The following is a 129,317-nucleotide window of genomic DNA, read 5'->3' on the forward strand; positions in this document are numbered from 1 at the left end:
CAAGCAGTTAGCCAGCAGTTTCAAAATCTGCCAAACCAAACCCTTAGCCAGTAGAAATTAGCAATTGTGCAGTTATTTTTAATAGCTGTACATTGTATTAAGATATAAATCTTTAATATTCTATATTTTTTATGATAGTATATTGCATTTATTTGTGACAGTGTTGTTGTGACTATATTTATTACAAATGACAGCTAGAAGAATTGGCAAGGAAGAAAGCACAGGAACCAAAGCCTAGTATTCTAGAGCATCTATTTATACCAGAGAAACAAGCTTCTAAATACACTGTTTGAGCAGATACTGGACAAGTATGCAACATAAAAAAAAAAAAGTGTTTTCCTTTTCTTGTGAACAACATATGGTGAAAACTGCTCCCTGGTGCCAGCGAGGATCTCTGCTGCATCAGTTCCTCTGCCATGGAGGTAAGAACTGTGAGCTTTAGGACTCACCTATAGTGTAAACAATCACTGCTCAGTCATTTTGCTGAATACACATCATGTCCTTTTATTTATTTTTCAGATCATGTCTTAGAACTGCATCTAAACTGACCTTGAAACAAGGAACACTTATCCAAATTCTTTGAGTAGGAAGAGGTTACCTACTCAGAATGGAAGAAATGTGAGCTATGTCAAACCAAGGGAATGAGCAGGCAAGTCAATAATGGAGGATTTGTGTTTGCCCAGACTACTTTGAATTACATTGTCTGCAGGAGACCTTGTCAGTACTTTTATGTGTTAAGAGGTTATCAGCCATCTCCTCTAAACTATTCTGCTCTTAGTTTAAACTGGGTGGGGAATCACAAACATTAACATTGCAAGAAATGTATTGCTGATTTGTGTGTAAGGGATGTAGTCTCATAGTAATAAATACTGCACGTGAACATTGATGAAGTACCAGAATTATTCTGCAGTTTTAATGGAAACATCTTTGACAACATCAAAGAAAGACTGATTACAGATAAGAAATCCGGGAATCAGCATATGGTCTGGCTTAGCTGAAAATCTCCATCCCTACTGAGAAGAGAAATCCTCTTCTAAAGGTTTCAACAATCGTTATGCTGATCACAAAAGAAAGATGTATCCCATGATAGGCTCTTAAGCAGCTGCTGGTGGTCATGGCATGACATGAAACATCTCTTAAATATACACAGCAATCCTAAACAGCAGTTCATGGAAAGCTGTTAAGGTAAATAAACATTTTAAATTGTAAAAGTTAAACTCTAAACAATTAAAAATATGAGTTTATTGGTACAAATCATAATGCAACTATTCTTACTTTTGTTAAGTGTAGGCTTTATTAACTTGGTCCAACAAAAACTATCTTAACTGAGTTTAGACAAACCAAAATAAACTAAAACAAAATCAGAGCAGCAACTCAGAAGTTCTGCATTAATTTTCTATCAGGTTTAAAAATCACACAGTTGTCATCCTCCATTGGATATAGAAGAAAATTATGTGGAACTCAGTTCATATTGCATGACTAATTCTCCAAAAGATGTTAGCAATACTCATGGGTAGATTCCTACAACCAATGCTGAAGAAGGAATACTATGCCAGAAGCCTGAATGAAACTGATTGTCTAATAAACTGAAAGAAGTGTCATAATTGTCTTAGGAGTCAGTAGAAAAGGCAGAAAGTGAATTATTTTGTATCCTGGTGAACTTGCATAGGAATTTATTTACATAGAACTATAGTTACCCTGGTTGGAGTTCCGCCAGGTCATGGGAGGTAACATCTCCTCTGCTTTTAAGAAAAGAAGAAGCTACATTTATGCCATGCATGAGTGCAGAGAAAGACTTAATTTGCTTATATTAATTATGTAATACCTCTGCTGAACCTGAGAAATAAAATTAGAAAAATGGGCTTTTAAAATTGCACATGAATGGGTAGAAAGATCATGGAATATTTACTTGGTCCTTCCTTAAGTTTCTATTGGCAGGGTTACAAAAATGAAGACTAAAACACAGAGTTACACACTGAAATTAATTACATCATTCTGCAAAGCAGGGAATGGAGTAGTTTTATGAACAGTAACATGCTGGAAATTATGGAGAAACTTCCACTAAATACTCCTTCCTTTCACCTCATGATATAACCAGATTTCCAGGTAAGGAATAAACCTAAATAATTTCTGTATTTCTATTTATGAGCAGCAGAAACATGTATGTGCTCTTTTTTACTAATATAATCAAGGGAAACAACCTCAAAGTAATTTATGGTACATCTCCTCAGCAGAAATAGCTAGTTATTCTACCTTACACTAACCAGCTGTTTTCAGGTATTTGCATTTAGGATGAACTTTGTAGACCCGGGCAAACCATCTGATTTAAAAAAAAAAAAATTATGTTATCTTAAAAAGGCATATTATGGACTTCATGGGGGAGAAGAGATCAGTGTTGAATAATCAAAGTAATTTTTAAAAGCTTGTACCTTTCTGTACATAAACTTTGAATTATTGTTCCACTCTTATGTTCCACTGGGGACAGTGGGGAAGAACTAAATGCTGCCATTCAGAAATATCTGTGTGGACTGCTTGTATAATATTTGCAAGGGTAGATTAGCTGTATCTGGGACAAAGTCAGTCTTAGCCAGATGCAGCAAAAACACTCCATTATTCTTTTCAGGCTTCGGAAGACTTTTAAAAAGGAGCTCAAATGAACCTTCTCCAGCACATCATTGAATGGGTTAGGATGTTTGAAGGTGCTAAAAAATCTACCTGTCAGCAGTATTGTTTTAACTTTTACAAGTACATGAAACTAGTGACTGATTTAAAATTACTGATAAAATGCTATCAGTATGTAGCTTTTTATGCTTCTGCCTTTTAAACCACAAAAAAAAAACCCACCCAGAAAACGCCCTACATCTACTCTGGATTTTAACATCCATTCTTAAGTTGTTTATTATTTGTAAAACCTCTGCTTAGCTAATATTTAGTGGGTACACCCTTGCTTCCTCTGATCTTTTAGCACCTATTCTGGCCATATCATAGAATATTCTGAGTTGGAAGGGACTCACAAGCATCCTCAAGTTTAAGCCTTGGCCCTGCACAGGGCATCCCCAAGAGTTACACCATGTGCCTGAGAGCATTATCCAAACACTTGTTGAACTCTGTCAGGCTGATGCTGTGACCATTGTCCTCGGGAGCCTGTTCCAGTGCCCAGCCACCCTCTGGGTGAAAAACCTTTTCCCTGATATCCAGCCTAAACCTCCCCTGACTCAGCTTCATGCTGTTTCCTCAACTCCTGTCACTGGTCACAAGAGTGAAGAGATTGGTACTTTCAGTGACCTTTAGCTCAACAGCTCTTCCCAGCTGAAAGGATTTTCAGGCCAGAAAGGTTATGATCAATTTGACCTCCACAGCAACAAAAGCCAAGAAATTTTATAATGTGAGCTTTGTTTTCAGTCCATAACTTGAGGGATGACTTAGATCACAGTATTTAGAAAAGCTATTGAATCTGAAGGTAGGATCTAGAGCTTAGTGGGTCCTCCCACTATTAGGGATAATACCAAATACTCCTCTTGTGGCTAAAAGAGAAGGATGCTACTCTACACAAGTATAATTTCACCTGCCATTTATTGGTTCTTACTGTCATTTTAGCTGACAGATTAAAGAGACTTTTAATATTTGAAATTCTCTTGCAAATCCTAGTGCATTATGATCAAGGTTTTATGTAAGCTAGACAGATGCTTCTTCATTTTCTCACTGCAAGGCAGATTTTCCTGGCTTTTCCAGTTTATCAATAATTTGTGTAAAAATGTAATATCACTATTTCAGTAAAAGTTTGATGAATTCCATAAATAACATCATCATTACTACTTCTTAATATTCCTTGACTTTTAAATCCAAAGTTTGTACCACAAGCATGAATCTTTTTATGTTGTTCAAAACCACACTATAACACCTCTGTAATTTGACTTTAAAATATTCTTTGTACTTAGATGCCTTTCTTTCCTATAAATATTTATATCTGCATCTATTTTTTTTGTTCAGATAAAGCTATGTTGCAAGTTTTGCATAAAAATATTTTTGAATAGAATATTAGCATTCAACAGAATATACCATAGTGCCATCATAGAAATTCATAATTATACAGTGACCTTTGCCAGGAAAAATACTAATCCCATTAAGCAACAGGCCTAAATTTCAGTAAATCATGTTGGTATTAGAAACTCAATAATTCTTTAAATCTTTACTTTTGACTTTCATGATTTTGCAAAAGATTCTTGCCATGTTATTTTAGCTCCAAACCCCCTTTGCTTTACACTCCTAATGGACACCAAATCAGTTTATCTTCTTCATCTCTGGAAAAAATACAGGTCAATTATTACTGTGAATGATTTAGAATCCTATAAAATTCTGTGCCATGACTTAGTTGGTCTTGAAAGTTTTAATGTTTTAACCTTTACTGGTTGCTATTTACCATCCTTACTAAGTACTGACTGAATAAAACATTTGCAATTACATTCATGAAGTATTACTGCATTATCCAAATTTCTATTAAAAATAAATGCTTTTATGCATTGGCATTGTTACTGAAAGTTGGGTATTTCAAAGTAGCAGGGAAACCATGCCATTGTCTAGATATTTTTCTTCCTTGATTCCAATGTTTTAAAAAGTTTATTCCCCTTGCCCTTTAGGCAATGATCCAAGATTTTTCATTCCTATATTTAGCTACTATGACTCATTCTCATTATTTCACAACTGGAATTTACCATTTCTGCTTATCAGCTTCCATATTTTTCTTTTTGTTTTATACACAGAATTGTCACTTTCTTTTTCTTTCTTTAACTGAATGTGCTTAGCTGAAAAGAAACTCTGATGATTGTCATAACCTCATTTTTGGGGTATCCTGTATGGTTTTCTTAAGTGAACTATCATTTACCTATTTTTCCTACGTATCTATACCTATACTGGTGTCATACAGAGTTTTTTCAGACTTGGGACACTTTCTCTTTACCAGGAAAATGCATAATATACATGAGAACTATTTCTAGATAACAAACATAGTTAAATTATCCCATTTTACATTCAAGCAATGGTTAAAATCTCTAGATTAGACTATTTTGTATGTTGGTCAGAATTGTCAGAATTTAAAGTACTTGAGAGCTCTGAAAATAACAAATTATTTAATTTTAGAAAATAATCATCTATTATTTATATAAAATCTAGGGCATGTTTACTTGTGGAGGTTTGAAACCTAGACATATCCTACAGACTGAGATACAAAAATTAAAAAGATGATCATAAGATAGCTCAATCTAGCTAAATGTTGATATAGCTGCTCATCCAGTTCTGTATTCAGATAATCTCTCTCATTAGTATGCAATTTTCTGATTTATCAGCCTAAACATTGACTCATAAACACACCAGGTCTTGGACTTGTGAAAACAGAAACTCTAGTGATCTTTACTGAGCCTGGCAAGCCACTCTCTGCACAATTATATCTTTCTTAAGGTATAGTTTGAACACTCAAGTTGTGGCAGACATCCTACTAAAAAATCTCAGCTTGTGCACTTGAATAAATGAGCCTTTGATGCTGGTCTGAACTGTATCTGCAGGAAAGATCCTTCAAGGGCAAAAACTCTGCGAAAGATACAAATTTGAGCATTTGAACATTTTTTTATCCCCTGTCTTTCTGAAGGAATTACCTCAATTACTTGGAATCTTATTAGTTACAGATGTATCTGTGAAGCAGCCAAAAAAGTAGGCCCTTTATCCAGCAGGCATTTTTTGAGTATGTATCCTCATACACAAACACTTTGTGCTATTCCTTTTCCACCTGAAAGCCCCCTTACCTCGTCCACAGCACTCAGTCCCTCCCTCCCTCCATCAGTGGTAAGCTGTATACTCAGTGCAGAGAAGTGTTAGTTTATATAAAAAGGTGCTTAAGAAGATAAAGGTGCACAAGCTCTAATGCTCTCAAATGCTCCAGGCATTTAAACGTGTCTAATGCCTGCATACCTTCCAGCAGTGCTGCTAGCCAGGCTCTCAGCGGGAATTCATGGTAATTAAGCATGCTAGAGGCATCCACACTTTAACAGAATCAAATTCTTAGGGTTGGAAAGGACTTCTGGAGGTCATCTAATCCAACCCCCCTGCCAAGGCAGGGTCATCTGGAGCAGGTGACCTCCCTCAGCACCCTATTCCAGTGGTCTGCCACCCTCAATGGAAAGAAGTGTTCCCTCATCTTGAGGTGGAAATTCTTGTGTTTATGGCCATTGCTCATCATCCTGTAGCTGGGCACCACTGAAATGTCTGGCACTATCCTTTTGACACCTGCCTCTGAGACATTTATATGCCTTGATGAGATCCCCTAGCAGTTTTCTCCTCTCTAGACTAAACAGGCCAAGCTCCTTCACTTTCCCCTCCTAAGAATGCTCCAGAGACCTCATTACCTTTGTGGCCCTTACTTAAATAAGGACACATGTGCAACTTCACCTACAAATAGATACTATTTGTGAGGGCAAAAGAGTACAAAGGAAAGCCACAGAGAAAAAGCTGTATGGATGAGCAGCACACATGCTCATACCACACTGTGGGTGCTGCAGCTCCAGCACCCTTTTCCCAAGATTTTGGACTCTTTCACTTATACAGCTCCATGTGCATGTACATGTGTGCCTACAGGTACAGAATCAGGTAATGGATGAGGCTGGAAGGGACCACAGTGGGACATTTGGTTCAACCTCCCTGCTCAAGCAGCGTCATCCAAGAGCACATGGCACAGGATTGTGTCCAGGTGGTTCTTGAATATCTCGTGATCGAGAATCCTCAATCTCTCAGCAACCTTTTCCAGGGTTCAGTCACACACACAGTAAAGAAGTTCTTCCTTGTGTTCAGGTGGAACTTCCTGTGCATCAGTCTCTCTGCCCGTAGCCTCTTGTCCTGTTGCCCGGCACCACCGAGCTCCATCCTCTTGGCACCCTCCCTTCAATACTGATAGACGCTGATGAGGTCCTGTCTCAGTCTTCTCGAGGCTGAGCAGGCCCAGCTCCCTCAGCCGTTTCGCATAGGAAAGATGCTGCGGTCCCTCTTCATCTTTGTTCCCCGCCGCTGGACGCGCTCCAGGACTCTCTTGCACTGCACGGGAGACAGCACTCCAGATGCAGCTTCACCAGGGCTGAGTAGCGGGGCAGGATGACTCCCTCCCCCGTGCAGGTACGACCAGAAGCAGCAGCGGCGGCGGCGGCGGCGGCCGGGGCACAGCGCGGGCAGGCAGAGCCCGGCCGAGGGACCGCGACGGAGCCGCCGCCACTCCCGCCGGGGCGGGGCCCTCGCCAGGCGGCAACTTCCGGCTGAGCCGGCCCCGCCCCTCCGCGGCCCCGGCTCCGCGCCGGGCCAATGAGGGCGCGGAGCCGCAGCCGGGCAGGTAACCCGGCGGCCAATCAGAACGGCGCTGCGGGAACAGGTGGGCTCGGCGAGGCCCCGCCCCCCGCCCCGCTGGCGGCCGCGCCAATCGGGGCAGGGAGGGGAGCAGGGAAGGAGGGAGGGAGGCAGGAGGGGAGGGAGGGGCTGCCCGCGGCACCCGGCGGCGGGGCTGCGCTCCCTGCCCGCCCCCCGACGGCCACCCCCGGCTGTCCGGCTGTCCGTCCGTGCGACGGCCCCGCCGGGAGGGCTGCGGCGGCCCCGCGCCGACGGAGTGAGGGAGCGCGGAGGCAGCAGCCATGGCACTCGTGGCTCCGGAGACTCGGAAGTTCACGCGGGCGCTGAGCAAGCCCGGCACGGCGGCCGAGCTGCGGCAGAGCGTCTCCGAGGTGGTGCGCGGCTCCGTCCTCCTGGTGAGTGCGGCGGCGGCGGCCCAGGCGCAGCTCCGGCCCGGGGCCTCGCGGGGCTGCGGCGGTGGCCCCCGAGGAGGAGACGGGCCCTTTGATCCCTCCGGGCTGTCACGGCGGCGGGCTTTGATCCCTCGCGGGCATGCGGCTCCTCGGCTGCCCCGGCGGCTGCTGCGGCGGGCCGAGGTGCGGTGCAGCCGCAGGCGGGGCGGGCGCTCCCGGGCGCGGGGGGAGCGCGGCCGCCGTGGGATGCGGGCACGGCCGGGAGCTCCCGCCCGAGCCCCGCAAACTTCACCTGTGGAGCGAGCGGCTGGCGCCCGGCCTGACGGGACCGAGAAGCTTTCGCGTGTGTCGGAACAGCGGTGCGAAAGCGATTTTCCGTCTTGCTGCTCTCTGCTCTCTTTGCAACTAAGATGCAGTTTTTTGTTGTGTCGTGCGGAATGGAAGATAAGCGCTGGCAAGTGTAGCGGGAGTGTTTTAATGTGTTGTTTATCCCGACTGTGCCGTACCGTGCTAGCACATGGTTGCTGCTCTCTCCAGTGCACAGTTCGGAGCGTTCATTTAATTTGAATTGCTGAAAGTAAATTTGTGTAAAAAGTTGTCTAAACCAGGTGTTTTAGTCTAGAGAAGGCTGAGAGGGGATCACAACCATACGTATAAGTATCTCAAAGGTGCCAAGAGGATGGTGCCAAACTCTTTTCAGTGGTGCCCAGTAAAATGACAAGGAGCAATGGCCATAAACAGAAGAATTTCCACCTCAAGATGAGGAACTACCTCTTTCCATTGAGGATGGCAGACCACAGGAACAGGCTTCCCAAGGAGGTCATGCAGTTTCCCTCTCTGGAGACATTTGAAACCCACCTGGATGTGTTCCTGTGCAACCTGCTCCAGGTGACCCTGCCTTGGCAGGGGGTTTGGACTAGATGATCTCCAGAAGTCCTTTCGAACCTTAACAATTCTGTGATTCTGTTAAATACTGTTTTGAGGCAGCAGGTGATGACATCTTAAACAGCCTCAGTAAGACTTTTCAGGGTTTCTCTCCTGGGACTCTTGTTCATGGTATGCATTTGTTTTCTCTGTGGTTTTGTTATCTCCAAGGGGAATGTTTCAGTAAGCATTTAACTCTGTGTAAGTGAAGAAGTTTTGGTTCTGGGATTCCTGATACTGGAAGCTGATCTGTTCTTTGCTCTTGCTGATGCTAAGTGTGGTCTTGTACTTTTTTTTTAAACCTCCAGTTTTGACAGTGTCTGGTCATAGCTGTGTGCTGTGAGAGTAAAAAATGCTGTAGCTGTGATTGAAAAGCAAATACCTTTCTTTTAAAAAACAATGGCTCTAAACTGAAATTGCTCCTTACTTATCTATGGGTCACAGAATTTATAAAATACCTAATATGCAGAGTTTGGAGTCTACCTGGATACTGACAGCTTTCCACAAGGTGCTAGCACATATACATGGAGTGAACATCCAAATATGTTAATGCTTCTCCAGGGATCAAGTGCTTATCGGGAACTGTGGAAGACGAGTATATGTATTTTAAAATATTATTTGTTTTGAGGGAGCACAAAGGAGATTTTGGTATTTTCATGACATAAATGTTTATTTTGTAGTAGTCTGCAGCCCTGCCATTGCCTCCTCTGACTTTAGAAGGTTTTTCCTTCGTTCACTTATGACTAGTGTCAATAGTTGGAAAATATTTGTGTGCATTAATTCAGGTTGACCAAATACATTATAGGGTGATAGGCACTAATATCCCAGGTGTTTATATGCTGTCACAACAACATATTCTGCAGAATTTTATGGAGATTAAAGAAGTGATGGTGTGAAGTGTTGTACTGGCTTGGTCTTATTCTGGATAACATCTTAATCAGCATTTTTAGAAAGCAAAAGGAGTGACTTACAATTCATGGTGACTTAATATTCATGTCAGGTGTTTGATCCTTTTATGTTAGCTTGATGCATGAAGCTGAATCCCCATCTCTCTCACATACAGGCTTATGCTGAAGTTCACCTTCCTATTTCAGCTGTATTTTGCCCTGGTTGCTATGTCTCTCTTACTATAAGTGCTGTTAATTTTGTCACTGAACTCCAATGTTTTTGTGCAGACACTGTTTAAATAATGGAATGAACAGCTAGTAATTGCAGGCTTACATTTACATTTTCTTTTTCCTCTTAATATACTGTAACTCTTTTTGTTGAATACTGATGTTTGGAATGAAACAGTACTTTTTATAGGAAAAATTTAGGTGGGATAGTGCCGCTTTTTTGCTGTAAAAGACTTTAAAAAAAATACTTGCATCTGTAAGTTTGACAGGTTGACCTGTTTCTTATCTGTTGCAGTTTCTGGGCTTTGTTATCTGAAAAAATCTCTTAGGCCAACCTGGTGAAAATACGAGTCTTACCAGTGTTATAGTAGTTGTGGAGTACTCTGGTCAGGTGTGGGACTTTAAAGTAAAGAAGACCCACTTTCATTCCAAAGCTGTCTCTCAAAGCTCTTTGATATAGCACTTTGGCAGGATTTTTTCAGCTGAGTTGTCAACAAATTGTCTCGCTTAAAACATAGTTCAGCATTGGTAACTAAAGGGATCTTATTGTCATCACTTGCTCATGAGCAAGTGCTGAAGATTTCCAGTACTAAAAAACTGCTGAAGCTCTTTGCCATTGGCTAGACTTGCTGTGTAGAATCTGAAGGTAGGAAAGAATTAATTCAAACTAGTAGTTCATGGCGGGTGATCTGTCCAGATCTTTACAACCAGCTATTGCTTTGGACTGTACATCTCTTCGTCAGAATATACTGAGCAGTGATGCAAATCATCCAGTTTTTACTTGCAGTAGCAGATAAATGTGAACTACAAATATCTCTGAGCTTGAGTAGATTCTATAATTTGCTATTGTGGCTACTATTTAACAATTCCATGCATTTTTACAATCAACTGAGTATGGCTAGGTTAAAAAGGGAAAAGAAAAGCTTTGCCTGTCTTTAAGTGAGGTATACTAGATCACATTACTAAAATATGCTTATTTTTTTTCCATTTTATTAATGGCCTTGAGATTATATTGATGAAAGAGAACTGAAAACAGCACATTAATAGGATAGTGTGGTATATCTTAAAGTTTCCCATTGCTCTTCTCTGGATCTAAAAGTCAGAGACTTTCCGCCTGCTGACAGACTAAATAATGTGACTGTGTAGTAAAAAAATATGAAACAGATGCAGTTTGCCAAGCTAGTTTTCATCACAGAATGAAGCAAGCTCTCTTGTCAGCATTTGACATCTCATACATTCTCTCTGTTAGATGTAGTTTGCTGAACCAACAAGTACAGTTTGGTTGGCTGAAATTAAATCTTGCTGTTTAGCAATCGGCTTTTCACTGTGTTGTAAGGCACAAATATTATTTCTTAATTATTTAGATTCAGTTTTTACTATTTTCTGCTTGATGGTAGCATCCTTGCTGAATATCCTCTTGTGCATTGTTGATGTTGTTTTGACTCCAGACTTGTCATGTGACTTAATTTGATGCCTCTGGCCACCCAAATACATTTATGTCTGAGAGGGAAGATTATGGGATTGACAAGTGTGTCTCTTAAACCAGCAATCTTGCCAAGAGCAGTTTTCAATGCAGTTTTAGTATTATGCATAATTGAAAGTGATGTCTTTAAGTGATGATGAGTTACTGAAAGCATGCTGCATACAGATCAGTGTCTTGTTCAATAGTATGTTAATGATAACTCATCTTAGTGACAAAATTACATTAGGGTTATTTATAATAATATACCTATATTAGAGCTGACATTTAAGGATAATAAGCAATTAAGATAATGTTTGGCATATGAAATTTGATCTGCCTTTGTCTAGCTGTCAATAAAATTCCTCTGAATGTGCAGGTAATGAAAATGTTTAAATATGCCACATAATGCAGAAAAAGTTGTTTCCCCCCGTGTCAAAATTAGTATTGCACAGAAGAAACTTGTGATATGGCAAAATAAGATGAAATATGAGAGATTCCTAAATTGCTCTATACACTACTTCTTTTTGATTTGGATATGTAGACTAGATTTTGATTATCTAAAGACTAGAACTGTATCTTAAGACAGTCTAACTTCAGATACCTGATGGAGCTCTTGAGTTCTAAAACTCTTTCAGAAATTCAGCTTTTCAGATACGGTAGAAAATCAGTGCATCACAAAGGCAATGTTTGGATCTCCTACTGAGTCTTTGCTCTCAAATTCACTGGTATTCCTTCTTTTCTTTATAAGAAAACTTACATCATCTTTGTCCTTCCAATCCTGATCTCTGCCTCCTGTGAATCTCAACTCCATAAGAAAAGCTGGAGAGGTGCATTCTATGCTGTATTATTGCCAAGTTTTTAATACAGCTTTTCTCCAAAAATGCTGGGAGGATTATGTAGTATTTATTTTGAATTGGCATTTTCCTTTCTGATTCCTATATCATTTCACATGCCTTGTGCACAGAGGGTTTGTGTGCTTCTCTCCAAAGCAGCTCTTCATATGTGATGAACAGAGTATTTGGATCCTCATTAAATGCCAGATTTCAGTTATAGTGTGTCTAGAAGAGAGAGTTGATGGCTTCCTTTAGGAAAGTGGGAATTCAAAAGTGGTATGTAATGCTAAAGGGATGAGGGAGGACTGGGATCTTTTAGAGCTGATGGGTACAGAAAAGCTGGAAACGTTGATCAAGCTTGAGCTTTCTGTACATGGAATGTGAAATTGTATACATAAAGAATTTGGAAGCAGCAAATTGTTATGAATGGATGAGTGAAAGCAGGCAGATGAGAAATGACTCAAGATTTTAAAGGAAAAATTGTTGCCGGTAATGAACATCACCATAACATATTTCATCTTGTAAGAATGTGCTAAAAAGGGTGATGCTAATTCAGTCACTCTGAACTGCTGAACTTTCTTTATTTGGGGGAAAAAGCTTATTACTTGACCCTAAGAAGTTAGTTTATGATATGTACTGCTTAACTTTTGTAAAGGAAATAAGAATTCTCAGAGAACAAGATCTTTTTAATAAAGGTGCTAATTTTTATTTTTTTTTTTGTAAAGTGCAATATATAAACTTTTTTGATTTGATACAAGATAGTAGTAGAAAACTTATTTCTGGGAAGTCTGATACTGCAAAGAAGACTTTTTGGGTATGATAGACATTTCTCTGGTTGTAAAGATTTAGAAGCTGGACTACAGTACTAAAGTTTGTATTAAGAAATGCCACTAAAATTATTTGAATTTTTAAGTTCTTGCTCAGGTAGGCAGTTTGAGAGACAATATACAGGACAGTTGAGTTTCTGTGTGAACAGGTAGATGTTTAACCTTTCAACAGCATGAAATCATTTCTTGTGAGCTGCAATATCTTTATTATTATCTGGAATTTTTTCTTTCCTGCTAGGCAAGCACAGTTACATTTAAGATAGAAGAATAAGTTCTTTATAAGTAGTTGTTTCTAATACAGCAAATGTCAGATGCTGATTAGGGTTTTCAGTCTTACGCAACATGGGATACCACAGCATACCTTATCTTTCCTCTCTTCCTCCTACTCATGCCCTTTAATCCTCAATCAGGATGTTTCTGTCTCAGTGGAAGTAGAGCTCATTACACCTACATTTAAACTTGGGACTTTCACAACTCTGAAATTATTACTATGATTTTTAAAATATTATTCATATTATTAATATTTTTATTATTTTAAGATCTTGCGCAATAAACTTAAGAGCATATATCTCACTTAAAGTCATTGGTTATGCTACATTATGCTTCAATGCAAATGCTTCAAAAAGGTCTGCAGCCACTCATCTTGAAAATGAGATCCTTAGTGTAAACTGTTTTTTCTGTTGCATGGGTGTGAATGCTCAAGTAACTTTTAAGCCTGTGTGATCTTTGGGCTCTCTTGTGAGTGGTGTGTGCCTGACATTAGATGACCATCAGAGATATGTATGTATGTGCAATATCAACAATATGTGAACTTGTCGATTTCACCAAATATTTTTATTTATGAGGAAACTTCGAGAGTCTGCCAAGTTCATGTGGGTCTGCTCTAAAAATAATGAGAGGTTATTTGTAAGTTGTTGGAGCAAATAAGGGGAGTTCCATTTTCAGGACAGCATGAAGCTTGATTGTGGCCTCTTGAGAAATATATAGCCTATATTGCTTTTATTTAAGAATTTTTGTAATTGTTAGAGGTGTTTTGATGCCACTGGTTCTTTATGGAGATAAAAGGTGTAATAACATCTTCTGTGTTGGTGTCCACGAAACTCTCATTTAGACATGAAGTTTCTTAAGGTTGGCTGAAGAACTTACTAATGCAATGACTATAAGAAATAATATGTATTAAAATAATATATATGTAAAACTTCTTACTATGTATATCTAAAACTCCTTATCTTGTGTTTATTTTTCGTTTTGAAATTGAACAGCCTCAAGTATTTCATTTGACTTGGGTGCTCCATCATTTTTATGAGAGTAAAGAAAAATCCATTTTCCTTTGCCCCTCCTTTGATTGTCTGTGTCCATGAAAAGCATCAATTATGAAAGGCAGAAAAGTTGCACAAGTAGTCCATGAATTACACAATGCTTTTCTCATTGAAGTATTTTTGAGATAACTTATTTCTAAGGATGAGAAGATAATCCAGTAATTTTGGTCATGTAGCTTATTCGAGACCTTAATTTAGAAGATAAATAGATTTGTGAAAGGCGGCTTACATTCTGTCTTAGTCCAGAGACGCTGATGTCTTTGGTCTCTTAAATTTAATAATCTATGAGACAGTGGTAGGTATTGCATCTTGAGAAAACAATGGGATTTTTGTTTTTTTCTTTAAATTTTCTTCTACTGTAAGTAAAGTTCTTTTTGTGAGAATGAAATACTGAGCATGTATTATCTCAAAATAGAGATTTCTTCTGGCACTAAAAATACAATAAATTAACACACATTAAAACCTAACTCTTTTAACATTGTGGACTAGATTTCTTGTATTAAGCAAAGGCTAGAATTTCATTGGTGGAATGGACTCTGCTTAGGAAAAAAGGTGTGCTAGGTTGTCTGAAGGTCTTCAGAAAGTTCATCAGAAGCTCTGTATGGGGTTTTATGAAGAAAACTCTTGTGGACCACAAAGGTTTGATCAGAGAAATCCAACAGCTGTTGCTGGTGTTGTCCTCTACTGACACTCCCATTGTGACCAGTTGGAAGAAAGAGCAGCTTTGCTGTAGATACATTAAAAAAACAAAAAGTCTTACTCTGATTGCAAAGAGTCAGGGATGGGATTCTTTATTCGTGTAAGGATGGATTGCTGCATCTGTTAGAACAATTTGTCATCTCCTCATCTGCACCCAATGAATCAGATATAAGAGGAGTGGCAGATCCAGGCACTGTCTTCTTCATTCTCCTGCTGTGTCCAGAGATTCCTGGCAGTTCAAGAGAGGGGAAAAAATGAGGAAGAAGAAACCAAAAGCTTTTGTTAAAAAGTGTGAATCTGGCACCTCAGGCTGGTGAAACCTACCACTCCATTTTGTGACTAGGGCTCCGTGTACAGCAGTGTTACCTTGGGCCTAGTGGTGAATATCCAGAATAAAAAAAAAAGGCAGCAGGAAAGATCTCTCCAAGGGATGGGATGTGAAGGAGTGCCATGGTCTGTCACGCAGTCCCAGGCTGCCTACGCCTGGAAGGGACCTTTGGAGGTCATTTGATGCAACATTCTGCCTCAAAGCAGCATAACCTAGAGCCAGTTGCCAAGGTTGTGTCTAGAAGCTTTTGAGTATCTCCAAGGATGGAGACTCCACAACCTCTCTGGGCAGCCTGTGCCAGTGACAAATAGTTCCCTGATGTTCAGAGGTAACTCTTGTGTTCCAGGTCATGCTCATTGCTTCCAGCCCTGTCACTGTCACTGGGCATCACTGAGCAGAGCCTGGCTCTGTCCTCTTTGCACCCTCCCTGCAGGTATTTATATACATTGATGAGATCCCCCAGAGACTTCTCCAGCCTGAACAGTGCCAGCTCTGATTGTCCTCATGGGAGGGCTGCTCCAGTTCCTTAATCATCTTTATGGCCCATTGCTCTGCTCTCTCCAGTACATCCATGGCTCAAGCAGTTGGTGTCAATGTTAATGGGAGCTTTTTCAGGAATTCTAGTTCTAAACTTCTGGGTCCAGGCCAAGTTTTGGTTTTTTTCTGAATAGAAAGGTCCCTGCCACTAGAGAAGCAGCTAGAGTTTTATTTCAGCTCAGTAGCTGATAAAGAGGATGCCAGGTAGCTTTAGAACAAAATGTGTAATTCAACCCCTGCAATTGTGTAAAAAAAAAACCAAACAGCAAACCAAAAAACAAAAAACATTAAAGTTTTGGATCATTTTTCCATCTGGAGACTGGGAGGAGGAAGAAATAATTCAGCTGAGGGTGCACATTGCCTAAAAAATCAGATTGACAGTATTTGTGTGGAAAGGTTAAATGCAAAGCAGACCTTGTTTTGTGCTATATTCTCAGTAACGATAGGTCAGAAGGAAAGTGTCAGCTTTATAATTCTGAGTAAATCAAGGAAACATGATTTAGACTGGCTTTTTTTCTCCTAACTGTATTTATAGTACTCATGGAAAATTTCTAGTAACAATTCTAGGAAAGAATCCTGGGAAATAAAAAAATGTAGGACACCAAATCTACGTAAGTAGTCACTTCAAAATAATACCTTACTCTTCTAAAATTGTTTAAAGTTTTCAGGGAAGAATGAATAGTGTTACAGTCTTTACAAGTCAAAATCAAATAGTCCCTTCTGAAATTTCTTCTGCTAAGAAACATATTTTTCCATACAGCTGAAATATCAAGTGACCTCATATAAAATTAGTTAAGCTACCTAAATATGCTTTAAAACACAAATTTTCCCCAAACCCAAAGAATACAAGAGAAACAATGCCAAACCACCTAAAATGAAAAAAAAACAAGGAAGGTGAACACATAAATGTAGTCACAACAAACCTGAGAAGGAGTAATGCTGATCCATACCTGCTAGAGTTCGGAGAAGCCTGTAACATAGACCCATCAGTGTAAATAAATAATCCTTAGCTGCTGCTTTGTGCACTTCTGGATGCTTTTTAATACTGAGGTGGTGTAGCTATTGACTTAAAAAGAAGTGGCACGTTGACAGATACTGATCTGGGTTTGGAAATTTAAGGCATAGATGAAACTGTTTTTAGTACTTCCAAGTACTCTGTGCATGAGGAGGAGTTGCTTTTTGAATTCAGAGATAAGACAGGACCTTATATTTTGACTGCTATAAAATTATTCTTCCAACAGAGTGGGAGAATTTAAATCAGAATAGATAACGCTTGCATAATTTGAAGTAGGGAAAGCATTTAAAGATCAGGTTACATCAGTGTAGGATGTAATACATTTCACTTGTCGTAACACCCAAATTGTAAAGTAGTTAGTTTCAGGAGCCTGGAATTCAAAGTGGCTGAGTTTATAGACATAAAATTTGGTTTCAGCCTGCAAATCTAGAGCCTCCACTGCCTTTGGATGCGTTAGTTGACAAGGAGATATATGATCTTGGTACCTCACTGGTTACCCAATGCCCAGCTGCCCTTCATAGGCTGAAAGGAGTGCTGAAACATACATGAATGAGAAGGTAGATGCTCCACAGAAAGAGCTGAGTGTTTTCCATGGAGAGGTAAATGTCACTAAGATAGTTCTTGTTCTCATTTTAACAGGTTTGTCAATAAGTCAAGTCAGATGGAAATGCCATGGGTGTCAACATACAGAAAAGAGGCCTGAGTTTTAAGGTGATGGGAGGGTTGTCATCCATTTTCCAATTTGATCACATTGACAATACTATTTCACACTCTATTCTTTAATGTTCCATAGTAGTCTTTCTATCCCTTGGTTTCAGAAGAAGTCCTGTTTTTCACCAGGGTGCTGATTCTGACAGAGAATCTGCTTGCCCTTTGCTTGATGCCTTTCTGGGCTTGTTTGTAGCCATGTTGGTAAGAGACTGCAGCCAGGCAATAGAATGAGACAGAACTGAAGCTTTGTGAAAATAAGATAGGAAGTGTTTTCACCTAGCCCATATCTCATTTTTCTCCGTACAGTGATGTTGTCAAGTGGTATTTCAGATGTCTTTCTGCCATATTTGCACCCTCTTGGACTGGCACTTACATGTGAAGTGTCATGTTGTCTGATTTGGTAGGTGGTTTATGTGAAAATTGTAGTGGTGTGTTTGTCTTTAAGGGATGTTCAAGGAGGCCACATTCTCACTGTTTGCTAGTCCAAAATGGATTTTAAATCCATGTTGGTCCTCAAACGTCAGTGAGTTTAAAAAGAGCATTCAGGTTAATGAACAGATGACACACATCATAATTATTTGAAGGATGCTATTCTAGTTTCCTTCAGAAATTGTCTTGGGATTCTTGCTTGCCAGGCTTGTTATCACTTTGGACTCACTTGCTTGGTATTGTATATGGCTTAATACAGTTGTTATATTAATTTCTTCCTAGCCAGAGCATACAACATGATCCAATAGGTTTTTCCTCACATTAAATATGAGGTTCCTAATAGGAAAGAAAAATCAAATAATCCTGCTGTATACATACTTGCTGATAAAGTTCAAGGGACAATACATCCAGCATAATATTTTTTGGCAGCAAATCATCTCCTGTAGGGGAAGTTGGAACTTGTTCCTGGCAGAGTTTGGAACAAAGGAAAGGAGAAAGACCTCAACCTGAATGACCTCCTTAGACAAATTAAAAGTAAAAAAAGGATGTCTGAGCCTGAAGTTTCTGCTGCTCTTACCTGAATACAGAAAGCTTGCTAAAAAACTGGATTTTAATTTTTTTACCTAATGTGCTGTACTGTTGACCATTATTTATTCCATCATGGTTTCATCAGTGTTTCTAAAATAATATCCTATAATTACCAACTTGGTTTGTAGCTCTCTAATGGTAATAATACTTTTCTGCTATGGTTATTGTATCAGTTACTTAAAATCCCAGAATAGTCACTTCAGCTTCAGAAAGCTGAAAGTTATGTGACCACTAGATGGAGTCCAGTGAGCATATTTCAATATCAGAAATCCTGTGTTATGGATTACAGTGTTAAAAGGGGTAGATGTTTTTGTGTCTCATGCTTAGCAATAAATGCTTATTTATTAAATTTAGATTGGCTTGGACAACTTCCCACAGTTCTTTGGGTTGTTCTTGATATGTCTGTCCTCAATGCTGAGTTAAGTTTGAACATAAGGCACAGAACTGGCAGATCCTATTGCTCATCTGTGGATCAAAGTGTATTGTTACTCATGTAAGAATAAGGACCTGAGAGAAGACTGAGTTTTCTGCAGCTCTCAAACATAAAGCCTAAAACTACTAGCTAAGATATTTAGAATTTTGCAACTAGCAGGGTTCTAAATCTGTGAGCATCTCTTCATCAGCACCTATGTGGTACCTGTCATACATGTATGTAAGATTTGAAATAGCATTTCTTAGATTGCTTCCTTTATGCCTCTTCACTTCTCTAAATATATAAAAGGCATAATAGACACAAAAAATACCTTGTCTAGGTAGGACAGACTAAATCTTGCTCCAGTTTTCATGATCATTTCCTTTTACTTTTGATGTCATCTTTGACATTTGTGACATCTTGTATACAAATACATATGTGTATGTACATATATATATTCACACATATATACACATGTATATGTGTATGTGTAAATATATATATATATGTATATATATATACATAATGATAAACTGCCTCTGGTCTTCAGCCTGGTGCTATACTCAGTGTTTCTTATGTCATATTAGCTTTTTGTTTCTGTTGGATGAAAATCTCTTCTTAAGGTCTTGCTGAGTACATAGATGCTCAGTCAAAATTATTTGGAATTTAACCATGCTGTTCTCAAGACTGCCTCTGGAGTAACTATACTGGCTTTCTTCTGAAGGATGGAATTCTATTGGAGCTTTTATCTTTCTCTCTTTCAGTTGTTAGTGTGTGGCTATCCAGTGTGTGGCTATCCAGTGTGTCACCACAAAATCATGGAAATGCACTGGCTGAAGTGCAGATCTCTAGAAGTCACCTAGTGCAATCCCCTGCTCAAAACAGATCTGGTTAGAGCAGGTTGCTCAGAGACTGTGACAGTCTGATTTTAATATCCACAAATATGGAAATACTGTAACTCCATCAGCTGTCAGTCTTCATGGTTAAAAAAAAGAAGTAAATAAATCCTTTTATGCAAGTAGAGTATTCTGTGTCAGTTTCCTCCTATTCTGTGACTGTATCTTCAAGAATAGTCTGGCTCTTCTCTCTAGCTTCCCATTAGCTATTGCAACAGCAATAAGATTTCCTTTTAGCCCTCACTTAAGGCTGAACTATACAAGATCTCTTAGATTTTTCTCATATGATACACCATGATGGCTCTCCATTAGACTCAGTCCAATATGTCAATATCTTTCTTGGACAGAGAAGCCTGTTCAGCATGTTCAACTTGCTGTTCAGCAGGATGTCATCCTTATCCACTCATCCAGACCACAGCAAGCTAATTGGTGTATAAGGATGCTCTGGGAGACTGTCAGAAGCATTCTTTTCCTAACAGTATTCAGTGTCCAATGCTGTCTCCTAGTCCACAGCACCAACCATCACATCACAGAAGACAAACAGGCATAATTCATCCTTGGCAAATCCGTGTGGTCTACTTGGAACTGATATACATCTCTTACTCTTTATATGTCAAGAAATTGCTTCCAGAAGGGTTTGCATCATTCCTAGAGATTGGAGTGAATCTGACCAGCTTCTAGTTTTCCATATTTTCCTTACCATTTCAAAGAGTAAATACGAAGGTTACTAAAGATAATCCATACTCAAACACATCCTCTGCACTAGTTTTGACTAATCAAGTGCTTAAGAATTTTAAGAATTTAAAAATAAAACTCACTGTTGTGACCACAAAGAAACTTTCAGCATAGTTTCTTCTTTCTCAAGAACTTTAAGAATTACTTCTTGAAGAGAATTACCTGGTAAAACCGTTCTATGAAATCTGCATGCAGAAACAGATTTTTCAAAAGGAACCAGCACCTGAACTTTCTAGTCCTCTATGAACACTTCTATTAAGTATGAAGTGTTTTATATACGCTTCTTTTTACTCTTGCAGGGCTATTGGATCTTCAGTTGTTTTCTGCAGCACAGCTTTTTCAGGCAGAAGTGAGTATGTTGCCTTTGAAGTACTGTCATTGGCTGAAGGCACTCCAAAACTGCCAAGTGATGTTGGTTTTCACCTCTGGACTGAGGAGGCTTTAGGGCCCCATCTTTAGTGTTCTAAGTCAATATGTGGGCAGCTGCCAGATGAGAAGTACTACAAATACTATCATGTTTTGTGAAAAGCAGAATTCAGGCAGGATGTGTTGAGATCTCTAAGGAACCAGACATTCAGTCATGTCAAGATGACATTAGTTTGGGCATTTTAAATGTCATGGACAACTTGATAGGTTAAAATACAAGTACCTGCTTCTAATGTTTCAAGAGATTAAGGATATTTTTGTGGCTCTTATGCTAGGGCTTAGGTGCTTGAATCCTCCCTGAAGTATGTTCTGTTGCAGATATCTTTATGAAGTGCTTTCATTTAGTAGTGGCTTTTCTGAAGACAGAAGCATGTTTTGTAGTAACCCATTCAATTAAGTCTCCCTAGTTTGACCTCTATCCTCTTAACTCGTCAGTTTCTGTCTAGAAGTCTCTGAGTTCTCATTTTGATAGTGAGAATTGTATACGATGAGTTGAAGATTTTATATCAACCCAAGCTGATCCCCTAACCTTTGTATGTGTTAGACATTATCAAATGGAAACTTGTAAACATTGTTTAGAACTGTCTGATTGCTAACACACATTTAATTTCTACCTGTGTCATTATGTTTTCTTGGAACTCATTTGGTTGTCAAAGGATTGCTTAATGTGTTGATTTGAAATCCTCCAGTTTCCAAATGCCAAGTGATTTTTGGTAATTTACTGTAATCAGAGGAGTGGTTAGGCCCTTAAAGCAATTTAGGTTTTTTGGAAGGAAACTAGAACTTCTTTATTACTTTTCCAAAAGAACATGTCACAAAAATACATGTTTCTGAACAATCTGGAGCTAACACAGCTAATTAATTTTCTTGTCCTCATGGTGCAGTCAGTACAGATTGAATATAGTATATAGCAGGGAGGAGCTTGTTGTTCCCCGTACAAATGAGTGGTTTGGCTTAGGGGTGTAATATTTGTGATGTATCCTAACACAAATGGCTCATAAGTCTGCTTTCTGGTGTAGACCCTTTCTCATAAACTAAGAGAAGACAGGCACCAGTGTTGTGTCCTCCCTATAGCCTTATATTCCTCCCCTCTACTTTCTACCTTATGGGAAAAGACCTTTCCATAACCCAGCCTCAGCTAAAGGCAGTTTGCTACCTTGCTACCATGGCAGCTACCCCATGACAAATGGGTAGTTTGGTGCTCATATGTACAGTCCAGGCTTGTTCATATATTGATTTGTTCTGCTTTGGTATTTTTACTATTGGATTAAGACTTTTACCTACCTTGGGCTGTCTTTTAGCTCTCTGCCGCGGGCAAAGTGCTGTCAGACCTTTGTAACAATTTTTCTGGCCTCCCATTTGTCTTGATTCCAGCCAGGACAGGGTTAATATTTGCAGTAACCAGGAGAGAGCATGGTTCTTCTCTACCACCTTATATCATTTTCTGGGGACAGGGAAAGGGGTCTCTTGCAGTGGGGGTAGTGTTATGGTGGTTCTGGTATTTACCAGGGGTGAGCAATTGTGTGAATTGTTCACCTCTTTCTTGTACACTTCTTGTTAGTATTGCTGCTGTTACTGTGTTTTCTTATTTAATTGCTGTTTCCAGTAAATTGTTCCTATCTCAGCCTGTGATCTTTACCTTTTATGCCTCCAGTTTTCTTCTCCAGCCATGCACATCGTGGAAGAGCTAGGTATGAAAGGGAGTGCATGGTTTGGAGTGTTTCAGTGGGAACATTAAATTGGGGAATACCTCTACTGAACCATGACACCATTTCACTTTGTGATACTAAAGTGAATAATATTGCATTGTACTGCACTGTTGCCTGGATGGTCACTGTTTGTGCAATGTGGTTGTTCATTACAATTCAAGGAATCTCCTCAATGAAGCTGGAAACTTCCACTTTGCACCAAATTATTAAAAAGACTGCTCCCTGTGGTTTCTTCCCACTCCTCATGTCCCCATAATTATTTCCCTTTCAAGCTGTATTTTGAATCACAGAATCAGAGAATAAGCTGAGTTGAATGGGACACAAGAATCATCAAGTGTGACTCCTGGCCCTGCAAAGGACCATGTACCTGAGAGCATTGTCCAATCACTTCTTGAACTCTGCCAGGCTGGTGCTGTGACCCCTTCCTTGGGGAGCCTGTTCCCGTGCCCAGACACCCTCTGGGTGAAGAACCTTTTTCTAATATCCAACTTAAACCTCCCCTGACACAACTTCAGACCATTCTTTCAGCCCTGTCATTGGTCACCAGAGAGAAGAGATCAGTGTCTGCCCCTCCCCTTCCCCTCATGAGGAAGGTGTAGACTGATAAAGATGACTTTCATAGTGGTGTTACCATCATGTTGATGCATGTCAGTTTCAGTTGCTGTTTTTAAAATACTTTAGAAATGTGATGCTAAATTTATTCAAGATATAGTTGCAATTAAATTTTATCATAATTGGTTTTGAATTAGAACACCTCCCAGGGTCATTTCCAACCTGAGTTACACTATGGTGTTTGTCTTTTGAAATTAATTTTTTTTGTCTTGTTTCTCCGTAACCTACCTAGCATTTTACAAGTAAGGTAATTTTCTAGACACTTGGAAGAGCTGTCTAGTGCATGATAAGTTTTTGTTAACTGACCTGTTTTTCTCATACTCTCCTAAGGCGTAAGCTACTTTTTTTTTTTTTTTTTCCCTAGAGACATTTGCTATTATGAAGTTTTTGAAATTGCATGGAAAGCCCTCTAAATAGTGCTTCCTTTTAATGGTCTCTTAACTTTTGATACCATGTTTATAACCTGAACTTTGTCAGGTCTCTGTAATCCTACATTTCAAATGGGAATGAAGTGAGCATCTGCCCTAGAAACAGTTATACTTGAATGTATTTTTGGATAATGCCTTCTGTGATAATTCCCATGACTGTTTTCCCTTGCATGTTTGCAAGGATGTCTTTATCTAGCCTTAGTGAATGGAGCACTGCATTTCCCTCACTGACCTACTTCTTCTTTTCAAAGAGGGTAGGATAGGTAGGGAGATGTTGCTGTGCAAGGTTCATGGTTATGTATGAAGATTCTCTGTCCTTTGTAGTAGAATTTACGCTGAATTCTTTGCCATGACCTTCTTTGTTCTCCCCTTTGATAAATCTATTCATTATTAGCAGAACTGCCTTAAAACAACTGGTATTTCTGCCACTACGAGAAATGGTCTAACTTCTGCCTTTGAATGTGGGACTGATGGGGACTACTTGGATCACTGTCAAATATTGTTGGGTTTTTTGTGTTTTTTTATTCATGTGTCTGCAAGTAACTATGCTTTATCTAGGTTAGAAATGTAGTAAGAAACATAGTGACATGTGTTAGCTAGGCAGATGTTAGGGAAAAATTCTATTAAGTCTGGAATACTTCTTGTGATCTATCATTATAACTTGCAGATATTTCCTTGAGAAGAAAATTTGCATGGGGACAAATCTGTAGCTGACATCTTGAATCTGTTTATTCTCTCCCTCCGTGCTCTTAATTTAGCTTGTTTGAACTCCACTGTAACAATTGTGATTTTGTAAGATCACTTTTTCTTCCAGTTTTACAATTTGGTAAGTAAATAAGTAAATACACCTCAGTGCTTTCAGTTTAGAAGAAATATAAAACTTACCAGTGTTCTCTGTCTAGGTGATACAGCACTCTTGTGATGTGGATTGGGACAGTTATTTTTTGCAAATTGTTTGCCTTTAAAAGTAGTTTTAAAAATTTAACATTTCTTCTCAGTGTCAGTTAAAGATGTTTATGTACTTGTACAACAGATACTGGTGCAGTATGTGAACTAGTGTCCTGTAGTGATTAATTCAGTCAGTACAGGTGTGAGTCACTATGAAACCAAGAAGTGTATGTATTTTAAATTTTGCTCTGTATTTTTGTTTTAGATGTGGATGTTGATCTGAGCTAGATAGTATTTCTCTTTTTTTTTTTTCCTTTTCTTTTACTACTATTGCTTGTTTTCAATAAAGGACTAATAAATTCAGCTTTTGGCAGGTGTGAATTGACAGATCACTTTGCATGCAAGAAAGAAAGGGAAAAGTGAAGAGGGTCTTGAGCTCCCTTGTGGTTTCCCTGAACTGATAATAGCATGCTCTGACATACAGATTTGATTGAAAGAAGTGTATATAGCATGCTGTTTTCTTTGCATAGCAGCAGTGATTTAAGAGTTCCCCCTTCATATTTTCAGTTTTTTATATTGCAGCTTTTTGTTTCAGACATTAAAAAGCACATATAGGTCAAGTAAAGAAGTGTTTGCCAGTACGAACTCTGTGCTAAGCATTCTGGGAGACTGCTTTCTTGCAGCAGATGAGGATTCTTTGTGGCTGGCAGCAGAAACTGCAGCAGTATCTTTGCAGTTTCCTTTCATCTTTGATTATGTTCTAAGGATCTCTGAGTATAGAAGCTCTTTCCATAACCCCTTGGAATATCTTTTCATCTCTGTGGTGGAGTACAGCACGTGCAGAAAGCCTCCTATCTTCTACAGCTGAGGTATCCTTTGCTTTTCATCGCCCTCTGATTTTTTGTCTTCAGCGGCTGGATTTTGGCAGTATTTGGCTTAAGCAAATAGGATTACATTTCAGTAGCTGATGGTTTCTAGTCGAGGAACATACTAAATGTGGGACATAATGAGGATTGTACAAAGAAATATTTCTGCAAAGCACAGGAAAATTACTCAAGTCGAGCAACGGAAGAAGACATTCTGCAAATGCAATCAGAGCTGCTAGAAATGCAAAATTCAACAGATTGGGAATGGGTTGCACGACAAGTGTGATTCTGTTTAAAGGCATTCGTACAGTTTTTGAGAGAAACTGTGGTTATATATGCAAACAGCAAGGGGAAAACAATGCCCTTGAATACACAGCATTCAGCTTGCCAGATGAAGATTCAGAAATATTGATTCATTCATTCCTGGTAAATAAAAACTTGTTTCATTAATACTTTTATCTGCTAATTGAAAGCTAAACTAAAACCAGAATAGCATGTTTATTTAACGTCTGCTATGTACAGACATGGATCTATATCTTGTCCTGATATTGTAGGATGTTAATGCATGTATGTGGCATGTTATGTATGTGTGCATGCAGCTTTAATGTTAAAGCTTAAGATTCATATTCCTTATATCATTTAGATTTGTATTGATAGCTCTGAAGAGTTTCCACTCTGTAATTGTTACAGAGGATTGTCTGCTGTTAGATCTTTCTAAACATACTCTTGGAATGTATTTGGCACTTGTACTGAGGAACAACTGATGATTATGTTATTTGAAAAAACTAAGGAAGGCATTGTTGAGGAACCAGTAACCCAGCATTTAAGGTTTATTTTTTCCTTATGGATTTGAGTTGTTTTTTTTTTCTGAAGCCGTTTAACTGTTCTATTTCTGTTTAACTTACTGAAAGGGATACAGGAGCATTCTAGAAGAAAAAAAAAAAAATCATTAAAGGGAGCAATAACTGCTTCCTGGACCTGCTTTGCTCTCAAAGGCTTTTTAGGTGTTTCCTGATGCAAAGAAACCAGGCTTTAAAGTGAGATTGTGGTCTTTGTACCCCCCAGGTTAATGACGTGTTTGTGCGTCAGGTGTATTACATTTAGGCTTGAGGGGGTGGAATTGCAAGAGCTAACGAATGTGCATGGCTTCCTTCACAATTGGGCTAGTTAAGGATTTAAATATTAATTCAAAGCAATTTGAGTTTACTTGCTAATTGCTTTGTCACTGGCTCAGTAGTTGGGATAAGAGGGGCGTGGTACACTGAAATAGCTGGACAGATTTTGAGCTTGTTATCTTGCTGGCATACCCATGCTGTGCAACTGCAGCTATGGAAAGTCTCTGGAAATTTCATAAAGCTTTTGTTGCTTTTGTGCTGTTTTTTTGCTGAATTGAAATTTAAGGGATTAAAAAAAAGGTGTGTGGTTGCACATATGTGCAGGTCTGTGTATAGGCACATGCGTATATGTGTGCACATACATATGTATATTTCTATATGTGGATACACACAAGCTTCTAGGAGAGAACACAATAATCTGAACTGTCCTCAGATGCTTAAAATAACTTACAGTATGTATCTTGCCCTTCATGATAGCATTGCATTTGCTTAATATGATTTGATATTACAAATAAAATGGCTTCCTCTGGGTATTAGAAGCCTTTTTACACTGTTAGCCATTTTAAAGTTAGCCTCATACAGAATATTGTTAGACATTTGTTAAATTCTGTGTAATAAATACTTTCAACAACTTCGGTAACCCATTGAATTTAAGACCTAACACCCTTACTGGCCTGGAATTCTGCATATAGTTTGGGTGAGTGAATGAAGAAATACTTCTTTTTTTAAATGTAATATGTAATGTAACTTGTGGTATGCAATGAATTTTTTTGGTATATATTTCTTCTTTGTTTCACATGGTCATGTTCCAGCAATAATTTTTCTTTAATTTAGTCCTACAGAATTGGTACAAACTAGCAATATTAAGCACAAAATATGCTTAATCTGCCATTTATAATTGAAATTCCACATCTGTCTCCTTGGGGATTGGATTTTTCCCAACTCCAAAATGTCTGGATGCTTTTAAATAATGATTTATTTTTTTTTTTTTTTTACATTTTCCTTTGGCTTTGCTAGCTTGGTTTAACTGGAAGTAGTGGATTAAGATATTTTCCTGGGATAAGTACCTGAGGGTTTGTTTGGAGGAATGTGCGGAATCAAGGGGTCAGAATTCCTGAATGAACTTCCTGTTCATTGTACTGGGCCAGTGTGGTCCATAAGAATAAAAGTCAGGGTTTTACAAGAGAGAAACAGGACTTTTTGTAAAGGTCATGCACTTGATAATCAGAGCTGGCTCTGAGTATTGCTTTCTCAGATGTTGTCTGAGGCTGGGGAGCAGTTGCTACAGACTTACCCCTGAAGAGTGGAAAGTAGAATTCTCTGGAGAATGGGAAGAAGGGGAAAGATGCTGTAATTCTGGCAACAATGACAAGTGATTTTGTGGAACTCATAGAAGTATCTAAGACTTATATTTCTTAAATTACAAGATGTCTGTACTCCTTGCTATGAAAGCTAGCTTCATAGCTTCTTTCCCTTTCCAAAGTGGTGGCTTTCTGGGGGAGAAATTTTGTTGTTCCTCACCTAGAAGCTGTTCATTGAGGTGAAGGCTCCAGGAATCTTACCTCTGAAGAGAGCCTGTATGGCCAGGACCAAAAGAGTGACACCAAAACCAGTGTCACTTGCTTGTGTTGTTTTTTATTTTGGTGATTGTTGCAACAGATGCAAGTGGGTGTGTGATTTCACCTCTTTGTCTGTGCTGTAACACGTATCTGAGCTGCAATGTCTTAGCTTAGCCTATTTGGCTGTACCTCCTATCAGGTCTGTTTAGCCACTTTGGATCAAATATCTCCTGATACAGAGCTATTGTCAAAACACCAATGGATTTCAGGCAGTCCTTTCATTTAACAACAAATTAATCCTCTTGTAAAATCAGAGTTGAAAACCTGAAAATTTTCAGTGGACAAGAAACTCTTGGGAAGTAGCTTCCCTTGAAGGAAAAATCACGTCCTCTGAGAAGAAAATAAGGAGGCAGAGGGAGTTGATTTAGCATATGATTCTCTTATTTACCCTTTAACCCAGAAGTCAGGAGGTTAAATCTAAAGCCTAGTTAAATCTAATTACAGTTTTATCTTAAGAGGGCCTGCTCTTTTGATTGCTTGAAGGAAAGATGAAATAAAGCCCATGAGAGAATGTCTTCTCAGGAGTACAGTTTATTTTTGTCCATCTCATGTCATTCAAACTTACAATTAAATATGCTATATCTTAGCTTCAGGAACATTTCTAAATGAACACTTTGTATTGCTAGAACACATAGGGTCTCACGCCTAGATCTCATAGGGTCTTTAGGTCCACATGGGTAAGGATCTTTATTTTAATAAAGGATTATAAATTTAGTTTGAGATGCTATTAAAAGTTGTGTCAAAATTAATTAAATTTTATTTTCCCCAAATGCCCATCTTGGGCATATTTATTTTTGGCAAGTGTTGAGAAAGCACTTTAATGTGCTTAAGTTTGTTGTCAATTGAAGGATATAGTTTCAGAATACTAGCTTGGATGCTTGTTTACTTTACTTAGTTTGTCTTAATTTTCCTGTGATTTTTTAAAAATTAAATCTCAGAATGATATTGCATGTTGTTTCTTTTTATATTCAATTTTTAAAATTTTTTTTTTATGGTGTCACTGTATAAGCAAACATTTTCTCAGAGTCAGACGTAAAGTACAAGTTAGGTCCTAGACAGCTGTTTTGGGTGGTTGACAAAGGTGGAAAATGAGCAAGGGTGAATGATGTGATAATAACAGAACTAGCAAAATTTAAAAAGTGCTTGCTAACAAGCGCCTTGAAATATTCAGTGATGGAAGAAGCTGGAGTGAGTAAACTACCAGCATCTGTGGAAGAGATAGAAAATTCTGAAGTGAGACAGACTGGGCTGAAGGACATGAACTTTTCTTTTTATATATATATTTGTCTGAAAATTGTGGAAAACAACTCTTTTTTTTTCCATGCTTGAAATGCTTTCTGCTCAGTTTGCTTCTAATGGCCCAGTCAGTGCTGCCATTTCTCTCATTAAGCTTTAGAACCTTGTAGTTTGGTAAATGTACTTAAGGTAGTATGACACCTGTAGTTTGTGCAAGATGGGGCCTAATAATTTTAAGTAGTCTTTAAATTTATGTCTGATGTGGCAAATAGCTGTTACTTATGTTGTGCTTACACAATTTCTGAGAAGAAAGGTGGGGCATTTTGAAATCGTACATGTACAGCTTTTAATAGGGCAGATTTAGATGTTAGCTGGAAACAGAACCTGCTACATTTTAGTAGCTGCAGTGTCTTGTCTCTGTCACCTACCAGTCTCTGGTAGACTTGACAGCAGCGTCATCATTAGGTGTTCCTGAGTTTTTTGGTGTCTGCTTTTCCTGTGCTGCTCATGAGTCATTTGGTTTATTAATAAACTGTGACATCTTTAAGAGACACCAAAGTCTGGGCATGTGGGAAGATTGACTAATGACAGCAGTGAGCTACATCATTCTGGAAATAACACTGCAGAAGACATTCAAGTTGCATATTTTAATTTCAAAATAAACTATATACATGTATAATTTTTTAAAAAGATTCTCCTTAATTTGTGTTGTGTTTGAAATAAACCTTAAAGCCTTTATTTACTGAACAGATTATATTGTGTTCTTGCTATCTGAATTTGCAAATTAATATCAGTTTGTTTATATGAGGTAGAAAGATTTAGTAGAAATAAAATAGAAATATAAAAAAGGAGAGAGTTCTAAGGAAGTAATTGTGCTGAGTAAATGGAAGTTATTTTATTTTAATATGCTCAAACAGCTTATTCTGCAGTTCTGTAATGGTGGGCAGACAATTTGTATGGGTTAATCTGTTGTTACACTCCCATAGCTTGCTTCAACTTGTAACTGTATTATGAGTGGCTTTTATTCATGAGCAACAGGAGCATTAGGTTTCATTAGGCCTCTTAATGAGGAAGAAACAGTTATGTAGGAGTACAGCATCTAACTGTGGCATGGGTTTTTTCCTATTGAAAAAATGGAAATGGTCATTGAATTAGAGTACTTCTATTATCTTCTTTCATCTTACTGCTCTGGCTAAATGAAAACCTGGCATCTGATGTGCTGGCTTGTAATTTTGGCTAAATCTCCTGATGGTTTCTGTGGACTTCTTTTATTTTGACCTTTCATTAGATTCCTTTGGGAAGAATGCTTGAATATCCATCTCCCCATATCCCTTTGCCCTCTCAGCAGGGGAAATTGCAGCACACATTCACCAAGCACGTAGTACCTACATCAGATGCCTGTCTTTGAAAGATGCATGAGACGACTATCAGAAACAGGTTGGCAAACACTCAGTGCACTGGCATGCCGAAGATAAGATTAAGCACTTATCTTCAGGAAAACAATCTTGAGGCCTGGCGTAAATTCAGGATAGTTGGTCAAGTCTACATGTGTAAACCATCATTCATCCATGATAATATACGTTGGACTAGCACAAGAAGATATCCAACCCCAAAAGCTGGCACCAGTTTACATCCAAGTGGAACACAAGTTCCCTTCAAATGGAGCAGGAGGGTATCTTGTGCTGAAAGAAGTGAAAATGCATGGAGCTAAAAAAAACCCAAAGAACACCACAACCCCATCAAACAAACAAACAGAAACAACCAAATAAAAAAATCAAAAAACAAAAAAAAACCCCAAACCTCATAAAAACTCTCTCATCCCTAAAAACCCAATAAAAAACCCTCTTAGAACCCCCCTGTAAAGTTTTATATGAATTTAAGGAATGAGAAGAAAGCTTCTGTGGTGGAGAAGCTGCATAGGCGGGGCTTTTAAAATTAGAGTCTAGACTTAATGAGCGTAAGGGCAGGAGTCCACATCTCTTCCTCTCTCTCGATTAATACTTCTCTCTACTTGCTTTAGGAACAGCCTGAAGTGCTCATTTGACTCACCTATAGATGTAGGTACCCTATAATGTCATGAAATTAAATGCAATTAAAGTAAATCATAGAATCATGGAATTGTTTGGTTTGGAAGGGACACCTTCCCCTAGCAGGTTCTTCAGAGTCCCATCCAACCTGGCCTTGAACACCTCCAGGCATGGAGCATCCAAACTTGTCTGGGCAACCTGTGTCAGGGCCTCACCACCCTTGCACTAGTGAATTTTTTGGTAATATTTAGTCAAAACCAACCCTCCTTCAGTTTAAAACATTCCCCCATCCCATCCCTATAGGCTCTTGCAAAAAGTCCCTCTCCAGCCCCATCATTGGCCCCGTATAGGTACTGGAAGGTTGCTCTAAGGTCTCCGTGGAGCCTTCTTTCATTGATGCAACCTAGTCATGATTGAGATCTCTTCTGTGTAGTATCTCAGCATCTCTGTCCTATCCAGGCTGCTCAACTCTCTCACTAAAAATAGTGTTTTGTGAGTAATTTCACCAGCAAAGCAAAATTAAAGATTGTATCATTCATACTGATTTAGAGATACCTCTACAAAGAGAGGTTGTTGTTCTTGTTACAAAATAGGCTTATTTCTTGCCTTGCCAAAGAAGATGAACATGAAAAGTTGCCTAATGTGTAGCACACTCATATCTGTGTCTTGTGCATTTTCTTTTCTCACCTGTTTCCAATTGAAAATGTTCTTATTGGTAGGACTGCAGATTTCACGTTTGCAGTGTTTGCCATAGAAGGAGTGTTCCTGAGTTTTGTATGACTTTTTCTGTTTCATCTGAATGTAGCCTGGATAGCAGGGAATTGCCAGGTGAATTGCATGCTGCATTCCATCTGCTATCAGCCGTTTTCTTGAACTTGTGCATGTGTTCTTCCAGGGAAGCACTTATCTGTAGGTCACTTATGAAACTTGGCAGTATTAAGATAGGTATAGCTGCAACACTGAATCTTCCACTGACTTGTGAAATGTTACCCTTGAATACAGCTGCAAGGCAGGCTGCCAAGTGTGGGAGGGCAGTGCTGGAATATTTTGTACTAATACAGATGAGAGCAAGAAGTACTGGCTTTTAATGGTTCTTGTCACTCTGCTAAAGTGGGTCCATATTTTCAGATGAGCTACTGCCTTAAAAATCCAGCCTAAACCAAAAACAACCAACCAAAAAAGCCCTAGCAAAACAAAGGATCAACCCCCATCCAGTTATCCACCCTTCTCATTTTTGAATTATTTTTTAAGAGATGCTGTGAGTTGCCAGGATATTTAGAGCCACAAAGTAGAGAGTGTAGCCACAGAACAGTAGAACAGGTATAGGGTTTTGGCAAATAATATCAAATCCTTCTGTTTTCCTATATACAGGATATGCAAACCTACAGTAATGTTATTTCTTCTTCTCTTGCTTCATCCCCCTCAGCTGCTACAGGTTTAAGGACAGTTCTTTCCTTAGAATAGCTTACAGAGGCAAGTTTGATAGCTGTAATTACAGCTAGTAGGTTTACTGATCTTGATGGAGACTTTAAGTATGACTTGAAGGAAAAGAAGGGCCATCAAACCAAACTACTCAGATTTTAAGTTGTTCCTACAGAGAGTCTGGATAGTCATCTTTTCTTCCACTAAAGTTCAAAGGAAATTCTCATATACTGCCTGTTCCCTTACCATAACTTGCTTTTTATTATGTGATATTGTCATTAGCTAAACAAGTTCTTAAAGTGAAAAATGATTTGAAAGAATAACTGTATGTGAAGAACTTTTCTTTTGGGCAGAAATTGGCTGGATGAATCACTGGAGTCTGCCAGAAATGCTGAGAACTTTGTACCTATGTAATTTTGTAATTACTTAGGCTGTTCCTTAGGCATGTATGATGCAAGACAGGAGACAAATATTTGGCTGTTAGAAGTGGTGTGAAAACTACTGTTGCTAAAGGTATACCACATGAAGTCCTTCAAGCCACTATGTTTGTAAAAAGATGAATTGCATTTTTTCTATAATAATGTGAGTTATTTTGCAGATAAGTCTCTAGCTGATAATTTCCCACAGTTTTGGGAGCCATGTTAGGAATGCAGTCAACTTTTGTACAGTGACATTTTTGTATGTGTACTGTTTTCCTGGATTTTCTGTTGATAGTTATTGAGGTAACTAACTGACTGATGCAACAAATTGAGTACCTTTTTTTTTTTAATTGCATTTTAGGAGGCTAAAGCTACGTGTCATGTAACAAGATGATAAAAGTTTCATCATGTCTTAAAGTTCTGGTTTTAATCTTTCACTTTTTGAATTTTAATATGTTACTGGTAAATTGTTTCAATTTAAAGTCGCTTAAGTATTTTGACTCTGTGATGCCTGGATAAGTGATATCTCTTGGGATTTTGGTTGGTTGGTTTGCTTTGATATTTTTGCTGTGTTTTTTTGTTTGTTTTTTCCCCTCAAGTATTTTTAAATGAATTAAATTCTTGAGGCAATCACTAAGTCCTCAGCAGAAAATAAATGTTGGAGGTACACATCAATTTGGCAGTTAATGTCTCTTAAATGCAGGATACAGTTCCAAAGATACTGCCTCACACTTAAGTTTTTGTTAAATGAAAGAACCTCTTCTAAACAGTATATCTGTGAGTGAAATGCAAGCTAGATTAGTCATTCGTAAGGAAAAATAACTTCTATATCTTTAAGCTGGCGTTATAAAAATGTTAGCCAGTTGGCCTTCTTTTTGTCCCTCATCATGTTTTGAGAAGAATAGGAAGAGTGGCAGGGGAAGTCACATCTATACTGAATTAAAGTAATCCAGATGCATTCAGCAGAAGTACCTGAAAAGAGTAAAATAATATTGCCATTTAGAAGAAGAATCCTTTGTTAAATTTAGCAGAAGAAACACTATTTACAATGTATATAAATATTAAATATTTATTAATGTGAGTGTTCAGAAATGCCTTTTGCATAATAAGGTTGTGCATTTCTGGTTGCAGTTAAGTATAATTGCAGACCATCTCAATGAAACAAATTCCTGTTTGGCAGCTGCATCCTCAAGTAATGGTGTAATTTAGTCTAAGCTGTTCTGTGCTTCCGTTCTCTGAAACAAAGGGGGCTGGTGCAAAATAAAAAGTGTAACTAAATGTTCTTGAACTATTGTCTACCTTGCTTTACACAGGAAGATCTGTTTTGTAAATTTGACTGAACTGCTGGTTTCCTTCTTAACTCTTAATGAAGCTTCATAAAGAACTGTTTTCTGGAATTTGGTTTCTCAGTATGAGAGAGGTATTAAAAAGTACATGGATTGAACTTGTATTCCCTAGAGAAAAAGAAATCATTATTGTCTGGACTAAAATGTTACTATTTCTTTAAGTGCACTCTTTAGAAGTGTACTTGCATTGTGGATGGGATGGGCAAACTCTTGTGCAGACTCAATTTCATGAATGCAGGCTGAAATAGGAGTATGTTACACAAGTGTGAGAGTGGAGAGGAGGGGAAGAGAAAGGGTTATCAACGTCTTAGGTCTGAAGAATAAGAAACCTGTGCCACAAGTTGTGCCTTCTTAAAAATACTTTCAATAAAGGAGGATATTTGTGCTTCTCCACAACTTCATCTGCTTTCTGCAGTTTAAGGTGACTTTCTCTTCTAGAGAATAGATAAAAGTTCATGTCAAGTTAAATTTAGGATGTGAGTTATATTAAAGTAAGATAACTAACTGTCCCAAGGGAACTGAGAATTGAATGAAGGTGGTGGCTTAGTTTCCACAGCTGTCTGGTTCCTAAGTAGACAGAGAGTCTAAAATAAGGATGTGTTTCTCTGGGGAGTTGAATTTTCTCTCAGATGTATTTTTGCTTGGTAAATACAGCTACTGAGGTTTGTGGAGGTTGCAGCTCATTAGTGTTGAAACTAAACAAAGGGAAAACCAAAAAATTCCTCTCAAAACCTGGCAAAAACTGCTCATCACGGTTCACTGTTTTTTTTTTCACCCCCAGGAGGAATTTAGCTAAAACTACAGCGTGGGGAAGTTGGAGTAGTCAAACCTTAAAAATTTCCAAAATGTTGGTTGCATACAAAATTGCTTTGCAATTGCACAGAAATTCTTCCAATAAAATTGTTGCTTTGTATTTTGCCACTGTGTGTGTATGCTGAGCAGTGTCTGTAAGTAGTGGTATGGTAAGAGAGTAGGTGGGGTTAAAAAAACAAAGTTGAAACATGACTTGAGTTTATGTTGTAATTAAGGATTGGAATGAGGAGAGCAACTACTGAGCACTGTTGTAGCTTGGATATCTTGAGGCCAAGAGACACTTGTGCAAGCTGTTCTCAAGACAAGGGTGACACCTGGCAGGGTTTTACACTGGCCAAAGGCAGGGAGTGATGGCTGGCTGATCTTCATGGCTGCAGAAGGTTCTCCCAAGTGTCTTCTCTCAAAATAAATGAAGATTTTGTTGCATTGTCTTCTCTGTGTTTCTGGATGCTGATCAGTCATGGACACCTACAGCATTGAAGGGTTGTGAGGAGTAAGGAACGAGTACAAATAATGTGCAATACAGGAGTGAGCTAACTGGCTGAAGAGAGGAAAGAGGCAGAGGGATACTGGTGTGTAGTTGAAGAGTTAAGGTTTTTGAATTCTGTTTCGAGTTAAAATCTTTGTAGTGTATGTAAGATTTTTACTGTGAAGGCAAAACTTTTAATATGGATTTAGCACTAAGATAAAAAGGTCATGCCCACTCTACCCCAAAAAAAGAGCAATGTATCTGTCCAGGGCATTGATCCTGAAGAGTGTCCTTGGTTGTGGCGGATTGTTGACTGCACCTGAGTAAGTGACATTAATGCAAAAAATTTTAAAAAGCACAATACTTAGGGTTTCATATTTCTAAAAAGGCACAGTTGTCAATAAGTGACTAATTCCTACACTAAAAATATTTTTGAATTATTGAAGCCTTGATTTTATACATGCTGTAAAGTCTCAGCCTGTTTTACATAGTAAGTTTAGATATGCACATTCTGTTTTGTGTTTGGCTCATAACCTTAAGGCGTTAAAATGGATCCACCTTTTTTTTTTTTTTTTTTTCCTTCCCCAGAGGAATACAGCATGCTTAGGGGCTGGCCTTTGTCTGTCATGCATTCCCACCATAACAGATTTAGCAAACTGCAGCTGAGAAGTCAGACTAGTTTGTACTTTGTGCTGCTTGTGCCAGGGAAAAAGCTTTTGTTTTCACTGGATCACTGGCATGTCGATTACTTCGATGCCAAAAAGCATACGGTTTTGCTGCTGTCTGTGTTTTCAATGAAAGAATGCAGGCAAGAACAAACAGAAATCCTAAGAAAGAGTTTGCTGTAGAATCTCCACAGAAGGGCAAGGATGCAGGTCCTTGTGAAGTGCAAGCGGAGAGTCCTGTGGTTGTGCTGGTAAGAATTCTTTAAACAAGCTGTCTCTTCCCTTTGATAATTCCAGTTCTCTCTGTCAATGAAGAGCTACTTAATCTGATGCCACTGAGAAGTTCCAGCATTCTTACTTGTGAATAGTTTGCATTTAAGATTTAGGGTTGATTCTCTGTGTGTTTTCTGCCTTTTAAATTGATTTTTGCTGTTCTAGTTTATCAGATTTTTGGTTCTCTTTGAGTGTGACTTTGGAATTTGGCTTTCAGACTAGCTGCTTTTCAGTCTCTTCTGTCTAGCATATTTATACAGCTCTTTGAACCTAGCATAAAAACTACTTAAATACATAAAAATATGCTTTAAAACTCTTTCTAGCACCTGTTTTTTAATTGCCTGGCATATCTTCCAATTAATGTACCTTTGAACTTCCTAAAGTGTGTGTGTAACAGTTAAATTTTACTTAAATGATCAAAGAACTATCTAAATCATTAATGCCTGCTTCTGTTAAAGTATCTATCTGTTAAAGGTCTTACTTTTCAATTCCTTCAATGCACATTATTTAGGAATTTGAAGTTTTAAAATACCTTCCAGTGAAGGAAAAGGGAAATTTTCTGTATGTGGGGGAAATAATCAAATAAGAACTATTTCGCCTGAAACACTGCTAGACACTTAGTTCTGTTGGAACTTTTAATAGCACAGCAAGAGAACATAGTGAGGTTTAATGGATCCACCAACTCTCTACAGAGGAGGGAGGATTGGTAAACTAATACTTACATATAAGTAGAAAGAAGTACTTTGATAGTTCTTACTAAAATTTCAACTTTATTTAGTATTATTTCATGCTTAATTGCTGCTGCTTCTGGTCCTCTCTTTATTTGGCTGCCTGCAGTTGAAGTTAGTGGGGTGATCCTCAAATTATAGTATCCCCCCTCCCTCTTATTTGAGCTTCACACTACGCATTTAAGAATTGAACTAAAACATTTTTGCCATCTATATTTAGTAATAGTCATCTGTAACTTTTTGGGAATTGTTATTGTATATAACTGAAAGCTTACATGTGTGCTAGTAAGACAAACTTTATTTTCCTTGTCACTGTTTTTTTTAGTTTTGTTCTATTCAGAGAATTGTTAGTAAAATGTGGGGTTTTTTTGGATGGGTGTGTTCTGATTTCTGGTCCAGATTTTCATCAGTACAATATGAACTAATCTTGTGTGTGCTTTCCTGTCTTTGGAATGTTTAACTTTATTTAGAATTGTTTTTATTCCCCCATGAATACTCAGAGAGGATATTAGTGTTTCTGCAGATACTTGGAGTACTGCAGCTAATCAGCAAGGCATACGTACTTATTTAAGAAGGAAAAAAAAGTATAAACCAATACTGTGTTTACTTATCACAATTTATTAAGTACCTCCTTACAGTTTTTCAAATGCTACTTAATTTAATGTTCATGGAGTAATATACCTCCAGTGTTTGCTCTCATTTTTTCATTCTTGGTTGAAGTGCATGCATTCTACACAAAGGTCAATTTTAAAGGGAGGAACTTTTATCTTTTGCGTAGGTCATATTAAAAATGTCTTCACTGTCATTTCAGTTGCTTTTTTGGTATTAATCTGTTTATATATATACACACACGTGTATATATAGCATAATTATAGATCACTTTTGTCTTGCTTTTGAGGAAAGCTAGATGAAGTGGTGCAAGTAACCTGCAGCAAAGTGTGCTGCTGGGCACAAAGCAAAAAGTAAGGTGTATGTTTCATTTGATACTGACATTTTGGTCCATTTCTATTTCATTGGGCTGTGATGGTCTCTACATTTTTACTGGCACAGTGTAGGTAGGTACCCTGTCCCTGGTGCAGGGTGCAGTAAGGTAGTAACTAAGACTGACAAAGTTTCTAGTTGCTATAACAAATTCTAAACGGCAGAATTTCTTGTTTCCTGGGTTAAAAACCTGGGAATTACATTAGATAGCAATCCTCAAAAGCATGTGGAGCAGTAGGCTTCTGGTTTACTCTAGTAATCCTTCTCACTGACTATTGTTTAAAACATTCCTTCAAGTGTAGTATTCCTTTTGTGCAAATATGATGTGATTTGCCTAGAGATAGAATCAGCTGTCAGGAAGCAACAGGGTTTTTGTTGTATTAACTTATGTTATATTCATTTAATATTTTAAATGTCGTTTACTGAGAGTCTGTTGGTGTTTTGAGGGAGGTGGGTATTTATAACTGGAAGCATCCCATGTGTTATTGAAACAAGGTTATTTGATTGAGTGCTCTGCCTGAATTAACTTTTCCTGCTTAGGTGGGTGGGTTCACAGAAAGAGTCATCTGCTGCTTTCAGTGCCAGTAAGTCAGTGTGTGTGCTCTTTTGTGTCCCTGTGATTTGAATTACATTGTGTCATAACTTTGCCATTGAGGTTAACAAGCAACAAGGGCCCATGGAAAAAGCATTTAGATTTTCCAGGTGGTGCCACAAAACCCCACTTGGGATGAGCTGCTGTTGTGCTAGCTATTGTAGAAGTTACTGGATGAGTATGCCTGCTGTCCAGCTGCATTTTGATAGTCACAAGTAGTAACTGCTTATCAAAACAGATGATGTTTCTGGGAAGTTGGATCTTTTGGAGGTCATCTTTCTGCTTGGAAGCTTGCTGGAAGTATAAAATGTAACAGTTAAAAGTAAGCTCTAGGATACAAATAATTTCTTGACTTAATTTTTAAAAGCTCAACCTGGGCAATTTATTTTATGTTTATTGTGGGACAGTAAGATACAAGGAGCTGTTACCCATGTTTAGTATTAAATAATCTTATTGTATGTCCACAGTGGCTTTCTCAGGCCACTATTAAGAAATACATAACATCTATTCATCTATTTATATGCTGCTTCCCGCTAGTGCCTGTAGCTCCATTTTACTCCTCATGGGAACTTTTTTAATTTGCAGGCGTATAAACCAAACATGTTTTTATAAGGTAAATAATGTTTTGTGGCAGGAGGCTAACAATATTCAGTGTGCTTAGCTTTACCATCTTTTGTTTTCTGGGAAGAGTATTGGACAATAAAAATCGTCTTAATTTAAGCATACAAGAAAAACATGTACTGGGGGTTTTTTTCTGTAATATGTAATGTAGGCAATCACTGAACTCTTAGCTTAAAACTTACTTTATCCTGATGAATTTTCACACAGTTTGTCCAAATATATAAACTGTATTAATAGATTAAAATGCTTGCTGTGTGGGTGTCATGAATGCTGTTTTGAAATATTTCTTATTTCTGATAAGTTTCCATGCTTATAATAGTGAGGCAAAACCCAAAGTGGTACAGCAGAAAATTTGCTCTTTTATCTTTCAACAAATATAGCATTGGCTGGCTCGAGATCAGCCATGAACCTCTATGCTCTCATTTTCCTAGATTACAGAAATAAAAATGTTGTTGGCTGTAGATTAATAGGAAAAGTTAATCCGTATTGGAAGGACTGACTTTTAGTGCCTATAAACTTGATATTGCAGTTTTGACACAGTTTTATCTGTGTCAGCTGGTCCATAAATTGTACTCAACAATCCTGTAACTACCCAGCATATTTTCTTTTATATTACATGAAATAATAGACCAAGTTTTTTGATTTTTTTTTCATATAGAAGAGCCTGAGAGAGAATCTGCTTCCTAGTGCTGTTTTTTTGCCTGGCTAAATGCCAGTATCAGTGTGTTGTTTATTGTTTTCTTTTTTCATATCTGGACTAAACTGATAAAACATCCTCTTCCTTTTGAATATGACAAATCACTAAGAAAGAAATGAGTAACATTTAGGAGAAACCCAAGGAAGCAAATTCTTCATTAACTTTTACATAAATGACATTTCTGCAAATCAAGTACCTTACTGATTAAATAGGAGAGGTCTGTATTAAAGACAGCTGCAGTGAGCTTTAGATTCTTTAAAAGCTTCTCATGAGGGAGGATTTTTTTTTTTATCTTGTGTTTTCAGCATGCAAAAAAAAATGTAAGCAAACATTATATTCTTTTAAGATTCCTTATCATAAATTTTATAGTTGTGGTAAAGTAGTTTTGTGACTACAGGGCAGACAGAGGCATTTGTAATTAATTGGATGATTTTTAAAGCTGCATTTTGGGGTTTTGAATTAGGTTTGCTAGGCAAGTGTGTGTGTGTGTTTCCATGCCCATGAAATAATTTTAGTTGCATTATCTTTAAAAGTAATCCTTTTCCTCTGATTTTGCTGGTAAAATGAAAGGAGCCAGAACTAGCTTTCTTCCAGTCTTTACCTATCACCATCCCAAGAGGATTAGCAGGAGGTTGGATGTAGCTCTTCAGCACCAGGGAGAAGAGGATGATAATGCTGGTCATGTGCAGCACCATGTAAAAATCCATTACCCATTCAAGATGACAGCTTTCCCTTGCTACCAGGCTGTGGAACTGGGGCTGTGATCTATCCACTTGCTAGTTCAGATAGTAGATGTCCTTGTTTGTAAACATTCTGACAATATTAACCTTGCACGTGTTTATTCTTTCCTTTGAAAAGCTCCCCACATTGCCACAAATGGTCACACAGCCATCTGATCAGCATTTCAGATACAATCTGACTGGAAACCCCTGGTTGGAAGTTCTCTCAAGCCACATCACCTCCTAATCTGTCACAAAGCTCTGGCTCAGTTGCTGGTCTTTGTGTGAGAAGCCTCAAAAATTAGCCACAAGAGAGGGGAAGGGTCCTTCTAGTGTCAGCCCTGCTTTTAATTGGTTTAAACCAATTGTGTAGCAAAACCTTTTAAACTAACTTCAGAGACTGATTGTATGCACAAATCAAGTTGTCCTTCTCTGCTGGCCATTTTTTAGGCACACTTTAATTTGCAGTATTTATTTGTTTCTCCTAAAGGTCAGTCATCCTGAACTGCTCTCAAACCAACCTGTCACCGCAGCATGTTGTGTATAACTTCTCATGACAACCTCTTGAGGTCACATGGGAATAGCAGACTTGGCCAAATGGAGTGACTGGGCCACGTTACTCTAGGAGTCGCTAAACCTTGTTTTAACTTGAGAAAGAGTATTGCATAAGAGCTCAAGCCCAGTGGTTGGCAGGTGGGCATCTTGCCTGGATAGGTAGAGAGAGACCTGATACACTGAAAGTGAGAGAAAGGTGAACAAAGGGTGTTTTGTTTTCTGGATGATGTGTTAACCTTCATTTATAGACCAGTAAAGTTTGAAGTGCTCTTTGTATTCTTTTATCTCTGTGCTTAAAGAAGAAAAATTGTAATGGACAGTTATTGCCATAGTGAAGAGTTGGAAGAGGTGAAGTTCCTGTAATTTATTTGGAATCAGAATGGTTATGACAATCCGTTAGAGTGGGGCTGCTCAAACTGAAATGTTGTGAAGGGGTAATTTTGCAATGTCATTATGTGGGAAATGTTTCAAATGGGTGGACAAGGTGTTAAGGAAGCGTGGAGCACATAATTTCATTAGCTTGGGATTCACTGCAGCAGTCTGAACACTCAAATGCAAACTTGCAACCAAAATAGTTTGTGGAATTAGTACATTAGAGAAAATGTAATCTTTTCTTAGGTCATGTTTGCCTTATGCTTTTCTGAGCTAAATTGTCCTACCATTTCAGCCACAGATGGGTGCATGAACATAAACTTAAGCCTTTCTGATGGACACTGACATTAGTTCTTGGCTTTGTGATAACTCATGTTCATGAATAACAGGAGAAGATGAGGCAGTAGCTGGGGTTCAGGTGAAAAGCTCTCAGAATGTGTCAGAGTAAAATACAGAGTGAACTGAACAGCCCTTCTCATCTGAGTAGAAAGATGCCAAACATAACATAATTATCATGGCTCTTAGAAGTATTGGTGTGAGCTGAAAATGTTGTTAGATAGCTACTGAACTTCTTGTAAATCCTTCCTGTGGGGTTGTAAATGGTAGCTATTTTTCTTAACAAAGCTACATTTTGTTCATAATTTTTGGAAGATTTTTCCAGACTTCGCTTTTTTTGCCTCTTCAGCTGTTATGCTTTGTTATGTTCCCACATTTTTCTTGCCAATAAAACTACTGTGTGGTACATATGAGGGAATCTCAAATAGCTTTTGAGTAGCCTGTGATCTAAGCCTGAAAACTTTGGTAACTTTCTCTGACCAAAGCTTTCATAATTCCTTGAAAAAAAAAATTATTTGATTCACTTTTGGATGAAAAAAACACCTGTAGGGTTTCACAGGAATATTATTAATATTCTGGTGATTAACAGCAGTTACTTATAGAGATATTTGTTCTTCGTAGTACAATTAGAATTTGGAAGGTTATTGTCATGAATTATACAAAACAGTATGTAAAGCTTGTCTTGTCATTTTACCTATAATGATGACAGAAGCTGGTCTTGCTGCTACAATTATCTTGAATATACTTTACCTGGAAATTAGTTCCACTAATTTTGAGCAAGTACAATTTGTAAAGTCTCTTGTAATTGCTGCTTATAAAAAAAAATAAATAATTTTATGTCTAGTACTGTGATGCTGAATTTTAGTTGCAGAAAATTCAAGCTAGATTGTAACTCCATCTTTGCATTAGTTTGCACACTCCAAGACAGAGCTGCCTTGTTCAGAGCTCTGTCTAAACCTGCTTTGCCATCTGACCACTTAATAGAATGCTTGGCAGGGTGAAGGTTTTTCCCTGTGTGATGGTGCAAGGGCAGCTGTAATGCCTCATCTGTGGAAAGGGGTTTTAGTGTAGAATCAATGCCCAGTTACTGAGGAAAGCTACTTGTGCAATTAAGAGGGAAGTAGATGGCCTATGGGAATTTTGAAATATAAAGAAGAAGGAATGTCAATTAGCCTGCCCCTACTGCAGGTTACTGCTGAATTAAAACACAGCTCAATCTCTGGGCTAAGATTGTTTTCATTCCTGTTAAATCCAGATCAGAGCTTTCTGGGCTATAGCAAGCAAAGACAGCTATCAACATAAGAGACTAGTAATTTTTTATAATTTTTTAACAGTGAGAATACATATGTGATTATGCTAATAAGCTCTGGCTTACTGGATTTTGTGAAATGGTTCTGAGGCAATCAGCATGCTTGTCTCTAATTGTAACTTGCATTTCCCATATGGTGTAATATGACAAAATCTGCATTTTGAATACTATATGTTTTTGATGTAGATGCAATATAATTCTGCCAATCTTTTAAAGAGCAACTTCTAAAATAAGTTAACAATTGTAGTTTTCCCCTCAATATACCTAAATTAATTTGTTTTCTCCTTTTTTCCTGTAGGCAAAACCAAAGCTTATAGAGCCAATAGACTATGAAAATGTCATAGTTCAGAGGAAAACACAGATTTTGAATGATCCTCTGCGGGAGATGCTACTGTTCCCTTATGATGACTTCCAGGTAATTTAATCCACCCTGTTTTTGTTGTGGGGGCTTTTTTGTTTGTTTGGGGTTGTTTGTTTTGTTTTTTGTTGTTTTTTTTTTTCCTACCACAAGTTTTTACTAGTAGAAGCCATGAGGTGATAACTTACTATTTCTTTGTTTCTTACCTCTCTTGAGCTCAAAAAATCTCCACAAAGTCTTTGCCATGAGTCCCATTACCCTACTTGATTTATTCTTTTGGGTACAGAAGAAATAGAACAATTTCCTCATCTGTCCAGATAATAAAATCTACTTCTGCAACTCAGCAATTTTACTGCCTTTTGAAGTAGATGATCAGTCATTTGTAGATATTCTCATCCTTTCTGATGAAGGAAATTACATGATGTCTGTTTAAAAAAAAGCATCTGCTTTCTTTAATTCTGAAACTGGTTTTTTTCCCCCTTTCTTAATAGTGAAGGACATGAACGTGTTCATACGCAGTCTGCTACTCTTACCTACATCATCCCAGTCAAAATTGTTCTAGCAAAATATCCCTTGCATAGCAGAGTTTCTGACTTGATTAAGCCAGACTTAACCAAGCTTCGTGATAATGTTGTTATATTTTTTTAAATGATGATGTTTATCAAAATAAGTAGTTTATTTACAGACACCTTTTAAATAAATCTTCTTGTAGATCTAGTTAGGATAATTACAAAGCATCTTAGAGACTGGAGTTGTAGTAAATAGTGAGGAAAGTCTCTTGTCCACATGCCTATACCTGCAGTCAAAATGTCTGTTTGAAAAGTATGCAGACACCTGAGCAGCCTGTAAATTAATTTTGTTCAGCCAAGTAGTTGAAGCTTAGTTTATTTACTGTAGTGAAAGTTGATGATGAGTTTGTATATTTCTACAGTCCTATAATGTCCTATAAATTACATGTTGAATTTGTAATGAATTTTCTCTGGCCTATTAGAGTGTTTACCTGAATGCAGCTGGACTCCCTTTTTAATATAGTCTGGGGGCTTCTTTTTCATTGTTTCTGACATGAATAACTCTACTTGTAGCCTTCCCACTCTGAGCTGAAAAATTTGAGTTTTGGGAAACTACAGTCATTTAGAGAGGAGTTTTTGCTTGTGTTCACAGTCACATGTAGAAGTTTATAGGATGGAAATAAGATGTCTTGAAAAGGATGTTGTACTGATACAAGTTTTCGAATACAGAATCACTCTGTAGGATGATACCCTACAGCAATGTTGGCTTCCAGACTGAAAAACATGAGTAGGCTACACTACCAAAATCCCCTTCTGTAGCGTTTCTCTTCAGAATCACAGATCAAGAGGAATCCAGGTTAATTCCACTCAGTGAGCTCTTACCTGATTGACTAGTTCACTTACCAGGGTCATTCCGGTGAACAGCTCTGAATTATCAGTGGAGAAGAAACAAACCTATTAGGAATATCCTCAGGTGTTTTGTTTGAGCAGCCTGGGGGTATGCCTGAAGTGTTTAACTGCTATTTCTAGTCATCTCCTGCAATTCTTACCCTCAGACCTGTATGAATGAAGCTAGTCCATAGTTCTCAGTCTCTGAGAAAAAAAATTATCCCTTCAAAAGGGATAACCGAATTTTGTCATAAATCGTAATGCCTTTTGTCATCCTTTGTTTGGATTCTGTGGTCAGATTTCATCAAGGCAGGTATTAAAATGTCTGTTACATCAGAAGATTTCCTTCAAGTAGTCACAGTTTTGGAATATAGTCCATTTTTCTGTTTCTTTATCCCTCATCAGTGTAATATTTGAACAAATTTTCTGGGTTCCCCCAGTTTTGGCAGTCTCATTTTATATGTGATTTGCATGAAGACTGGTTTGTACAATTTGTATCAAGTGGTACTATCAAACTTCTATTGCCTTGGAAGACTTGCTGGCACAAATTAATTACAAATATTTTTGTTGTACACATGACTCTTCTGTACTACTTTGATCTATCTAACTTGTTTTCAGCAACACAAAGCATTTAAATCTGTCATCCAGTGTATTAAGAAAATATTCCCAAGTCAGAGAACAGAAAACCTTTAAGTGCTTATTATTTTAATTTGAAAGTTCAACCTTTTAACTCTGTTCAGTTTTCCATACCCATATTTACAGATTTGAAATCACTAGTCAGTATCATTTGAATAATTAAAAAAAAAATTAAGGTGCATTTTCCGTGTTTGCCATTCAGCTTCATCTGTATTTTTTAGTTCCTCTTAACTTGTGGCTGTCACTCAGTGTTTGAGCAGCTCTTGGGTAAGCCATAGCTCAAATATTTGATACTGGCCTCATCGCCTCAAGAAAAATTTAAAATACTGAGCAAGAGCGTTTAGAACTACCTGTAAACACACTTAGAACTGTTTATAGGTGGAAACGCCTACCATTGTCTAGAAACCTGTTCAAATGATTTCCTTTTAGAACATTCAGTTTTTATCTTTACAAAGTTCTTCCTCACACTTAGGTTAAATTGATTACAATCTAAAAAAACTTTGCCTGGAAAGGAAGCCCGGCAGTGTTAATTTATAATGACATTAAGAGTAAGGCTATTTTGTTCAGCATAGCCCTAAAACTTAGCACTTAAAATGGCACAGAAAATGCTTAGCTTGCAGTACTAGATATCACTTCTGGAATTTTTAGGCGATTACTAAGGAAGCTGCATGTTTTCAAAAAAGCACCATTGATACCAACATTGAATTTCTGTTAAAGTTTAAATCATTTAGAGAGAAATTGGAAATAAATATTTGTGCTTGACTCGGATTTTTTCTTTGTCAGGAAATGCAGTTAGATAAACCAAAGTTTAATTTATTAGATGTGAGAAGCAGTATTAAAGGAGAACCAATATTAATTTTTAGTCCATATCAGAAATGAAAAAGCACAGCAATTGCCTTTTTTTGGGTCACATATAGCTTTCCTCTCCTCTTCCTCCTGATGAAAATGGTCTAGTCAGGGAAAGAGGGGAAAAAAAACAACACAAAGGGGAAAAATAATTCTTTCTGCTCTGGTATGACTGTTCTCTAAACATGCTGTCAGAAGAAGCTCTAAGCTCAAATCACTACCAAAGAAACATTTGACCAAGGATGGAGAAAAAAATTCTCCAGTCTTGGAAAACTCATGAAGTTTGAAGGATTGCTCTTCAGCCAGCTATCTGGCTACAGGAACCTTTCCAGATTTCCACTTAACTGCATTTGCCATTGTCCCAAACGTGATTAGCTGAGGTTACGAAACATGTTTTCTCTCATTTTGTGTAGGTTTGGTAGCAGTTAGTTCATTTACTTTTCAGAAGAATATGATTTCTGTTCAGCTTTGTGCAGAGCTTCAAATCCAAAAAAATAGGCTTGTAATTTTTTTCTTTCAAGGTTTTTTTTTTCCCTTCATGCTATTATATCTAAATAATAGCAAGATTTGCTTTTCTGTAGTTACCAGAAGAGCTCTTAATCAGCAACTTCGTTTCCATATCTTGGGTCTTTTTTAATTTACCACTTGAAGATTGCTTCAGCTGCTTTTCACAAGCTCAAGCTCTGAGTTTTCTGCACTGAATTCACTTATCAGGTTACTCCCTACCCTGTTCTCAACACATTTATAGGGGGAGACATGTTTGATGTTGGCATCACTGAGTTTGCTTTCATTCTTAGTAAGTGGGATGTCTAAATTTCTTCATGCTTTGTATAGTCTGTTCCTTTTTAGCTGCATTTTTGTCCTCTTTTTCATTGTGGTGCCTATACAATGTGTTTGTTAATTATGATGATAGAACCACTTTTCTGCCACCCATTGGAATATCTCTGTTAATGTTCTTGCTACTCTCAGTTGCAATGCTGCCAATTTTTCAAGGCTATCCCTCTTCTAGCCTCTTAGTGCGAAGAGCCATCTCCTCTGTAGCAGTGAATGAATGACTATATCCATTGGATACTCTTGTATCCAAGTTTGTGCCTCTTCACGGCTTGTAAATTTCTCGCCTGAATTTCAGTAATTTGCTCGATAATGAAATGGCTTCATAACTAAATAGCATGAGTTTAAAACAGGCCATCTTCATTGTGGCAGTGATCACGTTAAAGGTTCATGCTCAATGACTGCAAAATTTGTGATGTTGATGTTAACAGCACAGTAGGTAAATTATTTAAAGAAACCTTAATCCAAAGCAGTGCTACTGTGTGGCAGTAAGTCACCCTTTACCTAAATACCTTTTTTTTTCTTTTCTTTCAAAATACCTAAATTTTGAGTACTATCTCAGTTTTTAAAGGAAATTATAGAGCCATCTTTTTCTAACCCCCTGCCATGGGCAGGAACACCTTCCACTAGACCAGCTTCCTCAGAGCCTCATCCAACCTGGCCTTGAACATCTCCAGGGATGGAGCACCCACAGCTTCCAGTACCTCACCACCCTCACAGTAAAGAACTTTTTACTAATATCTCATCTATACCTGCTTTCTTTGAGTTTGGATCCATTCCCCTTTGTCTTGTCAAATAATGCAAATCCAGGCTAAATTTGCTTGTAGCAAATAAAATGTGGGTGCTTTCCTACCCATATTAAATTTGTCTTTGCAAAGTTATTGCAGTGTTATTTTGAAGGCAGTTTTGTGCTTAGCTTAGGCATCATTTCACCTTTGTTATTTTTGGGTTTGAGCCATATGGGTTTAACACACTTTCACTTAAAGCTCTTAGCTTTTATTTAATGCGAGTTAAGTACTTCTGAAAATAGATATTATGCCAGCTTTGCAGAAGTAAAACTAAATCCAGGTCATTCTATGAGCCGGCACATCTTTGGTATATGAAAAGCAAAAAAAATTCCCTATAAAAAGTAAAAGCCTCATTTTAGAAACCATAAATTAAACTAGTCAAATAACTAATTTTGAATTTTTGAAATTTGAAAATAATTTCTCTATTACTTTTTCTCTTTGAAATCTATTTTGTGTTTTTCCTTAAGTCTTTAGCCAGCTATTATAAATTGATTTAGTTTGGAAATAACTTCATAATGTAGGTTCTGACACTTCCCATACAAAGGATCTAACACTTCCCATGCAAAGGTGAAGTCACTTCTGACACATGGTTGTTTTAAGGGTAGGATTTCACAGCTTGCCATCTTTTCCACTGAGTCTTTTAGAAAAATTTCTGTCTCTACATCTGGAGCATGAGCCTCTGTGGTAACAGTCTCACTGGGAAATACAACCTTGTGACAGAAAGAATATCCATTGCAGTCTGCACTCTTGTGGACAGGTTCACTATCCATATTCCACCAGGTTTCGGGTAGCGAGTACTCCTTGGTTGACTTGGTGAAATGTTCTTGCTGCTGTGGCCTATTCTGAGACCTCAACATATCCTAAAGCCCTGGGACTCAGTCAGAAAGTTGTGTCAGTAAGAGTCTGTTAACTGTGTGCCTCAGTAAATGTGTGTGAGTCCTGGCTCATGTTACAAGTGGCGTTCCTTGGTTTTGGCAGCAGAGTCATCAAAAGGATTTTTTAATTTTCTTTGAGAGCATGAGACGAACACTTTGTAGTTCCTGATGCTGCCATAAATCAAATGATCACTCAAACCCAGAGTTTCATTTCTACAGAACAGTTCAGCCAATGTAGTTGTGAGGACAGTTTGCTGAGAAGATAATCCTTCCTTTCTTTTGGAATATAAGGTGTATTTATATGCATGCTTGCTTTTAAAATATAGTGGTGCTGCTTAAGTAATTATTTTTAGGAATTTTGTCTAAATTACAGTATCTCACTCATTGCATTTCCTGGCTCTTTGATGCACTACTGCAGCTGCTGGATGTACTGAGGAGGAGATGGATGCATTAAGGCAATTACTAATATGAACAAAATTGACAAGTCAGGTTTTTCCGTTTTGTCACTGATATTGATACAGTACTAAGATAAAAATCTTGTTATGTGTGAACAACTAGAAAAAAGCCCTTACTATTGTATTGATAGTTACGTAGGAGGGTAACAGCAGCAGACATTTTAAAAGTATGTTCAGCAAATTCTGTTTACCAAATTATGCTCCAGTATTAAAATTTGATCAATGAGTTTGTGGATTTCCCATGAAAAGCATCTCATAAGAAGCCACCTTAGTCTCTGTTTTTTCTTGAAATAGTATTTTTTTTTTTTTTTTTGGAAAGTACAGTATAACTGTATGCTTATAGAATGTATATAAATTCTGCATATAATATTTATTTATTATATAAAGTATAAATAGTTTCTCATCAAATATCAGACTATTTCATTGGAATAGTATCTAGAAATTCTGCTCTTAAGGTAGGTTACTACTCTTAATAGAAGTTTTTATTATTTTCATAGCTTGCGAGAACAAATACTTAATATGGTTTGAAGATATTTCTAGTTAAGAAAGCTTCATTTTTAAAGCTGTTAGCATATAAATGTGTATCTTCCTGCAGTTTTTTTGTTTGTTTGTTTTTGGTTTTGTTTTTTAACTGTGGTTTGCAGGGTTTATTGGTCCCATGAAATATTTTGGGGTTTGTGGTATTTGTTTTTAATACCTCCCCATCTCTCCCACCCAAGGAGTATTGTCACTTTTTGTGCTCTGGACTAGATGAATGAGTTCTCCATGACTATGGGATTTATTTTTTCCCCCTTTCAATCTTTACTCTAATTGAATATTCTTACTTAAATACCTTCCCCAGTTAATGGAGTGAGGCTTAGGTAATGACTAAGATAATCAATCACCTTATGGATCAAACTCTTAACAGAGATAAGGTAATTTATTTACATGTCCTTTGTTTTTCAACATTACATGTGGAGCTTTCTCTTGTCACATTTTTATCTGATCCTCCCTGGATGTGTAGAGTGTAACTAACAGGTGAGGGACCACAACCCCCTTCCAGGCCCTGGCTGTGTAAACTCTCGTTCACCTTTGATGACCTAAGCAATGAGATTCTTTTCCATATACTGTAAAAACAAGTTATATTGCTGTGTGCTTGTTTTCATTTGTGGTCCAGGAGATTTTGCTAAGTTTTCATCTTTTTTCACTTTACAAATGTAAAGTATCTAAAGGCTTACTTCAGCACAGATCTGAGAAACAGAATTTCATGGTTACATAGAGATTTTCTGCTCTCTGGCAGCCTTCCTGTGCCTCTCTGAGTTCTGGCATAAGATAGGAATAAGTCCTGACTTGGTAGGCTGAAGTGCATATATACTTCAGTGATCCACACTTTCTCTCTAAACCTGAAGTTTAGTGCTAGTCTTACTTTTTGTCACTTGTTCTGCAGTTAAATTACTCTTTCATTTTGGTGTGGTTTTCTTACCTTCCTGGAATAATAGTTTATATGTGTAGTAATAACACTGCCTTAATGTCTTCAAAATATTGGAGTTATGTTGTCATGGTGGAATTATATTTTTCTAGTATTTTCTAGTATTTTCTTCCACATATTGACAGTATGGTGGTAAACTGTCCTATGGCATCTATTTCTCACTGATTCCAGTCTTGCCCTTATTGTGAAAAAAGGAACATGTTACTTGAATGGAAGCAAATGGCTATTCTGAAACATCATATTCATAGAATGTTTTCTGCTGAGCTTTTCTTCATTATAGTAGTGTAACTGAGTGTGGCCATAATGTGTCATCTTCCCTTTAATTGCAAGTTTCATTAATTGCTTTTGTTGTTTATCAGACAGCATTATTGCAGCGGCAGAGTCGATACATTCGTTCAACGGTTCCTGAAAATGCAGAGAAAGAGGCTCAGAGCTTGTTTGTAACTGAGGTAATAACTGAAGTTGCATGTGATTGTGTGTAATAACAATATTATACCTGACTTGTTTTTCTTCTCCTTCCTTTACCATTTAAAACAAACAGAAAAATAAGCCCTGGAAAAAGAATTAAATATTTCTTGCCACTTACTTGTCAATTATTTCGAGGCAAAATTTCCAGGAAAACCCAGTATTAAAACCCAGTATTTTTTCCATTGGTAGCTGGAAAAGAAGTTTTACAGGATAGCTTTTAATTATTTTGTTTGCCTCATTGGCTTCTGCAGATGGTTCTCCCCCACCCTCATTATGCTTTTCGCTTTTCCAGATGAACGTGGGTGATTTCAATACATAATATTGGATCCACTAGTATATCTGGAATGAATCATTGTGACTTGGTTTTTCTGATAAAGTGTCTCACACCAGCCATTCTTACTTTGTTCATAGTAATCTTTTACAGATTGCTGGAACAGAGGTATCCAGAACTGCAACACTTGTGGAGGCCAAAATTCATTATGACATTTCAACTTGTGGGCTATATGTAGAAGAAACATCCTCAACCCTGAAGTTTCTCAGAACTGTTTGCTTATGTTGGCATTGCTTTGCTTTTGTGAGATTGCTCTGCATTTATTGTCCTGTTGAAGCCTTTAAGAATTAAAGGTTCAATTGTTTTTCCTTTTTTTTGATATTATCTACTGGTTTTCTACTGATACAATTTAAGCGATATTTTAACATCTGAAACAAGTAAATGTCTGTTGTAACTCCAGTAAGACTGGAGGAGCTCCAGATAGCTGAATCTACATCAAAGTGATTTATCCACACTGATACATACCCTTAATACCTAGCCTAAACATTTCTGAGATAAGTTTGAAGAGGATAGACAAGAGGAGGGAGGACTGTTAGAGGTAATTCATGAAGTTTAATGAGTTTCTGCTGAAACAATTGCTTGGCAAGTATTAAACTCATGTTTTGAAATATAAAGAAAATATTTACAATTTATTGGATGCTGTGTTTGTGTATAAGTAGGTTTATTGTGTAACATAAAATTTTGCATGGAATGGTTTCTGTCAACAGATTCTGTCAGTTTTATGTTACTTTGTTCAAAGCCAAGATAAATCAGTACTTTTATGTTGTAACAATATGGGTGGAGTAAAATGGTATTTCCTGTGATCTAGATCAGAACTTAATGACATAATTGCTTTTCAACCACTGCAAGCATACAGTTTCAATTTTAGTATTAATTTAATTGCACTGGAAGTATAAATTCAAGGAAAAGATGGTTTTGGCTTTCTGTATCAGTATGTGCACAATTGAATATTCTGTTTTAATAAGGTATGTGTTTTTGTGCTGAATTGTCTAAGGGCTCAGTCATGTTTTCAGCTTCAGCTGAGATTTCTAAAGGCTTGGCCACGTTTTCAGCTGTGGCAAAATGCTGGTTTAACTTTTTGGACGACTGAAGGTGGTTAATCCAGATGCTGAGTGCATTCACCATTTTCTGGTTTTATTAAATAGATGTCTAACAGATGATAACATTGCATTGAAACATATAACTTATTCCAGAAAGTTATATTGCATTAGACCATTGCAAAAGATAGGAAATGTACAGCATTTTCAGAGATATGTAACCATAATAGTTCATAAACAGACATATCTTAAGAGGTTTTCTTGTGCTGTGTCCATTGAATACCTTTAATTTTCTTGCAGTTAATGTTGATACTTGGTTTTCATTTAAACAGTGTATCAAAACCTACAATTCAGACTGGCATATTGTTAACTATAGATATGAAGATTACTCAGGAGAGTTTCGACAGCTTCCAAAGTAAGTATGTTATTTAGTTACTTAGTTTATTTATTTAGTGGTATGATTAATTGAAATTGTGGAGGAACTTTGCATTTAATATAGACTTATTTATTAGAGAAGTATGTTAATATGTGTAAACTGAAATATGCTATATCCATGTTTAATGGTCAGTAGAGATGATAAAGACTTGTTGGATGGAATTGATGAACTTGAATGCATAATACCATGTTAAACCATTTTCTGGGAGGGTACTGTAATAACACTGCCTTATTAGCAGGCAGTTATATCACTGACAGTGTGAATTTAAGTATGATAACTAAAACAGGCTGATGTTTAGATGGAGCTAAAATGGTAATATCCTGTTTTCAAAGGCAGCTTTTGGAACTCCCTTTAGGAGCTTGGGGAATAGAACCTAACTGAGATGGTTAGAGCAGGTTTTCACAGGATGACTCAAAGCCTAACTGACATCTGTTACAAGCTTTCTAAACCATCTGCTAGAGAAATGTTTTTCCAGTTTTTCAAAGTTTTCTGGGAAGAGTATAGAGATTAGACCCTTAATTCAGAATGTCTGAGAGAAATGCTCTGAATACCCCAACTCTGGAAGGACCTATGTCTTTCCTAATTGCTCTCTTGCATCTATTGGCTAAGAAATAGTTACCTTACCTTGTGGAGAGTTCTGATCTACTCACAGGTTCTGTACAAGTCAGTACCTGGTTTTCACTTGTCCTGAACAGAAACCACAATAGGAATTAAAAAAAATGCATTGTCCTGCAAGGAGCCAGTGGTTGCAGGTATGAATTCTTACTCATAAGATATTAGGAATGCAGTGAATGAGAAGGCATTTGTTCTCTTCAATTACACAGTAGCACAGTGACAAGCAGAACAAAAGTGAAGTGGTGGCCAGATGTACAAGTGAGAAAAATTGCTTTCTAAGATATAGAATTAATGAAAAATACATGTTTTTACTTAGTTATTCCTGTGCTTTTTCCTCTTTGGAAGGAAAAGAACATCTTAATTTTTGCACCAATAAAATATATAACTAATCACAAAATTCCTGGTACTTCAGAAACTTTTTCTTTTGTAGTAAAGGCACAAAGCCAGACAAGCTTCCTGTTCATTTATACGAAGTGGATGAAGAAGCAGATAAAGATGAGGTGAGATAATAGCAATTCCTTACTTTCTTTTGTTTTCATTAAAGAATGTTGGGTATCTAGAGGTTGTGAGTTTGGTTAATTGTTGATGTCTGTACGTGAAAACAGAGATTAGCTTGAACCACCTTATTGGGAAACAAATTAGTTATTTTACCTGTCTCCTTTCAAATAACCTTCTTCTCTGAGGTCTGTCAGTTGAGTTAGAAAAAGTTTTGACAGATAATAAAATCAAAGCTTTAGTACTTGGTGACATATAATCCTTCGGCTGTCATAAAATCTGTTTTATACTCTGTCTATGTAGACAGGTTTCCAGAGAGAAGTGTTTCCTGCAGTTTAATCATGGAATTAAGTAAAATCATAGGTGAATCTGTTCCAGCACAACAACAGCACACACACTTCAGCATGCTACATGACAGTGTAGCATACAGTGTGAGCCAAAATCAGTTCATCACAAATTTGAGTATAGGATAAGACTTGGAGAGCTATCATACAAACAAAAGCATAAAAAATTGAACAAAACTCCAAGATATTTTCTCTTGTGTCAGTGACTTAGGGAAAGAAGAGATGTGTAGCATCAAGCAATTTTCAAGGCTTTTTCAAATGCCAAAGACTTTTTTCAACAGCTGCCTGTTGTTTTCATGTTTTATTTTTTTTTTACCACACCCTGTTTCAAAACACATTTTTAAATGCCCCTGTTACTTTTTCTTACAGGTACTTAAACTCTTACATGTCAAACAAGAATTAAAATAAAGTAATTTTTCTTTTTTGTGGTTTTTACCTCATGGCAATTACTTTGCTTCTAAATTCCTGGTACTCAGAACTGCTGCATATGAAATGAAAGGATTAAATATGAAGAAGTTGTTTGAGGAATTAATCTGAGTAGACACATTCCCAGTCAGAGTGTCCCAGGCTGACATTTACCCAGCACTGCTATTAATCTGCCCTGTGAAATTTGGACAAATAACTTCATACATCTGTATCCAAAACTTCCTATTTGTAGGGTAGGAATAATTATGATTACTATTAAAACATTTATTATAACTATTATGACATTTAAAAGACTTGGAATTATTTACTGTGATAATATTTCTGACAACAGAAGTGTTTTAGAAAACTGAGTTAAACACTAAAAAATTAAATGGATATATAATTTTTACCAGGAAATACATTATGAGTGGAGTCAGTTAAGCACTGAAAAATTATAATTTGGCTATTAGCAGGTAGTATATGTTGTACTAGGAAGTGTAAGTAGAGACGATTGCCTGGGTCCTGTAAGAACAGGCAGGAACAGGGTATCTCTTTCAGAAGTACAATCACTGAAGGAGAGGTCTGCTGCTCTTTGAGGAACTTGAAAAATAAACACAAGAAAGATACATGCTAGGAGGAAAAGGGAAGTTACTGGGACAATAGGGTAGGGGGGGACAATAAATTCTTTCATCAAGGGAAGACTTAATGCAAGAGGTGTTTCTTCCTCATCTGTGCCAAAAAGTACAGATGCAAACCTCAGATTGAAAGTTGTTTGGTCATTTTGTTTTGCTTTTGTTTGTGTTTGAAGAAAACTAATTTATTAAGATAGAAAACAAAAAGCTACAAGTGATTAAAAATTGGTGGAAAATCAGAGAAAGATTAGTTTGATCATGCATTAATAAAAAGGAAAATTAACCCTATCCAAAACTAATTCTGTCAGGGCTATCAGGCCATCAGGTTGATGTCTGCAAATGGAATTTTTCAATCCAGTATGGGATCAAGATACAGGATTGTTTTTGTTGAAACAGTTGCTGTTGAAGTAAACTTTGGAGCCAAGTTTATGGGAAAGATCACTTTAAAAAGTGCAGCACAGTGTGCAGCAATAATGATAAAAGTGAGGAAATTACCTTACCAGTTGGAAACAGGAAGTATGTTTTCAGTGTGAGAGTTGTGTGTTAACAACTGGATCCTGGGTTCCTTTGTATTAACAGATGGTCAGCTGGAAAGATTCAGTAGCTTTTTGGCTCTGTAGGCAGGAATTCTGGCTGACAGAGAGAAATGGTGTAACTAGAGAGGCCTAAATGACGCTCAGTTTTATTGCTAGAAAACAGCATGCAGCTCAACAGAGTTGGGAAATTGTGTCCCTCAGAGACTGGGAACTGGAGTCTTAATAGAGCTAAATCTTAATTTTTGTTAACACAGGTAATGAATGGGTAATGAATGGATTTTAGTCATGTGAGATGATCGTATGCACATGTTTTGTGCAATTGCAGAAAAGCATTTTGTGCCAAGTTTTGGCTATAACTCATCATCTACTCATCACTTTATACTTGTAAAGGTGATTTAAATCAACCCTTTCCTTAGGGATAACTCATGCCAGGGGAGGTGAGGAGTCATATAGAGTCAGATTTGGAAACCCAGTGTTTTAAGTTGTGTTTGTGTCTTTATTCTTGTACAAGAAAAGTAATTATCTGGGTAATAGAACAGCAGTGGAGGCTAATGACTTGAAAATATGAAAAAAAAGGTGGCTGTGTTGCTTGGACAGTGAAACTCTTTAGGACAGATGAAAATTTACTGAGTATTTCTGGTCTATGCCTTTGGGCCATTATATCAGATGCTCTGATAGCTGATGACCATGTCATCCTTATTGGCCCTAACTTCAGTAATACCAAGCTGACTCTAAATTTTAAAATGTCAGATTGATGCATCTTTTGCCTTCTGTTCACAGTTTTTTGAAGTTCACATGTTCGTGTGCTTATGAGAATGCAAGCTAGACAGACTGAATAAGCTGTAAATAAATTACCTAGTAACTTTTTACAGAATGTTCCTTGATTCAGTTCCAGAAACAAATTCATATTATTCCAAGATTTGGTTTAATGTTCAGTTGTTGAACTAGTGACTCTCTCCCCCTTACATAACCAGTTTTTGTTGCATGTTTTCTTAACAGCCAAGAAAAGGAATTAGAAAAGTACTTGAGGTACCTCAAGGATGTTTTGTGATTCTTGTTTTCAGCTGGATGCTCAGCTAATTCTGAATGTTTCAGTAAAAATTACCAGGAGTATTTCTCCTCTAGATGGATGAAAATCCTCCTACATGTCTAATTCATTAACAGTTTTATTTCAAAATGGGCTACATCAACTGGAAACCATGGTAATGTCAGCTTCATAGTACTCTAAAAGATTACTTGGAACTGGTGATTTAATATTTATTGTGTGGCAGTTAAAAATCTGTCTTTTTGATCTGTTTTGATAGCAGAGTGCTGCTTTTTGGTAGTTGTTAACATCCTAAGGTTTTTGATGCAGTCATTCAGTTCTCTGCACTGGCAGATGGATGTGGTGTACATGCAGTGGGTGTGATGTGTGATGCTTGTATTGGATCTGCTGTTTGTGAACTTGCTGTTGCTGCCAAGTTCAGTCTTGTTCTCTCTGCAAAGCTTTGATTCTGATCTGTAAAAGGGCAGATCCAATTCAAGAATTAATTATCTTTAAATTCTTAAGAAATGTCTTTGAAGTACTTTATGTAAAACTAAATGATTTGATAAATCTCCACTGAAGTTTTGGATAAGCATGTGTTGGCATTGTTCTTTTTGGCAATAGAAATTGGTAAAAATTCTTACACTCTGTGGAAAAGGTTCCAAGGTAAATGTAAGGAAATGTTTTAAGTTTTGACTGTTCATTCCCCTGTTTCATTGGGATTTGTCTTGATTGACATTTAGCTATAGGCTGGATCATCCTGGTGGCTGTAGATAAAGCCTGTAGAAGTGGCCAGGTTACATATTAAAAGTTAGATGAGGTCAATCTCATCCCAGGTCTTTAAATAAAATAATGGAAAAGCTATAGCATTTCAGCAGGGACTCATGGTACATTATTATCATGATGTTATAAACATAGTTATTCCAGCTTCTAAAATGACTTCTGAAATTATTGATAAATACTACGTGGGCTGTGATGCGTAAAAAAAATTTACCTTTTCTTTTTTCTTCTTTTTTTCTTTCTTCCTTTCCCTATATTCCTTTTTTCATCTCCAGGATGCAGCATCTCTTGGGTCTCAGAAGGGTGGAATAACAAAACAAGGATGGCTGTACAAAGGCAACATGAACAGTGCAATCAGTGTAACAATGAGAGTAAGTTTAAGAATATCTTACATATGACAAAATAACTGAACACTGATATAAAATATCCCTGTGCCTTGGAGAGGTCAATTTGTGGTATATGGTTTAGTTCTAAAAAATTTGTATGAAAAGAAAGAGGGAAGTTTGCATGTACTTCATATATCTGAAACCTTGCTTTCATTTTATTGTATGTAAATCAGAAAAAAAAGCCATGAAAAATCTAGTATGTGAGAGGAGTTAAATTTCCATAACTGTACCCTGGTGTGATTTTAGTAGAAAAAGGACTGTGTAATGTGGGGGGAAGGAGGCATTATTTGTTTGTATTCTTGTATTTTATATAAAATTATGATTTTTTAATTTGCCTCTTATGTATATTATATAATCAGTTTTCAATAGGTCAAAAATACTGTCAGATGATATAGTAAAATCCTGCTGCAGGTATCATAAGTTAATTTATTTTTTTTTCATTCATGGTTTCTGTTTCCTTTTCTGCAGATACTGATTATGTTGTCTATAAATAAAAGCATTTTTTCTATAAACTACTGTGTAAATAGCACTTATGAGTATATAATATGAAGCTAATTAATATTAGTGTTGTCACTGTTCTTCTTCCCTCCTTTATTTTCACTAGTCATTTAAAAGAAGATTTTTCCACTTAATCCAACTTGGTGATGGATCCTATAATCTCAATTTCTACAAAGATGAAAAAATATCAAAAGAACCTAAAGGATCAATATTTCTAGATTCATGCATGGGAGTGGTACAGGTAATTATAATTATTCTGCCTGTTTTCCAATTAATTCTTTATTTATTAGCAAGGGAAACTTTATTTAAAATATAGATTAGGGAACTTTTATTTAAAATATAGATTAGTGTTGTTGAAAGTAGATAAGTACCTATTATGCAGAGGAACAAATAGGCTATATCTTGCCAAAGCAACTGAACAAGATTTCAAAGGGCCGGAGACTGAATTTTTGAAATCTTTCTGAAAAGAGCAGGAATTACTAGTTCATGTCAAGTATTTAGCAAACCAAATTCTAAGACAAATGCACAAAGAACCCCAAACTTGGCAAAGTAATGACAGCATAAAATTGAAGTTTATTTCAGTTAGATTTTGTGCTTGCATGAGCTGTAATGTTTTTCATAGCTTCCTGTGTGGGATTTCTGTTGCAGGAATTGTATCGAATTCAAACACCCTTTCCAGATGCTTTTGTTTGACCTTTCTAATGTTACTTTTCTGTGCTTTTCTTTATTTTGAAAAGTTAAGGGCTTTGGTAAAATGTTTGTCAGCAGCAAGTGCCAAAGAAAAGATTGTTTTTCTTTTTTTCTTTGTGATTGTGCTATGTATTTATAGTACAGCATGTAACTGTTCAGCATGTAACAGGCACAGCATACCTGGAAAAACCCCATGGGTCTTAGGGTTTTTTTTAACTTGTACAGAAATAGGCAAAGTTTAATAAAAATGTATTGCTTAAATAATATTTTTGTAGTATAAACTTGTTTGAAGATTTACACAAAGAGATAAAGCAGCTTTACAGAGGATTTTTCCCCCCAAATATTGTAGAATTGTTTGGATACACATTTAGTAGGTAACTCCTATGAAAGTCTTATAACTGTATTACATTTTATCATGTTGCAAGCTCTATATATAATTTTACAGGAATTATTTTGCCTTAGAGATACAATTCTGGCCAACTCTATTGAAATTAATTTAATTTGTGTTTTTAAAACAAGCCAACAAGCATAAAAGTGGTTCCTAAACATGGCTGTAGTCTCATCAATGTATATAAATACCTGCAGGGAGGGTGCAAAGAGTCCAGAGCCAGGCTCTGCTCAGTGATGCCCAGTGACAGTGACAGGGCTGAAGGCAACGAGCACGACCTGGAACACAAAGAGTTACCTCTGAACATCAGGGAACTGTTTGTCACTGTGAGGGTGGCTGAGCACTGGCACAGGTTTCCCAGGGAGGTGGTGGAGTCTCTGTCCTTGGAGATACTCAAAAGCTTCCTGGCCATGATCCTGTGCTTGAGGAGGGAGTGTTGGATGAAATGATGACCAGAGGCACCTTTTAACCTCTAACCGTTCTTTCATTTTAGGATTTAAAACCTGAAACTCTCTTTTTCCTCATACATACTTTCATACTGTTCCATACTTGCTATTCTGTCAGTTCAATCCAATTAACCTCAAGTTTCCTCAGACTCTGCCAGAAGCTTGCTTTTCAAAACAAACAATGTATTACTGTTCCTTTGTTTTTTTGCAAGTGGGGCTGATACAGTCATCTTTAAGTAAAACTGTACTTTGGATGCTTTGAAATTTATAGTTGGCTGTGTCTCTAATGCTATACTGTATTGTACAGTACCCTCAGTGTTCATCCTGGCACCTGGTCTTCAAAACTGCATGTAAAAATTTGAGACTAGTTATGGATTAGCGTCAGGTGCAAAATCAAAACCAGTTAATGCTCACTTCCAAGAAGCTAAGTAGTCATTCAGTGGCTAGAATAAAGGGGTTTGGAAGTAACTGTTTTCTTCGTTTGAATTTTTGGTGGGGGCCAAATAAATGCTGATTTAAACAACCAAATATTATACATAGTGTCCCTATTCCAGACTTGTAGTTTAATTATCTTGTATTATGTTCTGTATCCTTTCTGGGTGACCTTATTGTTTTACTGTTACTTACTATTGGTGTTGAATTAGTATTTGAAAACTCATATGGGAAAAAGTGGTATGTACACAGTAGAACTTGCACTTCTATTTAACAGAAGAGGAAAACAAAGGAAAAGATTTCTAAGGACCCCAGCCAAATTACTTAAACGTAGTTTGACATGGAATTAATAGAAATGGTTTTTCATAGGCAGTTATGCTTACAAGATTTTGGTCTCAGAATGAAACTTCTTGTTTCAGAGTCAGTCTTTTTAGTGAGGGGAGATTAGTTCCTATTGCATTGATATAACACTTTTCTGGTCTGAGTTCATTCAGTGCATTTGCTTACTTATTTTTTCAAAGACAGTAGATGCCTGAGAGAAAAATACTGACTTCACTTATAGGGTGATGTTAGACCAGAATATGCTCCTTCGACAGAACTTGTATTAAGAGGAATGCTGAATTTGTGCAATAGGGGGCTTTTGTTTGGTTGGGGTTTTTGGTTTGTGTGGATTTCTTTTTTTCCCAAACTTAAATAAAGAGACCAGAATTCCTGGAATTCTGTTTGGTGTTTGTGAATTTGGTTTCATTTTGTTGGGGTTTTTATTTTAATACTAAATTTATAGAGACCTTTCTGATCAGAGATGTGGAGCACATCATATATGCAGTGTATCTACTCACACATCCAGCCATATGTATAGGCATAGTTGCTCAAATTCAGTGTTTTGTGAAAGCTGAGATCTGTGAAAGCTACTGCCTGTGTCAAGGTTTTATACTGTGAAACAGAGAGGTTACTTTTCTCAGGATTTTTCATTTATTTCAGAATTAATTTCAACTAGTAAGATTGCCTTAGGTCTGAAGTTCACACTTTTGTTTGTAAACTTGACAGAAACTCAACTTTGGTAGAATGCTGACTGTTTTGTCAACAAGTAGTTAGTCTGTTAATTGAAGAATCTGAGATACAGTGAAACTAATATGTAATTTGGCATTTAATTTAACTTAAACAAAAAATCTCCCAACCATTAAGTCTGTCTTACTGTTTATTTTAATGTTTATCTAGTGCATTATCAATTTGGAAAACTAAATTGATGATAATACAGAATTTTCATTTAAGACTTCTGAATTCTTTCCCAGAAATATGAGTCAGGCTAAGTAGCATTTGAAACCCTGATTTAAATTCTGCAGAGAAGGATGACAAAAATGGTTGAGGAAAAAAGAGCTTCATGTATATCTATATGACTGACAATATCGAGGCATTTGGGGTTGATGTTGGATATAATTTTACCTCTAGTATAAAATCCCAGTCTGCAAACAGTTGTCACTCAAATATAATATGGACTTTTGATTTCCTTTTTTTTTTTTTTTTCAGTAGACCTTAGTTGGCTTCATTCCTAGGTGATCTGAGTACATAAAGAATTGCTATTTGGGCTTTTATAAAATGATTGCAAGCAGAATGATTATTGGAAACTGGAAGACAGGCTGTTCTCTTTCCTACTTGCACTTGTTGCAGTGCTACAAATAACTTCAAAAGGTCAAATGTCAGAGAGCAGAAAGTGTCATTATGATGCATTTTTTCAAAATATCAAACTGTATTTTTGTATAGAATATCTGAAAGATGTATAACTTCCTTTGATGGTGGTTAGACAGTATGTGAAGTGCTACACAGGTCTTTTATTTTCTTATAGAACAATAAAGTCAGACGTTTCGCATTTGAGCTCAAGATGCAAGACAAGAGTAGTTTCCTTTTAGCTGCAGACAGTGAACTTGAAATGGAAGAGTGGATAAACACTCTGAACAAAATCCTTCAGCTTAACTTTGAGGCTGCAATGCAAGAAAAAAGAAATGGCGAGTGCCACGAAGGTAAGCAGGAATTCTAGCAAGGCTAATGTTATGTGACCGTGTCTTCTTACATGCATTTTGGAAAGAAAGGCTTTAATGTGGCTAAATTTTTTTTGTTTTCCTTGGTCATAAAAATTACAGGCCTTTTTACTATCCACTTCAACTGATGAGCATTTTGACCTTCTGGGCATTAAAACAGTACTGTTCTGTATTGATTTAATGTCCAGAAAATAATTATGTAACTGTTTTAAATCTAGAAAAGTAGAACCCACACTGTAAAATCAGGACTGAGGCAGTTTAAGGGAGAAAACAAAGTTACGATGGACTTGTTTTGAAATGTGTAAAATCCTGCTGAAATAATCTTTTCTGTGGTCACTGTAGGTAGAAATCATGGTTACATTGTGGGGCTTAAATTTAAATGCAATTCCTTTGACCAGAAATATTTCCTGTAAGTACTGAAATAGACTGCTTGGGTGTAGAATCCTGTTAGAGCCCTTTAAGAATAGGTAAGGCAAGTATCTGTAAGGAATGCAATGTATGTCACCAGTATTTCAGTGATAAAAGGATAGTGTAGATGTCCTCTCATTCACTTTTCCTCTTGAGGGTGGATGGGGAGCAAAACTGGTGTGAAACCAACTGTATGCATATCCAGAAGAACCTGGGAGTTATTCTAGAAAGTTGTTTTTTTATAGATAGTACAAAGTACCAAAAGGGATCCTTAGAGTTTAAAATGAGATATCACAGTCTTCAAAGACTGTCAGAATTTAATGTGATGTTTGCAGCAAAAGCAAATCTGAAAAGGAGAAGCATCTAACTCTGGGAAAGACATTTCAGTCTGTGGTCCTTAGTTGACCTTAACACTGCAAGATGTTTATAGCTAACTGAATGGCTGCTTTGTAAATCCAGTAACTGTTGGTGAGTAGAGCTGGGAACCTAATGAACAGAGGGAACTTGTTTTGAAATCAAGTTACAATGCATTGTGGAAGGAGTAATGTAAGTTTGTGCACTGATTGCCCCATACAATATCAAATATCAAATATGCAGATATCAAAATTAAAATTAAAGATGTCTTCTGGTAAGATTAGAAATAACTGCTGCTTTCATGATTTTTGAAACTGGTTGTATCTTTCAAGAAATCACTGCATCAAAATGATGCAGTTGTCATTTTTGAGGGGGTAGGAGAATAAAAACGATTAAATTCTTTTGCTATGGAGTTTTGCGAGCACTTTGGAATTTTTATACTTATTTTAAAATGAGGTTTTATAATTTCAGATGATGAACAAAGCAAACTGGAAAGCTCATCAAGTAGTTTTGATAACTACTATCCTGAAATTGCCAAGGTAATATATATTGTAAATGTCAACTTGGGATATAAAGTACTAAACATAAGTTAGCCACATGAACTTTCAGTAGAGGTAAGGCATTGGATTGAAGCTTCCAGTCAGTTTGTGATGCATGGAAAGCTTAGAAGCTCTTTTGTGAATAGGTGTGGTTATTGAGTTTCATTATTTTCTGCTTTTGGAAGGAGACGATACTGTCTTCAAGTTCCCTATAGAAATCTTAATACGCTGTTTAAATGCAGCATGTCTTATTATTTTATTAAATCATTATATTTTGTGTTGGTTTATTGCATTCAGGTAAGTGTTAAAGTGTTTCTATAGAAATCTGGTTATACTGAAGTCAAGTTTTATTTTTATTTTTAGACTTAAAAACCAGCTTAGTAGCAGTGATGAAGTGAATGTATTTTAAGATGTTTGTGTTTATAATGAACTGGCAGGTCCATGGATGCTTCCTGTGTTGCCATGGTTCTTGCTTTTCAATTTTGTTCTTAGAGAAGTGTGATAGAAACAAGCATGTAATACAATGGAACCAAATAGAAAATAACAGTAACTCTTCCTCAGGCCATTTGCAGACTTTATTTCAGTTAAATCTGTGAGTTATGTGTTGCAGTTAAATTTGTGAGTTTTGTAAGGGAGAAACTTCTGTTAAATCACCCAAAACCTGAAACTGGTGACCTTTTTTGTTGAGGCTTCAGAATCCAAACTCCTTCTTGTGACTTCCTTACTCTTTCTTCTCTGTGGTACAGTCTGGAATATTGAAACTTTTCTCTTTGACCATTCTCTGGAATGCTCTCCCTTTTCTGAGGATCTGTCTGACCTAGTAACTCCTCCTGAAGGTAGTGCAGTTTATGAACTGAGAATAAGCAAACCGAATTCTATCTACTATAGTAGCCAACATACCAAAGGATCCAGCCAGAACACATTAACAAGCATTTAGCACCCAAATTAGATGGCTGACTTAATCCTTTCTGTTACTGCTTTGAAATCAATTGAGGACATGTACACAAAAATCTGTCATGTGATAGTCTAGCTCCAGCTATGGCTGTACTTGGAAATTAATTGGGATTAGGGTGCATATAATGAAGGCTTCCTTGGAAGGGCTGTAAGCATCAAATAGCATATTTGCATGAGGCTATGAAAATTTGTTTCAGAAATAAATAAGAAATTAGATGCTCTTATTGTGTGGAACATTTTTCTTCACAGTCAGTTATTATAGTGCTTATGGTCCATTTTCCTTCCAGAGGGGACTTCAGGGCTGCAGCACCTGCATATAGTTTTAGTACTACAGTTGCCACTTCCTGTTTCCATAACTTTTGGATCAGAAGCATGCAGCTCTTATAGCTCATTATTTTTTAGAATATTATTTTTGCTCAGCTCTTTAAGCACTGACATGTTTTATTATTTATTCTATTGTTATAACCCATTTACTTTTCTGTTTCCTTCAAAATATTTTTTATAAATTTCCCCTTCTAATTCACTTTTACTAAACACTGCCTTTCAAAATAATTAGCTCTAATGTATTTTCCTAGCCTTCTTTTTCCTGAGGAAAATTACAGGGCAAACTCTGCCCATTTACATTACTCTTTGAGTCTTAACTTGATTTCTTTATATAAATGGTGTTTGTTTGGAGGAATTTTTTTTGTCCTTTTATTCTTTCTTCCTTGTCTTTTCAGCTGTTGTTTGGATTTGGTTCTTTTTTCCCCAGTGGAAGCCTTGCAAGGCATTGGGCTTTCTTTTAGAAGATTTTATAGCTGCTCTATTATTTTTGTTGGTTCTAGAAGGAAAATTTCACAATAGCTGACCTCATATCCTTAGGAGGAGAGAGAAATTCCTTCAGGGGTGATTGTAGAGCACCTGACAGTAGGGAAAAACCAGACTTCCTAGGGAGGGTTTAACCCTTGTGAGTACATACATCTCCAAGCTTTCATTTTTCTATCAATAGCTGTTAGTTTAGAACATAAACGAAGCAAGATGGTATTTTGCACTTCAGTGCATAGATGCACACACATCTGTCCCAGTCTGTCTTTCCTTTATCTGTAAGTCAACTACCAAGAGTAAATGAAGGGGTTTTGTAGTAGATTTTTTTTTGTGGTTGGTTGGGATTGTTTGGTTTTTTGTTGCATTTATTAACCTAAAAATAAATTTGACCTCTCAAATAGCTTGACTGTCATAATCAGTGTTCCCAAGCACCTCATTAACTGTTACTGGTCTCAGAATACCTTGAGGTGGGAAAATATTGTCTGAGTTTTACAGATGAGAAAATAAAATTGCAGAGCCACTGCTGTGCTATAGGCTGGGTTCATGGTAACATGCATTTCAGTTCTTGAGTTTTGACAATTGCCTCTGATCTGTCAGTCAAAAATGCATATGATCATCTGGTCTTCATGCGCAAAACACTAAAGAATCTAAAGATGCTTTAGCTGAAGCTATTTCTGTCTAGCTCCTATGGCTAGGTTATCTTCCTCCTCAGTTCTTGCCACTAAATATGACCTTTGCAAAACATTCCCACAACTTTCTTGCCATCCTTAAACTTTTTCATATTTCCTGTGTTTCTCAATTATTCCAATTGTTCAACTGGTAGAAGCTAATTTTGCCAGTACTCTGCTGGTATTGAATATCTGGGTCGTCTCTTTCATAGCAACTCTCCTCTTTTCTTCTCTTTGTGTTAAAGTTAACAAAGCAAAGTAAATTAAAACCATTGGAGCATTTATATTCAAAATAGCACCTCAGAAATTTCTCTTCTGTAATATGTCCTTTAAGCCAAATTATTTTTTAATTCCTGTTATGAACCTGAAAATAGGGTTATGAGCCCTTAGAGATTGTTCTTTTGTTGTGTTTTTTTTTTTTTTTGTTTCTCTTGAGACATAGTAGAAGTTGTTTAAGTCTCCAGCAAAACAGATGTAGACAGTAGATCACTTCCTGCTCATGGTCAGTGATGAGCATTTTGGGTTTATAACTTCTTTTAACCTATACAGACTGATCCAAAAAGAAACACCTGCCTGTAATGTAATATTTTGTATCCTTGTTTAGCCAGCTGCTACTTTAAGAATGGCATTTCTCCTGCATGGGTAATTTTGGTACATGGATCTGGTCATTTGTCATGCTCTGTGACTTGAAAAATCATAGAATGCTCCTTAAATAATACGTTTTTCAAAGGTAGCCTATGTATACCATCAGTTTTCACATTCTATTTCGTTCCACTTTTGTTTTACTGTTAATAGATAGGTATCCACAAATCCCAGGCAGTGTACAATAAACTCTGCAAAGTAACTTTTAAATGTGAGAGATTTATCTTTTGGAAGTTCTTGGGTTTTCTCCAGCTACCCACAGGAAAACCACTTCTTTGGCAGCAGGGCTCAAGAAAAGTTAAAAAAGAAAAAGCAACCAAGAAAAAGAAAAAAGAAAGCGAGCTATGATGGTGTTTCTTAATTTAGGTGATCTCTTTTTTTCCTGAGCAGTCTTACGGTCTCAGGATAGCTCTGAGCTTTAACCTGCAATCATACTGTGTGTTTTTATTTGAATAAATTAGGATTATGAAAGTTATTATTTAAGGAGGCAGATACATAAGTTATACTGAAGTGTACTTTCCATAAGCTTGGAAGGCTATATGTTGCTGATGTAAGGTTTTATACTTCTAGGGCTGGAAAAAAAGCATTAGGAAAAGAGGCTCTCACTTTGTGCTTAGACATGTTGGATGAATGTATACTAAGGAGGTACAGAGCTGAGTGAGGGAGAAATGAATGCATGAATCAAAGATGTGTGGAGCTTTGAACATCACAGAAAAAGGCATGAAATTAAAGCCCACTTTAATAGTGTGATATCAAGACTTCTTTTCTTATTTTGAACAGAGTACCAGAGAAGCAGAAATCAAGCTGAAAACTGAAAGCAGAGTTAAACTTTTTGCCCTGGATCCAGATGCACAGGTTAGACTTCTTACAAGGAAACCGGGGTATTTTATGTTGAGATGAAAGCAAACTGACCTTAATTTTTCTTTTCTCTTTTTAAAGAAACTTGACTTTTCCAGTATTGAACCAGAAGTGAAGCCATTTGAAGAGAAATTTGGAAAAAAAATTCTTGTGAGGTGTAATGATTTATCTTTTAATTTGCAAAGCTGCGTTGCAGAAAATGAAGAAGGACCAACAACAAATGTAAATAATTAATTACTTTCTATTTAAATCGGAAATACATGTCCTAATGTTTGTTTGGCACTGTCCTTAATGACAAGGATTCCTTACTGTGATTGAGAAATTTATATTATGGGGATTTTTACTCTTTTAAATCAAAATGAAGGCCTAAATCCTACAAACAGTAACATAGTTGCTAATGTTTTTGTTGGATGGTGAAGAAAGACATTTTTCTTTTATTGTCTTTTACATGTTGTCAATAATACCTAGGGTGATGGCCATGTGTGTTCATGAAAATATTACTTATCTTTTTTTATGTGCATTTTTACAGTGATCTAGATGCCAGCACTGACACTTGATCCTTTTTTTTTTTTTTTTTAATAATGTCTAGGTAGAACCTTTCTTTGTCACACTATCACTATTTGATATTAAAAACAACAGGAAGATTTCAGCAGATTTCCATGTTGATTTGAACCACGCCTCAGTAAGGCACATGCTGTCCAGTGCATCTCAACAAATGATGAATGGCAGTGGTGACAGCATACACAGAATTCAGGACATTAATGAAGCTGTCTTGCAATATCCAAAGCAGGTAAGAGCTAGGAACCTGAAGTACCAGTAGGATTTTGGATACAAGTTTCCTACATGATTTTATTTGCTTTCTATTATGTGATATAAAATGTGCATTTTCCTTCTATATTTATCTCTCGTTTCATTTCTAGGGAATATTCTCAGTCACATGTCCTCATACTGACATTTTCCTTGTGGCTAGAATAGAAAAGGTATTACAGGGAAGCATTACACATTGTGCTGAACCATATATGAAAAGTTCAGATTCATCAAAGGTATGTTTTTTTCTTCTGTGGTGTGAAAAAAATGCTGAGGCAAAGCAGATTGATTTAAAATTAATAACTAGAAATCATAATCTTAGTTCTTCTATAGTAAAGTCATGTACCTGGATAATTTGATTTAGTAAGTTGTAGTTATTTCTTGTAACTTATTACATTATAGATAAAGGAACATTTTATCAGAAACATTTATTTCACTTTTTATAATTGTGATAATGTACTTTTTGGAATATCTTTAGTGTAAACAGTTTTGACAAAAGAATATTGGACTTGTGTGAAAGCTGAGTTGAAAATTGTGGAACAGTGAAATATTAAATAAGATCATAACTGTATGTCTCTCTTAGTTAATGCATCTTACTTAGTGTAACATAGTTGACATTTTCTTTGTCTCACCTTTTGGTGACAATAGTTAATTGGCACTCTTGCTGGTTTTTCCTCCAGAATCATTCAGATCATTAATCTTCTGGTTTTATGTATAAAATTCTTGGCAGATTTAATAGAACCCCAATCACTTCTGGAAATAACCCACTGGAATATTTTAGGATTTCCAGGAATTGCAGATGGCATAACATTCTGATGTTCTATCAAACATATCTACAAAAAGTTTTGTTAATTGCTACTTCTCGTTTGTTAATGAAGAAGCAGAGGTTCAAATTTTTCTGGTTTACAGTTATGCTTAAATAGCCAGACCAGCATATAAGAGAAAAGTGTTTTTGTAAGCAGTGTCAGCTACTGTTGATGTTCTGCCTGTTTCCAGCTAAGAAGAAACAGTTAATTTTCAGTCTCTGCAGAGCATCGGTGTTCTTTCCTACAAATTTGATGCTGGCTAAGCTGGATGTAAAAAAACATGTATTTTTCACTTGGTCTTAATATAGGTCAGCCTACTGATTTGTTTTTCCAGGAATGTGTGAGTTTGTTTTTTTTCCCTAGCTATTGTTGGAAAACAGCAGCTTTGTATTTTAGGAGTCAGGTTTTGATGTTGACTGAGTTAAAATAAACCTGAACTCAGTGTAGGTGATTTTGGTGTCCTTGGGCCTGAGCCATGTGGGGAAGCTGAGTAAGCCCAGGTGTTCCCACATTTGATGCTGAGTTCTGGACTTGTAGTGGTCCTGTACAATGGGAGTGGGCAATAGGAATGCTCATGGTTATATCAACTTACACTTTCTGGTGTTCAGTTGCTTATAATTTTATGCAAATGGACGCTTAGTTTGAACTTCTGTTCTTTTCAGGAGCTACGCTGCATTAATCTGAAACAAAATAGAACAGTACCAGCTATATGGGCTTCCATGTGGGTCACTGTAGGGAGCAAGTTCCAGTTCCCTGCAGAATTACTACTCTGGACAAGAAAGAGGGAAAATGGAAGCAGCAAATACTGTAGGGGGAAAAAAAAAAAAAAAATCAGTTTTCTCCCCTTAAATGTTGAATACAGGGATTTAATGATCATTACTTACCAAGGTTTTGTGCTTCGGAGTGCTATTTCCCCCTTTTTACAGGAAAGGATAATGGAGAGTTCTCTCTAACACACTAATAGAGTCAGGTCTTTATTATATCAACAGCACAGATCAGGAATAATATTCAGGAGGTTTTACTCTGTAGGTGGTTTTGCCTCTGGCAAAGAGTTTTCCTCTTTGTGGACACATGGGAAAAGCTGATTTCTGGAAAAGAGAAACCCAAGTGGTTCAGCTCAGTGCTGAACATCTCAAACCAGTGGATTTCTAGCTCTGATTGTTGTATGTGTTAGTTCTGCATAATGGAGTTTTTTGTTCATTTAAAAGTTGACAAAATCAAGAATTGGAAATTTTAATGGGAACAGTGTTGCAATGTCCATACATAGGGTTGCCCATGTGATCTTCATACAACTCTTCCCCATAGTCTGTGTGTATTTGTAGTAAAAGTCTTGCAGAATATTGTACTACTGTTTCTGCAGGAATGTGGTCTGGAACGTAGGGTGAGCGGTGGATGTAGGTGGGGGAACAAGTGAGAGGGGAAATGTTGGGGGTTTTTTTGGAGTTGGAGTTTTGTTTTAAAAAACAGTTTAATTTTGCTCTAGCTTTCCATCTGTGTTCTGTATATACTAATATTTCTCACGTTTAATTAAGTATTTCTTATCCAAAGTGTAGATGCGTCTGTTTTCACCCACAAAATGCTGTGAAATCAGCCCACTGTGCTTAGCCTGAAATTAATAGTTAAGAGGCATTATCAATTGTCTTTCCCCTCACATACTTAGGATTAATCTATAATCTTCTAAAGAAGATTTTATAATTCATATCAATGTCAATATGTGGGTTTTTTTCTTGTATACTAATGGTTCAGAGAAATGTAGCTTTTCAAATATGGTTATTTCTTATGTCCCTTGTAGGTTGCACAGAAAGTTTTGAAGAATGCTAAGCAGGCATGCCAGAGATTAGGTCAATATAGAATGCCTTTTGCCTGGGCAGCTAGGTGAGGACAAATCTTGTCAATCTGGTTTTTTTTCCTGACTTCTCTCTAACATGGTTTTTTGCATCTACCTTCTTGTAAAATGTCATGTGCTATTTACATTATTTCTTTTTTTTTTTGCTTTCAATTAACCAAAGATTTCTAACAAACTTGCAGTTCATCTCTGTAGTAGGAAGAAAATTATAAACATTCATTACGTTATTGTTCAAACTGTCAATATTGCCAGCTGGTTTCTGTTGTCGGTATTTTTTGTTATTGAGGATGAAATGGTTCACACTTATTTGTTAGACTGAGCTATTTATATATTAAACTCACCTACAATGACAAGAATATTAAATGCTTAATGAATATTTGCGAAGGATGGTGCAGTATATTCTGGTTTGTAATACAAAACTTTCCTGAAATCAATTTCAACACTTTCATAAACTCATCTGAAAGCACGATTTTTATTTTCAGGACATTGTTTAAAGATGCCTCAGGAACCCTGGACAAAAATGCAAGATTTTCTGCTCTCTTCAGACAAGACAGTAATAAACTTTCAAATGAAGATATGTTGAAATTGTTAGCAGATTTCAGGAAGTAAGTCTGATTTTCTCACTTGAAAAAAATAGAAACAAACCAATCTAAAACCCCTCACTCCCTAAGCCACACCATATTTTGTTATGGTCTTGAACTGAAACATCTAATATGTTGATGTACATATCTATACATGTCTTTCACATCAAGTACAGAATCTGTATAAATGTAATTAAGGCCTTCAAACAAGCTGCAGATCTTTTAGAGGGTTTGGGGGCTACAAGCAGGACTGAAGTGTAATCCCACGTGTAACTTGCAGTCAGCATCATGTCCTTAAGTATCTCTGGGCTAGCACTTATGTTTGCACAATATGCTCTTCTGTTTGTCAAAGGAAAACAAGTATGAGCATAAATCATCTGTTCCCTGACCTTGGACAAGGAACAGATTCAAGGGAAAAGGATTCAAGCAAGTCTCCTTCCTTGGGAATGTGTGTGACTCAAGATACCTAAATAACAGAACATTGGTTATCTTTCTTTTACAAAGTATTCTTAAAGACTTCATCAGTTTGTGTGTAAGATTTAGGAGTATATTGCTGGCAGATAACCATGTTCACAAAGTCGTTAATCCCCTTATTGAATAGGATGTAAAATAATAGAGCAATCTCTGCTGCTTTGCAAAGAAATTTCCACATCTCTTACAGCACAGTTGGCAGGAGTGGTGTTAATTTGAGCCATCACTAAGCACAAAAGGCACAGGCTATGGTTTCTTTCTTCTTGCTTAGCAAATCTGATAAGGAGATGAGGTTTGTAATAGATATTTTAGCTCACTTTTAGCAAGTGGTTGAAGGTTTCTTCAACTTCATGTGGCAATGAAATTGCTCTGTATGCTGATATTCCTTGCCATAAACGTTATGACTAGAATTGAAACAAAAAATAAGTTAGCCTGCTACACTAGGTTGTGAGAAAAGGCAGTGCTTTTGGGTATTTCAGCATCCTGTTTGTGGAACCATGTACATTGTTTCACAGGAATTACAGTAAGAAAGGGATTTTAATATATGAGGAATATCTGTTGGAATTAGAATCCTGACCCCAACCAGACGTTTGCTTCACAGCATGGGATTGCTTTTTGGGAAAACTTTGCATCCATTTGTTGTGCAGTAATTTTTAAAAATCATGCTGCTGACTGTCTTTACTAATAATGGTATTGGCATGGAAAATACTTGTACTTCATTTTTCTGAAATAGCTACATGATAACATCTATAGTTGGTGGGTTTTGCAGGGTGAATTGTTAGTCTAGAAAAAGGAGGAGATAGAAACTTGCTGATTTCCCTTCCCCCTGCTTTATTCTACTACTATGAGTGCTTATCACTGGCCACTGAGATTTTAAAATTACTTACAGATTCCCTCTTTGCTGCAAATGATAGTGACAAAACTTGCCTTTGACAAAGAGTTTATTTTTGGTTTAAAGAAAGAAAAAGTCATGCTTTCCTGTGAACTTTGACACACACGTGTGTGAAGACTCTTTTTTTTTCCCATGAGAATTTAATGGAAAAGAAAACTGTGTATCTAGGCAAAAAGCAAGACCAGATCAGTTATGCATCCTCATACCATCTTTCCTATCATACTCCTGTTTCAGGATATTACTTTTGCCTCTGTTTCCTATTATCTTTTTTTTGCTGGCATCTGATTTGCATTTAGCCTGACATTGAGGCATGTTTTTTTTTTTCCTTCCTACAGACCTGAAAAGATGGCCAAACTTCCTGTTATTTTAGGAAATCTGGATGTTACAATTGACAATGTGTCACCAGATTTTCCAAGTAAGTATTAACAAACACTGTTAAATGGAAATGCAGGCTTTTTCCTTTTCTGTTCTTTATTTGTTTTTTTCAATGTATTTTCAGATTATGTTAACTCATCATACATTCCCATGAAACAGTTTGAAAACAGTACCAAGACACTCACAGCATTTGAAATAGAGGAGTTTGTTCCCTGTATACCAAAATGCACTCAGCCTTTTACCATCTACAACAATCATCTTTATGTTTATCCAAAGCACTTAAAATATGACAGTCAAAAGTCTTTTGCAAAGGTGAGTAGAGGAAACCTGTACCACCTTCTTTCTCAGGTTTGGTTAAGATTGTTTACATATTTATTTCTGTGATGATCCTTATGATTAATTGCTTGGCTTTATGTTTTTAACTACTGCTTTAGGCTAGAAATATTGCAGTGTGTGTTGAGTTCAAGGATTCTGATGAAGAGGATTCTTTGCCTTTGAAGGTCAGTGTTCTTGTTTTTGTGGCTGATAGAAGTAAATAGTGAGTAGTTAGCTAAGTAACAGTAGTACTGGATTAATTGATCTAGTTTGGGATGGTGGCTCGAGAGTAACTTCTGGATGGTTTGCTTGTTTCTGATAAAAGAGATTTCTAAAGAGTCCTCAGAGTATTTAATGTCTTTAATATTTTTTTTTACTAAAATTCTAGGAATAAACTTGTTGCAAACAAGGGTAGCTTATACCTGCTCCCCAGTAAGTTAAACATTTAAGATTTATATCAGCTGCAGAGCCAAGTTCCATTTTATGAGCTATCACAATGAATAAAAGGTGCCTGGAAGAACAGAAGTAGAAAAGTGTGAGAGATGTCCTGAAGTGAAATCACAAGGTCAGCTCTACTGCACAGCAGGCAGACTGAACATAATGTAAAGAAACCAAGTTAAACACAAGTTAAAATACTTCAGATGCCGAGTGAGATATTCTAAGCTGAGAGTAAAAAGGATCACAGGGTCATTTTGTTCTTTTTTCCTTTTTTCTGTTCTTAGTGTATCTATGGTAGGCCTGGTGGACCAGTATTTACTAGAAGTGCATTTGCTGCTGTTCTGCATCACCATCAAAATCCAGAGTTTTATGATGAGGTAAGCTGCCTTTCTGAGGAAACTTTTACCCGGTCAGGTACTATGTAAGTTTCAAAATAAAAGAAAATATTAGAGGATTGCAAAGTTCTCCATTAAATCAAGTCCCTTTTCTAAGGACCTTTCTTAAGTTTTGTGTGTTTGATTTGTGGTCTAGCTTCAAGTAAGGTACAAGCTGGAATTGCTTTTTAAATGTAGAACCAGTAATACATGTCAGTGCTCTAGCTGAAAACTTCTACAGAAATTTCTTTGCCTTTCAGATTAAAATAGAATTGCCCACTCAGTTACATGAAAAGCACCATTTGTTGTTCACCTTCTACCATGTCAGCTGTGATAATTCAAGCAAAGGGAGTACAAAGAAGAAAGATGTTGTTGAAACACAAGGTTTGTACACTAATGCTTTACTTTTGGTAATTAGTAGGGAAATTTTTTGAAGTATGCTTATCTGGTAACCCATAATTTTTATGATCCATATAATGCTTTCTAATTACATAGTACTGACTGAAATATTTAATAAGATACTTCTAATTTAAATGTTTCAAATTTTGGTTTAGAGTGTCCATCAAATGTACAGTGTTTTTCAAAATCAATGACAATTACTTCGTGCTTTCAATGTTTTGTAGTTGTTTGAGTACAAATCATTTGGCTTTTACAGTAAGGTTTTCTGTTTAATGAATTACATGTCAGAATTATTTGGTAATACTTTTAATGTGAGGGTGTATGTGAAGTTTCATAATATTTAAAATTACTTGCCTTTCATATTCTGTAGTTGGGTATTCTTGGCTTCCTTTGATAAAAGATGGAAGAGTGGTCACCAATGAGCAACAAATCCCAGTGTCAGCAAATCTTCCATCGGGCTATCTTAGTTATCAAGAAGTGGGTATTGGAAAGGTATGTTGTAGAAAATGGCTATAATCTCAAAATGAACCCAAACATTGTGGAGAGAAGGCTTGGTAGTAATTCCCCATTATTCTGCTGATAAGATTTAAGTAATTTTCCAGTAGAATTTATTTTCTTTTATAGTTGAAATGGAATGCTTAGCTGAAGTCAGATGTCTGACTTAGAGGACACAAACCCAATGAGATATGGGAAACAAAAAAAAAAGTATTAGAGTAGGTTGAGTCAAATTCTTGTAAAAAGTTGTTAAATACTTACTTCTGTTGTTATTTAGCTGATAAAATTAAGAAATGCTTAAGTTTAATTTTCTGTAGTAATAATTAATTTGAAGTTACAGTAATTTTCAAACATTTAAAATTATTTTGAGCTTATAAAGATATGCAAATAATCTGAAGTCCTTTACTAAATTTTTTTTAGCATTTCATGCTGTCTCCTTTCAGTAAGTCCTTTATTCCTGAACAAGTGTTATTCTCACATCTTAATTTTTGTGATCTCTATACTTCACGAGTAAAATTTATGGTTGTATTTTTCAAAGCAGAAAGCTTGCATAATTGCGGTAATATAAATCATACCAAGGAGGATGCAAAATGAAAATGTGATAGGGAATTTGACAGAGATTAAAATGCAGAGACAAAATTGACTAATCTTGGAGGAAGAGACCTAAAATCAACATCAAGAGGTGCTGCTCTCCTCCTGTTCTACCACCTGGTCTTTTTTAAACTCTGCTGTAAGCTTTCCAACCATTGTCTCCTTCACATCTTTCATCTTCTCACCTTGTAGGTGTATTCTTTATGCCTCTGCTGTTTGTCTCTGCTCATGCCCATGGGTAGAAGGTTAGGACCAATCTGACTAGGTGTAGATTTGGCCATAAAATCTTTCCCTAACTGGCTGTCAGGGTCAGCATTCTCATTCTCAGTTCTTTGGAAATGGGATGAGAAGGAAGGTCTGGCTGCTACCTATCAGTGATAGGCGTTAATTTTTAAACCTTGTGAGTATCTGTGGAAATCCTTGTGTTATTTTTCTGAGAAAACTACTAAATATTTCTTTCTAGTTAGAAGTTTCTTTGCAGAGTTGTAGGGGAAGCACAAAATCTGTGACTCACAGAGAATCAATTTTGTTAGCCATCAAGGAAACTACTGTGGGACTTGTAAAAAACATTTTAAGCTTCATAAATGCTTTTGGAAATATTGCCTGCATAATTTTGCTTTTTTTATGACTTTATTCATTGCACACTGCATTTCTTCAACCTGTTTTTTGCTTTTTGAAAGAAGTGTTAGTGGTACTGTTAACTGTTTTACTTTAATTTACTGCTACATTATTTTACTTTTCCACCTCCTGTGTGTGCAGCATTCTGGTCCTGAAATTAAATGGGTTGATGGAGGCAAACAACTGTTGAAAATATCCACTCATCTGGTGTCAACTGTGTATACACAGGTGAGTTATAAAACAAATTTAATTAGGAAACTTTTTAGGAATTTTGTATGTTTATAGTATGCATATACAATGTATGGGAAGATTCTTAAACTCAGTATGCTCATCCCTGTTCTGTCTCTTTGGGCTTTTCTCATGGTCTCTTTCTTTTACATCAGATGTGAAAAACAGAAGATCTTAAATGGAAGCTATTCAAAACATGAGCCTTTTGTCACCTGTCGTCCATTCCAGTCTGAATTTTCCAGTTAGATTAGAGGTCATAGCTGTCTAAAAGCTGTTCACTGGCATGTCTGCAAAGCATTGAGTCCTGTTAGACCTGTTCATATAAAACATATTATAACTGGTTGGGATAATTAAGTATGCTATTTTCTGCATGCCAATAGGAAGCAAATATAGGTGGCATTTTCTAGAATAGGTATTCAAAAAACACTTGAAATTTCATTTTAAAAAATAAGATTTAATAAGTCTTCAGAATAGTGCACTTCAACTGTTATTTTAGAAAATTGAATCTATGGACAAAGATATGTATTTATACATGTAAATATTTTTAACGGATTATAGATGGTAATGTTAGATATTGTTTAATTTGTTATTCTTTTTGTCTTTGACAGGACCAGCACTTGCATAATTTTTTTCAGTATTGTCAGAAAACAGAGTCCGGAGCTCGTGCACTAGGAACTGATCTTGTAAAATATCTTAAGGTATAAAATGGCAGTGAATAACAGATTATATAATTCATTTATGCATTTTCAAAACCTTGGAACATCAGACATTTTATAGGTTCCGTTTTTCAGTGTGATAATTAGTACTGTGACTATGACTCGTATTAATGGAATATGCTGTGGAAAAAGCCCACAAAGATACTTTCTGCTTTAAATAAATTTACAATTGCAATGTAAGAGGAAACCACAGAGAAATAATGAGACAGTATTGGTCAGCCTTATGAGTGGTAATTTCAAAATGCTAATAGCTTAGTTTGTCAAAATAATCAAATTGAACTGTGTATGGATATTATGAGAAGTCACAGCTCTTGATTTTTCTACAACTTTGCTTAGAAAGTCATCGTCATGTCTTCAGTTCTCTTTCAGGATTAGATCAATAGAATGCATGGTTTTCACTTCAAATTTTTCTGACGCAGATCACATAGGAAGAAAGACCATTTTGTCTCCTGAATAGCGTGGGTGTGAAGGCTAACAGAGACAAGACAGTTGCTTAACACCTAACATTAAATGAAAATGTTTGACATTTGTTGTCTGCATGCACTTTCAGCAAATACATTTCTTTTGTCAAATTCTCTTTAATTCCAGGGAATTTTGTGGCAAAATACTCTGTAGGATGAATTTCATACACTGCTTTTTCTGTTAGGGTGGTTATGTCTGTAGGATCATTTGCATGTGATAGAATGCAAAGGCATATAAGGAAGAAATTGTCATTAATAATTCACTGTCTCCAATTTCCATTAAGCAGTTAGGGATTCTAGTTCATCCTGGGTTTTGACACAGTTGCTAGTTTATTGTTTAGCAGTAACTAGTATAAGTAGTATTGCACTTAGCACAGGTAAGAAATCTGCATGTTTTTGTGGAACTTCTGTTTGCTAAATGTCTGCATTGGTGGATGAAATACCAAAATATACCAATGTGAGTCTCATTGTGCTGCTGGGCACATGGACAGACTTTTCACTGAATCATTACCTAGAGTGCATGTCAATGGAAAAGTACAGATAAATACTTCTAAAATGCTGTTAATAACACCTAATTTGTATCCCTAATTTACTTTTCTGTAGAAAACATTTACTAAACATTTATATTAGAAAATATCCTCAATTGCTTTCTGTGCCATATTTTTGGTAATAAACACCAAATGGTGCAAGCAGCTTGTATTTTAGGAAAGAGACTTGCAATAAATTTTATGGTTTCAGAATTTGAGATTTAAATGCTGTTGATTCACAGAAGTGACAGTATTACTACTCTCTTTTAGAGCCTTCATGCTATGGAAGGCCATGTGATGATAGCTTTCCTGCCAACTGTTCTAAACCAGTTGTTCAGAGTTCTCACCAGAGCAACTCAAGAGGAAGTTGCAGTCAATGTGACAAGGTAAAGAATTTTAAATGCTTCATAGAGTCTGTGTGATGACTGGGTTATCACATAAATCTGAAATTGAGTAGCATTTTTGCTCTTGCAATCACAGTTTTCTTCATAGGTTTACTTGTTTTCTGACTTCTGTTTAGGGTTATTATCCATATTGTTGCTCAGTGTCATGAGGAGGGCTTGGATAGCTACCTGAGATCATATGTGAAGGTAGGTAAAAGTAAATTGAATATTTTCTTTTTTTATTTCCCTAAGAAAGAATGTATTTAAATTCAGTTGCATCTCTTCAATTTCAATTCTTTCATATTGTGCCATAATTTCATATTTAATTCTATTTTTTCTTCCCAAGTATGCATATAAAGCAGAGCCCTATGTTGCTTCTGAATATAAGACAGTACATGAAGAGTTGACAAAGTCAATGACAACAATTTTAAAGCCATCTGCTGACTTTCTTACAAGCAACAAGCTGCTTAAGGTAAGTGCTGAACTGTACATTTTACTGTGTGCTCTTATCTAGTCATAACTGAAGAGCAGGAACTGAGTGTATTGAAATAGTTGTTGAATGCATGTGGCCATCTTACTGAATGCTTTCTTTTCTCTACAGTATTCATGGTTTTTCTTTGAAGTTCTGATAAAGTCAATGGCTCAACATTTGATAGAAAACTCTAAAGTGAAGGTATGTCAACTGCTGCAAAAAAATATTTGAAGGAAGATTCATATGGTCTCTTCTTTCTCCAGTCACATGTTTCTTATTGCATATTAGAAAGAAAGGGAGAGAAAGAGGCAGCAGGAAAATCAGTTGAAATATTAGCTAGGAAAAAATACATGGTGGGATTCAACAATAATATAAAATAATAGAAACCTTTAAAATGCATATAGTAGAGCAGTCTGTGTAAATCATCAAACTCTCTATTAGGAATTTGTAATTCTTGTGGTACAAAGAAGATGGGAGCAGTAGATAACACTGTGGACTTTGATGTAAGCACTACCCAAAAAAATGTGGGCTTTTTCCTGAGCAGTACTGTGGGTGTGATATTAAATGATCATGAGAACAGTGAGTCATGAAATTTGCAGTCTTCTGTATGTAGTAAGAAATATCAATATTTAATTTTGTGTTATTTCCTGCGTTGGAAAGAGAATGCTTGTCCTAGTTTAGAACTTCAGAAATGCATTTTTCTACAAGCTTAGCCTGTAAGCAGTGTTTTTTGCTTTTGTGACAACTTTTTAGTTTATTTACTTTTGGGTTGTAACAAGTCTTGAAAGTTTCAAGTATACAACTCAACTGAGTAACATATCAGGTTGTTGTGATGTTGTTATCGCTATTTTCACTGTGTATTTAGAATGATCAGGAAAAAACCTTGATAGTTCTACACTTAATATGATGTGGTATGATCAGTAGAGTTTGAGTCCCAGTTCAACTAACCTAATTGCCACCTTCTCTGTAATGTGAGAGAGAGGAGCAGAATTTACTACAGTTTGCAAGTATTCTCACCCCTGAACATTGCTTCTTGATTTACAGGCCCCTTAAATATAAGCTGTTTAGCTAGATTTTTTCTGCCTTACTAGATAATGTAATAAATGCAACATGCACTCAGATATTTCCTGCTTATGATATCTGCTAAAAAGATGCATTTCTATGTGCAGCAAAATTATTTCTATAGCAAGAACTATGTTAATTACAGCCCAACAAAGACTGAGCTACAAGGGCATTGTAGGACACTGGCATACTCACCAACAATCTCTTGTTCTTATTTGCTATTTCATGCATCAATACTGTTTATATTTATAAAGGGATCTTTTTCAGCCTTACTGTCTATTCTTTAATGTTTTTAAAACTAGAGCTGGAGGTTTTGGACCACAATTCAAACACAAAGGAAGCAAATTATGTAATCATTGATATATGAGGGGCCTTGACAATGACTTGTTCTGTCTAGGAATGTTGCATTTATTGTAGTTCAAAAAACTATTTAAATAAAAGTACTTAGACCACATGAATGTTTTGGTTTCAATTTTCAAAAAGAAAAGACATGATGACCATACAGTTGAAACAATTTCTGTCAATGTCATCAGCCTCATGTCATTAATTCTCTTCACACAAAAGACAGAATCTTTAGTAAAGGATGTAAGATGTAGAGAAATAAAAGAGACTCTGCAGTGCCAAAGAGCTGAAGAGCACTTACTGACCAAATTGTCAGAGTGTACAAATTCATTGATGAAGATAATATAGGTGGTGAGTGGAAAGAAAGAAATTATGAATGAAGAGGAAATATTTTAAGTTAATTGGCAAACTACCAAAAAGTAAGAGAAAAGAGTTCTTATTGTGGAAACTTGAAAACACAGAGAGTAAGATTCTGATGCCTGAAGAGCTGGGATTTTGAAGTTGCTGAGGAGTAAGAGAAAGAAAAGCATGGATGATAATTTCCTCAATGGTGAAAGCAGTTATTACCAAGATAGTTACAGAACAGAAAAAAATGAGGTTTTTTTTCAAGACAGAAAGGGCTGTCTGATAATGTAGTTAATATATGTGAACCAACTGTTGTCTGCTTAGGAGAGGAAGACGGGTAAAATTAAAAGACTCCCTCATATTCTTAAGCTTGTGTATATTGCAGTATTTAAAAATATTAATGCATTATACTTAGAAGCTTTTATACATGTGGTTTATGTCATCAAAAACTGCCTTGCTTGAATTTCAGTACTAGAAGATAGTGCATTTTATATTTGCTTTTAAACAAATGATTCTTCTCCCCTTCAGTCTAGAAATGGAGGAAATTCGAAAACTATTTCCTCTCTCCCTGTGAGGTTATCTATGTATTATCTAAAATAAATTTTCTGATATATTCTAGTGTTATAAACTGTATTTAATATTGCATCTGAATTAATTTCTAGCTGTTGAGAAACCAGAGATTTTCCGCCTCCTTTCATCATGCAGTGGAAACAGTTGTTAATATGCTAATGCCACACATCACTCAGAAGTACAGAGACAATCCAGAGGCCTCAAAAAATGCAAACCATAGCCTGGCTGCCTTTATAAAAGTAGGTACACAAGAGATTTGGACTCTGTGATTATTCTTTCAATAATATTGCTTCTGTATGAATTTTATGGAATCTTAAAGCCAACTCATATAAAGCTGAATATGCATAAAGCCTTTTAAATATAATTTTATGTCCATGTTAAAATGCATTGAAGTATAATTTGCATCTTCTTTAATTAATACAGCATCCATTAAGATTTAAGAAATTAATTTACATTATATTCAAAATGTATTTAGATTTTTTCTTTCTTTTTTCTTTAAAAATATCATCTGGGTTGCCTTTAAATCCTGCAGAAGTTTTCACTAATGCTTTATTTGCATGCATTTTATGTAGAAAGATTTTTAGTGTCTTTCATTTTTCAGCCAATAATATTTACAAGGGATAAAAAAGGATGGGAATTAAGTGGTAAATAAAACTTCTAATGGCATGATATTTCTGTCAAGATAGAGTTCTTTTCAAACTGTTTTTTATTTGTGATTTAATATGAGCACTCTTAAGGGAAAATTTGGTATTCATATATGTGCACATATATTTAGTTTGCTTGTTTTATTGTTTTTTATATTCAAACTGAAATGTCAATAATGTGTTTGGAAAATAAACCTATTAAATACAAAAATATAATTACTGAACTCCAAGACAGTAGTAAATCAATTCTATCTTGGTTTTACTTGTTCTCCCCAGAGGTGTTTCACTTTTATGGATAGAGGCTTTGTTTTCAAGCAAATCAATAACTACATCAGCTGCTTTGCCCCAGGAGATCCGAAGGTACTCAGTGTTTTTAAACAAGCTATTTTTAAATGTTGTCTCTTTTTGATGCATGGGGATAAAGTCCTGCATTAAGTCTTCAGACCTTTTCCCAGTTACATTAGAAGTCCCTGCTCTGTGCCTAGAGCATTGTTTTTTCCCATCAGACCACCGTTTGCTATTTTGATTTCCATCTTCAGGTGCAATTTTGCCACCCTAGAGTGTGTGAATCACAGAAGTGCTGGGGTGTGGGGGTGCAACACTAGGCAGAAATTTTGAACATGAGTGCAAGAAGTCTGAATTTGGAAGAGTTGATATTGAATATCTTCAGCTACCCTTACTGGAGTGGGGAAGGCATGTATCAGATGCCCAAAGAATTTCTGCTATGTGTCCAAACTTTTCTTACATAATAGGGTTGTAAACTTTGAACAATGGGAAGAGTAAATTGGATCAGTTGTTAAGTATGAGTTATTCTGGATTTATTTTGTGCTGACGTGGGTAACTTTGACAGGTCTATATCCAACAGTGCAAGACTGAAATGAATCACTCAATTGTGTTAGAAATTTGTTTTTAATATGTTATTCAAATCACTGCATCAGTTGTTTAATTCATACTTTCTTTTTGCAGACTCTTTTTGAATTCAAATTTGAATTTCTTCGTGTAGTCTGTAATCATGAGCACTATATACCTTTGAATCTACCGATGCCGTTTGGAAAAGGCAGAGTTCAGAGATACCAAGGTAAATTCTTCCAAAGTAGTGTATGACATATTTCTTGTATGTCAGCTTTTTATTATTAGGTGTGTACACTGTGTAACTTCAGGTCTGTGAGATGATGGAAAGCTTGAAATTATTAAATAGAAGTCTAAAGTTTCAATCCTTTCTTTGAAAGTTAAAGGAAGTGCTTACGTAGCAGAGTAATCTTTCCAAAGAAAGACATGGTAAACTTTTTTCCATGTAAATATATTCAGGTTTATATTTCAGTTTTCATATTTCATATATTTAGGTTTAAAGGGACTTCAAGGAGTAGGTCTGTAGCCCAATTTTCTGCTTTGATCATGTCAGGCCTTCCTTTCTCTAGAAGCACTAGTCCTCCCACAGATGGTGCCATTGCAGGAAGTTCATCCATCCCAGGTGCAGAATTTTGCATTGTTCCTTATGGAATTTGATTGCCACTTCTGTAGAATCTAGATTCTTCTGAAATGCAGCTCTGCCCTTTGAGCAAATGAACTGCAAATGAACTATCTGCAAGCTTCATGGGGGTGTACTGTTTCTCCCCTTTCAGGTCGTTGATAAGGTTGTATTAAGTAGGATAGTCCTTGGGAAGCTCCTCTTGCAGCTGTCTCCAAGTAGGGTACAAACCATTAACCTCCCAGCTTTTGAGCCCAGTGATCCACATAGTTATTTTTCACATTTGGGTGTCTTCTCACTTAGACTGAAATGTCCCAGCTTGGATACAATGACCATGTCAACATCTGCTGTTCTCCCCTTAAAACAGACCAGTCTTAAAGCATGATTTACTCTGGGTAAATTTATTTTGGCCATTCCCAGTCACACTCTTCTCCTTCACTTGGTGAAAAATGACTTCACCATGGCTTAACAAAGGTGATAGTGAGCAATTGTCCAATGGTATCAGTTAACTCAGCCTTTCATCTGGTGGATTTACATAACTGGAGGTCTCTCAGGAGATCCCTGACCTGATCCTTATCCACTGGCACTAATTGTCTTTCTTGAAGATAGTCTCTGGACTGCTAAGGCCTGGAATCATGTCAGCAAAGTAACAAAGAAACAAAGTTATGGAGTACATCAGTATTACACAACCCACTGTCTCTAAATCACAGTCCCCAGTTAGCAAGTATCCCACATTTTCCTTATTCAGGGGTTTAATGCTAATGTGGTGGTGAAAGCTCTTCTTGTTGTTATTGATGTCCATTACCAGTTTTAGATGTAGCTGAGCTATAGCCTACCTGGCACTCTCCCTGAATACTTCTATATTCCTCTTTTGTAGATTGTTCTCACTTCCACTTTGTGCTTCTTTTTTTTTGTTATTTTTTTTTTTGGTGCGTGTAGGAGTTCAGTCATGTAAGCCCTGTGTAGCCCAGCTGGGTTCCTGGTACATCCAGTTTGGTGCCAAAACAAGTCATATTTTAGCTATTGCTTCTATGGCTGTGAAGACACATTAATTTCTTCCAGGCAGTGAACTACAGCAGAAATCACTAAACAAGAGACAAGGAAGGTGCTTTTACAAGGAATCAGTAAACCTGCCTAACATATTTTTGTAGAATAGGCTTTTTTTTCTCTAAAATATTTATATAGTAGACTCTGCTAGTTAGTAGAGTTGAGTATCACTAATTAGCACTTTCATGGAGGTAGAGCAAGATAAAGCAAGATTTGAGACCACAAGCTGAACAGCTGCTTAGTGCTCCTTTCTGTCTTTGGCTTTTTCAGCCTTCGGGAGTGTCTTGGATAATAACACTGGATAAATATTTTCATAGAAAAGAGACTGTGAGCTGCTGGCTTAGGGAAGCTTAAAAAATAGCAAAACCAGAGAAGACAGTGTTTCTGATTGCACAATAAAGAAGAGTATAAAATGCTCCCTGGGAACAAGGAGTTCAGCCAGGAAAGAAGACCTTTATCAGAAGTGTTTCTGGCTCTGTTTTGCTGTGTCAAGCAAAAGATATCTTAGGTGATGTGGCTGGCTCTTAAGTGAGTTGCAAGAACACTGGTAGAATGTCTGTATAATGGCTGTGCCATCTCAGATACGCTTCTTTCTGACTTAAGTGATTACCTTACTGAGAGAGTTCTTTGGGAAACAAAAGTGTTTTGAGATTAGCATCTAATTTTTAATTACTGTATTGAACAATGACAGTGAACATGAGAAACTCTTGGACACCTCAGCTGTAAACAGCTGTTCTGATAAATTCAGTTTATTAGAGCCCTTGAAGCTGAAGTTTCTCTTAAGATGTCAAAAATTCAATACAAAAATGTACTGGATTGTTTTATTAGACAAGAAGTACTTTGAAGAGGGAGCAGATTGACTTTGCTGTGTCTGATGGTGCTGGGTTTTACTTCAGCCTCAAGTTGAATGATAAATTGATTTTACTTTCAGACCTTCAGCTGGATTATTCATTAACTGATGAATTCTGTAAAAATCACTTTTTGGTTGGACTGCTTCTGAGGGAGGTGGGCAATGCCTTACAAGAGTTCAGAGATGTGCGGCAGATCGCCATTAGTGTGCTCAAGAATTTGATGATAAAGCATTCTTTTGATGATAGATACGCTACCAGGGTAAGTCTATTGCTATGCTATAATACAAAATAATAAAGATTAGGTGTGCACACATACAGAAAGTCTTTTCTTTCATAGAAGAACCCCGTGTTAGTTTTCAGCAAAGAAAAATTATTTCTGCTCAGACTGTGGCGAAAATTTTATCAAAATCAATCTGTAAATTCCATCTTTTTGCCAAATGAAATGACAGACCTTCTTTTAATATAATTATGTGTGGGGTTTGCATTTTAGCACAGTGTACTCTGACCGCTGTGCCTAAGGTAGTCAGATTTTTTTACAAATGTGTTTTAAGTTCCTAATTGTATTAAATATTAGCTCTTAATACTTTGCAGCTGTCCTTCCATCATCTATTATTTATGAAATGGGTATAATAAAACTAAAAGTCATGGTGGAAAATTTTGAGTGATTTTTAATTTTCTGACTCTTTTTAACATTAGCAGTGGTGTGGAGAAGCCAAAAAATTTGTAATGAAAAATATAATTGATTCATCAAGCTAACATAGTATTACTTTACTTGGTTAGTCTTAGCTGAAATGTCATTAATTTTGGAGTTTTTCTGCATTTTATTCAGACAGTAAATAAAATTTGCTGATCTTCTGTAAATTAGAATGAAATACAGTGATGATCACTGCTTTCACCACTTAGGAATTTATGAATGTGAGCTTTGGCTTGGCAAATATTTATTAAGTGCTCTTTTTTTTTTGTAATTTAGGAGTGAATAGGTTAAAACTAGTTGGTGATTGAAAATTAAAACTAATTTTTTAATGAACTGTTAAACTCTATTTAGGGCCATCAAGCAAGAATAGCCACTATGTATTTGCCACTCTTTGGTCTGCTCATAGAAAATGTTCAGCGGATCAATGTGAAAGATGTGTCTCCATTTCCTGTTAACCCTTCCAGCAATGTGAGTGACAGTTTCTGTTTGGTGTTCTGAATTGTTCTTATTATAATTTGTTGGTAACATGTATAAGAAACACTTCATACTTCTGGCAAGGAAGGAACTTCATAAACTTCAGAATCCTGCAATTTTTCAACATAGTCCAACGCTGAAACAAATGGACCACAAAAGGATTGTTAATTTTTTAGAAATTAGAGAACTTAACCCTAAAGGAGTGTGATTTTGAAAGAGATGTACTGCAAGAGGGCTACAGGAGAATTTATTAAAATGTAATTTGTGAAGGGTATATATGGTTGCACACAGTTGTTGAATCTAAAATATAATTATTCATGTAGTTTACTTCTGTCCTTATCTCGTTGTGTTCCATATAGTATTAAGGAAAAAAACTCACAAACTCTTCCAACGAGATAAATATTTGAAATAAAAGTAATGTGAGTCTTTTGAAATATCTCTTTTATGGTGTTTAAAATTCAATTTCATACTAATTTCTTCCATGTTTCCTGAGATATCTTAAGCTTTGGGGTATCCCAAGCTTGTGCAAATATGTGAACATCTCCGTTCTTTTGAGCATATTTAATAGAAATTAAAATCTAAGGAAGAAATACTTAAGAAATATTCCTCTAGAAGATGTGTCATAGTTACTAAGTCCATAATGTAGGAAAATAATCGCATTTGGCTCTCTTTTCCAAACAGAGCACAAAGGATGATGCGCAGATTTTGCCGACTGCAAGTCAGTTAGTAACACCACAAAAATCAGGAAACACACTGGATAACAATCTTCCTAAAGATCTGTTTGGTGTTATCTCTGGCATTGGTAAGTACTTAAAAAGAAGTAGAATAAAATAATTAAAAAGGAACTGTTTCATTTTTTTAGTCTGTACATGAAATCTATCTTTTGGGATCCTTTGGGGTTTGCTCTTCTTTTTGAAACTAAAGCTATTTTCTGGAGCAGGGCTGCTTTTTTTCCCCTGTCAAAGGTGATAGTTAAGATATAAAAAATGGGAAAGATTCTGTTTTTTTTTAATTAAATAGACATGTTTCTTCATGGAAGTGTGTATGTATTGCTACATATGTTTTTTTATGCATGTACATTATTCTGCGTGTATTTGCTTACATGTACACTTTGCTGAAATTCTAGAATAAGTTTGTCTTCATTAAAAATAACTAAATGGAATTAATTATTTGCCTTCTTAAAAAATATATGGTGATTTAAAAAATCTGACTGAACTATGGAGTGACCTGTGTGTATTGTTTGAGATTTTTATGTTTGGTGTTGTGGTTTTTGTTTTTTTTTCAGCTTCCCCATACACCACATCAACTCCAAATATTAATAGTGTGAGGAATGCTGACTCAAGAGGCTCTCTTATAAGCACAGACTCAGGAAACAGTCTCCCAGAAAGACACAGTGACAAGAGCAATTCCCTTGACAAGGTAAAAAAACAATCCCAAGAAACAAACCAAGATAAACCCTAATGGTGTATTTCTAAAATTTCATCCTAAGTCTCATAGAAGTTAACTTCTCTGATCTCCATTGTTAATGAACTTTATAGCATAACTTCAAAGCAGTATTTTATATAAAACTTTTGCAGAATAATTATCTTGTGAACTCCTTTTGCATTGCTTTTACTGAGCTGTTTCACATAGAATGCAAGAGAATTTCACAAAGAATGCAATCTATTAGCAAATAGATTTTCAGTGTAGAGACAAAAGCAAGCAGTTGTTGTTTCCTTTGCTACAGAAAGGCACTGGATTAAGTGTATTGAAGTTTGCTTGAGAGGATTGAATTCTGGTTATAACAGCTTCTTTGATTTTGCGGAGACAATCACTCCATCTCTTTCTATGCTCAATATACTTAATGTTGAAAAAAACAGTTGTGCTTTCTCTGGGTGATTTCTTTTACCTTCATTTGACTTTTCTAAACCATTTCACTTTAAAGCTGTTACGAATTATGAGCTCTGGCTGCAGTAGCTATGAGGTATTCAGTCCTGTCTTTCTAGAGTTTGGTCGATACTGATCATGTTTCATTTTCTTAGCTCTCGTTGTGCAAGTCACAACATGTTAACCTTTTCCCCTTGACTCTGACATGCCTTCGTGTGGCAGAGAGAGAAGCTTCTCAGAAGGCACTCTGCTCATGCTTTGCGCCCAAACGGAGAAGAAGAAGAAAATTCTCACCCTCCAAAGAAAAACCGTGTTACTATGGATTTTTCACTTCTGACAATCCCAGCTTTGCCAGAGAAAATTTTGCATACTACTTTCTCTCTTCAGTTACAAGAAGTATCTGGTTTTTGTGCTTGGTATAGTTAAGCTTCTGAGTGAAGTGTGTGGTCAGTAGTTTTGCCAATTCTTTGCAACAGTTGAATCTCAAACCCAATAAATGCAATTTGACCATGTAAAATATGTTCAAGTGTCCAACCTGGAGTACAGGCACATGATCTAGTTTAAATATTAAAAATCCAATTGGTTTAAATAACTGCAGAATTTGAGTCTTGGGGTCTTTGATAGAGCTGGAAGTTCCTCTTTGGTATTGACCAAGGTAATAAAGCAGTATCTTGGTATACACTGTTGCTAAATGGCAATGCTGTCATCTATTACTTAGTTGTCATGGTGCTAATTACTAATGTGTAGTGTTTTCACCAAGTAAAAGGGTTTTCAAAGGAGTCAGCATCCTTTGAAAATTCTGCTCTGGTCAGCCAATTTAGGTAACACAGGATTTATGTTTTGCATGCTGTTGATCTTTTCCCCAAATAATAATTAATCCTTGCTTCTTATTTGTTGCTTTCTGAACTTTCTTTTTAGTAGATTAGTTGTTCAGTGCATGTTATCTCCAAGTTTTTGCTCATTGCTTGATATCATTATAGTCAAGAGCCATGTTTTTGTTCTAATTTTCTTTCAGAATAATCTGTAGCATTATGCTTGTGGAATCAGAATAGACTGGAAGTATATTTAAATATGCATACTTTATAGATTTCCAATGTGATTTTAAACTAAGTTTCTGAGTAGCTATTAGTAGTAGTATTCCTATTTTATCTATGTGTATGTTCAACAGTCTTAATGGGAATATTATGTGGTGCTCTGGGCAGTTTCTAAAAGTGTAGGAAACACAAATTCTGTTTCTGCTCTGTCACCCATTGATTGCTCCGTTATAGCACCCAAAAAGTTGTAGAGCAGCACCTCCTTGTTCACCAGAGGTATTTCAAAGATATAGTGTTTGAGGTCTTTAGAATCTGCAATGATCAGGCTTATAGAGATGTCCACTTCCTAAATTACAGTAACTTCTGGCTACTATTCATCATAGTTTCACATTCAGTTTCACTGTGCATCTGTTCAATTACTAGTATTGAGTGATTTACACATTTACTGGTATCAGATTTACTCAGATTATTTTAGGAAAGGAATTTAATGCAACAGAATGCATAAAAAGGGCTCAGCAGTCAATGGTTGTGATTGCTGTGAAATGTTCCTTCATGGTTAGCATGTCTCCTGCTTTCAGTTAGAACCATTCCAGGATGGGTTGTTCTAATGTCACTTTCTGCTTAGTTTGTGAACCCAAGTGCTTTTCTCCCTTGAGTCTACCTTTGAATTTGTAAATTTTTTGTAGCTAGAGTTGTACAGATCAATTGTACCAGACCAATGACTTTAGTAAGAAAACTTTCTAAATGTCTGGTTCATTTCCCATTTGCATAAGTGGCATATTGGATGTGAGAATGGGGCACTATAAAGGGCATAATTTGTACTTGAAACTTGAAAAAGTTTATACAGGATATCTATAAAAGCCTCAGACTGAGTATTTTGTAACACCTGACTGTGTGGAAATTATTCTTTTACACATCTTCGCCCAAAGATCAGTTTATATATTTTTAAAATTTTTATTTTTCTGTTTTGTTTGGTGATACACATTTTGAAAGATTAATTGTAGAGTTGCTTTTTCTTTTTGCACAGATGGTGGTATTGTGGGTTGCTGATAAACTTCCCACAAGTGTAGGATTTACATTAAAAAATTAAACAGGGAGAGGGTTTTGCTTTTATTTGTGTTTGTATGTTGGGGGAGGAGGGGATGGCAAGCACAAGTTTATTGCTCTTCATGTATGTTTTTCTTGAGGTTCTTTAAATTTTGCCTGAGATCTTTAAATGGAACAAATTTTGTAGAGGCAGTTCTGTCTACACTTCAGCATAAAGTGTCTTGAAAAGCAAAGGATGTATATTTACCACCTAACAGTAGCATTTGGTTTTTGAGTATTCAATCTAAGCAGAAGGGTCAGGCTTGATTTCTACAATGTGAGTACCTAGGTATAATTAATTTGTTTAATAATCACTCTTAGGTAACTTTTCTTTTTCTTCCTAGGGGAAAAAAATTGTACCTAGAAGGAATTAAAAACAAGCAAAGCAAAGAGACTTAATTTGGTATACTTTGTGTGTTTTAGTGACCTGTCTCTACATGAAACATTTGTCTCCATTCTGAGATTCCTTTTATGTTGCAGGAATTATTAAAGCAGTTGAAAACAATATAGTTTATTATCAGTTTAAGAACTCTTCAGCCACACTACATCTATTTGCTTTTCAGAACCAACAGAGCAGCACTCTAGGAAGTTCTGTTGTTCGATATGACAAACTTGACCAAGCAGAGATCAAAAGTCTGCTCATGTGTTTCCTTCATATTTTAAGAAGCATGTCAGATGGTAGGTAATTCCTCCTGCTTTTTATAAGTTCAAAGTAATCTGCTGGATTTATGCCTGTTATTTCAATAAGTTTTCAAAATCAGCAGAATATTTTGGGTGTAAGTACCATGATTTACTGCGTTTTTCAAATATGTGTGAGCGCTCAAACTCTGATTGAAACCTTGTAAGGATGAAGTACTCATTATTTATTCAAAGTGCGAGGTCAACTAGAGGACATTTCAAGAAAGTGAATATTTGTGTGCGATTGTACAGTTTGGTTTGGAAAACAGAGGTGAAGAGTAATTCATTGCTCTGTAGAAGTGCCTTGGGCTAGTTCATTCCTCCATTCTACAGAACTTGCTGTGTTACAGGGAGCCAAATTATTTGATTGCTGTATGTATTTCCATTTCTGGAATATGGGCCTATTAGTACTTCTTCATTCTCCTGAGATGTCTGTGAGATGATCCATTGAATTTTTGAAAGGGTCATGTTATCCTGGGGAAGATTACAGAGGTACAGAAATACAGCGTGAATGGCACATCTTATTTGTTTGTTAGGATCATACATTTTGGAATCATCCCTGCCTGTAATCAAGGAAAAAAATAATAAATTTGAATAAAAAAAAAAAAATGTTGGGACCAATCTGTAAAGAAGGAGGTTATAGGACTAACAGTCTGAAATATTCTGAAGTCTTACTTTGTTACAGGGCTGTAGGTACTACAGGCTACACAATTATTACTATGTAAAATATGAAATTGGATGGGAATATTATGGGATAATTAATTAACATCACATTGCAGAAACTCATTTGGAGAATTTATATGTGCATTTGTATAATGAGCTTTAAGGAAAACTTCAAATAGTAATTGTTATCTTTTAAATTACTATTAATTTTCCTAGATGCGTTGTTTACATATTGGAACAAGGCTACAAAATCTGAACTCATGGATTTTTTCACGATTACAGAGTAAGTTTTTGTTGTGCTTGTCATGCAGCTGTATCTTTGGCTGTTCCATTAACAACATATGAGTGTGGATATAAGCATGTGTAAATGTTTTTTATGGTTGTGGGCTTTTTTTAAAATATGACCTGTTCAGAAGTCCTTAACTCGATGTCCACTATTGTATGTCTGTCCAATTCCATGATAGTTTCTGGAATCAGGCTATACAGAAGGGATCTCAGGGAGTTCTTGAACAACAAGTAGTGCTCAGAGTGTTGCAGTGCTCTTGGAAGAGGAACCAATTGTCTTGATACCTTTCTGCATTAAAATGCATCTTTTAGCATCAGCTGTTAAATAGGGAATATATGGTTGCATAGCAAAACTGATTGAATTGCGTGACTTCAGAACCATGCTCCTAGCATTGCTCATGTGTCCTCTGCTATTGTCTAAGGGAGTAGATACAGGATGAGTCCACTATTTGTTACCATCAGCTTACACTTCACCTGAAAAACTTAGAATCTAAAAGACAAGAAGATATCAGAAAGGGGAATTGAGGTTATTTTGTGCTCAGAATGACAAGTTTGGGGAAGGTAAACATCATTCTGACTTTGCAAGTTGGAGACAGCTAAGCTATTCAAGGTCTCAAAAAATGGAGCTGAGTTGAAGAGGCATTAAGGCAGCCTTTTCTCTTGCTCTCAGCTGTCACATGGAAGACAGATCCTGAAAACTGGCTTTCATTTTGGCTTTACACTTGAAAGAATAACTTTTAGAACATCTTAATGGAGGAAAAAGGGCTGTTATGTTGTTTCTGTATTGTCGTAATAAATACTTACTTTGTGAAAAGAGTAAAATATGAGTATTACAGCCTTCACTCACACCACTTCTCTTGATTTGAAAATATGACTTCTACTTAATTAGTCATTAGTGTTGTGCACTTATCAGTAATATAGATTAATTTTTTAATGAAATTGTTTTGTTGTTAATTTGTCTTTGTCATCATCTTGTTATAAAAGCATGTTTCCTTTTGAAAATAGTTCTTTCAGAAACCCTTTTGTTCTCCTAGAATCTGGAGACCTTAAATAAAACCCAGCAAAACGAAAAAAGTCAGTTAGTAACTGAGTTTAGGCTGGGGTGAAGGGAAGGAAATGTTTTACCCTTATTTTGAATGCTTACACATAATTTACAAAAATTGTGTAAATAGGCAATGTCTGGTTATCTCTTTGCTTCCCTCTTCCATGTTAGTTACCCTGGCTTGTTGCCCATTTGTAAATAAGTGTGGCTGTAAGACGTTTACCTTCCTTGGCTTGGGGTCTGGAAGGGAATTTTAAGGCTGGGAGAAATAAAGAATTTTTATGATGTAAGAGTTTAATGTTAACAATAACTGTTGAATAACTCCAGCGAACATAAATCTAGAAGAGGTTTTTTTTTAAGTGTGGCTTCTTTGACTTGTGTTCTCTGCAGAGTGTGCTTACATCAGTTCCAGTACATGGGAAAACGATACATAGCCAGGTACTGTGTGGAATTTAAATTTTACTGTCTTGTTTGCTAATAATTACACTGTGTAAGACGTGCCTTGAACCTCTATAACAAATAAATTGCACAAGTAGAAGAGTTATTGTGAAATGATGCATAAGATTTTGGAGTAAGTAACTGGTTACCGTATTAACTATTGTGTATCCTGTCTGGAAGTCTGGTATTTGTTTACAAATGAACTGTGAGCTATTTGTCAATGACGACTTTCAAATCCACCCCTTAATTGCTATCTCTTACAGCATTTATTCCTTGAAATAATGTGTTTGGGAAAGAACTTTTATGATGTTTTGCTTATTCAGTTGACCATAAAACCATGTAAATTGAAGTGTTGTAGAAATTTTCTATGTATAGTGTTTATACTTGAAGGTGAGTAGTGAACATTCCAATGCTGCTGTTTTTAAATTTTAAGTCTGAAGAAAATACATGGGAATCAAAAACTTGTATTAATTTATTTTAATATCTTTGCATTAATTTTTTTAATGCAAAGTTGTTTTTAATGGAATAAAATATAGCAACTTCTTTAGGCCTTGCACTGTGATTGACGTGGTAATACTGTTATAATTAAACTGGTTTGGTTAAAATACTGGCCCTCTTCAACTCAGTGAGAAAGTTGTTGCTGACTTTGGATGGTAATGCATTCTAACTATAATGTTAGGTATTTTTTGTTTTAATTTAGATTATGTGAATCCTCTTCAACAAACTTGACTATCTCCTTTGAGATTTTTCTGGGTGGCAGAAAAAAAAAGTTCACATAACCTAAAAAAACTCAAAAATAAATCTGGCTTTCTTGAGATTTTGATTGTAATCTTTGTGTTCAAATGTACATCAAACTCTGGATTTACAGGAGTCTATAATTTTCAGACTTTTTGTAAAAATTCTTCCAACTGCTTTGTTTGACTAGCTTGTAGAGGACACTACCACACTTCCTTTTCATTTACTGATCACCTGGTCTGTGTGCTGCATGTTAATGTTTAAAATGTTGAGCTATTGAAAGCATCTGGTGTTGTGAATTTTCCCAGTGAATGTAACTTTCATGTCTTTCACATTGTCACTACACTGAAGTATAGCACAATCAATGCACGCACTCTTAAAATACACAAATGGCAGAGAATGAAAGGGAACAGGGAATTCTGCAGTTCGAGCACTGGTTTTCATTTTTCAGCTCTGGTGGTGGTACACAATAGGAAGTTAGCCTGTTCTGATTGCTAACACAGATCACTTCTCTGTTTTCTTCATTTAATTGCTGCAAATTTAACAAAGTCTATGGCTCTTCTCCCTTCCTGCTTGGGTAAGAAGTATATGATACTATCTCAGTAAATTCCTGCTCTCCTGTTGCATGTGTGCTTACTAATTTTACTGCTGTGTGTCCTAACTTTTTTGCTAAAATTTATGCAATCGAAATAGAGTTTTGGGTTCTGAATATTTTCAGAATATTTATGTTTTCAAATTATTTTTTTTCAAAAGCCCTGAAGTAAATTTAGCACTTCAAGAGTGGCTGCTTTTGTGCTTTTGCTTTCATGCTTTGAGGTTTTAAGAAAGAGTTTGCTGTGATGCTTTTTTTTAAGCTACCTATTTTTGTTTTATAAAGAAAACAGTGAATAGGTTGCATTACAATTCTTTCTATAAAACTTCTTGTGCTTAACTAACAGCACTTCCTTTCTTGCTGCAGTTTGACATGTCTAACTTTTGCTTCTATCCCATTTCACCCATCTTGCAGGAACCAGGAGGGGTTAGGATCCATAGTTCATGATCGAAAATCTCAGACATTGCCTGTTTCCCGTAACAGAACAGGAATGATGCATGCCAGATTGCAGCAGCTGAGCAGCCTGGATAACTCTCTCACTTTTAACCACAGTAAGTCTCATGACATGGTAACATCTGTCATCCTCAACCAGTACCACAACACCACAGACAGGTCCCAGAGCCACACCAGTGCATCCCAGTGACTTTTACTGTTCCAGGTCAAACGAATAGCTGGAAGCAGTCGATGGTCTGTTCTCTGCTTTGTGATAGAACAATCACTGCTGGCTGATGCCACAACATGGAGTATGGTTAACTACAGTGTATCCTAAAACTATATTTTAGTATTTTCTTTTAGCTACGTATGCTTCAAACTTGTGCTGCACACAGTTACAAAATGTATTTTTTTTTCTATTTGCTTTATTAAGCTTCAATTTGTTTCTCCTACATGGTCTTATAAATTACTAGTCTAAAATTAAGTATATGTATTCTGACCATATCTCCATGTTTTGACATCCCCTAAGGAGAAATAAGTTTCTTAGAATTTCTACAAAGATTATGAGCCCATTATTTAGTTTGTCTGGAAGTAAAAAAGCGTCCAATAATGAAGTGATTTTTCTGTTTTCAGTGTGAGAAAGATATCAAGTATTCTTGGAATTTCTGTAGACAATGGTAAGATTTAATCAGGTTGAAGTCAGCTTGTATAGACTGCATTGAAAACTAAATCTGCTTGTGGCCTATCTTTTTAAACATTCTGCTTCTAAATTGCAATATACTGTATGTAAAGTATTCTAAAGCACCATTTTTCAATTTTCAGCTTCAAAAAACAATGAAACTGGTTGACTAATTCAGTAAAATACAGCACTGGTACTGAAAAGATTTGTGTGCAGAAAAACAATTATTTGAGTTAACTGTATTTTCACTGTGTTCATTCTTTGATTTCTCAAAGCATATCTAACTGTCCCTTAAAATCTTTTAGCTCTTCTTCTGTAATACAAAGCAAAACTTAGCCTAATTGCACAAGACTTACCACAGTCTTGTGTAAAAGTGAAAAAGCACAAAACCTCTCTATTCATAAATACATTATCACATCTGTTGAAATGTGATTGCTTGCTTTTAAAATATCAGACAAGTATGTCTGTGGAAATTACTTTTTTTTCCCTTGCAGTCAGTCTCCTAGTGGTGTATCATCATAATTTCTACATGGTTGTTGATACACAAAAGAAAGCCTTTACATAATGTGGCTACACGTTTGATACAGTTTAATACTTTGAAGATAAAGAGTGGTTTACAAAAAAAACCTCTGAGAAACATAACATGTCCCTGTGCAAAGAGATTTCATGCTTTCAGAAATTGGCAATGTTTACTGATATTTTAGGAAACAGTGAGCTGAAAGATTTTAAAAAATGCATGCATATGTTAAAATAAACTTTCTGTTCTTTTCCAACTGAAGGAAATTATGAAGGAAGGTGTTTTATTGAGATAACTTTGTCTAAACTGACAATAGGTGTTTTTTTTAATGGACAGTTAATAAATATCAGGATATTACACATTGTATTAACCAAGGTTTTACAAATTGAAAACATGTTGTTGTATAAATCACATCAAGTGTGAAATTGATTTTTATATCTTTGATCTTGTTGTTAACTTCCAGTTTTGTTTATGTGTCAGTCTGCCTCTATCATGTATCCAAAGTAGCATTCAGAGCTTGAATAGTTTTGTAAATATTTTGTGTGAGATACATAAAGAAAGGAAATGTCTGGTGGAAATAGTTGCTTTACTTGTTTCTAAAATCAAGATTCTTTGGGCAGATAGTTGTCTATTAGTAAGTTATAAACTTATTTTCTCCCTTTCTAACCACCTAAGCTAGAAAGAGAACTGAAATACTGGTATAAGTGATACCTTTAATCTCTGAGAAATTTCACTATAGTTTTGTGCTTAAAGAAAGAACGTATAAATCTGAAGAAACTGGTAGTTATGGGTATGCATGCATAGTTCAGCCAGGGAAGCAAGAAAGTGCAGAAAGAAGTGGCCAGATGTCATTATAGAAGAGTATGGCATTTCTTCTGTTCTTTATTTCATCTCAGCAAGTTTGTCATCCTTGTCATTGATTTAGTGATGCTAAGTTGTCTGTAAATCTAACATATAAACATAACCCAGACCAAATTTTCATAAAGCAATCCAGTCATGTTTGTCGATCTGGTGCTTAATGACCAGTGAGGGAACATAAGTGACACATTATTATCAGTGCTGAAGCAGGATATGTTTTTAAAATTATTAAAATACACTATGGAGCTGGAAGTGATAGAATGTTTTATTAAATATGGAGGCATTGCATTGGATTGCTACAAGAGCAGAATTCATTTACTCGGGTGTTAAACTGCAGGATTGTATTCCTTCAACTCTTACTATTTTGTATTTTTATCCTGGTTGACTTGTGATTAACTTTGAGACCATTGTAACATCACTAAATTGCCAGAATTACATATTTTCATCTGTAACTTCATCCTACTGCAGTACTTACCAATATATGTGTGTAAACACATATATATATAACTGTGTAGCTTTATATATATATATATATATGCATGTGTATAAACATGTACATATGTATGAAATACCACAGAGTTTTTAACTGCTGTTTAATGCTTCTGTTGTTGAAATTCTTACTTAATATATTTTATGATCCTGTGCAAATTATGTTATGAATAATTATCTGACCATATTTGAAACTATTTAAATGCATATTTTCCTGTATTGAATACTAACTTCTGTCAGGCTTTTTACTTGTTAATCTTTTCCTAGTTCAGCAAGTCTTTTGGAAATAAGGAACATTTAAATAAGTGTATCCAGCATTTACACTTCATTTGGAATTTCTGTAGGCTATGGCCATTCAGATGCAGATGTCCTTCACCAGTCTTTACTTGAAGCAAATGTTGCCACTGAAGTTTGCATTACAATTCTGGACACTCTATCATTATTCACAATGGCTTTTAAGGTTTGTTCATGACTTGGTGTTAACTTTTTCTATAAGTATCTTTGAGAAGAAGTAATTTTTAAAACTGTTTTTTAAATTACATTTTTATAGTCTAGTTAAATAGCATTACTATTTTTAGCTTCTCTAGCACTGTATTTTATTATTTCCATGTAATACTGATAATATCTCACAGCAAAATGCTTTGGCTTCAGCTGCACATCATACACCAGCAGTAATCTATGGGAAAAGCTCCTTCCTCAGTCTAACTTAAAAATTGTTCTAGAAGCTTTAGTGTCTACCTAATATTAGTGGTGAAAGTGGCTTTTAAAGGCCATGTGAGGTGAAAGATCTTTGGCAGAACCATAATTGGACACTCTCAGACTTTCATATTGAGCTTGGCTACTTATTATAGTAATGCACTCCTTAATAGTGCTTTGTGTGTTCCTCTTGTGTAACTTTTTTCCATTTGTCCACTAATAAGACTTCTTTTAGTTGTATCAGTTGCTGTAGCTCTCCTGTGGAATCTTTATATAGCATACTCACTTACTTACCCCTCTTGGCTGTTTTTCTGAGGTTTTCCAGACTTTAAAATAGAAGCCATTAAAAAAGAGAGATGACAACTCTAGCTTGTTTTTCATTTTATTAGGGCAGTGTATCCAGATTCTTGCTTGAAGATTCAAATTTAGTGCATTATTTTAATCTAGTTAAGAAAACATGACCTTATTTACAATTAATTTCTTTTTCTGGTAATTTAATTAATAGAGTTTAGGGACAGTTCTGTCCACAGACCTGGTGACAGAACTGAAAATTAAGATACCTAGCTATAAAGATGTAAAGAGGAATTAACACTAATCCTTTAATTATTAACCCATCATGCTTGGAATGACAATCCTTCAAGGTTATCTATGTGTTGTATATTGAGAAAGAGTATGTCAGAATAGTCTCAAAGCTCCAAACAAAACTGATAGGAGATTCAGAATCAGGAGCTTCTATTCAATAAACTGCACTAAAATACATAAAATCAGAGTCATGTGATGTTTTGGGTAGTAACGGACTTCTAGAGATCTTCTAGTTCAACCTTTCTGCACGGACAGAGACAACTTCCACGAGGCCAGGTTGCTCAAAGCCCCATCCAGCCTGGCCTTGAAAGACCTTTCCAAGGAAGTGAGCATCCTCTCCTTCCCAGGGCAACCTGTCCCTCAGCACTCTCACTGTAGAAAATATCCCCCTCATGTCCAGTCTGAAGCCACCCTCTTCCACTCCTTTTGGGGGCCTGTGTACTGTAATGAAAAGAGCAGAGTGCACCAAGCTGAGCTTGCAGAAGTGGAAAGACCTTGCAGAATCACCTTGTAGTAGGAGATGCTGCTATGACAAAATTCCCCCGTCTGAGCTGCTAAAGCCAGTGTAAGCAAAGTCTGTTAATAGTTTGAGCGTGCCCCTCAAAAAGCTATTAATAGTAATGGATTTAATTAACCACTGATAAAAACAGTTGTGTTCTATAAGTCTATTCAGAAGGCAGCACTTCCTTTCTAAGCAAAATTAGTGAAGTGCTGGAAATACCTCATTAGAATTCAAGTATGTCTCTGTTATTAAACATCTTGTTAGTGCCACAGAGGTTATATTTTTTAAATGTCCTGCTTTTTGATGATCTGTATATATTCTTAGAGTAGTTTACATGTATTGCTGTACAAAACTCCTAAATTCTTGCTATTGTTTTAAAGAATCAGCTACTGACTGATCATGGACATAATCCACTGATGAAGAAAGTATTTGATGTATACCTCTGCTTCCTTCAAAAGAATCAGTCTGAAACAGCATTGAAAAATGTATTCAGTGCTTTAAGGGCACTTATTTACAAGGTAAGAAGTTTAAGAAAATTCATCTTCAAGTACTTGTCCAGTTCTTTAGTTAACAATATATTTAAGGACTAACATTCCAAAATAAAATTGATGAATAAGGACTGATCGATCTCAGCAGTGTGGAATGCTTGTCCTTTGATTTGCTGGAAAAATAATTTTGTGTCATGAGCAACTCTTAACTCTTCTTTTTTCTACAGTTTGAGCATATGAATATATTTGTGTTTTTCTTGACATGCTTATTTTATCAAGATCTGACTAGCTTTAATGAATAAATTCTTTGTTTTGTTCTTTTTCTTCAGTTTCCTTCCACATTTTATGAAGGTAGAGCTGATATGTGTTCTGCACTGTGCTATGAAATTCTGAAGTACTGTAATTCCAAGCTGAGTTCAATTCGTAATGAAGCTTCACAGTTACTGTACTTTTTGATGAGAAATAATTTTGACTACACGGGGAAGAAGTCATTTGTTCGAACACATCTGCAAGTTAGTACATCTTTTTTTTTTGTTTTTTTAATAATGTATATACACAGTTGCATACAATATGCTAAGCCCTGTCAGATAAAGATATTAAAGAATTTATTTGGGGTTCAAGCAAGGCTGGTGCTAAGAGTAAGAAGATGCCCATAAAAATATATTCATTATGAGGAAATACTTAGAAACAGTTGGATGACCCTGTGTTTTGTAGGAAATAAATTTTATTTGTGAGTGCAAACATTCTGTTTTGTAGATGTTATTTTGTTTGTTGAATGGTGCACCCTGTTGCATCTGAAGAAGGAAAAGAATGCAGCAGCATGCACATAATAGTCTAAAATAAAACAAATAATTAGAAACTGTGTGTCCTGACAAAGCTGGGAATGGCTAGTTCACCTAGCAGTCAGTCATGTGTCTTGAATTTACACAAGGCTTTTTTATCTTGTCTATGTAATTGAACAAGTAACTGGGGAAAAAAAAACCCTAAACATTCTTTTATTTAGGATAATAATTTTTCAATTAAAAAGAGCCAAACTTCTTTTGTAATTGCTTCATAGGTACATCTCAAGGGTATTTCATGAAATATGCACTAACAATAGATATTTGTTTCTGTCAAGGTTATTATTTCAGTAAGTCAGTTAATTGCTGATGTGGTTGGAATTGGAGGAACTAGATTTCAGCAGTCTCTTTCCATCATCAACAATTGTGCCAATAACGACAGAATTATTAAGGTCTGTTTTTATTCTTATTTCCATACCGTAGAAGGATGCTTGAAGACTCTTTCATAGCACCTTTTCCAGTTATGTTTTATCATTTTGTTGTGCAGTGACTAGGAAATCATAGTAACTAACCTGACTTTTCCATGTTTCAGCACACTACCTTCCCTTCTGACGTTAAGGATTTAACCAAACGGATCCGTACTGTACTGATGGCTACGGCTCAGATGAAGGAACATGAGAATGATCCAGAAATGCTTGTAGACCTCCAGTACAGCTTGGCAAAGTCTTACGCGAGTACACCTGAACTGAGGAAGACGTGGTTAGACAGCATGGCAAGGATCCATGTTAAAAATGGAGATCTTTCAGAGGTAAGAGAAAAAAAAAATCAAATTAGTTTTAGTTCTGTCATAAGCAAAAGCTTATCTTTATAGAAAGGGAATGTACTATATGTAGTTGTTAGCATGTAACATAATAAATATTTTTAATAATCTTCGAATTACCAGATTGATTTCAATAGCTGATAAGTTTCTACCCAAGTACATCTGTAAGTAATTTCTGGTTATTAATGTAAGGAACATGTTTAACTGCTATAGCTGACACACTGCTAAGAATGGAATGCACAATGCAAGCCATGGAAGAGAGGCCTTTTTCTTAAAAATATCTTTGTTATTACTTGCTTAAACCCTTAAAGCCACTCCTTGAATTCCTGTCCAGTTGCCTTTACAGAATTAGCTTGATTTTATTCCAAATTACTTAATAAAAACAGCTCCTAATGTTTTTAAAACTTAGAAATATTTTTGGTGTTGTTTGAAAAAAAGGAAAGCTTTCTGATTTTACTGTGCTCTTAAAATACTCAGTTCTAGCAAAAAGGAGATTTGGGTGTGGGGATTGTTATATGTCTTAATGAAATATTACCATTTTAGCTGGATACAGATTAATTTTGTCTCTTTCTGGTAGGCTTTTCCATCTGAAAGTAAGTTGCTTTGTATGAAATCATTGCATTTCATAAACATCTGTTAAAATGAGCATCATGTAAGCAAGTAAAGATCTCCAAGAAAATAGGAGGTGCTATCTTCCTAACTCAATTCTTAGTACTAGAATTCTCTTCTTCTACATGGTAGCAGCACAGAAGGCTACAATACACATTACTCTATTTTTAGCTTGTCTTTTGAACTGAACAGCATCAGCTATCTAAGTCCTTTTCAGAACTAAAATATTTTTTTTTATTAAAATCTTAGAATCTTTGACTGTGCAACTAGATGGGGAGGTCTGCAAATCATCAAGTTCAAGTCAATGCAAAGTATGAATTAGAATTTTCAGTGGATTCTTACCTTTTTGCTCCACCTTCATTGTTTGAGGTTGTGCAGTCTCCCTGTTTAAGTGTTCAGCTGGTAGTTACAGTTAGAGTGATACTTTGCTGTAAGTCTAAACCTTTTTAATAAAACAAGAATATCAAATCTTCTCTTTTTTTGGTTCTTTCTGTGGAGAAAAGTGGTCAGTGTCAAATCCAGTAAAAAACTCAGATATCTAAAAATTACTCTCTTCTTTTTTTTTTAATCTCGTCTCCTTTTTTTTCTCTTTTCCAAACTGCACCAACCAAATTCCTTCAAATTCCAGTCATAGGTCAGATCTCTATTGCTGCTTTCAAATGGCATGTCACCAGTTTCTTCTGCATTTTTCTTGGTCTGGAGCCAGAAACCAGACAAAGCAGGTTAGCAGAAGGGCGACCAAATGTTGAGTAGAATCATAAATAGCTTAACACTTAAAATACCTCCCCCCCAAAAAAAGAGATTTGCTTGTTTTTATTACAGCATGATGTTCCCTCCATGTCATTTGTGACCCAAATCACTCTTAGATTGTGAATTGCTGTCCGTGCCACTCAGTGCTCTGATTAAGGAGGAGTGAGTGCACTTGCAAAATTACTGTTTTACACAAATGAGATGAAGAATTCTTACAGTAGTCATAGAATATCTCCTGCAAAGCAGGAAAAAAGGAAAACTGAAGAAATTGTCTTGTACTGTTGCTCTCCTTATATACCTTGTTTTTAATGGTCCCATTTTAATTGTTTTTTTAAAAGACTACTACTGTTTCTGTTTTAGGCAGCAATGTGCTATGTCCATGTAGCAGCACTGGTTGCAGAATATCTCACACGAAAAGGTATGATTTCAAAATCTTATTTTAATATATTCAAATATATATTTTTTATTAGAGTTTGGGAAAATCAATCATTTCCTTGAGGAAATTGTAGCTATTTCAGTATTCACCAGGGAAAGAATTCTGACCTAAGCAGGTAGTATACTCAAATACTTAAGAGTATACTTGCATATCTAAGGGGCAGCATTTCAGATAAAAGCAAAGTAAAATTTTTGAAAAGTAAAAATTTTTATTTTACACCAGAGCTTCTAATAGCTCAAATCAGATCCTTTCTAAAGCAAAGTTATCTGTGAATATTCGTGTTCTGCAAGTAGTCATTCTCTCACTGCCTCTAGGGAAACCTGGAATTGCCAGAGGAGTCAAAATAAATGTGTACAAATTTTCAGGTGTTCAATCAGTGATAATAGTGCTCAGGATGTTTCACCTTGCTGTAGTATATTCTGTGGAATTAGAATTAGAATAGACTGGAAAAAATGGCATGCCAGGTCCTGCCCCTGTATGCAGTTCAGCATGACTTCATGGCAGCTTAATTAAATACTGCAAAAGTTACCTTGAGTATCTTACATGTAGGGTGGAGTAGATTAGACACAAATTTAAGATAAAGTAGGAAGATTTAGACACTACTTAGTTTGATATGTAAAGGTCCAGATACTAACATTTTTGAGTCTTTTAAAACCCATTTGTACATTCACAATAATGTCATTGTATTTTAATCATGTAGCTGATCTATTTCTTTATTTATTTTGTGGTAGGTATATTTAAACATGGCTTCTACTTCATCCACAATCACAAAATGGCCCAATGTTATCCTGCTGGAGAAAATTAAATTTGCCTATATTTCTTTTTCAATGACAGGGATGTTTAGGCAAGGTTGTACTGCTTTCAGGGTAATCACACCAAACATAGATGAAGAGGCTTCAATGATGGAGGATGTTGGAATGCAAGATGTTCACTTCAATGAAGTAAGTAAATATAAAAAAGTTAAAATGTACATACATGGAAGGGCTGAGGATTTTTTGCAAATTTCATGTTTTAGACTAGAGAATTACTGATATGAATGATACAATAATTGTTTTCTGATCTGCCATTCATACCCTAAGCTGAAATAAAAAATTCTGTGAGGTGTCCCAGATTTAGAGAATTTACTATATACATGTATTTTAAATATAGTGCTAGCACATCATTTTACTGACACCAGACTCATGTCCATGTGTTTTTTCTGGCTTAAGTTTCCCTCCTTGCATCCTTGCTGATCCACCTGTTCTGGCTTTACAGTAAATTTCACTAGTAAGCAGCCTATATGAAAATATTATGAACAATCTTGTTTTATGAAAAGCTGTGTCTGCACTATGTATTTGCTGGTGTAATTGTGGAAGAGAGGGACAGACCACTTCTGGCAGCAGTCATGTTGGAAAACCCCCTGGTTTGTAAGCATAATTATACAACAGAAATACTTTTCTTCTGTGTTTTAATTAGTGTATGGCAAAGCTGTATGACAATATTTGACTGTGCAAATCGTTTTTGCGGTTTTTGTGCTGTCTTTTTAAAGTCATTGATTCTTCTGATCTAGCATGAAATTTAGCATGTTACTCAAAGCAAAATGCAAGCTGCTCTGAGTTATAGGAGATCAGGAATTCTAGTGACTACTGTTGATGGAAAGTTTTGTTGGAAATTTCTGTCACTGTTTTCCTGCCAGACCATGTGTCAGAGTTAAATTATTATGCTTTTTTTTTTTTTTTAAATTGGAATGTCTTTATTCTTCTTCTCATTAGTCACTCCCTGCAAAAAGAATATACTGCTTTTTCTGGGTCATTGAACCCTACACAAATTTATTTCCATCTCTCAGTATTTCCGTGGAACGGAAATAAGCCAAGAGTGAAATTATAAGCCTGTACAGCTTGCAGAAGGATGAAACCAGGCCAAATTTCATTTTTTCCCCTGCATGAAACCCTTTCTAAGCTTAACCATGTAGTACTCTAACTGAAGAAATATTGAAAAAATTTGCTATTTTTCAGATAACTTCTGAAAGTTATCTGAAACACAGAAAAAGTAATAACAGGGGAGAATATTAGTAATAATGACAAGATTAGCAACAGGGAAGAGCTGTTTGGCTTTAGCAGACTAAAAATCTTTTCAGAAATGCTTCAGAACAGGTAGTTCAGTTCCTTCAGGAATAGGAATATATTCATAAATGGAGTGTTACCTCAGTGTGTTCATAAGAAAGCAGAACTATTGTCTGAGAAAAAAAAATAGTTCAATTGGGTACAGAAGTCAAAAACCAGAATGATCTCTCAAGCTGTATTTTACTACTTCATAGCAAAATAATGCTCTTATGAGAATTCTTCCTATACATAATAACAAGCCATGTGGAATTTCTTCCCTTAAAACTTGAGATACCCCTTTTTGCTAGTTATTTTAGAATTAAATCTCCAAAGGAGCATTTCAAAGTATTGAAGGATCAGAGAGAATCCCTTCATGTTTCTAAAAGGGACAAAATTTCCTTCATACTCTCCAGTTTATAAAAACTCGTCTTAATTTAAGTGAAATTTTTCTGAAGACTTTATATAGTTTCTCATTAAAAAAAAAAAAAAAGTGAAATTTTGGGATTCTTAGTTTAGTTCTCGTTTTAAAAGAATTCTGTCTAATGCCAGGGTTACCTAAGCTAGCCAGATGAAAAAAACAAAATTTGGTTTGGGACTTTCATTTTTAACAAGGCTACCATGTGTATTTCATCAAAACAGTTGTTTGCCTGTGACATTCCTTGAGAGGCATTATCCTGACTGGCAGATGGGTAAATGAAAGAGCCTTGCAGGAACACAGTGTCCTCTCAAGGCTGTACAAAGATAAGTGCAAAGCCTTGCACCTGAGGGGAAAAAAAAAAGAAAAAAAAAAAAGAAATCTCTGTACAGTCTACCATGTTGAATGGGAATCATCAGAGCCCCATCTCTAACCTTGTGCCCAGTACTGACTCCCAAAAGTCAAGACAGGTATCAACAAACAGGAAAAAGTCCAGCTTCTAAAGTGGTTAGTAGAAAAATCAGACTTTTCCAAAAAGAGCACCATCAAAGAGCAAGAGGCTGTTCTCACAGGTGTCAAGGGAAACTGATTGCATATAAGGAAAAGAACTTTTCCCATGAGAATGGAAAAACATTGAGGCACATGGCTCAGAAATGTTACACTCTTTTCCTCCTTCCCATCAGCTATCCCACATGAAGCTTGTACTCGTGATGTTATTTTCCTTTTGTAAACAACATTTTACTTCTTTGCTACATCTGGATGCCCTCTGGTGTCAGAATGAAAACTTGTGTCATAAACCAGTGTTTGTGGACAGCCCTCGTGCTCCAGCAGCAACACTGGTCTGTCACTTGTCACCACTTGGCTGCTGAGAATGGAGATACTGGGGAGTCTGTACAGCCCCATAATGACTGGGGGAAAGGAGGAGATGTTTTAAGGTCTGTTGCTACATGTGGATAGGGATACCATTTTTAGTCTCTTTGCTCACAGTGTTAAAACTTGATTTTCTTCGTGATGTCTTTAAGCTGGTTTAGTCCTCTACCAAAGGGAAGGAGGACGTGCAATTGAGTGGCTTCTAAGCATGAAAGGAGTTTTTTTTCCAGCTTCTGGCTTCACCACTGCAATGCAAGAATGATAGAAGAAGGTCCAAAGAAGTTTCAAGAATATCTAAAAGAAATATGCTGTTTGTAAATACAAGGAATATGTCTGTACACTCAGACCTTTCTGTCTTGTTTTGTTTCCTTTTAGCAATTTTTAATTGCCACAGTCAAAACTTAAAATACTAAGTGCAGATAATTGTTTTGAGGCAAGATTTTCCTTTTCACTGGGAAGACTTTTGGTATAATTATTTGCTGTGCTTTTGATGAATACTGAATTGTTTTACATTTCCAAATCTAGGATGTGCTGATGGAATTGTTGGAGCAGTGTGCTGATGGACTTTGGAAGGCAGAACGCTATGAACTCATTGCTGATATATATAAACTTATAATTCCCATTTATGAAAAACGGAGAGATTTTGAGGTACTTAATTCATCAAAAGTAAATTTGAGCAAGAAAAAAAATCCTGAATTTTCAAGTCTAACTGCATGGCACATTGGACATCACATAATAAGAGTATTAAAATAGTAACTGATTTTTTAAATGCTTGTTTTAATTTTAAATAGTTAAATTTTTCTCTTTAAATATAAATAATTAAAAATTAGTCTTACATGTCATCATCCTGACACAAGTGCTAAACCTAATACTGGCATTCAGCAAAAGATTTTCAGTTGTTACTGGCTTTAAGGACATAATCTGTTATTTTAAGATAGGAAAGTTCTGCTTTGTTCTTCTCCCTCATTATTGTTTTCTTGTACTTTCAGAGGCTGGCTCACTTGTATGACACCCTCCATCGAGCATACAGTAAAGTTACAGAAGTTATGCATACAGGCAAGAGGCTGCTGGGAACTTATTTCAGGGTAGCATTCTTTGGACAAGTGAGTATTACTTTCACTGGTCTGCTCCATGCAGTAAGAAAAACCTGAATTTATTTTACAAGGTTTACTCTTGCATCATCTGTATTGATACCGTGACATAAAAAGCACAAGGAACGTGTTCTGTATGAAATAAAGAAACACCATCAGTAATTTATTTTTAAAACATTTATCAATTCCAGTAAAATTCTTATAATTTTCCTCAGTAAATTTTTTGCCTTTTTTCCTTTTTTCTTCTTTTGTTTACTACCTTAAGGCAGCGGTAAGTTTTCTGTAACATCAGTTTTAGCAATGTATTGACTTAATGTCTGTAGTGCTACGGTGTGGTTTGCAAGGCTGCTTCTTAGATTGGTATGCATTAATAGCCATTGCAAGTCCAAAAGTAACATCAAGCTCCATTTAGAGAACGGATCACTCTTTTCTATGCATCAGTATTGCATGCTTCCAATCAAAGTTCTGGCTGAGTATTGGGCAGCTTCACATCCTCTGGTACGTGTCTAGAATGCCTCTGTATCCCTATGGCATCACGCAGTATCGAGTAGTACACTCTCTACATGCATATAGCCCAGTTGCTTAATTGTCCAGCTGAGCATGGAGAATTGTAAAATACTCTTGTAGCAGTATAATTTTACATGTATTCTGTTGTCTTTTATGACTTTATAGCAATACCAGTTTACAGACAGTGAAACAGATGTTGAGGTAATTACAGTAATCGCTTACAAAGCAAGCAATGCAGTACAAACTACTGCATTTCACCTTAGTTTGGTGTGGGTATTTTTGTCAATCTAGCCTGTGTTTATACATGATATGTTGTGCTTCTCTATTTTGTCTGTTTCGTTTATGACAAAAATATTTATTTTCTGGTTTCAAACATGAACTCAACATGGCTTGTTGTTTTAAACCAATATGAACTGTTTCACTTCCCATGTATTGTGCACTTAGTTGTGGTTTTAAAAACAGTGGTATGTGTAATACAATAAAGAAGTATATACCAGTTGTACATCATAAAATTAAGATCTTTGCATAATTAAATTTAATCTTATGGAATTAATTTTTATTACTGCCTAAGGAAAATTTTCAGATTATTTTTATGCAAACCTTTGCCAAAATAGTCACTTGTGAATCAGATAGTCCTGTTGGGCAGGACTACCAGTTTTGGCAAGTGAAACAGTGCTGCAAGTTCACTTTTATTTAAAAGTGATGGAAACTTATCTCAAAGGCTTGGCACACCATAGAATTGCTACAAACTTTTAAAATTTAAACTCTGTGTTTCCATTATCTTTCACTCATGTTGTAGTAGAGAATTACATTTTTCTGTTGTTTTTTTTATTCTCTTAGGAGACCTTTCTACTTAGATTTTAATTTCTGTCTATTTATGTTTGCTTGAATACTAATGTTAAATGTTTGTATTTCCTTTGAACTACACACATTGTCCATCTTAGTCATTGCCCTATGTTTTATTCCCCAAGATTTTGATTACTTCCTTTTTTACAGGGTTTCTTTGAGGATGAAGATGGAAAGGAATATATCTATAAAGAGCCTAAACTCACACCTCTTTCAGAAATTTCCCAAAGACTCCAAAAACTCTACTCTGACAAATTTGGAGCTGAAAATGTCAAAATGATTCAGGATTCTGGCAAAGTATGATCTTTATTCTTTCTAAAACATTCTTATATATTGTTTTCACTAGTTTAGTTGAAATACTGTGGGATCACTGTTACTCATTTGGTGCACAAGCATCTGCATCTAAAAACTACTGTTGGAAAGGCATGAGAGGAATATTATCTCCTACTAAGTATGCCTTTTAGAACAACCAAAAAGCTTAATTTCTGTAACGTTACCTCTCACAACAGTAATTGTATCTTAGAACAAATTTGGATTATGATCATATTCTGTGCCAACTTCAGCTATATTTCTCGCAAATTCACACATAGTCATCCTTTGGAAGCTCTTCCCTTTTCCACACCTCAGCCTTAGACTTTATGGTGATTTTCTCTTAGTATAATTTCATGGCTCTTTTGGTTCCTTGATAAGGATCCTTTTGAATCCTTTATTCAAAAATTCCTTTTTCTGGCCTTTAAGTGCAGCAATGGTGAGCATTTCAATATTGGAACTTTAAAAGTAGAGGAGGACTTGATGAAAGGGCTGGGTTTCATGATCATGAGCAGTTAAAAAAACCCCAAAAACCAACCAAACCAAAACATTCACAATGTGCTGTAATGCATCTGACTGTCTTTCTTCCTAATAGTTAAAAACTGTGAAAGCATGAACATTTCCCGTATTTTCAATAGTTTAGAGGTTAAGAGAACAAATTCAGTTTCCTAAAGTTGTGTGACTACTTTTAGATCCACTTTATTCACAATGTAGCTTTTTGATTTTTTTTTTTTTTTTGGTCCTGTTTTGAAGGTAAATCCCAAGGATTTAGATTCAAAATATGCATATATTCAAGTTACACACGTAATTCCATACTTTGAAGAAAAGGAGCTGCAGGAAAGAAAAACAGATTTTGAAAGGACTCATAATATTCGTCGCTTTATGTTTGAGATGCCTTTTACTCAGGGTGGCAAAAGGCAAGGAGGAGTAGAGGAACAGTGTAAGCGACGGACTATTTTGACAGGTACTGATGGAATGCAATGCTTTGACTGGAAGCATTAGTTCAAATGGTCTAATTTTGTCCTGTATGGGTTTTTTTCATTTCACCTTACTAAGTTCTTTATAGCTATCAGCTGAAATACTTTTCATATTTTTGGCCACAATTAAGGTTTTCAAATTGATTTCTTCAGTGGGGAATCCTCAAAATTATTATCTCTTTTTCCTTAAGCTTCCAGAATTCTGAATCTGGAGTCTGGCTTTCCTTTTTCTTGTGTTTTGTCTCTGTGAAGTATGAGTTTCTATATAAATAAACTTGTGAAAACAAATAAGTGACTTTATAATAATAAAGTGATTTCATAATAATAAGTGACTTGGTAGGTGTCTGTAGCCAGTACTTGTGAAGAAATAGAAAATACAGCTTTGCTGTTTTTGATTCTGCTCTTTGAGATCTGTGAATGTCAAGCAATCCTTTTCACAGTTATCATATAAATTCAGTGGTTTATTTTTTTGGTGGTTGTTAGTAGCACTAATGACAGTGATCTTTCTTTGCTGAGATGCATGTAAGGCTGTGCATATTTGCATTTCAGGGTCTTGTTTCCTTGTCCATTTGGTAGTATTTCTAATTATATAAGTTATTAAATTGGGCAGCTAATTACATCAAAATGAGATTTTAGCATAAGGTTCTCTCAAAGCACACCTTATTAAAATATCTTTTCCTGACAATGTTAAACTTGTTTCTGTCCACAGCTATACATTGTTTCCCATACGTGAAAAAGCGCATTCCAGTGATGTACCAGCACCACACTGATTTAAACCCAATTGAAGTAGCAATTGATGAAATGAGTAAAAAAGTTGCAGAGCTTAGGCAGCTTTGCTCTTCAGCTGAAGTAGATATGATCAAATTGCAGCTGAAGCTACAAGGAAGTGTCAGTGTTCAGGTAAGACCTTTGCCATGCAGCTGTTTCATTTGCTTCTGTCCTTGAAAAAGTTATATAAATAGCATTTTATAATTAATTTCTATTCTGTACATTCAAGAGTGTCCTAAATTAGAAATATGCTCACTGTCTGTAGTTATTTCCTGAACTGGAAAAGCAATAAAAGTATTTCATATAAATAGCTGGTCAGAGACAGTTACACAAAAAAATTAAGATTCATCTCTGGAATATGTTGCATTGCAGTCCCCACCAGATTTTGGCATAAAGCTGAAACTGCTAGAAGATAACAGATGAACTTGAAGATAAATTAGCATATTTTGCCTAGCTGTAGGTCTGCCCACAGTAGGTCTAGCATACTTTTGTAAGAACTCTATGGAGGTAAAGAGTGAGTGATAATTTGTAGGAAGAAGAAAACCATAGACAATCTCATTGTGCATGCCTTTTTGCCTAAGGCAGGCAGGAACTGGAATGTATAAAGATTCACCAAAACAGGGTACCTGAAGCAGGTATAGGATGTACAAGTCAATGTGGAAAGGATCTTCAGAAAATGCAGTGACTAAAGTGCTGCTCTGTTACTTTAAACTGATTTGAAACGAACTGTTAATACGGTCATGTGATATGACCAGCTGTCATATTCAGAAAAGGATCCAGAAAAGGGAAAAAAAAACAAACCAAGATTCCAGAATCAGTAAGTGGTCAAGCTATAGTGTTTGGGATGAGAAGGGAGAGACTTGTATTAATAATATGAAGGAATAATGAGTCAGAAGTCACTGAAACCACTTCTCCTGTAGCTGCCATAAGAGCACAATTAAATTTCTGCAGGTTTTTGCAGAATTCTCAGTTTGGAAAGCTGTTTTCAATAGATACACAGACCAAACAGTAGTAGGTTTAGTTCATTTTCCCACCCTAATTTCATAAACAGAGATGACAAATTGGCAATATCTACAGTTACTTTGCCACATCATTGAAGTGGTTTCTTTGTGCCAAGACAGGTTTATAGCACTGGAAAGACCTCTCCTGCTCTAATGGTCCAACTCTAGCAGTTTTCTTGTTTTCCAAGTCCAGCTTTTTTGAAATCAATCTCTTCTCATGAGAAAATCAAATCCAACACCTGTAGCACCTGTTATTGCTAAGACAGGATGTCAGATCTCTGACTGGTTTTTAATTCTTGTTCTTTTTAGGTTAATGCTGGTCCACTAGCATATGCAAGAGCTTTCTTAGATGACACTAACACCAAAAGATATCCAGACAATAAAGTAAAGCTCCTAAAGGAAGTTTTTAGGTATGGCATGGAAGGTTTGGGATTTCTTGGGGATGGGGGAGAGGGAAGGAAAAAATGAACCTTTTTTTCCAAGACTCATAAAAATTATTTTTGAAACTTCCAACTTCTAAAGTGTTCTGATTCATTAAAAACATACTTTAAGCTGACATTTTAAATCAATCTTTTGAATTTCTATTTGAGAACTTCCTTATTTTCTCTAACTCAGGCAATTTGTTGAAGCCTGTGGGCATGCTCTGGGTGTAAATGAACGACTGATAAAGGAAGATCAGTTGGAATATCAAGAAGAAATGAAAGCCAACTACAGAGAAATGGCAAAAGAGCTTTCTGAAATAATGCATGAACAAGTATGTGTTGAAATTAAGTTATACATACTATCATTCAGAATGTAACTATAATGTGAAAAGAATGTGGGAGATGTATGTAATGCTTTACACAAAAGGATTGTTTATCTTTTCTCTTTCTATAGACTATAAGTCATGAAATTGTGGACCTTCATTTTTTTAGGTTGTGTATTTTCTTGTCACCAGCCTGTTTTTTTGTAGGCAAGGAGGACTACAATAATTATGAAACAAATGTAATGAAATCAATATATATGATCTACAAGCGTAGCCCTTTCTTGTTTGATTCTGGAGGTATAAATAATTGCTGTTGCAACAAAGAGTTAAATGTCTTTCAAGAGGTATTCCAATACATTTTCTTGAGGGAAGTCCAACACTAACAAGCTAGAAATATGGGGGAAGGAAAACAAAAACTTTTGTGGAGTGAGATGTTCCACTCAACCTTTGCGCCTGGGTTCCATGCTAGAAATGTCTCATGACATTCAAAGGCAAAGATACTATTTCTAGGAGGACAGGAAGAGCTGAAGTTCAGTGCTTGATCCCTACCTTCTTGATATTTGTATTCATCATATTCGTCACTTCAGCCCCCTTTTCTTTCATCCACAGTTAATTTTATAACCTTTTTCCAGAACCACTGAATGGTTTATAATTCTTTAGAGAGATTTGCCTTAATTTTGCCTTTGCTTAGGTGGTACCCAAAACTTTTATGGCAACTTTTTTCTATTCAGAAATGTTCCACCTGTCCAAAATTCATTTCCCATGCTTTCTTGCTTTCCATTATTTCCCAATGTGGTTTCTCAGGTACTGTGTTCTGAGTAGCTCTGTGATATAAAGTAATTATTTTGAAGCATATTGACTTTATTTTCCTTTCCCTGTTTTGATATCCTGTCACAGAGAAGAGCTTATGACACAACTAACTCTTTTTTACTACCACCAATAGGGAACATTGTGAACCAAAGTGTATAGGAAGTGATACTATTTTTCCAGAATTATCTGGTTGGACGTGTTTTTTTAATAAAAAACAGTAGTAGAAGAAAACAGTTTTGAAAGATTTGTGGAACAGAAAAAGAGTTTGCTTAGCTAAGAGAAGTGGGACAGTTTGACTATATTTCAGTGTGACTTATTGATAAGCAGAGGAGGGTTTGGAATGGAGGATAACTGATTGGAAAGCTGACTGAGATGAACAAAGTACATGAGAGAATTTGACAGTGATACAGAATACCCCTTTGGAAAGGAGAGGCAAGTGTTTTGGTCAAAGAATGGAATGATAAATGCAAGATTAGCATTCCCCTGGCACAGGAAAAAGTAAAAGAATATTATGAAAATTTGTACACAAGAAAAAGTACTTTGAACTCAATACAAGATGTAGATATTTAAAAAATGCTCAAGTATGTGAGTTTCCAAAGATTAATGATAAGAAAAAGCATGTTCTGAAACATCAGGAGTAAATCACATTACCCCTTCTTCTCTTGGTTTACATTTAGACAAACAACTGATATCCATAAGGTACTGTGAACAGAATATGGAAGTACAGCGCTGGCTGCAGTAACATGTACTATTAGCCTACCACTGTGTTCCTATACAAATGTAATTAGTTGTACTTAATTAAAACATGCAGTGTTGTTGGTAGTTTTGCTTTAGTTGTTTTCTTTTTCAATTAGACTGGTAATTCCCCTGAATGCTTAGAAACATGAAGGTCTTCACTTAAATCTTTGAAAATATCTCCTTTATGAATCTGCCTATTGCTGTTTTGGGAAAAAGAGCTTTGCATCACTGAAAAAACTATTAGCTGTAATATCTTCAAGGTCTTAACAACTGCAAAAACTTTGTTATAAAAATGCATAAAAGAATCTTAACAGATTTTTTTTTTCTCCTCTGCTGCTTGCCAATATGATCAGATGGGATGGTAATTAGTTTTCTCTACTTCTTTACTATTAGTTTGTCTAATCTTATTATAATTCCCTTTTACGGTATTTCTAATTTTAGCATCAATTTATTTATAGCTGTAAAGAAGTAAATCTTTTTGGTGCTTTGATAGCTTTTTGCAAGAAATGCTCAAATCATACCTCTAAGTCAAAAAAGGAAAACCAAAAAAGGGCAAAAAGTGAGCTTGTCACTATGAAACTCCTTTTGAAAGTTAACAGGAGGAATGATATAAACTGTCCAAGCATCCTCTCCAGAGGACTGTGTAATATCTGAGTTAGCAGAACTGATACTGGAGAAGTAACTTCTCCTAAGTGTATAAAAAGATGGCTGCAAAGAGTAACCATTTCCAAAAAGTTTTGTGCAGTTGAAAAAGTGCTGAGAGGTTGAGTCAATAAGCAGCACATCAAGAAATTAGTTATCTGTTTTAGACATGCCTGTGCCATTTTGTAACATTTTGGTAAATGTGTGTCTTTCATTTTAAGATTACTCCAGTGGAAGAAAAGGCCAGTGTCATGCCCAACTCACTACACATTTTCAACGCCATCAGTGGAACTCCGACAAGCACAACAGTTCATGGGATGCCCAGTTCTTCTTCAGTTGCATGATTGTTTTGTAAAGGAAAGTATGTTTGTTTCTTTTAAAGTTTGTGGATTTGCTTCATTGTGTGCAAACTCAGGTTGACCTTGAAGCTAAATGTTGGGCACATGCAAGCTGCGTAGTTCATACGAATGTCTGAGCACACTTAGCAAGTAGCAGTTACTGGTAATAGTCTTTTAGAGTAAGGGAGGCACACATATATATATTTTTTAATCTTGCTGGTAAAATTTAAAAGTGTTCACAATGTCATTGCAGAAGTGCGTGTTGGAAAATTATGAAGTTGAAGTTAGCTTCTGTTTTTCATTAGAAAGTATTATTAAAATGAATTGCACATTACAAAAAAAGTGTTGTGGGATGTAATTTTGCAGATATGTAACATTCAGGTGTTCTTTTTGTGTATGGCACATAGAGATTCCAAGTACAAGAACTATTTTGGGGCTAGACAGAGACACTAGTTTTTGGGGTTTAATGGAACTGACAATAGTAGTTTTTGTACCATTTGGCAAATTGTTGTGCTTTATTTTATACCTTGTTGCATTTTGGAGGTATACGAGCTTAGATCTTACTAAACAACTAAATACAACCAAAGGTCTGCATTAATGAACACTGAGTTATACTAAAATATCAATAGTAGTAAATTGTTATGTACATATTGTTTGTTAATACAGTCCATACAGTCTGTACATAAATGTATTACATTTCTAAGCATTTTTTTAATATTCATATCAGCTTTTACCATTCTGCTTTCAGTTTATTTTGAAAATTTGCTCATTCCAAGTATATGCAGACTTTACAGTTCATTTATCCCTGTATATAAATAAGTGCAATATAAAGATGTATACAGTCTTTGCTATGTTAGGTTTATATGCAGTTATTAAAAGAAAAACCTTTTTTGCCAAAGCAATGGAGTATGTAATTGGTAATCATGGTTCCTGTGGTAAATGGTGGTATAATTTAAAGCTTTTTCCATATTCTTATTCTTTTAAGACATTAATTTAGTAATTTTATATTTGGGGAAAATAAAGGTTTTTAATTTTATTTAACTGGAAGCACTGTCCTGCTGTAATTAAACATTCTGTACTACATCTATATTAAAAGGAAAAAGGTAGTTACTTTTCTCACTGTGTGCTGAGTTTTTTTGTTTCAGATTCATCCCTGACATTTGGGAAAAATGAAAGCTTGATTTTAAGAAAATGTCTTTTTGCATCCTGTGTATGAGATGCAGACACCTGTAGGTCTCATTTCACATTCCTTGTCAATAAAGAGAATTAGATTATTAGTTAAGACATCAGTTTTGAGTCCCTCACATTTGACTCAAGTACCATGTTACAGGAAATACAGGTTGTTATTCACCAGAACAGTCTTCAAAACTTGTCATCACATGGCAGTAGAAATTACCTTTTCCTTATGACATAAGGTTTATTGTCGTTTTTCTGTAACATACCATGAAACACATATATTGCCATTACTCATCAAAGGTTTTTTCTAAAGCAGCTCATCGTGGCAGTGAAATGCTGAATATACTCTGCTTTCTCTATGTTTCTGAAACAAAATTTCAGGTTGTTTAAATTATTTTTCCTCAAAGAGGAAAACAATCATACACTTCTAGACAGTGAACTCATAATGGTCTAAGAAGCGCAGACCCTTTTCTTTTCCTCTGCCCTAAATTCTTCACACTTTTGTTCATCTGTGGAAATGGGTGCAGGAGCGCCTACCTGAAAGGTATTTCATTCTTGGGAGAATATATCCTCTGAAGTTGTTTTGCCATTTGGGAAGTCTTCTGTATCCATGTATTAAGAGATATTGTGTATATCACGATGGCTTCTTTTAATTGCCTCATTTTTTCTCCCTTTTTCCACTTTGCCTTGGGAACAGAACTGACAGTTTCTCTTTTGCACTGAGACCTCAATTGGATGAAGACATGTCTGATAACTAACCTATAAATGTAGTATGTATTCAGAATTGAATATGTATCTGTGCATGTGTGTATATATATATATATATATATACACCTAAATATATGTGTAACTGTTTAGCTGAACCTTGGCCTATGAAAAACAGACAACTTAGTTGGCATTTCTGTAGGTTTACATGGGCTTAAATTATTAATGATTAATACATAAGCAATGTGTCTATAGACTTCATCTCTTGTGATGTGTTTATATGAGGGAACACACCCTCTACTGTTTTAGTTTTATATATATTAAGGTCATAAATGTGGGCGTTTCCCTCCTGAATAATTCCTTCTGTACCAGCTTCCCTTCTCTATTGTTACTTCTGTAACACATAAATTAAGTATCCAGTGTGGGTTAATTTATTTATAAAGACTTGGGCTCTCTGCAGGTTTTTGAGAAGAGTTAATTTTCTTCACAGGAGCTGGTACAGGGCTGTGTTTTGGATTCGTGCTGCAAACAGTGTTGATAGTTCAAGGATGTTTCAGCTGTTGCTGAGCAGTGCTTGTACAGTCAAGGCCTTTTCTGCCCTTCAGCCCTCCAGGGAGCAGGCTGGGGATGCCCAAGGAGCTGGAAGGAGGGGACACAGCCAGGACAGCTGGCCCCAGCTGACCACAGGGATGTCCTGTACCATATAAGTGTCATGCACAGCAATAAAAGCTGCAGACAGTTTGCCAGCACTTGCTCAGGGACTAGCTGGGCACTGATCAGCTGCTGCCAAGCCAATTGAGGGGATTTTGCATAATTGCTTTTTCTTGGTTTTGTTTTGGCTTTTTTACCTATGAAACTGTCTTTATCTGGACCCACAAATGTTCTCACTTTTACCCTTCTCATTGTGTCCCCTATCCTGCTGCAGAGGATTGAGGGAGCAGCTGGGTGAAGTTGAACCACAACAGTCCTGTTTTGGCATCCACTGTCAGGCTTAAAGGGTTTGAGATAACAGATTTGACCACAGCGTGTTATAGAAGGAACTGATAAGTATTATCTGTTTGACACTTGTTGGTCACAGTGTTGATTTACTTGTTCAGTAAATCAACAGTATTAGTTTATCTAATCAGTCATGCTCCCTATTCATTTTGCTGTACATCAAATTTTAGAGCTTTTTAAAGGCTGAATTTGCAGTGTGTCATTTGGTTGTGTTTTGCCTGGGAGAACTATGATAAAAGAGTTGGCCTTGAGCCTAATCTGGTATTTGGGCCTTGCCTTCCCTGCCCTTTGGGAACCATCACTTGAAGACATTGAACAATGAGACATTTTCCCTTTTCCAGGAACCACTTGGTGGACAAAACAAAGAGTGTCACCTTCCCCTTCTTTTCCTACAGGGTAGATGTTTTCTCCCTTTTTAGTATAACTTCAGTATCTTCAATACCCTTTGGTAACTAAAATATTCCTACTGGCATGTTTCAAGTATGTTTTTTCCAGCTTTTCCTAAGGTTAGTTAAAGACTATCACACAGGGTTATGTCCTGAGGCAGTGTTGTTGTGGGTAGCAGAGCATGTGGGAGAATATGGGCAGGTGACAAGGATTGTCACCTCTGACACTCCGGGACTTCACCACAGAACAAGTGCAGGATCCTGGAGATCAAATATTTGACAAAATAGGATGCCCTGGCTATGGCAGAAACACAGCTTAGCGCTCTGCCAGGGCTGACATTTGGCTATGAAGCACTGCTTGGGAATGCTGAGGGGAAGAGAGGGTGTGTGGATGTGAGGCCATAGAGACAGACGCTGGCTAAAGCAGAGACCCCTCCACTGGACTGCATCGGTCTGTGCTGACACAGTCGGTCGTGCTCCGCAGGGAAGAAGGAAGCCAAGGAACAAGGAATGAGGGGGCAGGTTTGGCTTAAGGACAGTAAAGATGAGGAGGTGTAGGGACAAGTGAAACTGGACCTTTCCGATTCATACACTTCAAAAATCTGTTTTCAAGGTGCTGAGTGTGCTTTGTTTTACTGTTGCCACATACATGGCAGCAACTTGGAAGAGGTCATGGGGGTCTTTGCAGTTGGGTCTGAGGATGGACATGGTAAGCAGTAAATTAAACTTAACAAAACTATTATAAATGTTGTTTTAAATAGTATATAGGTAAATAGAATTATTTCACATAAAGCAGTGTATTTAGATGGACCTGGCTCTTAATGAAAACACCTAGTCTAGTAAGTCAGGCAACGTTTTTTCTTATACCCAATTTCTATTAGCTTTGATTTCTTCATGAGAAGACTTCAGTACACAGGAGACATCTGAGTCACTGTCTGTCATGAAAGTTAGCTGTTAAAATTTGTGAAGACTGCTGTTCTGTGGTTTTTCATGAACAGAAAAATTCTGTATTTAATTGTGTTAAGACTACGAGTCCTGGAGCTTCCTGGGGAAGAAAAAAAAAAAGAAAGTTTTGGCAGATAATGACAAAATTCAATTGTTTTTATAGTATTTGTGGAAATGACCATTTTAACATCTTTAAAATACTTTGATGGTGGTTTTTTCCTTTCTTTAGTATTATGATGAATATACAATGAGTTATTTAGAAGCTTTTAGACTCTAAATATCTTTTGATCTCAACACAAATACTGAATTTAAATTATAACTAGAGCCTAGGCAGTATATCCCTTTCAAGTTAACTGTAGTAGATATTAGAGGTGTTTGTCTGGCATTTTCTAATTAAGGAGTTTTGTAATTTCTTCTCTCAATGAAAAACTTGCAAGTTATTTTTTTTCCTGCAAAAACGAGGTGTGATTGATATTAGTAAAATACCTTGGGAATACCCTGTTTGACTGCTACATGTTCTAAATGATGGAAAAAGCACTGAGAGTTTTTCTAGCTGCATGGTTCTGTTTTGCTGTTTGGATTATGCTATAAAAGATGAGCTGGAAAGACCAAAAGAGGAGGCTGAAGGGATTTAGGTAAGTGACCTTTCACTGTGAATCCTTAGAACATCTTTTTTTTTTTTTTTGTATGCCTCTCCCTGTCCTGTAAGATTCATTAACACCAGATACAATGAAAATTGTGAACATAATTGGCAGAACTGCAGCTGAGGTCTTCAAAATACACTCATCTCCCAAAATAAAAATTCTTTTAAATTAGTTTTGTTTCAGTTAAACATTTTAAGAATTGGTATAAGATTTAAGCTGCTTTATACAAATACAATTTTCAAATTAATTGAAGTAACACATCAGATTTTTTTCCAATTGTATGAGACAAAGCAGATGTCTACAAGACTAGTATATTTATCAGACTTAATACAAGAAAATGCTGGTAGCCACTGAATAAGTAAATTTGAGTTAGCATTTAATGTTTGAAAAAAAAAAAGGATTCTGAAGCCTGGAAGAAGTCTGAAAAGAAGGTGACTGCATCATTTTGCTCCAGTCAATGTTATTAGCACCAAGACAGAAGTGAAACTTCTGACAGAACTGATAACTAACCTGGGTTTTTTCAGTGGCCTGGACTGTAAAAGGAAGAGATAAGAAGTTCCCAAGGGTAACTGTAAGAAAAGGACCTTAGTTCAGCAAAACTGTTCAATTCATTGTTCATTCCATAACCCTCAGAACTCCATGAACATTGCTTGGGGAGGGACAAGCCCAGAGCTGTGTTTCATTTAGTGAAGCTTTAGTAGCCACGTTACCCATAGTAATCAATAACAAGGCACTAAGGGGACTAACGCCTTTTATAATTGGCATTGTGAGATGGAAGAATTGTCAACATAACTACTTAGACTTTAAAAAGGTGACAGAAAATCTCTTTGTCAACAACAGCCTGTTGAAGGGGAATTTTTTTTCAGGTTGCTTAAAGCTTTTTTCTCTCATTGTCAGCAGTGTCAGATCTTGTTCTACATCCATAATTTGAAACAGCTGAATATTTCCTGATTACAGTGTGCTAGGAGACTATAAAAATGCATACACAATAATAAAGCTTTGAAAAAAAAAATTTGAATGTGCCTAGAAAAATTATGTGACTGTGATTTTTATTTTCTTCTTTTTTACTTATTTAGTTGAGAGAGATAAAATAGGGGAAGTGACACCCTAGGCTAAAATTGTTTGTTATCTGTTTTGGTGATACTGATAATTTCAAAATGCAGGAACTGATACAGAAATGAAGGAATGCACCAGCTGGTAAAGCACGAGGCCTCAATGTGTTGGTGAAGAGCTGTGTTGTGAAAATGTGGGCTCAGAACTGGAGGATTAACTTGCCTTGCACATCTGCAGAGGAAAATGACTCACAGCTAGTAGTAAAAATTGCTTATCAAAAAAGATGCAGGATGAAATTAATGTGACAAAATTCAACTCAAGGCCAGAAGGAAAAGGAAGTTGGCCTTTATTTTAAACACAACCAGTTTCAGTCACTCATGTTGAATCTGATAGATTTCACCCAGCTGTATTTTCACACCAACTTACTCACAAGCATCAAGAAGCCCATGTCAAAGCAGCCACTCCAGCCTCCCATGAGAGAAAAGGAGTGGTGACCCTTGAGTAAGTGCCATGTGTCTGGGGTTCTTCCTTGGCAGTGGAAAACTTTCATTGTGCTGATTTGGACTGGCATGGAGTTAATTTTCTTCACAGTAGCTGGTACGGGGCTGTGTTTTGGATTTGTGCCGGACAGTGTTGATAACTCAGGGATGTTTCAGCTGTTGCTGAGCAGTGCTTGTACAGAGTTGAAGCCTCTTTTGCCTTTCAGCCCTCCAGGGAGCAGGCTGGGGATGCCCAAGGAGCTGGAAGGAGGCGACACAGCCAGAACAGCTGATCCCAAATGGCCATAGGGACATCCCACACCATATGTTGTTTAGCTCAGGAATTAATCTGGAGGGGAGGAAGGTCAGCTAGAGCAGCAGTTGCTTGGGGACTGCCTGGGCATCTGTCACTGATAAGCAGTTGGGCTTTTGGCAACACTTCTTGATTTAGGTCTTATTTATTTTTGCCTTTTTTAGCTTTATTTTTGTTCGCTGTTTGTTTGAAGGGGGGCATCGTGGTGATTTGGTGGGGTTTTTTTGTTTTTTTTTTTTAAATTTACTAAGTTATGTTTATCTCAACCTCACAAGTTACTGCACTTTTGCCCTTCCAGTTCTCTCCCCTATCCCATTGGGAGGGGAATGAACACGTGCCTGTGGGGCTGAGCTGCCTGCCAGGGTTAAATACCAGATAAAAACACCAGAGCCACCCAGGTATTTGTATCCTTCAGCTAGTACAAGGTGATGTTCCATCATAATCTTGCTTACCTCATCACCCATAAATCGTAGAGAGGGTTGTTACCTGTGTGTGTTTCCTCATTTCAGTAACTTTATGGCCTTTCCATGCTGGGGTAAGAAGTAGTGGTCACACACTGTGCTGGAACCCCATTGCCATCCTCCTGCTATCCTGCTCTGCTGACAAGTCATCCTGCCATGGCCTTATCAGAGCTCAGGCCTCCTGGTCTTGATGTAGAGAGCACATTCCTCAGCATTTACTAGTTTAATTGCTGTTAGTCATGTTATCACTTATCAATTCATGCTATTCCTTGCAACTGTGCTGCTGCTTATGATTTCACATAAATAATTCTCACTCATATTTCATTCAAACCATTCTTAATGTCTCTGTTTCAGCTCCCTGGAGCAGTGTGACATGGACAGGCCTTTATAACAGAGCTGTGTCCAAGTGTTGAAGTGCAGCCTGGCAAATGTTTTTAGAGACCACTGATGGAGCCTTTCTACAAGTCTTTCCCAAACATATTGGTGTCATAGTGGTACTATTCAACGTTTTCACTGGTATTCCAGGAACAAACATGACAAAACCCTGCCTATTTCAATTGCATGAAAACAAAGGTCAGTCTCTTCTGTTTTAATTGCACCATACCCTTAAACACTATGCTACTGTCTATTGCTAGTGTGTTATCACTACAAACTCTTGCTTCTAGGAACAGGACAAGAACTTTAAATATACACATTTTGCCTTGGTAAATAGCACCAGTGAAATGGATTTAAGGAATCAGAGTTTCCCACAAACAAACTCCTAATGTAATTCTGTGGCAAAGAGAACTACTGCAGCAAGTGGATGTAAACAGAATGTGTTGTGGTGGTTTCATCCTGTCTTACAGAACCTCTGAAACCACTGTTAAACCACGCTGTTACTGGGTCAACACCAGGGCTGAGATTTTAAAATGTTGTACTGGAGAATTTATGTAAGAGCCACAAAAATTCATACTCAAGGAATATGTGATATGAGATCTGGGGGACAATGCTTCAACTTACCAAGTATAAATTTGAGGAGTTTACAGCCCAAAACCATTTTTTCCCAAGTGAATAGAAAATGCTGCGAGGCTTTTTTAGTTTGGTTAAGGAAGACATAATAGAAATTGGATACTGAAGCAGGGGAAATTCAGATTAGAAATTCAAATCAGATACTTAATCCGTGTCAACAACTACATTGAGCACTATCAAAGGTGCTGAATTCCAAAGGTACTGATGCAGTGTTGTTTAATTACAATTTTATTTCAGGTATGGTTAACCTGTGATTCAGAGCTAATGGTCTCTCTTTGGTCTAAGTGCTAAAACCGGAACTTGAAATCCTGAAATCATTAGCTGTCTTAAGCTGATGTTAGTTACTGTTAACCTGTTCTGTTTAATGGCTATTTTATAACAATGTTCTGAAAAAAGAGGACTGCAGTCTGTAAAGTGATAATTTTAGAAAATGGTCTTCTTGTTGACTGGGTTTTAACTTGGGTCAGCACACTGATACTTAACCGCAAGACTTGTGTTCAACAGCCAGATTTCAGCTTGGCATTAATCACGGCAGAAACTGTACCACAAGCACTAGTGAAGCAGTTTCCAGGCAACTTCATCCTAAAATTTCTAGTGTTTGAAGTGATTTGAAATTTATAAATGAAGACATTCCTGGGACACTTTTTTCAGAGAATAGTGTCATGCATGAGTGTTCTAGAACTTCAATCTTGTTCCTCTTCTCTGCCTCCACTTTTCAGGTAGCAACAAGAAACTTTATCTCAGTTTTAGGTGGTACTAAGCTTCTACAAGACAGGTATGTCATTTGGTCCATGCAGCATGAAAATTGTATTTTGTCTCATCCTCTGAAAAGCAACAAAATCCTGGGCTGAAGTTCTTAGAAGCTGAAATTTCGTAACTGAATTTCACCCATGATGTGTCTTGTGTCCTGATTGGTTATTTTTAAACTGTTCAAACTCCATATAACCATTGAATGATGTCCTGGGAATGGCTGAAAGTTCTTATAGCTGTTCTTGTTCTGGCTCAAATTCCAGATATCTGACTGGGGCTGTACTGCAAACCGAGTTAATTTAAATTAATAAGCATATCACAAAATTTGCAGTATACTTTGTTGTCTTCTTTAATTGTAAAAGCTGTTTATTGGGGTGTGGTCCTCCTGGAGCTTGGAAGTCTTTCATTTTGGTTTTTCTTCCCCCCTTCTACCAAATTGCAAGTCAAGTACACATCATATTACATCAGAGTTAATTGTCAAACAGTTAAATATTTGATAGAAAGCATTTCAATTCAACTTCATTCAACACCATTTGCTTAATCCATTTATTTTGTATATTTTAATTATTTTTATTCCTTTCAATTAAGACTAATACGTATCAACCTGACTTTATCCTAGCTAATTATATCACTGTATGTAAATTAAGACAGATCTCCCTCCTTTTCTAGCAGCATGTGTTACATTGCCATTGAAATTTACAAATTCCTGCCCAAAACCTGCACTAAATTCTTTCCATTTTTTATGTATTGCAAGCTATTTATATATAAAAGTTGTCATCAAAACCATTTTTCAGGTTCTGTATTTTAAAATAATTTATATCTATTTTATTTATTTTTGGCAATATTAGCATCTTACTATCACAGAACGTTCAAAGTTGGAAGAAACCCATAAGGATCGTAAGAGGGATCATCCATTTTCCTGACCTTTCCTCAGGCCTGACTCCTCCTTTACTGAAACCTTAATTCTTTAAAATGTCCTTGTTAGGAGAACTGAACCACTACATAAAAGATTAGCTGTGTTTCATCATCTCTGTTCCTTCTGTCCTTGTTACCAGATATGTCAAACTGCTGTTAAAAAAATAAACAAAATAATGAGGTACTACAGTGAAAGTCAAATGGCACCTCTCTATCCCAAATAATTTAAAACACAATTAATATGATTCCAGCTTCACCCCGATACAAAATGTGGCAGCACCTGTTAGGAGGATGTGGCAATGGTTTCATACTGTACAGCTGCATTGCGTAACAGCAGGAGTGAAAAATACATGCTTAATCATGAGAAAAGATAAGTCAGGTGCAGTGCATCCCTTCTGCCTGGACTGACCTTTGCACCTGACTTTTGTGCCAGCTCAGTTTCAGCAGCCTAGCTGCTGAAAGATTTTTGGTCCTGTCTGTATCATTGCTTTCTTTAGATAAAGCCCACAGTTTTTTCCCCTCACCAGTCCATCTGCAAGGCCCAGTCTCTGAGCACTCTTTTTTGGCCATTTTCATTCTTTTCAGATCTGGTGGTGTTCTGGGGGAGAAAAAAAGGTAATTTTCTTTCCTGTGGATAAGCCATTTATCTAAAGTCCTTTGCTGTGTTCAGCTGCTCTTTCAAAGCACATGTCAGCAATGGTGACGTTCAAACAATATGGTCAGCACCAGACAGAACATCTTGATATGTCAGGGTTCAGCTCATCGTATTTAAGGTGAGCTAGACACAAATATGTAGAATTGTGCACGTGCACTACAATGGTGACCCAAATCTCACCACCGTCCATTCTGAACATGGGCATCTTGCACCAGAGATGTCTTATATCTGCTTATTAATAACCCCAGGCAGCAAATGGGGGGTGTTAGTGAGGATCCTTGCTGGGACAGCATCCATCTCTGCACATGATTTCTCAACATACTGGGGTTTTTTGCAATTTTTGCCCTATGAAAAGCATCTGGGGACTCAGCTGAGTGCAATTGAACACTTTTTTTTTTTTCTGGAAAGGGTTTGTTGGCGTTCAGAGGAACTCATCAAGGATTATTGGAGGGAGTATTTCAAGCTGCAGGCAGATACCTAGCATCAGCTGTTACCAAGTGAATCATAAAGGAAAAGGTCAGTGTGAATATTAACAAAGCCAACTATGGCTGAGAGGCAGTGTTAGAAGTTCCAGTTATCTGATAACAGAAAGAATAGGAAGTCATTTTAGTAGAATGCAGGAGCTTCTCCTTTTCTCCGGGAACTGTAAGTGAATGGATATGGGAGTGAGAGGATGATACTTTTTTCTTTAACTATATTTTCTCATCCCCTTTTAAGAATGCTCTCAAAACCCAAATCTGTCTGTTTCAATATGAGGTTTAATGGATCTGTGGATACTTCTTTTTGGGACCCACCAATAAGTAATAGTCAAGCAATGTGATTTTATCAGAAAGGAAAACGCAAAATAAAAAGCAATTCAAAATGTACACCATAATGAAAATGCATTTCTGTTTCAGAACATGAAAATGGTTTATTACAGATAAACCATTTCTGCTTGGACATACTTGATTTTTTGCCATAAGGAAAAGAAAAGTATTGCTGCAGCAGTAGCAGGGCTTGGTAAAGAAAGCACTTCTGATCAATACTATATTAGTTAAAAAGAATTTTTAAATGGCCTGGGGACTGCTATTAATAAACCACTGGTTAATTGTAACAACATACAAGGTTAAATGTGTAACTTAAAAGTTTTTAACTCCAGTATTGAAGCAGATAAATGTGGGCCCTGTTCTAGTAAGGTTCGTCTGAACTTACTGTATGAACTATGAGCTTACTATTCTACTACTCTAGTAAACTTCATCTGAAGCTTTGGCACTTTTGGATGGATAAACCTGGATTCTGATACCGTGTCAGTTCTCAGCCACTCCAGTTCAAGCAATTTCAGAAGCTGATGCTACATTTGTTCTCTGGAAGATTATTTTACAGCCTATAACAAAAATGTTCAAGGGTCTTAAGGCCTTTCCATAATAACAAGCCCATCCATTTTAGGCCTCTTTTTCTGAGCTTTTACCTATAACTAGCTAGGAGTATTTTAATCAGCTTTGCTTTTGACCAAATGTAATTGCTTGTTTATGGAAGAAAGCACTACATTGCAGGCTAATCTGTTCTGCATCAGTTTCCAAACAAACAAAAAAAAGAGCAATTAATTCTGCTTGCATGCCCTTCCCCTCTTTTTTTCCTTTTTTTCCCTTTTTTTCCCCCTT

The 129,317-nt window shown here is 36.3% G+C and overlaps 1 protein-coding gene across 21 annotated transcripts; it reads left to right on the top strand.

The window, feature by feature from the left end:
* The first annotated feature begins 7,586 nt into the window (after positions 1-7,586).
* On the top strand, positions 7,587-118,307 carry DOCK9 (dedicator of cytokinesis 9). Of its 21 annotated transcripts, XM_015633550.3 has the most exons (56): positions 25,349-25,957; positions 44,144-44,260; positions 51,859-51,948; positions 53,668-53,750; positions 54,799-54,886; positions 58,878-58,973; positions 59,593-59,727; positions 63,286-63,460; positions 64,712-64,779; positions 68,628-68,702; positions 68,787-68,927; positions 69,295-69,495; positions 69,626-69,748; positions 72,111-72,193; positions 72,647-72,769; positions 74,444-74,523; positions 74,608-74,795; positions 74,918-74,983; positions 75,521-75,613; positions 75,871-75,994; positions 76,380-76,501; positions 77,855-77,941; positions 78,550-78,639; positions 79,916-80,031; positions 80,166-80,235; positions 80,375-80,500; positions 80,630-80,701; positions 82,912-83,058; positions 83,740-83,823; positions 84,430-84,541; positions 86,910-87,088; positions 87,875-87,991; positions 88,679-88,799; positions 89,283-89,416; positions 92,547-92,661; positions 93,541-93,607; positions 95,042-95,089; positions 96,831-96,967; positions 99,736-99,851; positions 101,552-101,689; positions 101,989-102,171; positions 102,777-102,890; positions 103,031-103,246; positions 104,978-105,035; positions 105,888-105,994; positions 108,945-109,067; positions 109,409-109,522; positions 109,776-109,781; positions 110,183-110,218; positions 111,014-111,160; positions 111,926-112,136; positions 112,859-113,049; positions 114,228-114,328; positions 114,534-114,672; positions 116,565-116,572; positions 117,075-118,307. In XM_015633550.3, coding segments are annotated over exons 1-56 (6,264 nt in total). In that variant the 5' UTR covers positions 25,349-25,795; the 3' UTR covers positions 117,076-118,307. The 21 variants fall into 21 exon arrangements, with proteins under 21 accessions (XP_015488959.1, XP_015488984.1, XP_015489056.1 ...); XM_015633473.3 differs by lacking the exons at positions 25,349-25,957; positions 116,565-116,572 and adding an exon at positions 7,587-7,775; XM_015633498.3 differs by lacking the exons at positions 25,349-25,957; positions 116,565-116,572 and adding an exon at positions 7,587-7,775 and having other exon boundaries at positions 54,817-54,886.
* Positions 118,308-129,317: the final 11,010 nt, after the last annotated feature.

Source organism: Parus major, chromosome 1, assembly GCF_001522545.3.
Source record: "Parus major isolate Abel chromosome 1, Parus_major1.1, whole genome shotgun sequence".
Lineage (NCBI taxonomy): Eukaryota > Metazoa > Chordata > Aves > Passeriformes > Paridae > Parus > Parus major.

What these genes read in the sequence shown, in the direction of transcription:
- DOCK9 (XM_015633433.3), top strand. Translation starts at nt 25,796, where the DNA reads ATGGGTTGCACGACAAGTGTGATTCTGTTTAAAGGCATTCGTACAGTT. An exon ending in GCCTGGCTGCCTTTATAAAA is followed by an intron (nt 83,059 to 83,739) that starts GTAGGTACACAA and finishes TGTTCTCCCCAG; the next exon opens with AGGTGTTTCACTTTTATGGA. An exon ending in AAAATGGAGATCTTTCAGAG is followed by an intron (nt 103,247 to 104,977) that starts GTAAGAGAAAAA and finishes TTTCTGTTTTAG; the next exon opens with GCAGCAATGTGCTATGTCCA.